At 44.6% G+C, this 121,896-nt stretch overlaps 1 protein-coding gene across 1 annotated transcript; it reads left to right on the top strand.

Annotated features, from left to right (window-relative positions):
* Positions 1-4,262: 4,262 nt before the first annotated feature.
* Positions 4,263-88,737, top strand: SUSD1 (sushi domain containing 1; the record flags this gene model as incomplete). The annotated part of the gene is made up of 18 exons (XM_081103150.1): positions 4,263-4,551; positions 6,401-6,598; positions 17,933-18,046; positions 19,664-19,819; positions 26,459-26,611; positions 29,396-29,575; positions 38,243-38,422; positions 44,211-44,308; positions 44,926-45,112; positions 53,949-54,058; positions 57,099-57,291; positions 66,873-66,964; positions 68,222-68,408; positions 74,992-75,088; positions 78,578-78,836; positions 80,662-80,701; positions 87,354-87,447; positions 87,797-88,737. Coding segments are annotated over 18 exons (2,628 nt in total). The 3' UTR covers positions 87,798-88,737.
* Positions 88,738-121,896: the final 33,159 nt, after the last annotated feature.

Below are 121,896 nucleotides of genomic sequence, written 5' to 3'. Positions count from 1 at the left end.
CCAAAGCTTGGTGTGGGAAGCATAGGACACACATCACTGGAAAGGAATTTATAACCAAATGAGCCTGTGATCTGTATCTGTAACGCAAAATCCAGAAAGAAAATTATTTTGGACCCAGAAATCTAGACTCCATTAACCTACTCTTTAATTATTTTAAATTCAGAATTCTATACTCAATTAATCTACAAGTAAATTATGAGAGCAAATTCAAGATATATTTGGACATGCAAAATTTGAAAGTTTACCATCTGGACATACTTTCTGAAAGAGATACTCAAAGATGTACCAGAAAAAGATGAAGAAAGAGGTAGAGGGGAAAGAGGAACACACACACACTCACACACAACACCAGCAGCAAGCAAAGAAACCAATACAACCTGTAGCTAAGTTCCATTGTAAAATAACTGAATAAAGTATATTTTGAAGATTGCACTATTTGCCAAGGTCAATAATATGGGTCTTCACTGTCAGCTAGTATGTACCAAGGAAAGTCTAGGTGAATCAGCCTTCACAGCTGCCGTGGGGTTCCTCAGCAATTGTGCTGGTCATTGCTGGGTGTGCCCCATTTCTCCTCGGGCCTGTGGGTAGCTGCAAGGGTCCTTGAGCTGTTTGTGGGCCCGGAAATGGGCTGTCAGCAAGGCTTCCTTTTAGAGTTTGTGGAACACACAGACCAACAGCTGAGGTTTCCTCAAGTGAGTCAAGTGACTCTGTGTGTGTGTGTGTGTGTGTGTGTGTGTGACAAATTGGGTGACAGAGCCCTAGTCTCACTTGGTGTTCCCACCTCCTGAGGTAAGGGGGAGGACTGGTGAGTACTATGCCAGCTGCTCCCTGACCCTGAGTCTGTGGGAGTGTCTGAAATTTGCTCCCAACTCCAAATCTTCTGTCTTCCAGCTTCTGCTGGTGGGAGCTGAGGGAGTCGGTGAGGAGGGATGGCATTACTGAGGAAGTGGGGAGGGCCAGGGGTCTTCCCTGCTCTACTGAGCTGCCACTTCCCATCCACATTTGTTTTGCTTTGCTGAGAACACTGGTTTTGGGTGGGCGAAATGTTGATAGAACCGCTTGTAGCACAGGCCAAGAATGTATTTGCTACCCAAGTTCTGCAAACGAACTCCAGGCAGGGCGTTTGGTTTGTGTCTTCGGGAGAGGCATGTCAGAAAAGGCCGAGCAATCCTACTGTTTCTCACGTGTCTGGGAGTCACTGAGCATCAAAGAGTGAGAAGCGTGCCTTCACTTGACTTAGAGGCAGTCTTCAGTGGCACTGCTCTGTGGAGATGGGTCCGCAGGTCAGTGTGGATAGAGCTGCTTGAGATGAAGACTCCATTGTGGAAGGGCTAGCGTGGTCCTTTCATGTCAACCGGGGAACAGGTGAGTGTGAGCATGGCGTGGGATATTACACAGAGAGACTCACTTTTATCGATCAAACACACAGTTTTTCAACCAACATAATTCAAAGGCTTCAAACATGTTTCCCCCAACTTTAAAACATTTTTTATTATTTTTTCAAGGGTTTCAAACATTTAAATCATTCCTCTTAATGCAAACTTCAAGCCAAGCGTCCAATACCAGAGCATATCAAACTCATTACAATGAGCTATGCAAGCCATTCCTGAAATACACACATAGGAGCAATTTATTTACAATTTGTAAGCCTGCTAGGTAGAATTCCCAAGCCATCCTCTGGGAAAAGCTGTACATCATTTCTGGTCAGGAGTGCCATGACCTGCTAGGGATTTTTTTCAGGAAAGTTCCAGGATATTTGGTATCCAGATCTCTTGTTCCTTTTTACTTCTGGCCTTATACCCACATGGAAACCCACTGGGCAAACCCCACACTTTACACTGTAAGCAGACCGAGAAGGGCAGCCTGGGGGAAAGCCTGGAGATACTGGACTAGTGTTTACCTTCCTTTTGCCTGTCCTCTCCCTCCCCACCCCTGGTTGCCTCTCAGCCCACAGGGGCTCTCTTAGAATCTCACCTCTTAGTCTCAGGGGTTGGGGGATGGGGCTTTCCAAGGGAACTTTCCTTGTAATTCTGATTGGCCAGGATCCAAAGTTGAGTTGGAAAGTCCTATATATTAGTGCCAGTGTGGTAAAATAAAAGGAAAAATTAGCACCCAACATTTTTTTTTTGTTATTTATTTATTTATTTTTTTACCATTTAACCATTTTTAAGTGTACAGTTTAGTGGCATTAAGTAAAATCACATTATTTTGCAGCCATCAACACTATCCATCCACAGAAATCTTTTCATCTGGCAAAACTGAAACTCTCTACCCATTCCCCTCTCTCCCCAGCCCCTGGCAACCACTCTTCTACTTTCTGTCTATGAATTTGACTACTCTAAATACCTCAAATGAGTATAATCATTCATATATATATATATATATATATATTCAGTCAGGAATGATAAAGTTAGCTAATAGATAAAAATTAATTAACTGGTTAATATCATATAGGACAAAATCTAATTATTAGGTTTATCTTATTTTCACCTGGCAGAAATAATTTATATCTCTATTTGAAAAGATGCATTTGCATTACTATGGACAAGAATCTTTTGCATTATCATCAACTTTCTGCACGTTAACTTCTACCTTACAGAGTTATAAAGCAGCCTCACCCATAGAAAGTCCATCAAAGGCACACAACCCTATAGAATCAGATAATCTCCGGGAAGGCTACTAGACAACACCCAGCACCCCCCTGGAAAGACATGCAAACCATCTCTTTTGCCCACGGCCATTTCTAAGTTTTGGACAATTTTTCCTAACATCACCACCAATGAACACACTCACTCAAAAATACATTTAAATTTATTTATTCTGCAGGAGGGCATGGCAGAAAAGAAGAGATATAGGTTGGTTTACAAATTTATTAAATGAATGTATTCTTTTGTTGTTGTTGAAAAAAAATTACATGATTTCTAAGTTCACGGAGAACTGAGTTTAACAAACAAATTGTCTAACAGGAGACAGGCTACCATACCCGCACTGCCCGTCTCCTACTCTTCCAAGCAGGCTCTTATCTTCGAGGAACAAAAAAAATAATTAATAAGAAAGCCTGCTACAAAGGAGGCCAGGAAGTTTATTTTTAACTACTTCTTTTTAAGGCTGCACAGCAAGTTTAGCCCTTATATGGGTGTGTTCACGGGTGGTTAGTTTGAGATCAGGCTCATGGTAGAGAGAGAAAGCAAGTGAGGATCTGGGTGAAGTAGTGGGGGCCCTTGCTCTTGGAGAGACCCACAGACATCACAAGTTCAAAGCCTTCAAACTGGAATTTATTTCTTCTCCCCCCTGCGGCCTCTGCCCGCCCCAACTCATAACAACGCCTTTCGGATCTGTCTCAGTGACTCCCACCACCATCAACCCAGTTGCCCAAACCAGAAATCTAGGTGACATCGGTTATGGCTCTTTCCTTCTCCTCCATTTTACTGCTCATAAAATCCAGTGCATTCCCCTCACTACCGCTCTCAATCGCCACTCCTCTCCACCCTCGTGGCCAGTGCCTGCTCCCGGGGCAAGTCCTCTCCTGCCTGGATTCCTGCGGCCGCGCCAGGCTGCTCTCCCTGCCTCCCCAGTCCCAGTCCCAGCCCTCCAGAGCGGACTCGGGGAGGCTTTCCTGATGCAGTCACTCAGCTTAAAATCGAGTTACAGCTTCTCCGCAACCCCCTTTACTTGGTCATGAGGTCTTATTTATTTGCATCTTGATGCCTCTCTCCAAGCATCTAGAACACTGTACCCTGTCACCACCTCTGCACATGCCTTTCTCACCTGCTTGGTGTCCGCTCCCACCTCTCTCTCATCCTCGGGGGTTTAGCTGACTTCCCGGAGCAGCAGGACCCCCTGCCGGCCCCTCGCCCACCACAACTCTGTCGCCCAAAGTTTAAGGTCTTGGCACCCGGTCGCCCGGGCCAGCGGCTTCTCGCCCTTCGTGTTGCTTTTGCACCACAAACTCTTGCCCTGGAGCTCCAGCCACTCACCCAGGCCTCCCACTTCCCACAAGGTTCCTGCTCCTTCTTCCCTCCAACTCCCTCTGCCATCCCGGGGTGCCTCCCTGAGCCCCGACCGGCTGGGATGTCAGGGCGCGATGGCCGTCCCCTCTGGCACCGTCGGGACCCTCTGCTCAGCGGGGCCGCTATCTGCCGGGCGGCGGCTCGCACGGGGGAACCTACGCGCCCCGAGGGCCGGCCCCTGTCTCTGCCCCTGGGTGTCCCCAGGGCCCCCGCGCGCCCGGCAGGTGCACGAAGGAGAGAAGGGGCGAGTGAATGACGGAGCGTCCGCCGAGGGCGCCGGCCGGGCCGCCTCCCCGGGACCCCGCGGGCGCTCTCCGCTCCGCAGCGCCGCGCCGGAAGCGGCCGGGCCGGCCCCCTCCCCGCGGCGCCCGCCGCCTTATCTCGGCGCCTCGGGCCCAGGAGGAGACGCGGGCGCCGGAGGGACGCGGCGGCGGCATGGGCCGGGGGCCCCGGGGCGCGGGCCACCCGCCGCGCCGCCTGCTGTCGCTGCTGCTGCTGCTCGGCCTGGCCCGCGGCGCGACCGGAGCGCGGGGCGCCGACGGTGAGTGCGGACGGGCGCGGGCGCCGCTCGAGGCCCCCGGGGCGCTGGCGGGGCCTCCACGAGGCTGGGCGCGCCCGAGGCGCACTTCCCCGCCCCTGGGCCGGACCCGCGCAGGCTCGGGCGTGGGGCGCAGGTGGGGCTGCCCTGGCCGTTGGGGATCGGGAAGGCGGGGCTCAGAGAAGCAGGAGGGGCTCCCCGCCCCGGCCTTCCCGCCCTATCCCGGAGCCGCCGGGCAGACCTGTTTGGAGACGGCCTTGCCCGCGCCCCCGAGGGATTGAGGGGAGCTGGGGGCTGGGCGGTAGCGGCGCCCCAGGGTGAGCCGCCCGGCCTGGGAGGGCGTTCCCGCTGCACTGTCACGCTGCTGGCTCTGCAGTAGCTTTTGCACAACAAATTCTAGAAGCAATTTTCGTTCTACCTTTTAATATTTTCACCTAGATGATGCGGTAAGGTGCTCATATGGTGAGAATAAAGTATAAAGTTTACAGGAAGAAAGCATTCATTCATTCATTCAACAGATGGCCTTTGTTTCCCTATAGGGGGTTTGATGAGGTCTTTATGCTGAACCTCAATGAGTTCATCTCCTGCAGGTGACAGACAAGCAAATAGTCCATTTCCAGGCAATTGGAGTAGTTAGTTCCCCCTCCACCACCCCCTTCAAACGCAGTGTTGAGTTCAGACATGTAGGAGAGGGGGCATTTATCCAAACAACTATAAGAGAAGGCAGATGCCATAGGTGCTTTGAGAAAGTGGGGGTGGTCAGAGGAGGGAGAGGTTACTTCTAGCTGAGGAACCGTGGCGTCATGGGTGAGGCGACCCTTTAACCAGACCTACTAGGATTGGTGATACTTGGAGAAGGGAAGATGAGAGAAAGGCACCCCAGCTCATGGCAGAGGCACAGTGAGCACTCCACAAATGCGTATAGAACGGTGAATTCCAGACGGAGGGGCAGGGACAGGAAGCAAAAGCAGGGCCCAGCAGTTCTGGTTGGTTTGCAGGAGATGGCTGGGAAGTGGGGTGGGAAAGCAGGTTGGACTGAACCAGAAGGCGGAGTGCCTTAACTGGCCCGCCGTGGCATTGAGACCTAGTTGTTTCTGGGCAGTGGGAAGCCATTGGAAGTCATTGCAGGTGTCTGTACAGAGAGATATAAAAAGTGGCTATAAGGAAACCCACTAACTTCCTTAATAAAACCAAACACTGATCCTGAAGTGGAAGGAACTTCTATGTAAGGAGAAAGGGGGGGGGGGGTGCTTTGCAGCTCAGACTCCTGTCCCCCCAAATTTTCTTTATTTGGGACTTTTACCATCACTGGTGGGTATTTCTCTTGATGGCTCAACCTCTGAAGTGGCCATTTTTGTACATCCGGTGCTCTCGTAGGCTTTCTAACTTCCTTCCCTAACGTGGTCTCCCATGGCAGTGTGCATAAACGCTTGTAGACCCTGGGAACCTATTTCAGAATGAGCTTTTTTTTTGTGTGTATAATTTTTAATTGAATTTATTGGGGTGACATTAGTTAAAATTATATAGGTGTCATACATCATCTATATATTGTATTGTGTGTCCACCACTCCATCCATTTTCCCCCTCCCCCCTGTTAGGATCTTTGTGTTAAGACTCTCTAGACTAGCAAACTGTCCAATATACAGTAGTCTCATCGAATTGTTGGGCTAAGATGGTTGAACAAAGTAACTTTCTCAGGTCATCCATCTGCAAGTACTTAAAGGCTGTGGAATGAATTTGGGGAAATAGAAGTCAGGGTTGCCTGATTGAACCTTCTCTCCTTATGTAGGCATTCTCCCTTCCTTTACAACCTTGGAGAACCTGATTTTATTAAGAGCAGGTTTCTTTATAGTGGACCAAGTGGGGAATGACTGGAGCCATAGAGCCATTGAGAAAGTTGTGGCAGTAGCTGGCCTAGAAATTCTAAGGACTGGCTTCACAGTGGGACAGCAGGAGAAGAGGACTGAATGTAGTGGTCAGGGGGAAGTGGATCCCGAAGGACTTACTAACAGACATGAAGGTACAAGGGAACAGAAGATGAAAGATGACAGTAAGGGTTGCGGAGTGGGTGACTTGGGTCTGTGGTTCTCTAGGAGGAGCAAAAAGATTTGGGAAGAAAGATAACTAGTTGTTTTATTATATACTAGAGGCCCAGTGCACAAAATTCATGCATGCCAGCCTGATCACCCCTAACTTCCCCCGCTGCTGGCCTGGTCACCCCTAACTGCCTCCCGCTGCCGGCCAGGTCTCCCCCAACTGTCCTCCACTGCAGGCCTGATCACCCCCAACTGCCCTCCCTTTCAGGCCTGGTTCCTCCCAACTGCCCTCCCCTGCTGGCCATCCTTTGTCCACATGGGGGCGGCCATATTGTGTGTTAGAGTCATGGTCAATTTGCATATTACTCTTTTATTAGATAGGATGTGTTTTTTAATATGGCAGTTTATTATCTCACTTAAGTTTGAAAGCTGTGTAGTTCCTGGCTTGATTACGTTAAACAATTAATGACATCATCAGGCTCCTCTAGTTTTCATCTCTGGCTGACTAGTTGTTTTAGATAACCTGGATTGGAGGTGATGTTAGGGCTTTCGGGTTAAATCAGTAGGGAGTTAAGACTGTGACAGGAGATGTCTGCAAATGATGTAGACTTGATGGTCACTTGGAGCCTGTGGTTAATAAGAGTTAGAGGACCAAGGACAGATTTTTTTGGGAAATCAAATTTAGATGGTAGAAGACTGTAGAGGAGAAAGAGCAACAGCTACAAAGGTAGGAGGAAGATGGGGTTAGCATAGCATCAAGGAACCCGGGGGGAGGAAAATCCAAGGGGGTGGAGATGGAGAAGAAAAAGGCTTTGGATTTGGTGACTCAGGTCTGAGGTGAGCCAGCTCCAGCAGAGCAGTGAGGGTGCGAGTCAGAGACAAAGGGCTCTAGAGCAGTGATTTTCAACCCGTGTGCTACAAGACTTTTTAAAAACATGCAATACCTGACTATTTAGTCAGGGGCACTGACCTCCTTCCCCTTAGATTGTCCAATAAAAGAATGACAACGGCCAACACAACAGTAGCCATCTGGTGGGAGTGAATCAAAATTATGCCTAATCTTTTAGGGTCAGATTGGCCAAAAATATATTTTTTGGTGTGCTGCAGAATTTTAGGAATTCGTTTATCTGTGCCAGAAGATGAAAAAGGTTGAAAATCCTGCTCTAGAGGGTACAGAGACTTGGCTGCAGAGCGAATGCTCTTTAAAGAAGAGAAGGAAATGGAAGGTAGCCTTTAGTGGGGCTGGCCAGGTCAGCTGAGCAATGTTTTTGCGGGAGGTTGAAGGTGGTAAAGCAGACTCAGAACATTTTAGACTTAGGGGCTTTATTTAGTAGAAAGGAAGAAAATAAAGATGCAAAAATAAATGAGATATTTCCTGGAGCAGGTTGATAGGCAAAGTTGGCCTACAAGTGAGAAAGCTTAGTTTCAGGAAGGGGACAGAAGGGGAAGAATGGAGAACTGCTCGTCCCTTCCCCCACAGCTGTCTCCTCAGTGAGTCTATTCATATTTTCAAACCAACCCCGCTGTCCTGACTCCCTGGAAGCCCCCTGATGTTCTCTGGTCCCTTTGCAGTACCAGAGACACCATGCCCATGCCTACCCTCCGTACCATATTTGTATGGGGCACACACTATTCACATACACATTTCTATGGTCCTCTAGATGCTTACACCAGTGTAATTGTTAAGAGCTCCTTGTGAGTAGGGACCATGGCTTGTGTTAGGAACTTGATATGGAAATAAATGAAGACCACCCAAATAAGAAAAGGCACGGCGATTTCGTCAGAGCTTACTATAGCCGCCATCGCATTTGTCAGAGACTCAAAGGCAGGCAGGGGAGTGTAAAGCTTTCTAGTGCAGTGGTTCTCAACCTTCCTAACGCCGCGACCCTTTAATACAGTTCCTCATGTTGTGGTGACCCCCAATTTCATTGTTACAAATTGAACATAATTAAAGCATAGTGATTAATCACAAAAGCAATATGTAATTATATGTGTGTTTTCTGATGGTCTTAGGAGACCCCTGTGAAAGGGTCGTTCGACCCCCAAAGGGGTCGCGACCCACAGGTTGAGAACCACTGTTCTAGTGGAACAAAGGGGACATCTTCAGGTGTGCCCTCGTTGGATGTTGACAGGGGGAAGCTGGAGGCGGCTTATTGCTGAGACAGGCTAGTAAGCCAGAATAGGGAAACTGAGGCAGATAGTTAAACAGCAGGTTGCAGCCGTGTAGTAAATCCCATCTTTCCTAAATTAAAGACACTTAAGAGTAAATGGTTTGCACTTCTCCCCAACCACAGGGTAAATAGCTTAAATCACCCTGCTCAGGGAGGGAGAGAGCAGAAATCCAATTATTGCCATTTGCCAATCACACCCAATGAAGTTAAGAGAATAAATCTCATTTTGGTACATCAGCATAAAACTGATGAATATTCTATTGAGATCCTCCCCTAAAACTTCCCTTAAACTCCAAGCCTTTAAAACCCTCAAAACCAAGGTCCCAGCACATGCTGTCCCTCCCACATCTCCTAAACACTAAAGGACCCCATGAGGCTTGCAACCAGGGCAGCAATGGATGGGGCAGTTTGTCACAAGCAAGCCCCCTGAACCTGTTCCAAGGCCCCCTTTTCTCTGACTTCTTAGTCTGACTTCTCATTTCCCCACCTAGTCCCTCCCGTTATCCTAGCCCCTCCTTGATTCACTGTCCCCAGCTTTAATAAACACCCTCTAAAATCCACCTGGACTTGTGAAAATTTTCCTACACAAAATCAAGAATCCACACCCTACCTGCTGGCCCCAGGCAGACCAGCTGAGGGCCAATTCCCCTTTCCAGTAACACTATCAACAGGAGTCCTATATGATTGGTTAGGGGAGCATATTTGGCCTTCCCTGATTGGTCCTAAATTGAAATGCTGGGGCGGGGCAGGGGAGCAAAAATAGGGAAGTTGGCTCTTATTAAGCCCTGGCCATTTGGGACTGATTGCTAAAGAGGTCGTGGTTTAACTTCCTGGGCTGATTGCTATAGATTGTGGGTCAGAGTTCTATTTTTATAGATGGCCTGACCATTGTCCATTTGTGTGTTCCGTCTCTCACTGAATTGCATTTAATTGTTATTAAAGGTGTTTTGGCGAGAAGATCAGCGAGGAGAGACTGGGGGAGCCAGTCCGATGGCCTGTGTGAGCAAAGTGTGAGAGCATAGCTGGTGGAGCAGGAGGGTGTTGGTTGGTGCGTGGGTGGGTGGGGTGTCAAGCCTGAGGGGAATAGAGAGGTTAGGCCTGGTAAGGATGGGTGGAACCAGTCAGTCCTGTTTCTTAACCTTTTTCTGGCATTGCTCTGAGTGTGGGAGTGGCTGGGGGACTTGTTGGCTCAGGCCTGGCTGGGGTTTGGAAGGCCAGAGGAGGATGGGCAGAGGCCTTGAAAATCTTGGGGGAGCAATGGTGGGGAGGATTGGGGAAGATGTTCTGTAAAAAGTGCACCTGACATTACTACTGTATTTCATTGGCTTGGCCTTCACTCCGTTATCCTGAATCACAGCAGCATATTCACTCTTTGGAGCGGGAAGCAGAGGAAAGAGGGAAAACAGGGAGTGAATTGTTTTGGAGTGACTTACAGTGGTTCCAAGTAAGGGAGCAGGATTAGAGCCCAGGAAGATCGCCACCGTGGCCTGTTGTCTACCTCCAGAGACTTGGTTCTGGGCAGTCTTCTGGTCAAATTCTAAAAAGGGCTCCTGAGGCTCTGCAGCCTGAGGTAGCAAGTGGCCTATTGGCCTCAGCTCTGCAGGGACAGTGACTGAATTGCTAGATTAAAAAAAAAAAGTATTTAGCCCAGCCCGTTTGGCTCAGTGGTTGAGTGTTGACCTATGAGCCAGGAGATCACGGTTTGATTCCCCCAGGGAATCATGCCTGGGTTGTGGCCTCAATCCCCAGTGAGGGGTGTGCAGGAGGCAGCCAATCAATGATTCTCTCTCATCATTGATGATTCTCTCATTCCTTCCCCCTTCCTCTCTGAAATCAATAAAAGTATATTTTAAAGAAAAGTATATAGCCTGCTCAAGAATGACATAGCCTAGTGACACCAGGACAGGAACCTAAAGTGTGGCCTAAATACAGGGCTCCTTGCCCTAACCTATTTGGCTCAGTGGATAGAGCTTCAGCCTGCGGACTGAAGGATCCTAGGTTCGATTCCAGTCAAGGGCATGTACCCTTGGTTGCGAGCACATCCCAGGAGTGGGTGTGCAGGAGGCAGCTGATCTATGTTTCAAACTCTCTATCCCTCTCCCTTCCTCTCTGTAAAAAAATCAATAAAATATATATTTAAAAAATATATAGGGCTCCTCAAAACTCAAAAGCATTGAAATGGGGGCACTTAATAAGGGTTGGTTCCTGATTTGGAGGTCAGGGGTGGGGCCCTGTTACTGTACTAAAGGGGTGTGTTTGCTTTCGTGCATCAAAGCCCAATCAAATTCGAACAGGAATTTGTAGCCAAGAAAGTAAGAGTTTATTAGTTGAGGAAATGGCACTAAGCCTGGAGTCACAGGTAGGCTAGTGCTCAAAGACCTGGCTCTCGGATGACTTCCAGGGAATGGGCTATATAGGGGAAAAATCATTAATCATGGTGGGTCAAGGAGGTGGGGTCCTGGGCTCTACTGATTGGTTGGGGCCAGTGTAGGGAGTAGTTAGTTTTCATTGTATCAGGACTTGATGTCAGCCATGGCATTGTTCTGTCTGGTTTCATGAGGATGTGTCTGCTTTCATAGGGCTGGGGGCTGAAACACAACTGAAATCGAGATGTTATCTTTAATTTGGAGGAAACTGTTTCTGTGGTTAACAGACCTGAGGCTTTGTTATGAAGATATTTTGATACTGACCTGAATCTGATGTCCTAAGGGATTAATGATTAAGGAAAGGAGTGGTTGGACAAAAAGGAGAAAGGGACATGTTAAACAAGTTTCTGCTCCTTCATAGCCCCACTGCAAGTGGTTCTTGGTCAAAGGGGAAAGTAGACAGAAAGGAAGCTGAGGGCCCTATAACCGTTTTATGGGAGGAAAGGTTATGGGTTCTTGTAGGCAATGTCAGCCATGGGTTGGGTTGAGAAGGGAAATACCATCTGTTTCACATTGCCCTGCAAGTATTCCATTGCTTGGGAGAATAGAGTGCTCTCTGTTTTGGAGGATTTTAAAAGCAGAGGCTATGCTTTTACCTGTTTCTGTTAGGGATGCTGGAGAGGAGAGTATATGAGATTCCTTGGGTTCCTTCACTTTCTGGAATTTGATGTTGTCTCTTAAGAGCAATGCAATTTTATGCCATGTTGTAGAAGATGGGAGATGCTTTCTCTTCCTGAGTTTGGTGCCTCCTTTGCTTCTTTCCTCAGGTCGTTTCATTGGTTTCCACGTGGCTCCATCAGTGTGAGACTCCGGATCTCAGGAGGTTGTGCTGTGCATTTGCTGGTCTAACTGTGAATGGCTGGGGATTAGGTTAAGATTCAAATGCAAGCACTCCATTTGTGCTTTTCAACTACCTCCTTCCCTTTGTATTGTCAAAGTCCACCTGCTGTTATTTCAGAAGTACCTTTAAATTCTTGCTTGGTATTGAAATCAGGAGCGAGAGGAGCTTGCTTGGGCTGGCAGCTACCATTCCCTCTGAGGTGTGGGTTTACTTGGTGTGCGGTGGAGAGGAGGGAGAGGTGAGCAGCGCTGAAAACGCGAGGAAGCTGAACTTCCAACTTTTGAGTCAGGTGTTACCCAGGAGATTGGAGGGATGTGGGGTAGGCAGGGAGTTATGTAAAATAAGATATTATGGTTCCTAGAATATCAGCCCCATGAACGGGTAGGCATCTGTTCACATAAAAACGTTCCTTTTTTGGGTTTTTGCATCAATGCAGTTATTTATCAACTCTCTTCATTAGTAAAATTGGCTAGCTGTCATTTATTCATTAATAAAGAGTTGTTGAGTGGTTGTTATAATAATGCCTAACATATTCTATTTGCTTTTCATGTATTAACTCATTTACTCTAATTCTCACAACAACCAGGTTTGTTATTATCCTCATCTTACAGATTTATAGGAAACTGAGGCACAGGGATTATTACGGATTCCACAACTAGCAAGTGGCAGCTTTGGGACGGTTGCCCAATTAATCTCTCTCTTAACCCTGCTCTTAATGACTCTGACCAATACCAGGCACTGCATCTTGTGTGACTTGTTTCTAACAATGATAACAATATCTACAGAAAGAGACATAAATACTTATGTAAATGACCTCAGTCTAGCGCTTTAGAGCTCATATAGCATTTATAGTTCTAACAACACAGACCAAACTGAAGGACTGACAGTGTACGGTCACTAGGGAGCAAGAGAGAAGATGCCAGCCTGGGTGCCAACCTCTCTGTGTTGGATGTGGCTCACACTGGCTTGGTCCCTGCAGCGTGGAGAAGTGAAGTGAATCAGGTTATAGCAAACTCACAGCGCTCTTTCTGTTGGCCTGATGGGCTCCTCTTCCTGGGGTCCTTCTCTCTGTCACATTGCTCCCGGTGCTGTGCTTTGCATCAGTTGAGACTTGGTGAAAGACTTCTTCAGTATTACTTTTTCCTTTCCCAGGATTCTGACCCGCATCCTGAGGTTGAGCTAGCCTTGCAGCACAACTCATAGTGTGGCCCACCTGGGAGCTTGTTGGAAATGCACATTCTCAGAGCCCACCCCACTCTTACTGAATCCGAATCTCTGGGGATTGGTTCTGTTTTAATGAGCTCTCCAGGTAGGGTGACCCACTGTCTTGATTTGTACCAAACTGAGGGGTTTCCCAGGACACAGGACTTTTAGTATTAAAACCAAGACAGTTTTGTCACCCTAATTCCAGGTGATTCTTTAAAAAATATATATTTTTATTGATTTTTATTTAGAAAGAGAGGAAGGCAGAGGGAGAGAGAGATAGAAACATTAATGATGATAGAGAATCATCGATCGATCAGCAGCCTCCTGCACGCCCTACGCTGGAGATCTAGCCCACAATCCAGGCATGTGCTCTGACCAGGAATCGAACTGTGACCTCCCGATTCATAGGTTGACGCTCAACCACTGAGCCACGATGGCTGGGGTTGCCCTTTTCCTTTAGGACAAGTTTTTTTTCCCCCAAGAGGCTACTTGGTCCTTCAGGCATTTGAACTCAGGGGGCCACCCTACAAGGCTGTGCAGACTGTGCTAATTGTGGCTGAGAAGTCTTTGGTAGCCTAGCATACAGTTGGTCTTTTTTGCCAGTATGGGGAACAAACATTTATTGAGCCAAACAAACCAGGTACTGTCCTTGGAGTTACACTTATGCTAAATTATTCTTAATGGACCTTTAAAACAGGCATCCTGAGGATGAAGTGTCAGAACATTAGAGGGAAAGGACTTCAGGGGCCATTTAACCCAGCTACTCAGATGGGAGCTTGGTAGAAATGCAATATATAGGGCCCCACCCCAGACCAACTGAATCAGAGCCTGCAGTTTAACAAGATCCTCAGGTAATTTGAATGCATTTTAAAATCTGAGAAGCCCAAAGCCCTTGTTTTACAGATGAAGAAACTGAGACTCGGGAGATTAAGTGATTTGCTAAAGGTCACACATGAATTGGACTCCAGTACTTTCCTCTATACCTGGCTGCCTTCCTCCAGGGCCATACTTTGTTTGTCTGGTTCTATCTATTGAATGAATTTGAACTTAATTAAATTTATTTAAAAATACTTTAGATTCTGTCCTTCACGAATTCAGATGGGACTCTCTTTAATTTATCTGAATTGGTGGGACTTATTTGTTTCTTAATTTCTTGGTGTGTTTATTCAGTTCACTCAGCAGTTATATGTAGCAATCATTTTCCACATGATGAAAGTTTCTGGCCCTGGCTGGCGTGACTAGTGGTTAGAGCATCGACCTACACAACGGAGGGTCATGGGTTCTATTTCCGGTTAAGGGCACATACCTGGGTTGCAGGCTCGATCCCCTCTCTGGTTGGGGTGCATGCAGGTGGCAACCAATCGATGTGTCTTTCACATTGATGTTTCTCTCTCTCTTCCACTCTCTAAAACTCGATGGGAAAAATATTCTCAGGTGAGCATTAGCAAATGGAACTGAATGTATATAAATGTTGCCATCTTTATGACAAGCATACCATATAAGAAAAAAATCAAACATTTTACCGTTTTTTGGTTGGTTTTATTAGATGGTGTTTATATCTATTATTGCACTGTACACACACACTGGGGAGAATGTTCGTCACTGTTGGTAGATCACAACTGGGACTGTGAACTTGACCCAGGATCCATTATTTTATTTATTCATTTATTTTTAAATATTTTTATTGATTTCAGAGAGGAAGGGAGAGGGAGAGAGAGAGAGAGGTAGAAACACCAATGATGAGAGAGAATCATTGATTGGCTGCCTCCTGCACACCCCTGAATGGAGACCAAGCCCACACCTAGGCATATGCCCTTGACCGGAATCGAACCTGGGACCTTTCAGTTCGCAGGCCACTTGCTCCATCCACTGAGCCAAATCAGCCAGGGCAGGATCCACTATTTTAAAAGTACTTCCAGAATTTTGGTTGCATGTGATGAGAACTGACAGTGTCCCTAAGGAACTGTTTTAAAATATTATGTGTTAAAATGTCAAAATGTTTACATATATTTTACCCATATGTAGGAGGCTCATTCTCACTTGGGCTTTGTCTGTTATCCCTGTTTTCAGGAGCTTTTCTGGTCCATTTTCTCCTCGTTGTAAAACTCCATCTGATGCCCGGGTTGGTGCGGGGGATCTGGGTATCTAGCTACTCCCTAGACATATTTTCACGCAGTTCCTTGAATTTTCAGGCCTCTCCCTTCTGAGGTACTCAGTGACCTTAATTCCTGAGTTTTTTGGAAGTTGCTTTTAGTTCTTCCTCTCTCAGGCAATTCCCATATGTCCACTTCTTCCATCTTCTGAAATACTGTTAATGTCCTTCGTCTGCTATCATCTTTCCTACCAGGGTCCACACCTTCCTAGTCCTTGTTGTCATTTTGTGGGGGGTGGGGTTGAGAGTGTATTAAATCTGTGGTATTTAACTGGAAGTCTTTCATTTGTCATTTTAAAAAATGTTTTATGGCCCAGCAGGTGTGGCTCAGTAGTTGACTGTCAACCTATGAACGAGGAGGTCATGGTTTGATTCCCAGTTGGAGCATGTGCCCAGGTTGTGGGCTTAGGGGCATGATTCCCAGTAGGGGGCGTGCCCAAGGCAGCTGATCAATGATTTTCTGTCATCATTGATGTTTCTCTCTCTCTCTCCCTCTCCCGCTTCCTCTCTCTGAAAACAATAAAAACATATTTAAAAAAAATGTTTCATGTATTTTTGTTATAAGCTCTTTCTGATTCCTAAGTTTGTGCACATTCTTTTTTACTCCCTCCCCAGTCTTACTTGAGTTTTGACTACTTTACTGGTCGTTATGGTGCACTGACTTTTTGGGAAAGATTTTTTTTTTTTAATGAATTTGAATATGTTTTCTAATTTTTAACATCTTTCAGTCTGCAGGCTGACGCTCTATCCACTGAGCCAAACCAGTTAGGGCTAATTTTTAACATCTTTTTTATTTTCAGTAAATCCTAACCCTCCCCCATAAATCTCTATTTTGTTTTTTCAGCTCTTTTAAGCTTCCTGCATTAAAATTCTAGGGTGTGTATTTTCCCTGGCTGTCTGCTTTGCTTTCTCTCTTTCAAGCATAAAGACATGTAAAACTCAAATTTTCTAGAGTAGACAACTTTTTATATCTGGTAGTAAACATTTCAATTTTTATATCCTCTGTCCCAAGAATTATTTGGGAGAGTGTTCTGTAGTTGCAAGTAGGTTTTCTTATGGGAACGCTAGTCTTATGTTTTATTTTGGAGTTTTATGATATTGTTACATGGTAGTCAGATAGTAGGACTTCTACAATTTCTACCTTTGACAAATTTGTTGTATTTTTCTTTATGGTCTGGATCTGATAAATTTTTTAAAAAATTCCATGGTTAATTTGGTATTAGTAATAAGTGGTGGTTTGTCTCGTTTCTGTGTTAGCTTTTGTTTTTTTTAAAAAAAGCAAGCAAGCATGGTTAAGAGTATTGAGAAATCTCCCTATCTCAGTTGGTTTCCTGCCTGGAGCGGCCTGGCCTCGAGGGCTAAGTCTTTATGACCAGGGGAGTAATGGGGCCAAGACCGAGATGAAATTCCATGCGCAAGGTTCTCCTTACAGGGCCACTCCTGAAATTACAGACACTGATTGTGCAACACGATAGCTCAGTAGCTTCGGGTAGAAATTCTTGTTTTATCTTGGGCCATGTATCACCATCTGATAGATTTGGATGTTTCAGGAGTTTTAGCCCCAAACAGTTTTGCTGCTTATCTAAGTAACTGGGATCTGGGCATCCTGCTGGGACCCTGCTGTTATCTCACTGGCTTTGTAAACACATTCACTTTTTCCCTGAAAGGAAAATGGATCGGGTAATAGAGAAGGTTTTCTACCCTCCATTTGCTGTTTGAAGTATAGCAAGTAGGATGATAGGTTCCTCTTTTCAGTTGGTCAATAAAAATAGAATGTTTACACTGTATAAATAAAGACATATGGGCAAATGACATCATCATTTCATAATTCCAAGCTGGGAAGACAGAGCTGGAACAGAGTATAATGACAAATTAACGTGGTTGATGGGAGAATATACAGGTGTTAGGGAAACACAGAGGAAGATACATTTAATTTGCTTCAAGAATGAGGGAATGGGGAAGATGTCAGGGAGAATATGAGGTTTAAGTTGGGTCTTGAAATAGAAATAGGTGCTAGGCTGGACAGAGATGGAGGAATAGGCTTTTTTGTGTGTGTGTGTGTGTGTGTGTGTGTGTGTGTGTGTACAAATGATGAGAAAGAATCATTGATCGGTTGCCTCTTGCATGCCCCACACTGGGGATCGAGCCCGCAACCCCGGATGTGCCCCAACCTCCTGGTTTATAGGTCGATGCTCAACCGCTGAGCCAAGCCGGCTGGATGGGATAGGCATTCTAATAGAAGTAGGAGTGGATAGCATGTATGGGAAAGACGCGTCGGTCTTCTCCCCAGAGAATACCGTGTATGGTTTGGGTTTGGGAAGGGTGAAGTTGGAGGAGCTAGCCTAGAGTCAGGCCGTTAAGAGCCTTGATTGCCAGGTAGAGGAATTTGCACTTTACTCTGTGGGCAATGAGTAGGGAAGGGGTCAGTTCCTTTTTAATTTTGGTATTTAAATTTTGGTTCTCTGCCGTAAATGTTTACTACCCAAAATATGATCCGTCTAGAGGAGGTGATTGAATTTTTATTTTTCTGAAATATACAATCTATGATTCAGGTTTAGACATCTGTGCCACGTGCCACGAACATGCCACCTGCAAGGAAAGAGAAGGGAAGAAGATGTGTATTTGCAAATATGGATTTGTGGGCAATGGGCGGACTCAGTGTATTGGTAAGTTCTGAATCCTGTGTTAAGTTGAAAAGTTGAAGGAACCAAGAACTAAGATTCTCTAGTGTTAAAGAGTTGATGTCCTTGGGAGGGAAACATTGCTATTTTTTTTCTTCACTGTTTTTGGTACAAGAAGATTTGTCAATTATAATAACTCTTTGTTTTAGTGTTTGGATATATCCTGTCTCTAGGGTTTCCAAGGAAGTAGCCCTCATGTTCGAGGTCATTGAACTTGAATTTCTGGAGACTCTCTGGCCTACTACATATTTGAAATGTGTTTCAGGTCTTGAATTTAACTTAGTAACTTAAGTCAATATTGAGTTTTCTTAATTTCTCTGGTTGTTCTGATATAAAACTACTTATATTAGTATCACGAGAAAAAACAAAACACAATTGCCTATTAGACTTTTTGGCTAATTGATGAAATACTGTTGCTTTGAGTCTTATGTCAAGCAGAATCCATCCTCCATATTGTGTGTGGCTATGACCTTTTGGAGTCCTGGGTGACTGAAAAGAACATAAAGACCTTTAAGCTAGAAGCACTTGAGCTTATTTTTTTGCCTCGTGTTATCTACCATGCCATGAGAGTGAGACAACGGCCAGGTTCAAGTCCAATTCAGAGAGAGGGAGCGTTTCACAGCAACTTACAGTAGTGAGTGCTACTATCATCACAGTTTCCTCCCGGCAATCTTGCTACCTGCAGTAAAAACATTGATAGTTTTGCCTTGAGGTTGTGGACCGGCAGTGTACACAACTTTGTTGTGATATCTTTGTATTTTTTTTTTTCTCTCCCTAAAGTTCAAAAAGTCATGTTCTACTTCACAGATATGAGCTTTCACAATCACATTGCTTGTTTATTTATTTCACCTATTGCCTATGGCTGCTTTCAGGCTCCAAAAGCATGGCCGAACAGTGTAACCAGGGGCCTGTGACTGGCCCATTACAGCAAGTTTGCCGACTCCTGGGCCTGAGGGCAGACGGGAGGGAGGGTTCCTTTCATTTTGCACTGATGTAAAATTATTGAATTCAAAATGCTCAGGGTAGCTTCTGTGGACTCATTAAGCATCCACACTCCAGCTCCGCCTCACTGGGCAACGAATACCATTCACATGGGCCGCTGACCATTTGCAGGAGCTGCTCCTGCCACAACAGTAGCCCTGCTCCTGGGTGAGGCTAAAGCACTCATACCTTTGTGTTTCCTGGTAACTCAGAAGTAACAGTTTTCCCAGTTAATCACTGCACGTAAAATCGTCCCCTTCTGGCTTTCATGAAGAAAGCAAGAAGAATGGCTCAGCTGGGAACCTGGGATTCTGCTGGATATATTTCCCCAGGACTAACACAAGATCTTTTAAAGTGTAAAAAAGAACCCCCTCCTCCCAATCTTCAAATAAGATGGATTTCAGGACGGGGATGTTGGCTTTCCCTCGTGGTTTCATACATACCTGGCGCGTGACTCCGAGGGGCCCCCGTCCTATAGTCGGAGGAGCACAGTGCCAGGGAAAGAGGCTGGCGAATATGTCCCAGATTATTGACTCCCGAGTCCACAGCACAGGACAGGGGGGTGTTGAACATGGTATGGATGGATGGCTTTTCCTGGATGTTGTCTCAATGTATCAACAGATAAAAACGAGTGCCAATTTGGGGCCACTGTGGTCTGCGGGAACCACACATCTTGCCACAACACGCTTGGAGGCTTTTATTGCATCTGCCTAGAAGGATATCGAGCCACAAACAACAACAAGACATTCATTCCCAACGACGGCACCTTTTGCACAGGTACTCAGAAGGGGGCTGTGGCGATGGCAACTGGGTGGTGGCAGGACAGTGTCCAGGATTTGGCGAAGGGAGAGGGCAGGGCCAGGACTGGTGTGATTTAAGGGAGGGACGCTCCTGTAAGAAAATTTGTTTTTGTTTTGTTAATCCTCACCTGAGGATATTTTTTTCCATTGATTTTTAGAGAGAGTGGAAGGGACGGAGGAATAGAGAGAGAGAGACATTGATTGGTTGCTTCCCGCATGCGGCCCAAGTGGGGCCAGGGATTGAACCTGCAGCCCAGGTACATGACCTTGACTGGGAATCAAACCTGAGACCCTTCAATGTGCAGGATGACCACCGAGCAATACCAGACAGGGCATAGGAGTGAGATTTGGACATGGCCTGAGTATTAGTTCGTATTAGAGAATTATTGTTAATTTTATTAGATGGGATAACAGTGGCATTTAGGATAATATTCTTATTTGGGAGACACATGCTGAAGTATTTGGGATATTATTATGAGTACCTCGTGTTATTAGATCTATAAGGTACTTTCAATGTAAATAATTGTTCATTCTTATGGGTGTGGGTCTATGGGAGTTCAGTATAATGTTCCTTTTACTTTTTAAAATATATTTTTATTGATTTCACAGAAAAAGGGAGATGGAGAGAGAGAGATAGAAGCATCAATGGTGAAAGAGAATCATTGATTGGATGCCTCCTGCACACCCCACACTGGGGATCAAGACTGCAACCCAGGCATGTGCCTTGACTGGGAATTGAACCGTGACTTCTTGGTTCATAGGTTGATGCTCACCCACTGAGCCATGTCTCTGGGCAGTAATGTTCCTTTTCCTGTTCTGTGTGTCTGAACATTTTCATAATAAATAACAAGGAGGGGTCCTCAGAGATGGTGTGTCGTCTGCAGGTTCCTGGAACCCCAGACGGGCTGTTTGTTCTTGGGGTGACTCTGGCATGTACCAGCTTGTGCACATTGTCCCCTAAGGCCCCAGGGGCTGGGCACCGTGATGCTGGCTCCCGGGAGGTCAGAGTGCTGCTCCTATTAGAGCTGTGAACCCACCTCCCACAGGAATAAGTGAGGAGTGTAACTTTTGGAACCTCAGTAGCTTAGGGGTCAGTTTTCTGGGCATATGTTGGTTGAGTACAATGGGGTGGGCAAAACCCTCCTAATTGTCAGTGGCCACTGTATTATCTGACCTCTACTTACATCCTGCCATGATAGTATAGCTCTTTGGTTTTCTTAGAAAATCTTTGAATAGTAATGAAGAGAAAAGGCAGGAAGAGACTGCTGATTCTAAGATGGGTTTGTACAGACCTAATGACTGCTTAAAAGCTTTATTATTTAAAGGTTTCCAGGGAAAAGAAAGGGAGAGGAGAACATGGCTTCTTACTCACCCAGAACCACAGGTTCTGATGCTCTGATGCATTCTCCCTCTTGACCTGTACCGAGGTAAAGATCCCTCCAAGGGTCCATTTGATCTATTCTTGACACAAATGAGCACAATCCTTCAGAAAAGACATCTGATAATATCCTGTTGTTTCAGCTAGCAAATTCCCTGCCACATGATTGCAGAAGCCCAATGTTGCAGGATTAAATTAGGTGGGTTTAAAAAAATTAGGTACCAATTGCCCTAGCCGGATTGGCTCAGTAGATAGAGCATTGGCCTGCAGACTGAAAGGTCCCGGGTTCGATTCTGGTGAAGGGCACATGCCCGGGTTTGGGCTCGATCCCCAGTGTGGGGCATGCAGGAGGCAGCCGATCAGTAGTTCTCTCTCATCATTGATGTTTCTATCTCTCTCTCCCTCTCCCTTTTTCTCTGAAATCAATAAAAATATATATTTTTAAAAAATGGTCTCTGGAGCCAGATATCTGGCTTCCCGCTACTTACCTTCCTGACTTACAGTAAGTCCAGTTATTCAACTTCAGGTGCTTCATCTGTAAAATGGGGGTAACAATAGCATCTGCCTCACCAGGTTATTTTGAAGACTAAATAGGATGGAAGTAATCAGTAATAAATAATGAGTTTAGAACAATGCCTGGTATGTGTAAGATGACATGCAGGTATAGTTATTAACAGTCATAATGATTATTTTTTAATATGTCTTTATTGACTTCAGAGAGAGGGAGAGGGAGAGAGAGAGAAATATCAGTGATGAGAGAGAATCATTGATTGGCTGCCTCCTGGATGCTCCCTTCTGGGGCTCAAGCTCACAACCTGGGCATATGCCCTGACTGGGAATCAAAGCATGACCTCCTGGTTCATGGGTCAATGCTTAACCACTGAGCCACACCAGCTGGGCATAATGATTATTGTTATGAGGTTGTTGAATGACTGTACACAAAGCAAACTGATTAATGACTGTAGTGACTTCTATTCGGCGCTGATCAGTACCAAGGAGCTCCAAGTATTTTCCATACCACGACTGCTTAGCCACATTTTTGCTCTGTAGTTATTTGTACTCTTTATTTTTAGAACTCGACTAAAAAAATAAAAAAGACAACCTTTGATTCCCACTATCTGTTGAGGAGTCTAGAGCAGGTGGACAGGCTGGAAAATGATTTCTGTGACAAAGCTATACATATATACTTTACAAATTCCTCCATGGGATAAAAAAATCTTGATAAGTTAAAATGATGGATCAAATCTAGAAACATATGTTGTATTCTGCAGTGTTGAAATCATCTCTAAAGTTTGTCCTAGATTGAGATTGAACTTAGTTTATGTTATTTATTTTTTAAAAATGTTCTTATTGATTTTAGAGAGAGAAAAGAAGGGAGAGGGAAAGAGAGAGAAACATTAATGTGAGAGAGAAACACCGATCAATTGCCTCCCGTATGCACCTCATCCGGGGACCACACCAAAACCTGGCATATGCCCTAACTGGGAATCCAACTGGCGACCTTTTGGTGCACCAATGACACTCAACCAACTGAGGCCAGGGCTATCTTATGGTATTTTTATTTTGGGAATCCTTTCTTAACAATTGCCAAAAGTATCATGATTTTATTATAAACAATTATTGAACCCTAAGTTTTACTTGTTTCATTTCTCAGTACTCCTTGTTGTGTTTTATTATGTCTTTCTCTTTCTTGACATGGTTTATTCTGATTTTTTTTTTTTTTTTTTTTTTGCTGGCTCCAGTATTTTCTCAAAATCTTTTCCAGAAAAGAAATGTCAGTGCTGATACCTGGTATCACTCATGGTCTGAAAGGTCATTCCTTTGTTTAAATACAGCATGAAGTCTTGCTCCATTTTTCTTAGAACTCTGTAACAGTACTCCTTTGCTATCTAGCATTTAGTGTTTCAGACAAGAAGTCCTAGGTCAGATGGGCTCTCTTTTCCCTATATATTACTGTTCCTTTCCCTCAGGGGGTTATACATTCTTCCCTTATTCTATGAAATTCAGAATTACTTTCATTTTTTTAACATTCAGACCTGTCAGTTGTAAAAGCTATTTGGATTTGAATACACAAACTGAGGATTTTAAAAAATATTCTTATACATTTACTCCATTCTCTTCTGCAATTTCTCTTAAATGAATACTGATGGTTGCCAAGTGGAATGGGGTGGGAGGGGAGATGTTAAAAAGGAATGCAAGAATAGTATAAAAAGTATAATCTAAAAAATTAAACGGATATTAAGTATTTTAGATTCATCTTCATGTTTTTTTTTGTTCTGCACTCTGTCTCACATAATTTATTTTTCTATGTGTTTTTGGAGAATTCCTCAAGTTGGAATTTGCACATTTATTTTTCAGCATTGATTGAGCTATTATTCAATGCCTCCATTGATTGAGTTTTTATTTTTGGCATTCATATTTTGTTTTTAATATTCAAAACCTCACTGTTTTTTATTGACACAGTTTCTTCTTAATCTTGTTTGGACTTCTGCATCTCTAAATTATCTATTACTACATAATTCTAGTCTCCTGACTCCCAAATTTAGTGGCTTAAAACAGCAATTTATTATTTCTCACAATTCCATGGCTAGGTAGTTCTATCACTTGTGTAGGTACATTCAGCTGGTGGCTGGCCTGGGCTGGGAGGGAAGAGAAGGCCTCTCACACGTCTAGGGGCTTCGTGCTGATGGTCAGTTCTCCTGTATGTGGCCCTCCCTTCATATGGTGTCTCATCCTAGGGCCTCTCTGAGTGGGCTCCAAGTATAACAGCCTGGATTTCCTAACAGCATGGCCACTGGATTCTAAGAGAGAAAGAGAAAGCTGCCAGGTGTCTTCCGAGTTAGGTCCAGAGCAGGCACAATGTTACTTCTGCCCTGTCCTATTGGCCAAAGCAAGTCCCAAGGCCAGCCCGAGGGAGCCACACACTCTTGATGGCAGGAGTGGCATGTGAGAAAGGGAGAAGCAGAATTGTTGCCAGCCATCTTTGAAGACAATCTCCCACAAACAGTTCCCAAAAGTTTGAAGCACTAAATGTGTAGGTTGATCTGAATTGGTAGTTTTTCCCTGAAATCTATATAATTTTATTAACCAATGTCACCCCAGTAAATTCAATAATAATAATAACAATCTACACTAATAAAAGACAAAGATGCTAATTGACCATACCTTTGCTATGCCCACCATCCAATCAGAAGAGTATGTAAATTAACCCAACAAAGATGGCCGTTAAATTTGCATACTGCAGGTGGGGCGGGCAGTGCCAGATGCCACCTGAGGAGGCAGAGCCGGCGATCGCCCTGGCCAGAAGCCTGAGGCCTAGGGAGGGGCGGAGCTGGCGATCGCACAGGGCTGGGGGTCCCCTGCCCAGGCTTAAGGCCCTGGCCAGAGGCCTGAGGCCTGGGCAGGGGCCGAGCCGGGGACTGGTGTGAACTACAGAGGAAACACCTTTTTGACGCTCATTGGCTAAGCTCCCTGTATGCCACTGGTAATATTCTTAGTAACTTGGGTAATAAGAATCCAAGAAGGTGATGTAGGGTTTTTCCACCTCACTCCTGGAGAAAAAAAATGAAGGTCTGCTGCTGGAGGGGCTAAGAAATATCATATCCTGCCCGAGCTGGTTTGACTCAATAGATAATGCCTCAGCCTACCTACCACAGGGTCTGGGTTTAATTCTGACCAAGGGCATGTACCTAGGTTACAGGCTCTTCCCTGGCTGGGGCCCAGGGCAGCGCTCATGCAGGAGGCAACCAATCAAAGTGTTCCTCTCACTTTGATGTTCCTCTCTTCCACATTCTCTAAAAATCAGTGAAAACATATTCTCAGGTAAGGATAAAAAAAATAATAAAAAAAATCATATCCTATGAAAGACACATCTTGAAAATGTCTAAAGAAAGTTGTCATTTTTTCATGATGAAGGGACTGGAGTCTGTGTTGATGAAAACACCTTGGTGGCTCCGGTGACTGGCAGTGGCTGCAGTAGTGGGGGGATGGGGCTGATGCCTTCCCCTGATCAGCCCAGTCGCCTCCCACAAAGGGAGGCCAGACTGCGGCTTAGGCCTGCTCCCCAAGGGGAGCAGGGAGCAGGCCTAAGCTGTCAGCAGGACATCCCCTGAGGGCTCCCAGTATGTGAGAGGGGGCAGGCTGGGCTGAGGGACCACCCCCCCCCCTCCCAGTGCACGAATTTCATGCACCGGGCCCCTAGTAATAATAATAAACATTGGTAACTTGTACGGGCTCCTTCAGCAATTGAGTGAATTGCTGGTTCCCAAACAATGATCAGTGAGTGATGAGGTATTCATTGGTCTAAGACCAAAGAACAAACAAAGAAAAGGGAGAATATAGTGAATTTCAGTAAAATCACAAACAAATTTAAAAGAATTTTGAGATTATGTTCTTCCTTCTTTTATGAAATTATGCTGTTCATAGTTTTTTTTGGAAAAAAATGTATTTCTGTCAAAATTACTGTATGTTTTTCTTACCCCTGTACTTGCTACTTCTCATAATCCTTAGTCAGGGGGAGTCTGCCAAGAAGCCTGGCTTACCCTTCTCGAAGCCTGTTTTAAGGCCCTGTTATCTTGGTAAAATTAGTGAGATCTTTCTGAAGTATCCCCTTACTATCTGTCTTGGTATCCTATGTTCATTTTTGAAAGCATTTTTCACTCTTGTCTAAATTGTTCTGTTTGGAGTTCTTTAGATATTTTTAGTTTGAGATTAAGGCCATTCTTATTTTATAGTAACTGAATTTTTAAATCTGCACCTGAGGATATGTTTTTATTGATTTGAGAGAGAGGAAGGAAGAGAGAGAAAGAGAGAAACACCTATGTGAGAAACATCGATGGGTTGCCTCCCCTACTTGCCCTGACCAGGAATCAAACACACCACCTTTTGATGTACAGGAGGACGCTCCAACCAACTGAGCCGCCCAGCCAGGGCTGACATTTATTAACATGCTGTTTTTTTGTTCATTTGATTTGGTGTCAGAAAATTGGTGATGGCTGTTGGTTTTTATAAAGCCCCAGAACAAGGTCACAAGTACTTCTGAGCACCTCTTAGTGAAGGATATCTGAGAAGACCCCGTAAAAAGTAAAATAAAATTCATGATACTATTGCACACAAATGCGTCCATTTGTAAGCATAGACTGAGGATGTGAGAAATGGTTGTCACAATGTCATCCCCCTTCCCTCATTTTTTCTTTTTTCTGTTTTTCTCTCCCTCTTCTCTTTGGGATGGGTCTCAAGACATAGATGAGTGTGAGGTGCCCGGGCTGTGTGGGCAAGGAGGACGATGTGTGAACACTCATGGGAGCTTCGAATGCTACTGTATGGATGGATACTTGCCAGAGAGTGGCCCCGAGCCTTTCCACCCAACCAGAGATGCCACGTCATGCACAGGTGGGTTTCTGCTGAAGAATGCAAGATCGGAAAGCGCGTTCCTGTTGGTTGTGACTTTCTGCCGCGCTCACCTCTGTCTGTGGGTCTCTGTTGGGGAGGTAGGTGGAGATTATTAGTTCCTTTGCACATTTATACAACCTATGAAATAAGCAAGTAGCAACCTAATCAAGATAGAAGGGGCTATGTTAAAAAGCTAAAATTAGTAAACTTTGGGGATTTGTAACAGTTAGTAGATATTTTGATGGTAACCATTACCTTAGCTTGTAAAACACGGCTGATCTGGTAGGGACCAGCATCTCAAAAGTGACCCTGGAGAACCAAGATGGCGGCATAGGTTAACGCAGGAGTTTGCTGCTTTGAACAACTACTTCAAAAGTGAAACTAAAAGACGGAATGGACATCACCCAAAACCACTGGAACGCTGGCTGAGTGGAAGTCCTACAACTAGGAGGAAAGAGAAACGCATACGGACACTCAGAGGAGGCGCAGTGCTGAAGTCAAATTCTGAGGTGCGGAGTGCGCGGAGCAGGCTGGTGGCGGAGGGCGCGGTTGGCGTTTTCAATCAGGAGGGAGTCGCAGACTGAGCTCCAGATCCGGGCGAGTCTTTAGGGACCCAGACTCAAACGGGAGAAGCGGGACTGTCTGGCTTCGGTCAGAGCGAGTGCAGCTTTCTCTCCGAGCTTTGCAGCGGGTGCTGGGACTCAGAGAGGCAGAGCCCCTGGGGACAGGACTGAGAGCCGCCATAACTGCTCTCTCCGGCCCACCCTGTTGATCCTGTGCGACCCGCCCCGCCCAAGCCCTGCACACAGGCAAGCAAAGGCTAGATTAGCACCTCCCTAGAGGACAGAAGTTCTCTCACTGCTGACACAGCTGATTCTCATAGCCACTTGGCCTGGAGGTCAAACCCTCCCTGGAATTAGCTACAACAATCAAGATTTAACTATAAGACCACGAACAAAGACCACTAGGGGGTGCACCAAGGAAGCATAACAAAATGCGGAGACAAAGAAACGGGACAAAATTGTCAATGGAAGATCTAGAGTTCAGAACCACACTTTTAAGGTCTCTCAAGAACTGTTTAGAAGCCGCCGATAAACTTAATGAGATCTACAAGAAAACTAATGAGACCCTCGATGTTATATTGGGGAACCAACTAGAAATTAAGCATACACTGACTGAAATAAAGAATATTATACAGACTCCCGACAGCAGAACAGAGGAGCGCAAGAATCAAGTCAATGATTTGAAATGCGAGGAAGCAAAAAACACCCAACCGGAAAAGCAAAATGAAAAAAGAATCCAAAAATGCGAGGATAGTGTAAGGAGCCTCTGGGACAGCTTCAGGCGTACCAACATCAGAATTATAGGGGTGCCAGAAGATGAGAGAGAGCAAGATATTGAAAACCTATTTGAAGAAATAATGACAGAAAACTTCCCTCACCTGGTGAAAGAAATGGACTTACAGGTCCAAGAAGCGCGGAGAACCCCAAACAAAAGGAATCCAAAGAGGACCACACCAAGACACATCATAATTAAAATGCCAAGAGCAAAAGATAAAGAGAGAATCTTAAAAACAGCAAGAGAAAGAAACTCAGTTACCTACAAGGGAATACCCATACGACTGTCAGCTGATTTCTCAACAGAAACTTTGCAGGCCAGAAGGGAGTGGCAAGAAATATTCAAAGTGATGAATACCAAGAACCTACAACCAAGATTACTTTATCCAGCAAAGCTGTCATTCAGAATTGAAGGTCAGATAAAGAGCTTCACAGATAAGGAAAAGCTAAAGGAGTTCATCACCACCAAACCAGGATTATATGAAATGCTGAAAGGTATCCTTTAAGAAGAGGAAGAGGAAGAAAAAGGTAAAGATACAAATTATGAACAACAAATATGCATCTATCAACAAGTGAATCTAAGAATCAAGTGAATAAATAATCTGATGAACAGAATGAACTGGTGATTATAATAGAATCAGGGACATAGAAAGGGAATGGACTGACTATTCTTGGGGGGGAAAGGGGTGTGGGAGATGCGGGAAGAGACTGGACAAAAATCGTGCACCTATGGATGAGGACAGTGGGTGGGGAGTGAGGGCGGATGGTGGGGCGGGAACTGGGAGGAGGGGAGTTATGGGGGGAAAAAAGAGGAACAAATGTAATAATCTGAACAATAAAGATTTAATTAAAAAAAAAAAAGTGACCCTGAAAATGATAAAGGCTTATATATCATAAGGTGTTTTGCAATTTAAAATTTTCACTTCATTGGACTAGGATTATCTTTATTTTCATTTTTTATTTTTTTAATATATTTTATTGATTTTTTTGCAGAGAGGAAGGGAGGGGGACAGAGAGTCAGAAACATCAATGAGAGAGAAACACTGATTAGCTGCCTCCTACACACCCTCTACTGGGGATGTGCCCGCATCCAAGGTACATGCCCTTGACTGGAATCGAACCTGGGACCCTTCAGTCCCCAGGCCGATGCTCTATCCACTGAGCCAAACTGATCAGGGCAAAGATTCTCTTTAGTTAGTATGAGTTAGTGAAGGTTGATTGCCGAATTTGTTCAGCTTTGTGCAGGTATAGATGCTATTCCCTATGGCGGGTCAGAAGATTGAAGAGAGATAATCATTGGAAACATGCCCAAAAGTCATGTGGAAATGAACCAGCCTATTTAACCTGAGGCTGGGGTCTGTGTGTGTAGGGAGGGGGAATGGGGTAGAGGTAGAGATGAATTTTGAAAATTCACATAATAATGCATTTGACATTAATTCATTTGCAGAAATAGACTGTGGCACTCCTCCTGAGGTCCCAGATGCCTATATTATAGGAAATTATACCTCTGGGCCTGGCAGCCTGGTTCGTTATGCTTGCAAAGAAGGGTTTTTCAGTGGCCCGGAAGATATAGTTTCAAGCTGCACAGTCTTGGGCACATGGGAGTCCCCCAAATTAAATTGCCAAGGTGAGTTTTCAAAAGGTTCAGGTTCACGGCTTATACCATGTTGAGATTTTCATAGTTTTCTCTTAAATTTCTCGGTGGGGGTGGTGAATGAATTGAATAAACCCAATAATCCCTTTTTTTCCCTAATAGGTTTTCAGTTAATTCTCTTTGATTTTCCAGGAATAGTATCCTCTTTCATCTGCAAATAATGATAATTCCATCTTTTATTTTTCAACTTTTAAAAAAGTTGTTTCTCGTGGGTTTGTCGGTCAAGGGCACATACCTCGATCCCCGGCCCAGGTTGGGTGCAAATGGAAGGCAACTAATTGATGTGTGTCTCTCTCACATCAATGTTTTTCTCTCTCCATCTCTCTTCCCTCCCCTCCATTATCTCTAAAAAAAAAAAAAAGGTTGAGGATTTAAAAGTAATGTTAACAAGTGGTAATTTGCACTGGGGGTGGGTGGGTCCTAGGTGATTTTATATCTTATGTACTTTCTGAATTGAAGGAATTTTTAACATATAACAAAGCCCAGTTTTCATTGAATTTATTGCATAACTAAGTAACCTCAGTGACATGCTTGGCTGAGTTAATCCTTTTGCTACTCTGATTTGTGATTTCAGGTTCTAAACACATTTTAATAGTTAATTATCATCCTGAGGTGTAAGAAATCCTAAAAGTATATTTTAGCTCTAGCATCTTTCAATAAATCAATTAAAATGCAGAACTTAGATTAAAATGTGTCATAATGCATTTCAAAGAACTCCCTAAGGACTTATACAGGAAACCCCATCTGAAACAATTTGTATTACTTTGGAAATGGGATTTCCATCTGGATTATTGGACTGAGGATACAGAAGGTTAGAGCGTGCTTGTTATATTCCTCTGAGAACTGTTATTTAGAAGATCTTCACTTCTTTCCCTCCTCTAATGACTGCTCTCTGCCTGCTGACACCCTCCTCCGCCTCCCCCCTGTCACCACATGGCGGAGGCTTCTCAGAGCTGTGCCTGCCCCTCTCTAAGCCCACCCCTTCTTACTTACCCTGCAGTCTGCGTGGGGCCTCCAGAATCTGGGCCATGTGCCAGCCAGCACTGTATTTTTAGCTCAGAGTTACAAAGCCACAGGAATTGGGAATTCCACTAAGAACACAAGCTGACTGTGAACTTGGGTGCTGCGGAGGAGCAGGTGCTTGTGAAGGGAGCAGCTGTGATTACAGATGGCAGCGTTTGTGTCCCAGAACAGGCTTCCCCGACAGAGAAGGTACAGTTGGTGGACCTGTTGTTCATGTTCTTCCGGTTCCTGTGTCCCCCGGTGGCAGTGCTGCCTTGGCAGGGGGGCCTGTGACATGGGTCCCCCATCCCAGCGGGCCTCAGAGCTGGAAGTGAGGATGACAGGCCCCTGTGGTCCCCTCTTCTTTTTTAAAAAAAACCATATTTTTATTTATTTTAGAGAGGAAGGAAGAGGGAGAGAGAGATGGAAACATCAATGATGAGAGAGAATCATCGATCGACTGCCTCCTGAGTGCCCCCTACTGGGGATTGAGCCTGCAACCCTGGCATGTGCCCTAACTGGGAATCAAACCGTGACCTCCTGGTTCATAGGTTGACACTCAACCACTGAACCACACGGGCTGGGCTGTGGTCTCCTCTTCTGACGTAGGTAGGACTTGATGGAAATATGTGGCTGAAAGGATAGCATTTCTACCTTGCACTCCCTACATTTTGTTATCATTACTACTTTTTTAATTTTCAGAAAAGATGCAAGTTGTGGGTGGCAGTTTAAAGAATGTAGGTTTCTAAAAAAAATCAACCAAGCCAGGAGCAAGGTGAGGGAATCACTTGGACCATGTTTATCATCAACAACAAAATGGAGTTTGGGTCTCACGTTATATGCGATAGATCCTGTGACTGAGAAAGTCCGGAGTCTGGGAGGAGAGAAGACAGCTACGCCACTGTGATATCCAGGTGCACACCTAAGTTTATGTGAGGAGGGTACGCAAAGTCTAAGACAGTTCCAATGGGGGCATGGGTGGTTCCAGGGAGGCAGGGGTGTTGATGCTCTTCCCTTTGAGGTGTTTGCTTCCTGTGTAAGAGCCCACTGAGGAAGGGTGGTTTGCAGTGTGGGCACACAGGGAGAGGGGACATCTATCATCCAGATGTGCCCCCTATCTTATGGGCCACATCTTCCTTTCGAGCTGGGAATTCTTACTGAACAGTCCTTTTAAGAATCCACTTTGAGGTTTGCCCATTCCAGCCCATTCCCCAGGAATGCACCTCTTGAAACATAAATTGAATGATCCTCTCTCCTTGCTTAAAACTCTTCTAAAAACATGGGACTGGCCACTTTATTTAGAATAAAATCCAAGCTCCTATCTATGGCCTCAGAACCCAACAGGGGTTTGGCCTTTTGTCTTTTCTGCAGTTACATCTCCTATCACCCTTTCCCAGCCAACATGCCGGACTCTGACTAGCTTCAGGGCCTTTGCACATGCTCCTCCTCTACTTGACATACCAACCTCCTTACATTTCTTAATTGTAGCAAAATACATGTAATATAAAACTTGAACCATTTGTAAGTGTACAATTCAGTGGCATTCTATGATGTCAGTGGTTACTTCTCCACTTTCGTTTCTGATTTTATTTATTTGGGCCCTCTCTCTTTGTTTCTTGATGAGTCTGGCTAATGGTTCGATTTTGTTTATCCGTTCAAAGAACCAGCTTTTGGTTTCATTGCTTTTTTGTATTGTTTTTTTAGTCTCTATGTTATTTATTCCTGCTCTAATCCTTACTATCTCTTTCCTTCTCCTTTGGGCTTTTCTTATTGTTCTCTTTCTAGTTTTCTAAGTTGTAGGGTTAGATAGTTTATTGTTGCTTTTTCTTGTTTTTTGAGGTATGCATGTAGTGCTATGAACTTCCCTCTCAAGACTGCTTTTGCTGTGTCCCAGAGATTTTGGGTTGTTGTGTGTTCATTTTCATCTGTTTCCAGGAAGTTTTTTATTTCTTTCTTGATCTCATTAGTAACCTATTCATTGTTCAATAAACATGCTATTTAGCCTCCAGTTTTTTAATGTTTTGGGTGTTTTTACTGTAGTTGAGTTCTAATTGCATTCCACTGTGATCTGAGAAGATGCTTGATATGATTTCAACCTTCTCGAACTTGTGGAGACTTGTTTTGTGTCCTAACTTGTGGTCTATCTTTGTGAATGATCCATGTGCACCTGAGAAGAATGTATATTCTGCTTTTTTGGGTGAAATGTTCTATAAATGTCAATTAAATCCTTCTGATCCAGTGTGCCCTTTAGAGTCACTGTTTCCTTATTTGTGGATGCATCCTGAATCCCCCTCAAAAGGTGGCGCAGACAAAGGCAGATACTGTGGTATTGACTCTTGCACTGCAGCCCCAATTTATCCTGTGGCAGTTCAATTCCTGTCAAGGACATGAACCTCAGTTGAAGGCTTGATCCCTGGCCCCATTTGGGGCACAGGTTGGGGCATGTGCGGGAGGCAACCAATCGATGTGTCTCTCTCATCAGTGTTTCTCTTCTTCTGTCTTCATCCCCCTCCTTTCCACTCTGTCTACAAGTCAATGGAAAAAATATTCTTGGGTAAGGATTAACAAAAATAAAATAAATTTCAAGATCTTTCTGAAACTTCCTATCATAAACTGGGAAGGTCAACAATTCTTCAGCTTTCACTTTACCTAATATATTGGTTTTTGATTCAAATAGTCTATTTACAACTGGAACATTAAAATGAAGAATTTTAGTGATTTTTTTTTTTAAAAAAGAAGGTTCATATGCAGCTCACAGCATCAAACCCCATTGTCACTTCTACAGAAGCAAGATCCTTACAAGAGATGTGCTTATAAACTCTTTTTTTCTCTTTCTAGCACCCATGCTTTTACCTATGATAATGTCCTCTGCAGTTTCTGAAGGGTTTAGATTCTAGCTATTTCCATACTAGATACTATTTGTTGACAATGAATGTTATGTGTAATAGGAATTTATTGTCAACATTTATTGTTAACAAATAGTATCTAGTATGGAAATAGCTTTTGTTTTTCTCCAAATGAGCTTTCTCTATCTGAAGGAAATGTATTGTTAGTCAAGGCTAAGTTCGTGGAAGACTTTAGAATACAGAGTACATCAAAAAATATTTTTTTCTTTCACAGCCTAAGGCAAATGGGCTTTTTTGGTGCTAATGAGCTCATTAGCTTAGTGTCAGCAGTTAATAAGCTACTCTGGAGGATCTGCTTTGTGGCATACTGAAACCCATTTTCCTTTGATGGTTACGATAACATTTGCTAAGTTCAAGTTGCCACAGATCGAGACATTAGATGTCAGCCCCCAACATCGATGATATATGTAGTTTAGTGCCCAAGTGATCCCAGAATGAGGGTCAAACTATATTTGGCCAAATTTGGAACATGCCATAAAATGCATGAAACTGTGTCATAAAGTTACACTTTGACCCATTCTTTAGCATATTTTTTACATATAAATATCACAGAGATTAATGTTCATAATATTAACTACTCACATGAATACAGGAGATATTGAAAAATATTGGATATAGACACAGCCCACAAAGAGCTTACCATTAAGAGCAGAAGAGAAAATTTTTACAAATGAAATAAATGAAGAAAGTATAAGGTATAAGTGCTGAATTATCGGATCCAGGGGATGAATATAGATCCTCATGTAATTGGCCTGTCACCCTTACAACCTACCACATTATACTAATTTCCAGGTGTTACATAAAGCTTCTGATTTGAGAAGGTTAGAGACTTCCTTCTATTATTGCTGGGCAAAGAAGACAACTGACTTTAATGGGATTTTCTTCAGTTTTCACCCTTGTTTCTGTTCCTTTGCCAAAGCTTTTCATCGAGTAGTTTATTTGTCAGGGATGGTTGTGTGTGTTTTTCAGTCAAGATCAGTATGTGGAGTAGCTCTATCATTCATTTCCCCAGCAGTTGGCGAAATGCCTGCCTCAATTTATAGACCTTATCGGTCTCTTTTTCCTTTCCTTTCTCAGCTTGTTCTTTATTGGTCTCTAAAGCAGTCTTGGTTAAAGCCTTTTATTACTCTGTGTGCTCTGTCATCAGCCACCTTATTGCGCTGACTGTATGATAAGCAGCAGGCACTGTGGGTGATGTTGGTGATACAGTGAGTCATTGATTAGATGCCAGATTTCCTTCTGGAATATCTTCTCGGGTAGAGTAGTAAAGCTAGCCATGTGGGTAAACATTTTCACCTTCGAGATATGAAATAAAGTTAAAATATAAATGTGATCCTTGAAACCGGCACAGCACATCCCCCTTTCCCACCCCAGGGTGACCTGTTTTGAAGTCAGTCATTTGAATAAAATCACAGATAATAGGATAGTAAGATATATTCCCAGCCATGTTCATAATTAGTGGACTGTATTCCTGATGCAGTTCCAAGCGTTACTTAATAATATAATTAGCCAGACAAATGTGTGCTTTAATGAACATATATGCAGCACAGGATTTGTGCTGCTTATTATTTTCTTTCCTTTGGATAGAAACTGTTTATTATTATTATTTTATTGTTATTCTTTTTTGTTAATCCTCATCCGAGGATATTTTTTCCATTGATTTTACAGAGAGTGGAAAGGGGGTGGGGGGAGAGAGAAGCATCCATGTGAGAGAGACACATTGATTGGTTGCCTTCTGCACATGACTGGGGCCAAGGATTGAACCTGCAACCCAGGTACATGCCCTTAACTGGGAATCGAACCTGTGACCCTTCGGTGCATAGGCTGGTGTTCTAATCACTGAACCACTACTGCAGGGCTCAAAACTCTATTTAAGTGATGTATTTCCTTGTGAGGGTGAGAGATCTGGGGTCATGAAGAACTATATTTTCATTACCTATTGCAGTCTCATTGGATTGATTTTTGATTATTTCTTAATAGGAGCCATCTGCTTTCTCACATCTTTTGTTCTGAGTAGAAGTGGCAGTGTCTGCCATCTCTCTTAAGGGGGGGTGGGGAGTTTGACAATATCTGTGGCAGGGTTATGTTCCAGGCCAAACACAGGCCACACCCCATACTATGGGGTTAAACATCAGTACCAAGAAAGCTTCAGGGGGTCACACAACTGCAGAGGAAATCTATTTCCAGCAGCTCTTTTGCTCTGGGAGAATTCTTAGAGACAAGATTGGGCAGAGGGAGTTGTCACAGATTGATTCAAATATTCCTTCATGCAACCTTTTTTCCCTGAGGTATCAGCTCACCTGCAAGATTAGTCCCAGTCAGAGCCTAGAGTGGGCCCCTTCACTGTGAGGCTGCCCAGATTGAATGGATCTGGACTTTGGGGTCACACAAACCTTGGTTTGGACACGGCTCTATCTTTTATTAGGGGTGTGGCTTTTGACTGTGACTTAAGCTGTTAGGATCTCTATTTTCATATCTATAAACTACATGAAAAAAATAAAAACCACATCTACCTTGCAGGGTTTCTGTGAGGAATAAGTAAGATAGTATGTATCTAATAAACTACCCGTGTTCAGTAGGATTTCAATGAATGCTATTTATTTATTTATTTATTTGTTTGTTTGTTTGTTTTTGCTACTCCCCACCCAAGGATATATTTTTCTATTGATCTTTAGAGGTAGTGGAAGGGAAGGGGAGAGATATATATAGAGAGAAACATTGATATGAAAGAGACACATCGATTGGTTGCCTCCTGCATGTGCCCTGACCAGGGCCAGGGATTGAGCCTGCAACCTAGTACATGCCCTTGACTGAAATCGAACCGGGGACCCTTCAGTCCATGGGCCGGCGCTCTAGCACTGAACCAAAATCATAGATTGGCCGCCTCCTACAAGTCCCCCACTGGGGATCGAGCCCACAACCCAGCATTGAACCTGGGACCTTTCAGCTCGCAGGCCGACGCTATCCACTAAGCCAAACTGGCTAGGGCTTACCTTCTGCACTCTTACCCCTTTAGTATCTGTGCTTCTCCCCTAATCCAACTGTCACTGAGTTCCCTCCCAGACATCTCCAATGTGCTGTTTAGAATTCCAGCTTCAAGGCCAATAAACCTGCATAAACCTATACCCTCAATGTCTTCACTGATGCTCCACCTATTTCCTGGTGTAACTGAACCCTGGCTTAAACTAGAAGATGTTTTAGATGTCAACAATGACTGGGCAGTCTTATGAAACATTAACCACCTGTTCTGTTGGTTGCTCATTTACACACAAATATACTCATGTCTCGGAATGTTTTGGGCCAATAAGTGTCTAAAGGCTTGATGCTGGGAAAACATGATGAGGGCCAGGAGGTCTTGTGTTTGGTAAACATCTATGAAAAGGACACACATCTCTGTGAGCAGACATGGGACTTGAGAGGTAGATAGGGCTGGAGGATTTGTGAAATGACCGCCTCATTCTGGTGCCAATAACTGCTGATGATTTGATTTGAATCTCCACTGACCAGAGACTAACTCTTTTTAAAAAAACCTCAGAGCAGGTGATTGGGCAGGTGGGTTGAGCTGTTGTATTAAGGGTTTTGAGATAACTCCAATGACAAAAGGTGAGAGAGGCCTCCCTCAAGGAAATAACTCTGGGGTTTTGCATCCATATGAGATGGAGAAGAGTGCAATTCCATTAAATCCACCAGTTCTGTGTCAGAAGCTCATTTGAGAGTAGCCACCTATTTCTAAGGCTAAGAATAGTTGATGAGGAGTTGGAAACAGATCGTATCTTTTTCTCTGTTTTGAATGCTTTATCTCAATGAATGGACTGATGTTTTAAAAACCTAGATATTAGGAGTGCTTAATTTTCTTGTCTTTCTACAGATGGGGAGAAAACTAAAAATCAGAATGAATGCCAAATGTCATATTTTTCTTTCTTTCTGTATTTAGGTATAGCTAGGACTATTGGTTACCTTTGTAACTATTATGACCATTTTATTTTGTATTTTATATTTATTATGTTTTCTTGGATAAAAGTGTATCTATGAGCTCCTCACTACAACATGAGAAATGTAGCATGTTTTATTTCTTCCCTTCCCCTCCCTGCTCAGATTTTGTTCAAATAATTTGGAATTTCATTTTCAAATTATTGATTTTTTTTACATTGTTAGCTTTGAATTTGTGTGTGTGTTTTTTTTCAGAAAAGATACACATGGATTTTTTTTCTAATTGTAGATTATCTAAACATGACTTTCGTTCACTCTTATGTTAAGTAGCATTTGGCTGGGTCTAAAATGGTAATGTTCTTTTCCTATAAATATTTCCCCTATTAATTTGCTTTAAAAAGTTCAGAGGTTTTATATATATATATATATAATTAAATATTCATTTGGCAACAAGACTCCTACAATTGCATTATTGTCTACTCAGGAGCTAATGATTGGAAGGTGCATGGCAAAAGGTACCAGAAAGTATTGATATTTAAAAGAACCCTGAGATGGATTATTTCATTGACCAAGGAAGTGTTTATAATATAAATAATCTTATAATTGGGATTTTTTTTAATGTATGTGAGTTTGTAAATTTCTGTACTTCTGAACAATCTTACTTTGTATACCTGCAATTGGACCAGTGTTTTCTCTTTTTCCACGAGTGGCCTCTATCATTGCTAAATGTTTATTTCCACAATATGAATTATGAGGGTAGAACTCGGGGTCATGACGAGTGCTGTGCTGCCTCCCCTTGCAGAGATCAGCTGCGGCCGCCCTCCGGAAGTGCAGCATGCGTCCCTGGTGGGGAATCACAGCTCCAGCCTGGGCAGTGTGGCGCACTACGCCTGTCAAGAGGGCTTCGAGAGCCGTGGGGGCACGATCACTTCCGTGTGCACAGAGAAAGGCACCTGGAGAGAAAGTACTTTGACATGCACAGGTATAGATTTTATTCCCCGGGGCTCCTGTTTGCTAGAAGCGAATGGCCAGCCGGAGCAAGGGACCTAAAGCTGTTCGATTGCTGCCTCACTCTGTGTACTGCATGCGCCTGGCTATTCCCTTTACCTGGGTGGGCACCTGGCTTTAAGTTTGTCAGCTAAATCCTGAAAATTTAGAGGGTGGATTGGGATAGAAAATTTTATGCTGCCATCTTTTGAAGCTCATGTTAAATCACAGTGACTCCTGTCTCCTCGGCTTGGCTGACTGAGGAATTTTTCTCTATGAACCATTTTCTCAGGGAGCCGTTCCTAAAAGTCCTAACTTAGCCCATGTTGAAGGATTTTCAGAGAGAGGTGATGTAATGAAAAATAGGCGTTTAATGTTTATTTGTGGTAAAATACATACAACATAAAATTTACCATCTTACCCATTTTTCAAGTATTTTCACATTGTTGTGCAACTTACCTCCAGAACTTTTTCATCTTCCAAAACTGAAACTCTGTGCCCATGAAACAATAACTCCCCACTGCCCCTCCCCACAGACCCTGGCACCACCATTCTACTTCCTGTTTCTATGCATTTGACTAATTTAATTACCTCATATAAGCAAGACCATGTAACATTTGCCCTTCTGTGACTGGCTTATTTCCCTTAGCATGATGTCCTCCAGGTTCATCCATGTTGTCAGAAGTGGTGAGATTGCCTTCTTTTTTGAAAGCTGAATAATATTCCACTTGTGTATCTATTATGTTGTATTTATCCATTCATTCACTGATGGACAACTTGTGTTGCTTGCACCTCTTGGCTATGATGAATAATGCTATTATGCACATAGGTGTGCAAATACCTCTTTGAGATCCTTCTTTCAATTCTTTTGGATATATATACCTCCAAATAGAATTCCTGGTGAATAGGAGTTTTGAGACTTCAATTCAGATTCTAGTGCCACCTATGAAGCTGTGTGCCATCTGGTAAGGCATCATTTGCTCTAATCCTGAGTTTCCTCACCTCTAAAAGTGGGAAAATAAAGTCTGCTTCAAAGAGTTGAGAGGGAATCAAATGAGATTATCTACGGGGAGCAGTTTGAAAAGTTTAAAGCACAGTGCACGTGTCAGGTCTTTACTGAAACTATTCGCCTTGCTGAATGAGAAATGTGTGCTTCCACATGCTTTATTTCCCATTGGTGCCTCTAAGAAACAAGGTGGGAAAAGGCAATGATTCTTACCATTTGTGATGGTTGGTCTGGGGGTGTGACAAATGGTTGAATGACTCTGGGCATGTATTTCTTTTTTTAAAAATATTTTACTGATATTTTTACAGGGAGGAAGGGAGAGGGATAGAGAGTTAGAAACATCGATGAGAGAGAAACATCGATCAGCTGCCTCCTGCACACTCCCTACTGGAGATGTGCCCACAACCAAGGTACATGCCCTTGACCGGAATCGAACCTGGGACCCTTGAGTCCGCAGGCTGACACTCTATCCATTGACCCAAACCGGTTAGGGCAGGGCATGTATTTCTAAATGCTGACTTTCTTGGCTCCAAAGGCAAAGCGCGGAAGAGTGGAAATCTCAAGATAGTTTTCATCTGGTCTCTGGTTTGACTTGCAGCAGAATTATGGTAGAATGTCTTGAGTCTTGCCAATCAAAGTTTTCCATAGCAAAGTCTAGCCAGAGAAAGCAAAACGTGACCTGCTGGTGATTATTTGTCCGTAGAGCAATAGTTCATAACCAGTTTGGGGATATAAATTTGATGAAATCTATCAATTCAATAGATATCCATGTAGCAAACACTATGGAGGAGGTACTTCGCTAGATGCTGCCTCTTTGGAATTTACAGGGCAATTAGATAAACAGACTTTTCTCCAAAGAGATGCGCATACACATGTACATACAGTGTTTTACAGATTCGAGGTGTGTGGGCCTCTAGAAGGCCTGGTGTAGATGGAGAACTCAGCTCCACTGCGGAGGCCCTGTCTGTGGCATGCAGTTCCACATCCAGTCATCTCTACGCAAACACAAGAGGACGTAGGCTAGAGACTGCAACCATAGAAACAACAAAGGGCCGGTGTGGATAATAACCCAGAGATCTCTAGAGAGGGCTCCCTGACTTGCCCAACCTGCACAGGAAAGCAGACAGGCTTGTAACTAACAACAAGGACTCCAGGTTTCCAGTCTTAATGGTCATTCCAACCTATTATAGCATTTTCAACGGCACCTCTAAGAGTTATTCGGAGAGAGTGAGGCAGCTGCCTCATGAGGTGCAGAATTCAACATCTGGGGACGCGTTCCTAGCCCAGAGCTATCTACAGGAGTCCCTTGGTAAGAGAGCGGGGCATGGCTTTTGGACCCAGCCATTTGCTTTATTGCTCAAGCTGCTCTGCCCCCACCATTCAGAATTCAAGGGGGAGGGTACAAAGATTAGTCACTGCATGAAAAACCAGTGGGTCTGCATGGGGCATAGTAAGCTATTAATTAGCCGATGCTTGTAGGCACTTTGAAGAACAAACATGTTATGTAACTGCTAATTTTAATTACATCCTCAGCCTGCCACCTTTCACAGAGTCTGTGGCTCCAGCTTGCAGCTGTTTCCATGGGGTTAGTCAAGCTTTGATTTAAGGAGAGAAAAGGCATTCTCCCTGAGAGCTGTTATCTTTCTGTGAGGAGGCCTCTAGCTCTCAATCAAGATTGGCAACTAAATTCAATTTCCGCAGATAAAGGGGGCCATTTGCATGCTGATCAATTCATAGTGCCCTGCACTTGATCACGGGGTGGGTGGGTGGGTGGGAGAGGCGTCTGGAAATGTAGTGAGAGAAGCTGGTTACCCTGGCTCTTGCTCAGCTGCCCCCCCCCTTCTTTTTCCTTTTCCTTGTTTTTCACCCATTTCTTTATACCTTCCCTTCCGTCCCAGCTCCCTCTGTATATTTGGTGTTTGCCTTCCTCAATCTTCACTTTAAAAAAATTTTTTTTTAATTAATTTCAGAGCGGAAGGGAGAGGGAGAGATAGAAACATCAATGATGAAAGAGAATCATCTATTGGCTGCCTCCTGCATGCCCTCCACTGGGGATCGAGCCTACAACCCCAGAATGTGCCCTGACCAGGAATTGAACCATGACCTCCTGGGTCATAGGTCGATGCTCAACCATTGAGCCACTTTTGGGTTTTTCCCCCATCGTCTACTTTTCTGCTTACCCTCTGACTGCCCTCTTCCTCTGTTCTCTGTTTTCATTCCATTTCCAGCTCTTTTTACACTGAATGTTTCGTTCCAAATTGGGGGGAAGAATCTATCTTCATTTTACCCTGGTTGTTTTCAGTTTAAAATCTTTTCGGAGCTCTCTGACTCTGCATCAGTAGCATGCATCTGTCCATGTTTCTAATGGAGTGTGAACCCAGGCAAGGTGGTGGACTTTTTTTTTTTTTTAAAGGCTGGTTTGGACTGGAAACTCCAGACAGCTGAGAATTAGGTAACTGCTTTAGTGTCTGGAAAAACCCCAGGTGGAAGCTTGATGTTCAGTGAGTTGGTTTCCCTCAAGATCAAAGAGGTTGATTCATTCCTGATAAGCCTATCCTGCCTTTCATTCTGCACAGGTCATTTGGCTTTTTATGTTTAGAGTGTGGGTTAATAATTATAAGGTTGATGCTCACTCCTTCCAGGCTCTCAGAGGGGTAATAATATCTCTATTGGAACACAGACTGTTTATCTGCTGGGATCCTTTCTGAGCCCCCTAACCTGACTCTGGCTGCGACTCCCAACTGCCCCCAGGCCTCCTGGTAGCCTCTGCTCCTTGTTTTGTTGTCCGTCTTCCTCTTCAACTCAATGATGCTCACTTGCAGTTCTACATGTTTCTGATGGAAAAGCATAGTCATCCAGGATAAATGGGCTCATTTATGTAAATAGCCACAGGGCTGGGTTTGTTTGAACATGTGCATAACGTTTGGACCATCCAGCATTCTAGCCATCCTTGACTGCATACTAACTTACTCACCCAGACCTCTGCTAGAGGCCTCACTGCTTGAATCCATTTTGTCCTCAGAAAAACCCTATAAGATTCAGTATGTTATTTTCATTTCATAGATGAGGAATCTGAGACTCATGAGAGTTAAACAGCTTTCACAGGATCATTCAGCAAATGGCAGAGTTAGGATTTGAACTCAGGTTCATTAGCCTCGAAAGCCCATGATCTCCCTCCTATGCCAGTGTTTTCCAAGCTTGAATTTTTTGTATGCCACCCTGACAATGTTTGCTATAACAAAAGTATTATTTGTTTAATAGTTTTCTTAAAACCATTTATATTTAAAACTTAAAATTATAATTTAAATTTGTTGATCAAGGACATTTTGCAATATATTTGATATCATGAGTGTGTTATTTTTTCTAATACACACAAAAATTAATACAAAGCAATCATTGATTTAAGTACAACCAAAAATCATCCTAAAGTATATACATGCATTTTAGAAAATCACTACTCTAAACCATGTTAGTTCTGCTTATTTTCTGACTCTAAAGATTAAAAAAAAGAAGAAGAAAGGAAACATAGCAGAACTCTCATCATTTAACTTATTCAAATATGCACTTATTGCAAGTAGTCACCTTGGGAAGCCATATCCTCATTTTGATGATGCTGCTATGAACAAAATCTGCTTTATAATCCATTTGGGAATTGCCTTTGGAGTGGTGTATGAGTAATATTAGGAGATCAGTCATCTTACTTCTTAAAAAATATGTTTTTATTGATTTCAGAGAAAGGAAGGAGAGGAAGAGAGGGATCGAAACATCAACAAGAGAGAGAATCATTGACTGGCTGCCTCCTGCACACCCTCCACTGGGGATGGAGCCCACAACCCGGGCATGTGCCCTGACCATGAATAAAGTCATGACCTCCTGGTTCATGGGATGCTCAACCACTGAGCCACACTGGTGGACTAATTTTTATTTTTTTAAATATAGATAAAATTATGTCATCTACTGATAGAGATAGTTTTACTTATCTTTAGGGGGTTTGATTTTAAATAGGTAAAAAGCTCTGCCTTCTTCCCATCTGAACAACTTCCTAGGTAGTAACTGGGGCCATTGGAAACTGTGTTACCTCAGGGAACCAAGACCCTGATATGGTTTCCCACGTTGCGAAATTCATTACAGGAAATGCATGCAGAATATTTAAAAGAAGCAGAACAACTCGAAGGAATCGGTGGCTTCCTGATAGGTCAGGGTTAAATAGTGACAGTTCAAGGAGTCCCAGAAGTATCCAGGGACCTTGTGAGAATTCATGGAGTTTACCCCAACCTGCTCCTTAGGGATGGTCCTGAGTGGTGATGCATGTCATTTCCCTCTGGGGAGCGGCAGTGGCCTGGAAATAAGTGTGCTCCATCAGCCAGTGGCATGAGGAGCCAGAACCAGATCTTACCTGTGCAGCTGCAGGGGAGAGGCCGGGCGCAGCTCTGGGCCTCTTTCCACCCCACACGAGTAGAAAGCCAGTGGCATCCAGTGGCCTGTTGGATCGACCACAGGTTGGAATTCTTACCAGTACTCACCCACACAGGAATCTTTCCTTTTCCTCCAAGTCAGGTCGTGGGCCAGGATCATTCATGATGAAGATAAATGGGGTGACAGGCCTAGGGTAGCTTGACTTGCCTGATTCGGTTTCTAAATCAGAGCTTGAATGGTGAGCAGCAGATACTAGCTGGACAGATAAACGAAGTCATGCTCTCCAACATGGTTGCTGTTAGGATTTTTCCAAAACCCACTGATGCATTTTGTGAGTGGACGATCTCTTTTTCTGTTTTAGAGATAATTATAGAAATTAATGATGTGTCAGTGTTTAATGACACCTGTGTGAGGTGGCAGATACACCCAGGAAGAATGAACTCCAGGATCGTATATGTGGTAAGCAAAGTGATGGCCTTTTTCCTTCCAGTGCAGGAATGGGAATCCAGGGGGACACAAGGCAATGGGCTTGCTTCCGGAAGAACCTCTCAATCTAATTGCTCTCCAAATCCAATCATCCTTTAAAAACGGGAACAGTTTTTTTTTTTTTAAAGATATCTGGATTATTTTACCTTACATTTTGTGTTTAATATATTTGTCATTGGACAGGGTGTATGTGTGGGGATGTATTTATATTTGGTATCAAAGCTTGTTTCCAAGCACTCGTACATCACTCCCCCGCGTCAGCCTAGAAGTGGCTGCTGCCCCTGTGCAGTTTGCAGGGAGTGGGTTTCAAGCTGTGACTCTCGGTTGATCGCCGGTCATCTGTGTGGGGGGTAGCACTTAGAGGGACTCCTCATTTTGTATCACTTCTTAGGGCCTATTGGTTACTGGGCTGATCAGACTTCATTATCAGATACCTGATAGCAGAAGTTTACCTGATTGTCCCCTCTCCCCCAGGGGAGCAGTGCAGTGTAAAGGGAACAGTAGGAGAAAAGGACCCAGCACCATCAAATCTCTCTTGGTCGTTTTAACTGGAGTCATGGTGGGTTCTCTTGTCTTTGCCTCTTGCAAAGGTACATGTGAAAGGACTCCGGGCAGACCCGATAGAATCAGTTCACGAGGAGAGAGTCAACCTGACCACAGGCAGCAGGACCCCACAAGTGTGCCTAGACCTGTACCAAGGCAGCAACTACACCGTGACGATCTCCACTGCCCCTCCCGAACGCTCCATGCCAGCCATCATCAGGTTCCAGACAGCAGGTAGGTAGAAGTGAAGTCTCATTTCCTCCCAGAAAATGCGAAGCACAGGATGTAGGGGAAATATGCTTCAGAATCAACTGGGCAGGAGAGTTCAGAGTTGCTTTTTGAGATCTGTAGCCAGAAGAATGTCCAGCAGGAGGGATCCCTATACTAGTGATGCCAGGCACAATGTATTGTGTCTCAGCTGGGCGTCTGGTTGAAGTGGGAGGTGATAAGAAGGCATTTAAAAGAGAACAACATGAGGTGATGACGCAGTCAGTTCTCAATTACCCAAGGCAATAGAGGGTGGCCACATGGCTCTTTGGAAATGGCAAAAGTCATTTCCGACTCTTGTCTATGAGAGGAGGAGCCAGGGACACTGACCCAATGGCTTTCATATTAAATGGGAACTGACCCCAGGACTGATCGGGGCTGGGTAATCATGTTGACTGTGGGCGGGTGGACAGGCGTAGGCAGTACCAGGTGCAGGATGGTAAGTGTTGGATGAAAAGAGAAATTGGCAGGAAGAAGCTTCGAGAAGTAGTAATAAACCTCATTGCATATAGTTATCACATAGATTTTTATAGTAACACTAGAGGCCCAGTGCACGAATTCGTGTGTCTGGACTGCCAGCCCCAATTGGGGCCGATCGGGCCGGCCAGGGGGAGGGTTTTCAGGGAGGGGCAGCAGGCGGTTGGCTGGCTGGCCACGCCCCCGGGTCAAACTCCCAGTCGAGGGAACAATTTGCATATTAGGCTTTTATTATATAGGACTAGAGGCCCAGTGCACAAAAATTTGTGCACTCGAGGGCGGGGTGCCCTTAGCCTGGCCTGTGCCCTCTTGCAGTCTGGGACCCCTCGGGGGATGACCACATGCTGGCTTAGGCCCGCTCCCCAGGGGATTGGGCCTAAGCTGGCAATCAGACATCCCTCTGGCAGCCTGGCAGCCGTCGGGGGATGTCCACTTGCCAGCGGGGAGCAGGCCTAAGCTGCAGTCGGATATCCTTAGCGCTGCTGAGGAGGTGGGAGAGGCTCCCACCACCACTGCTGTATTAGCAGCCTTGCTTGTGGCTGAGCAGAACTCCCCCTGTGGGAGCACACTGACCACCAGGGAGCAGCTCCTGCATTGAGTGTCTGCCCCATGGTGGTCAATGTGTGTCATAGTGACCAGTCATTCCCAGTCTTTCTGCTGTTAGGGTCGGTTTGCATATTACCCTTTTATTATATAGGATAGAAGCCTGGTGCACGGGTGGGGGCTGGCTGGTTTGCCCTGAAGGGTGTCCCAGATCAGGGTGGGGGTCCCCACTGGGGTGCCTGGCCAGCCTGGGTGAGGGGCTGATGGCTGTTTGCCACTGGTCACACCCCCTTCAGGGTGGGGGTCCCCACTGGGGTGCCTGGCCAGTATGGGTGAGGGGCTGAGGGTCGTTTTCAGGCTGGCCAAGCCTGTTGGCGACGGAAACTCCCGGCCTCTCCTTTTTTTCTTTTTTTTTTATTCTGGGATTTATGTACCTTCTATAATTGAAACTTTGTTGCCTTCAGTGGAGCTGAGAGCGGGCTCCTGCTCACTCCAGCTCTGTGGCCACAGCCGGCTGAAAGCAGGTATCTGGGGTTTATTTACCTTTTATAATTGCAACTTTGTTGCTTTTGAGTGGAGCTGAGAGCTGGCGGCAGACTGTCTTCCTCCATCACTGGAGCAAGCAAGCCTCCTGCTTGCTTCAGCTCTGTGGCTGCCGGCCGCCATCTTGGTTGGGTTAATTTGCATACAGTCGCTCTGATTGGCTGGTGGGCATGGCTTAAGGCATAGCAAAGGTTCAGTCAATTTGCATGTTTGTCTTTTATTATATTAGATTCTAACAGTTGTAAGTTTTTTAAAAAGAATTCTAGTTATGGGGTGTTAGCACTAATTAAATTACTTTGTAAGCAAACCTGGAGAAGTCACTGGGGTCACTTTTTATTTGGGGGGAGTTGAGATAGTTTTCACTTAAGAAAATATATGTCAACCTTCAGTTATTGCTGCCACTAGGAATGGGAAGTGATAGAGATTTGATAGAAATAATAAAAATGACTGCCAATCTTAACAATATAAAGCCAACTATGAAATTATACAAATTAGATCCCTGGGTACTTGTATATGACTAAAACAAAATGATTTCTTCCTAAGTCAATAACATGTAAGGAAAGATATAAAATTAATATGGTAACTAGAGAAGCTTGTACAAAATTAATAATAAACTGCTATGGATTTATTAGGAATATGTTTTTTTAAAAAGAGCACCCAAGGACTTCAAACTCATTTTTTATTGTTCGGTCAGAGTGACAGTTTGCTGTTCAGGGTCAGTCAGCTGTTTTTACTAATATCTTATTACTTCTTCAAGTTAATTTCCACTGGGAAAGCATGTTCTTTGAGGTCAGACAGACCTGGTTTTGCATCTTAACCCTGCCTTGAAGAGTTGGGTGACCATGGCTGACATGTTTAATGTCTCCAGCCCGCTTTCCTCTGTCTTAAATTTTAAGTGGAGTTGGATTAAATTTGCAAATTAATCTAGTGAGAATTGGGATTTAGATTGAGTTGTCTCAATGGGAAACAGGTACATTTCCACATTTACTCAATATATACTTAGGTTTTGTCTTCCCTGTTTATTTATGCACTTTTGTAAAGATTTATCATTTTTTTCTTCTAGATCCTGTATATTTAACTATTGATTTCATTATCAGGATTATGCTAGTTCTCTTCAAATGAATTGGGAAGTTTTCCATAGTTTTTTATGCTCTAGGAAAGTTTATATAATTTTTGAATTATTCCCTTTCTTTAAAGTTGGACACATTTGCTCATAAGATTATTTAAGTCTCACCCCTTTGGGGATATAATTCTTTGATAACTTTGTCAGTTTCTTCTATGATTATTTTTGGTTTGTTTCTTACGTTTTCTTGAGCCAATTTTTATAATTTATGTTTTCTTTAAAAAGTGTCCATTTTGTTGAGCTTTAAAAGGTATTGGCCAGATGTCATTTGGAACATTTATTTACAACTCCTCTGGGGTTACGGGTTGTATAACCCCAGGTTATTCTTACTCCTAATTTTGTTGTTTTCTCTCTTTAAAAAATTGATTAGTTTAGCTTGAATTGTCTGTTTTACTACTGTTCTTCCCCCCCCCCCCCAATAAACTTAGGTTTTTTTCATTTTTTTTTCTATCTCATTAATTTCTCCCTTATTTTTAATTATTTTATTCTTTCTGCTTCTCTTAAGTTGGTTATATTGTTCTATTCCCAAATTCTTGAGTTGAATGCATAATCCAACTTATTTCCATTCTTTCCTATTTGATAATAAAAGTCTCTAATGCTTCTTTCTCCTAATTTGAGCTTGGGCAGAATTCCTTAGGTATGGATGGATACCTGTTCTCTTTATTCTTACTTTAAAGGCATGATATAATTGCTATTCTGATTTTCCCTTTGATTTAAGAATTATTTATGAGTGTGTTAATGTATGGTCTCTTTATCCTTATTGTCAATGCACTATATAATTGCCATTTTGACTTCCCCATTGATTGAAGGATTAATTATGTGTTATACCAGTGGTATTTTAAAAGACATCTGCACTTTATTGTGATTTCTAGTTTAATTACATTTTGATATTCTTTGGGTGGATTTACTGACACTTTGAGGGGGCTAACTTTTGGCTAATTTTTGTAATTTTGGCCAATTTTTGTAAGTTTGTGGTTGGTTGTGGGTAGTAGAGTGTTTACTTGTAGGTAGAGTGGACCTAGGTTTCAATGAACTCTATTAATAAGATTTTCCAGGTCTTCTGTTTGTTTGTTTTTAATGTTTGTTGCTGTCGTTGCTTGCTTGGATTGCCATTTTTTTTCTCAATTTCTCTTAGAAATTCTAATGTTTTTGTTTCACACCTTTTGATATCTTGATATTTATGTTCATGGCTGATATCTTAATTGTAGAATTTAACTTTTACTGGTACTAGTAACGAATGCCTCACTTTATCCTGTTTAATATTGTTTGCCTTGAATTATACTTTGATTATTAATATTGTTTTCTTGGTTTCTTTGTGCTTTGGTTTGCACAATACACCTTCACCCACTTTTGTTCTCCTTAAAAGCTACGTGGGTAACATTGTTAGAGATGTATGCTAGGAGGCTGCATATGTGAAGAAACCTTTTTGAGAAAAGTATTATTTTTTGTAGTTAAGCAATTTACATTAGTGTTGTTTGTGATAAAATTTTCCCTTCTTCTGTCATCTTATTTATTTTACTCCTTTTTATGCTACTTTGTTATGTCCATTGTTTTCTTTTTGCTGCTTGGGTTTTCTTTTTGAATGATTCAGACAATCTAGATTTTGCTTTAATTCTACAATACATATTCAAAAACAAAAATAAGACTACTTGAATATGTATTCCTCTGATTACCAGCATTAAGATGGAAATAATGTTAACTTCTCCTTGAATAAGATGTGGAAATTAGTATTCTTTATTTCCTTTTATTTTTTCCCCTCTAGCTTCCCTTCTGTTATTGTTTAAACATGACATTTTATTGCCAGCTCATTTCTAATTACTTTTAACATGTATTACATCTTCAAAGAGTTCATTTTTATATTGATTTGTAACAATTATTTAAACAGGTATATGTTTCAACAGTCTCAATGTTTACTGCATTCCCACGTTTCATACCAAAGTTTCTCTATTTTTCTTTATTTTGTCTCTCTGCACAGTGATTTCTATCTTCTACTCCCTGAGGAATGGGATACTTTCTGAGCCCATGATTTTCTGAGAATGTCTTTTTATTGTCTTCACCAGTGAATGAGAGCTTGACTGAAGATAAAATTCTTGGGCCATAATCTTTGTTGTCAGAATTCTGGAGGCATTTCACATTGGCTTTGGGAATTTAAAGTTGTAAAAGAGGAGTTTGAAGAAGGTTGTGATTTAAAAAATCTTATGTATTAAAATATATATAAAAAAAAAAAATGCCGAAACCGGTTTGGCTCACTGGATAGAGCGTCGGCCTACGGACTGAAAGGTCCCAGGTTCGATTCCGGTCAAGGGCATGTACCTGGGTTGCGGGCATATCCCCAGTAGGAGATGTGCAGGAGGCAGCTGATCGATGTTTCTCTCTCATCGATGTTTCTAACTCTCTATCTCTCTCCCTTCCTCTCTGTAAAAAATCAATAAAATATATTAAAAAAAAAATAAAAAATAAATAAAAAATCTTATGTAGATACTCAGATTTTTCCGCCTGGGTATCAGAGAGCCTTCCTTCCTTCCTTCCTCCCTCCCTCCCTCCCTCCCTCCCTCCCTTCTTTCCTTCTTTCCTTCCTTCCTTCCTTCCTTCCTTCCTCCCTCCCTCCCTCCCTCCCTCCCTCCCTCTCTCCCTCCCTCCCTCCCTCCCTCCCTCCCTCCCTCCCTCCCTCCCTTCCTTCCTTTTTAAATCCTTATCGTTGAAAGTATTACAGATGTCCTCCTTTTTTCCCCATTGACTCCTTATAGCCCGCACCCCCACCCCACCCCACTATTGTCTGTACCCATGGTTTATGCATATGTGCATACAAGCTCTTTGGATGCTCTCTTCCCACCCACCCACCCTAGTCTTCCCTCTGAGATTTGGCCATCTGTTCCATGCTTCTTCTCTGGATCTATTTTGTTCATTAGATTCCACATATGACATAGAGGCTTCCTTTATATGTGAAATTCACGACGCTAATCACTTATTCATACACATGGGAAATGTTTATTGACTACCTACTACACGTTTGATATTGTTTTAGGCATTGGGAGTTCAATAGTGAATGAGACACAAATCCCTTCTCTCATGAAACTTCAGCCGTGGCCGATAAAAATGTTACTCTCTTTTAAACTAAATCTTCCTCATACCCTGTGAGTTTTTTGGATCTTCAGAATTTGGTTCTATCTACACATTAGGAACATTTTCTTTCATTAAAACTCTGATTATTACGTTTTTATTTTATTTTGTTTGTCCTTTTGGCTCTTCAGGCACTCCTACGTGGAATTGCTTGTCTGTCTGCATTGTTCTTTCGTTTTCTCTTGTGTTATGTCCATGTCTTTTCCCTCTGTCTTCTGAGGATGTGGCACGTTTGTTCTCTGTGTGCATTCATGCACATGTGCATTGACGTTTCTGATTGCTATCATTTCTAATGCACTTTATATTCTGTTGTTGCACTTTCTTATTATTTCATCCTTTATCTGTTTGAACCCATCTTTAAATTTTTTTTTTACTGAAAGTATATAACACATGTTGCCTAACTTTGTTATTATTTTGCTCAATATTTCTCCCCCCTAAAGTATGTTCATTCTTTGCCTTCTAAACACAATCTCCCTTTTGCTCTTTGTAGGACCATTTTATGGGCTCCACCCCCTTCTGGATTATTGATTCTTGGAAGATAAAAGTTTTATTAGGTGTGACATTTTTTTTTGGATAAAATGGATGCTATTGCCCTGGCCAGTGTGGCTCAGTTGGTTAGGTGTCGTTGTCCCTTGACTGAAGGGTTGCAGGTTTGATTCCTCAGTGGGGCACATGCCTGGGGTGTGAGATTGATCCTCGGTAGGGGGTGTTCAGGAGACAGCGGACCGATTTTTCACTCTTGCATCAATGTTTCTCTTGATCTCTCTTTCTCTCCCTCTACCTTCCTTTTTCTTTATAAAACTCAAAAATATATATATACATATATATTTTAAAACAGATACCATTGCCTTTGATCTTACTTTTTATTGGATAATGTTAGCATGCTTATCTCATACTGAAGGATCTCATCTTGAAGGATTTACTGTAAGTTGGATGATCTAGTGTCCTTTGGGGAGCAGCTAGGAGAAAACCCTCTGCCCTGAGCTTTATTTCGGAGCACTTTGCTGTTCTGATTGGTAATGTTGTTACTCTTGGGCCAGCTCAGCATTGCCTGACTTCATTGTGATCTTCAGCCTATGAAGGCAGGAAAGAACCAAGTCTCTCCTTTTGCCAACCCAGGCTGATGGAACCTCCAGGCTCTAGGCGCCCCCCCCCCCCCTAGAAGATCTCCAGTGTGCTAAAGAGGGACTATCATTATCAATAGTAGTGATAATAGTAGTACATATACTGTTTACACCGCCTGTCTATCAGATTGCTTGATGAATTAAAAAAAAAAAAAAACAAGGAAAAGAAAAGATGTTCAACCTTTACTTTAGATCTGCTATGTCTGGGGGATTCTGATGTGCAGTTAGGATTGGGAACCCCTGGGATAAATGGCTGCAGATGGGGAATTCATCACTTTATTGTCCTGTGGCCTGTTCTAGCTTCCAGCTCCCACCTCTGTGGACACTGCTCCTCCTACAGTTCCATCCTTTGAGGCTTTGAGACCATATCCTTTGCTTGGAAGGCAAGTTGCACGGTATCTCTCAGTGTCTTTCTTTCTCTCCTGCTCCCTTCCACACGGGTGCTAAGCTGAACCGTCTTCATGTTTCTGCCTTTTGTATGGCAACCCACCCTTCTTCCCAACCCAGATGCAAATTCTGACCCATTTTTACAATCCTCAGTCACTTCTCTCTGGATTGCGGTGGGAAGTGGGAACCAGATGCCTTTATTCACGTTGCCATCATCCCCTGGATTCAGATGATCATGGCTGTAAGTGGGAAAATCCTATGGAGAGGGGAGCTATGCAGACAGCAGTTTTGCTTTATGTTCTGTTTGTGTACATTGACCACATGTGATATTTCTTAACATACATTTGATGTGCCTCAAAGTCATTTGCATACATGTGGCAGTTTTTATTTCTGATGGCCTTAGGAAACCTTTAACATAAAAGCTGTGAAGATGAAGGAGAACACGGGATAGGCCTTCAGATTCTCTCTCATAACCGTATTTCCACATTTCCAGTTACAGCCAAGAATATTTTCTCCCAGCTCGTTGCCTTGTGCTGCAAATGCCCGTGACGGTTACAATTCTGTGGACAGTCCTGATTTTGAGTAGAATAATTTACTGTAATCATCATTACTTCTTAGGTAGCAGAGACTCCTGTGGGAGAAATATACATAAAAGGTGTTTATAAAAAGCTTCCCTCTGACAGACATTCAAAGTTTTTCTCACTTGTAGAAAACACGCAGGCTTGTGTGGTAGGAAATTTGCTTTTCCTTGAAAATTAGCTGTGGTACTCCCAGACTCTTTGTGAGTTCTTTATTCATTACCAACCTCTTCTTTTGATTACATTAAGAAAATGGAGCATTGACGGAATGAATTCGACTACAGGAGGCATGAAATTACTTTTTTCTGTATAGTGGGTGAAATAAGTCTGTTTCTGATTATTTTACTGTCCTAGTACTCATATGAGTAGCTCTCCTGAAATACTGTCTGCTGTGAGAACAAGCATCTCACTAGTCACCTACTTTCTCATCATCTTCTAGGTTGGAAACACTCACTCTGAGAGTTCTATTCCATGGCCTTTGCCTTTATTCACCTTTTCCCTAGTCTCAGACTTTTCTGGCCATTTATGCTTAAAACTTGGCATTTTACTTATGGACCATCTAAGTGATAGGATTAACTTTCTAAAAATACCACAGCTTTATTAGCTTACAGCAATTTTTTTAAATGCGTTTTTTTTCCATTTGGTTCTCTCAATAGCCTATGATGTAAGAGAAGCAAACTGGATGACTTGATTTCACAAATTAGGAAACGGGTTCAGAGGGGCTAAGTGGGTTAGCTAAGCTCATACAATTAAGAAGTTGTAGAGCCAGGACTTGAAGCCAAATGCAATGCTCTTGCTGTTAAACATCCTATTGGCTCTCTTAAGATGTCAAAATTTCAATTGTAATTAGCCACGATACGTTTTGCTAAGATGATGCAACCTTTCATATGTTCTCTCTTATTTTTTAGAAGATGATCTCTTTGAAGATGATGGAATTTTCAATGTCTCACTATTTAATGAAACTTGTTTGAAATTGAACAGGCATTCTAGGAAAGTTGGATCAGAACAAATGTACCAAGTAAGATCTTTTATGTTATTTATTAAAGAATTGGGCCACTTAAAAATTTGGGTGCTCTCTAAGTGAGGATTCAAAGTTTGAAACCACACATGAAATGAACTTCTAGACAGTTTGATTTTTGTTTCTAGCGGTGGATATGAGATGTGAGATGGATACAAGTGAGGGACTAAATTGAAGGAAGACCCTATTTGGTGACTTGCTATCATTTTCCCTGTCTGGTATTTTGTATGTATTATAATTTAGTGCATTTAAAAATTGCAGCTTATTTTGCTATTAAGTTCACACTTGGATGTGGGTTTTTAAAGAAACTTATTTCATGGCTGTTGGTCCTCATTTAACTTGACTTTTTTATGCATTACAAATCTCTAGTAAAATTATGAATAAGTTCAGGCAGGAACTGAGATTTGTTATTTTTGTGCCATATTTTCAGTGCCTAGCAAATCATCTGGCAACGTGCCATATTTTCAGTGCCTAGCAAATCATCTGGCAACGAGTAGACTAAGTATTAAATTAAAATTAATTAATTAATTAATTAATCACTTACCAAAAGTGTATCATATATTGGGACCTGGAAATTCTGATTCAAACTAATTATACAGTTAAACAGACCATTACAATATGACATAATGAGTGATTTTATAAAAAGTAAATAAATGAATAGGATATTGTGTATATGTGTGTGTGACCAGGTACAATTTTTTAAAAACAAGAAGTAAAGATGGTGTTGAATCAAGGAGAATGAGCAAGAATTAACCAGTTGAAGAGGTGGGTGAGGGTGAAGAAGGGCACACTGGGCAAGTAAAGTAGCAAATTGAGTAATAGAGGACGTGACTCTCTTGGGGAACAGAGAAACTAAGGGGAAGTGGGAAGAGATGAGGCACAAGTCTAAGTAGTGGCCAGATCGAGAAAAGCCCTGTATCGTGTACTTTTATGTGTTGATCTTATGTTGATGTCTATGTGGAGGCACTGAAAGATTTTACGCAGGTGAGTGAAATATTCAATTTTTCATATTCGAGAGAACACTGGGCCTAGAAACATATTCAAGTACCCAAATAATTTAATATAGGATAAAAAATGATCTTTCAAACGAGTACAGAAATAAATGGTTCTGAGACAATTGGTTAGCTATGTGGTTAAGAAAATACCACATAGTTAAAAAGAAGTTGTACACACCCTAAGACCCAGCAATTCTACTTTTTAGTATGTACCTTAGAGACATTTTTGACTTGCACTTAAGGGATATATCATTGGATTTTCATTACATCATTGCTTACAATAATAAAATATTGAAAATAACTTAAAAGTTCATCAGTTGGAAAATAGAGAATTTTGATGTTTGGTTGAATCATCTGAAATTACTGCTACTCAGCCATTTTATAATACAGTCATAAAACAATATTATATAGGTGCTAAAAATGAATAGACTAGATCAAAATAATTCATCATGGATAAGTCTCAAAAACAAAATATTGAGTGAAAAACTCATACTGTGTATGTGTGGTATGAACACAGACACACTCAGGCAAAAATCAGCTTCTTTAAGATAGAGCATCTACACATGACAATAACTAAAAACGTTTTAAAATACAGAATTTTTTTGAAGATGACAGAAGTATTTGTTGAGAATCATATGCTTTCATGCTCACACTAAAGTGGTGCTTTCCCAATAGGAAACCACAGTGCTATTGGAACAAGCAGATGGACTCTCGGCAGCCAAAAGTTACAAATTCTCAGGCCCACTCTACCATCCTAGTTCCTTCCTTTTATATCTTTGGTTTCTTTTTTGTTTTTGTTAATCCTCACCTGAAGATATTTTCCCATTGACTTTTAGAGAGAGTGGAAGGGAGAGGGAGAGACAGAGAGAGACAAACATCGATATGAGAGAGACACATCAATTGGATGCTTCCTGCATGTGCCCCAACCAGGGCTGGGGATCAAGCCTGCAACCAAAGTATGTGCCCTTGACTGGAATCGATCACGTGACCACTGAACAAAACAGGCTAGAACTTGATAGAAAATTATGAGTGAGGAAATTTTGAGGGATTTCTTGAGAGAGATCATCTCTAGTGGGAGTGAGCAGTGCAGACGATTAGGGGATTATGAGATGTTGGTGGAGCAACTCTGATGATGACACAGTCTAGGATGTGACTGTGGATCTGAGTCACTGAAGTTCAGTGAAAGAACTTCATAGCATTGAGCTCAAGGTACTCTGAGGCCAGGTTTTGATGACTTATGTATAAAAACATTTAAATTACACAAGAGAATGCTGGGAATTGGGGAGAGAGGACTCTCCCATGAGTGTTGGATGACTATGGAAGAATAACAGTGATGAGGAAGGATAGCGGGTGGGATAGCCAATAACATGAGCATCAAAGGAAACACTAACCACATGAACACCCAGCTAAAGCACACTGACCATTCAAGCGCTGATCACATTACATTACTTCTGGGGCCCTCACATATATTTGCCCTTTTAGGTCCCTATGTTATACCTGCGACCTGAGTTTGGTGATGGAGGGGGTATCATTGGTTTTTTTGTTGTTGTCTTTTTTTTTTTTTTTTTTTTATCAGAGCTCAACTAGAGAAGAACAAGTGAAGTAACATTGCACAGTTGCTTTGAATGCATAATTTGAAGTAGTTCTCATAAGTTTAAAAACTATTCCTTGAGGCTTATCTATGGATTTCTTAGGAATGAAAAGAATTTAAAATAATTTTGCCCAACAGCTTCAGGGCAATCTCCTTCACTGGGTAGGCATTAAGGGATCATCTTAGAATAGCCAGACATCTGGCTCATCCGATGAGCAAGTTGTGCATGCTAAGCTTAGTCTGTAGCTGTTTGAGGGGGACGTTGCATAGACTAGGTAGGGCAGCTTTGTAAAGTCCTTCCCCAGGTTAGCTTGCTATTACATTAAACATACTTCTAACTGGGTCAGAACCAATAGAAGGAAACTTCTTGCTTTATAGTTATTTTGCTTCTAGTCTAGATAGCTGCAAGCCAGCAGAAAAGGTAATGCAATGCGTTCTTTTAATCTCACGACAGTTTAAAATTCTGGGCCGAAGGTGGTATCTGAGTGATTTTTATCACGCAGCATCATTTAACTTCACAACGGGGGGACGAGCTGCGGTTGTGTGTTTGGACCTGGACCCGGCAACTGATTACACAGCGACTATCACCCTGCTGGGGTCGCCGGAGCAGCACTCAGTGCAAGTAATGGTAACAACCGCACCTGCAGGTAGGTTTGCATGCCCCTCTGCTCTGTATCCCAGGACCACAGGCGAAATATGAAAATTGTACGATGTGGGGGCCACAAAGAATGCTAGTCTGGGAGTCAAGAGATGTGGATTCTAGTCCTAATAAACTACCAACTTTGTCTGGGGATGAGGGTGCCTGAAACTTACCACCCCTCCCCTTCCACACAGGGGAGTGCTGGCTCATAGAGGTACAGACCAGGAATGGACTGTTGGACTCAGAGCTCCCCTGTAGTGATGGATTGGATATTCTGTGAAGCCTCCTATCTCTCACCCCAAACTTGAGGCCGCTGAGCCTAAGGGTAGTCATTATAGACAGCTAGAACTAACTTCCAGGGGATCAGAAATGTGAGCTGCACTACATCAGCACTGGCAGGACAGAGCGGCCTCCTGAGCAGACCATGTGTGAGCGCATTAACCCCCATAGAGCACAGTGGCCTAATGAAGGTCAGGTTCCTTAGAAAGGCCCCATGGCCTTGTGAGGATGCCACAGAGAGGCCCGCTCTATCAACTCCACAGCTCCCCCTAGTGGGAAGGGACACAGAAATCTCTATAAGGCCTTTTGTTCTTTCATCTACTGGGGTTTCCCAGACAAATTTAGGGCCAACCAGGTGGAGAGGCTGCTCCCTTTGAAGGTAAACAGTAGAAGAGGATGGGACCTGCTCCTGTTTTCCTGAGGTCTCCCTCTCATACTCACTGCAGCTCTTAGCGGGAATAAATTAATCAAAGAACTTATATGCATATATGCATAATCCATGGGCACAGACAATAGTGCCATGAAGGCCTGGGGTGGGGTGGGAACCTGGTGGAGTGGGGCAATGGAGGGGGGAAGGGGAGAATTTGTAATACTCTCAACAAGAAAGAATTTTAAAAAGAAATTTAAAAAACCCTAGCCAGCATGGCTCAGTAGTTGAGTATCGACCTATGAACCAGGAGGTCATGGTTCAATTCCAGGCCAGATCATATACCCGGGTTGCTGGCTCAATCCCCAGTGTGGGATGTGCTGGAGGCAGTCAATCAATGATTCTCGCTCATCATTGACGTTTCTATCTCTTGCTCCTTATCCTTCCCCTCTGAAATCAATAAAAATATATTTAATATATACATTAATTAAAAAGGAGGAAACAAAGAATGATGATGATATCCACATTCCACCCAAGAGGTTCTGACTTCATCTGTGTGGAGAAAACCACTGTCACACGCAGCATTCTACGAATGTGCCCAATAATAAGAAAAGCAGCTGCTTTGACCACAGCTCAGGTATTCACTGTGAATTAAAATCAAAAGAAGGGGGGATAGAGCACTCTTCTCTCTATTCCCTGGTAGAAAACCCTGAGGGTAGTTTCTGATGCAGATTTCGAATTGCATGCATCATTTGAGCTCTGCAGTGACCTTATAAAACATCCCCCATAGCCGATTCCTGTTTACAGAATTGAAGTCCAAACAAAAGATAGTCAAAGGCCACAAATAATTTAACATTGTTTCTTATATTTCCCCACAAAATGATAAATATTATAACTGTTCTCTGTTGGAGGAGTTATGTCTGAAGTCTGCCTGCTTGTCTTACAAACCATTAGCCTGAGAAGTTCATACTTGCAGGTGGTCAAGCCAGAAATTGGCTTGGTATACCCAATCATTTGTAATGTGTCCAAAACAGGGAAAGTAATTTAAAAAAAGAAAGAAAACAGATAGTGATATTGTAGATCCAGCTAGGGAGGACCATACTCACGGGGTAAATAAAGAATTCATTTACATATTGTCTGTGACTGCTTTTGTGCGGCAAAGGCAGCGTTGAGTGGCTGTGACAGAGCTGATGGCCCAGGGCAGTGGTCGGCAAACTCATTCGTCAACAGAGCCAAATACCAACAGTACAACGACTGAGACTTCTTTTGGGAGCCAGATTTTTTAAACTTAAACTATATAGGTAGGTACATTGGTATTAACTTAATTAGGGTACTCCTAAGGCTGAGGAAGAGCCACACTCAAGGGGCCAAAGAGCCGCATGTGGCTCGCGAGCCGCAGTTTGCCGACCACGGGCCCAGAAAGCCTGAAATATTTCCTAACTGACTCTGTAGAAAAAAAGTTGCTGACTCCTCCTCTGAGTCATTAATGTTTGCTTTCATATCCTTTCTCTTGCTTTTCTTTTCTTTTTTATCTTTAAATTCTTTATTAGGTAAGGAATTACAAATGTGTCCTCATCCCCCCTCCCCATTACCCCCCATTCCCCCCCCCCCCCCATGCTCTCATCCCCCTGTTGTCCATGTCCATTGGTTTGGCTTATATGCATGCATACATGTCCTTTGGTTGATCTCTTCCCCTTACCCCTACCCTCCCCTACTTTCCCTCTGGGGATTAATAGTCTGATTGCTGTTTCTCTGTCTTTGGATCTGTCCCTGTTCATCAGTCTATGTTGTTCTCTATATTCCACAAATGAGTGAGATCATGTGGTATTTATCTTTCTCTGACTGGCTTATTTCACTTAGCATAATGCTCTCCAGTTCCATCCAAGCTGTTGCAAAAGGCAAGAGTTCCTTCTTTTTTACAGCAGCATAGTATTCCATCGTGTAGATGTACCAGAGTTTTTTAATCCACTCATCTGCTGATGGGCACTTAGGTTGTTTCCAAATCTTAGCTATGGTGAATTGTGCTGCTATGAACATAGGGGTGCATATATCCTTTCTGACTGGTGTTTCTGGCTTCTTGGGATATATTCCTAGAAGTGGGATCACAGGGTCAAATGGGAGTTCCATTTTTAGTTTTTGGAGGAAGCTCCATACTGTTCTCCATAGTGGCTGCACCAGTCTGCCTTCCCACCAGCAGTGCAGAAGGGTTCCTTTTTCTTCATATCCTCTCCAACACTTGTTGTTTGTTGATTTGTTGATGATAACCATTCTGACAGGTGTGAGATGGTACCGCATTGTCGTTTAGATTTGCATCTCTTGGATGATTAGTGACTTTGAGCATGTTTTCATATGTCGCTTGGCCCTCCTTATATCTTCTTTCGAAAAGTATCTATTTAGGTCCATTGACCATTTTTTTATTGGGTTGTTTATCTTCCTTTTTTTAAGTTGTATGAGTTCCCTGTAAATGTTGGAGATTAAACCCTTATCAGTGATAACATTGGCAAATATGTTCTCCCATGCAGTGGGCTTTCTTGTTGTTTTGTTGATGGTTTCTTTTGTTGTGTAAAAGCTTTTTTTTTTTTTTATGTAGTCCCATTTGTTTATTTTCTTTTAGTTTCCATTGCCCTAGGAGCTGTATCGGTGAAGAAATTGTTTTGGCTTATGTCTGAGATTTTGCTGCCTGTGATTCCTTTAGTATTTTTATGGTTTCCCATCTTATGTTTAATTCCTTTATCCATTTTGAGTTTATTTTTGTGTATGGTGTAAGTTGGTGGTCTAGTTTTATTTTTTTGCATGTATCTGTCCAATTTTCCCAACACCATTTGTTGAAGATACTGTCTTGACTCCATTGTATGTTCTTGCCTCCTTTGTCAAATATTATTTAAGCATAGTGGTTTGGGTCGATTTCTGTGTTCTCTATTCTATTGCATTCCATTGATCTATATGTCTTGTTCTTGTGCCAGTACCAGGCAGTTTTGAGAACAGTGGCTTTGTAATAAAGTTTCTTCTTAATGTCTATTAATTCCTTAGACATAATTGGTAATTAAAAGTATTAATAAAATTTCTAGGCCAAGAGTGCCCTCTTCTGTCATTGAGTGAAGTGCAGTTTCTTTAGAGGATATTTTTGTTGTGTTTTTTTTTTTTTTTTTGGTGAGGGTGGGGTTGAATTGTGTATTCTATTCTGGGATTCTCTTTTGCCTTGTGGAATCTTGCATTTCCCTCTGAGTTCCTTTTCCCCATCACCACGTAGTCTCCCAAGGACACCAAGTCCTTCCTTTTAATTCTCTTCTTTCCCAGAAGCAGTACCTTTCTCCTATCAGGAGTTTCAGAGACTTGTGAGACTGAATGGGTTATGGAGAACCAGCACAATTCCTAATACACAATAAGCATCTACCAAATGTTAATTATTACTTACGTTTACCTTATGACATTTGCTATGCACTCTCTTGTATTTTTGTTATACTGATAGAGGGTGTAACTCTTCTCCTAGATGAAATACATATTAAGGGCAGAAACTTAATATGTCTTATTCAGAGCTCCTCTGTTCCCTTGGGTTAATATGGTATGAGGTGCTTAGCCTTTCCCTTATTGCTGATTGTTTACATTTAAACGACTAGAAATGCTGTGCTTGCCATTGTCCTGGACACGATGAAGCAGGAGCTCTCAGTTCAATGGGGTGATAGACAAGGATCAATAGTAATACATAAAATGTAATTGAGGCCTGGCCGGTAGCTCAATTGTTAGAGCATTGGCCCCTGCACCTAAGGGTCTTGGGTCCGATTTCTGGTCAAAGGCATGTACCTGGGTTGCAGGTTTGATTCCTGGCCCCAATCGGGGTGGTTGTGGGAGGCAACCAATCGATGTGTCTCTCTCACATAGATGTTTCTCTCTCTCTTCCCCTCCTAATCTCTATCCCTCCCATTCTCTCTATAAATCAATGGAAAAAAAAAATCCTCAGGTGAGGATTAACAAACAAAATGTAATTGAGGTATTTGCAAGGTACTAAGGGAGTACAGAGCAGAGTTGCTCTCCCACATTCCTGTGAGCAGGAGGAATTACAGACCCACCACCACTGTACCATTACGTGTGCATACCCAACACCATGTGGGAGTCCAATATTAGCTTATCTCTGTGGATAACTATTTCCCAACTCAGTTTATTTTCCACTGATTTGAAATTTCACTGTTTATAAATTCCCATGCATAGATAGATTTCTGGATTCTATTTTGTTTCATTGATCGATTTATTTATTTATTTATTTTTAAATATATTTTTTATTCGTTTCGAAGAGGAAGGGAGAGGGAGAGAGATAGAAACATCAATGATGAGAGAGAATCATTGATCGGCTTCCTCCTACATGCCGTCTCCTGGGAATTGAGCCTAGGCGTGTGCCTTCACTGGGAATCAAACTTAATGCTCAACCATTGGGACACACAGGCCAGGGTTGCTCTATTTATTTCACTTATACCTTTAGTAGTTACAAACTGTTTAATTATTGTAGCACTCTTAATGGGGGTGATACCACCTTCAGGGGTCAAAATTCACTCCAGGAGGGCAAAAATTAGTTATTGAGGGGCAAAAAAAAAAAATTATTCTTTTTATATATGAAGCATAGTATACACACAATATCTAAGAAACACAATTTTCTGTGGTGTTAAAAAAAGACTGTTTATGTCCCTAGCTGCTTTGGCTCAGTGGATAGAGCATCAGCCTGCAGACTGAAGGGTCCCGGGTTTTGATTACGGCCAAGAGCACATACTTGCGGGCTCGATCCCCAGTAGGGGGCATGCAGGGGGCAGCCAGTCAGTGATTCTCATCATTGATGTTTCTCTCCCTCTCCCTTCCTCTCTGAAATCAATAAAGATATATTTTTTAAAAATAAAAAAGACTGCTTATGGGACTATAATGAAAAAAGGTTGAGAAACACTGTTATACCTTTATAATAGGTACTGATACCTTGCTGTGTCCTCTTTCAATAGCTTTTCCCTTTGCTATTCTCATGAATTTTCCCAAAGGAAGTTAGCACTTTTGCTTTCTATTGAATGTGTGTGCCCAACTGATTCCTGCATCTGGGCCTTTGACCTTGGAGCCCTCGGTGTGACCCTTCTATCTCCATTCTTGGTGGCTCATTCACTCACATCCTTCAGGTCTCTACTTATGTATCACATCCTCAGAGGGCCTTCCCTGGGCATTCTAGCTGTCCCATTATGGTGCTTTTCTTCATAGCCTTTACTAGCTCACAAGATTATATTTTTATTTATTTGTAACTTTATTTTCTACCTTTTTAACTAGAATGAATTCCATGAGGTGCAGGGATTTTGTTCACCACTTTATCCTTAGCCCCTAAGGCATGCCTGGCACATGGTGAGAACTTTCTAAATAGTCATTGAATGAATGTGTAAACTTACCACATTTCAAGGAGGGCCATCGGAATCACCATTGGAAGTGCAGTCCATTTATAGGTTCATTGGTGGAGAATTGATTTCTTTTCACCTGCGAGCCTTCCTGTTCACAGATGTGTCATTTCTCTCTTTATTGTTTTCTTCTTTGTCCTTCAGGAAAAAAAGTTTAAAAAAATCTTCCTGCAACTCTTGGACATTTCTAGTTAGATTTATTTCCAGGTATTGGAAGTTTGTTTATGGTGTGGTTTTTTAAAAAATATTTTAAAAAATATCTATCTATCCATTAAATATATTATTGATTTCAGAGAGGAAGGGAGAGGAAGAGAGAGAGAGAAACATCAATGATGGGAGAGAATTATTGATTGGCTGCCTCCTGCATGCACTGTACTGGGGATTGAGCCCACAACCCGGGCATGTCCCCTTGACTGGAATCGAACCGGGGCCCTTTAGTCCACTGGCCGACACTCTATCCACTGAGCCAAACCAGCTAGGGTTTTATTTATTTATTTGAGAGAGAGTGTGAAAGAGAGAACTTGAACCTGACTGAGGGATCAAACCCACAACCTTAGTATATTGGGATGACACTCTAACCAACTGAACTATCCAACCAGGGCTGTTCATGGTGTCTTCTCTTGTGAATAGGGAACTTTTAATTTTTCTGTTGTCTTTTATTTGGTGTTTTACTTTCTGATTGCTGGTATAAGTTACTGCAAATTTAGTGGCTTAAAAGAACACAAATTTACTATCTTATAAAAAGAGGAAAATTCATTTCTTTGCCCTTTCCAGTTTCTGGAGCCTGCCTACATTCCTGGTGGAATTCTCTATCTTTGAAGCTCATCAGTTTAACCTCTGCTTTTGTCCACAAATCTTTTTCTAACCTGGATTTTCTTTTTATTTCTTTTTTAAAAAAATATTTTTTATTGATTTCAGAGAAGAAGGGAAAGGGAGAGAGAGATAGAAACATTAATGATGAGAGAATCATTGATTGGCTGCCTCCTGCACACCACCTACTGGGGATCAAGCCTGAAACCTGGGCATGTGCCCTGACTGGAATCAAACCTGGGACCCTTCAGTCCGCAGGCTGACGCTCTATCCACTGAGCCAAACAGACTAGGGCCTTTTTATTTCTTTTTTAATTGACTAGAGAGAGAGAGATTCACGTGAGAGAGAAACATCGATTGGCTGTCTCCTGCATGCCCCCTACTGGGGATTGAGCCTGAAACCTGGGCATGTGCCCTGACCTGGATTTGAACTGGAGACCTCCTTCTGGTGCACAGGATGATGCTCAACCAACTGAGCCACACCAACCAGTTACTCTGCTTTTCTTGTCTTCCTCTTATCAGGACCCTTGTCACTACTTTGGGCTCATGTGGCTAATCCAGGAAAATCTCCCTATTTTAATCACATTTATAAAGACCTTTTGCCAGGTGATGTAGCATGCTCACAGATTCCAGGGACCAGGGTGTGGACATCTTTGGGGGGCCGTTATTCAGCCTGCCATACTTGTTCTTGCAGCTATATAGGAAACTGTTAGTTTTTCTATGTTCTTGTGGTTGTGTGCACTTTGCCAAACTCCCATATTTGTTTTTCTGTTTTCAAGCCATTTTATATTTGTTTTTCAGTTGATTCTCTTAGATTTACTGGCAGTTGCGTCATTTGTTCTCTTTCTTACTGGTATTTATAGCTCATTTTTTTCTTGCCTCTTTCTGATTGTCTGGAATCTTCTGACTAATGCTAACTAATAGCTGTGAGACCGTGCATCCTTGTATTGTCCTTAACTTTACTAGAAATTGCTTCATTGTTTTACTGAGAATGCTTTATAAGCATGGTGGCTTCTAATAAACACTTTTAAATTAAGGAGTTTCTATCAAATTAAATCCTAGTTTATTAAGATTTTTAGTTAGGAATGTATTAATCCTAAATATTAAATGTATTCATCATTGTAATTATAAAAATGACCATATGTTATTTTCTCTTTTCATCTATTAATAGCTTTCCCAATAATGATCATCTCTGTATTCCCAGAATAACTCTCTCTTGATCATAGTGTATTGTACTTTGAGTTTACTGCCTATTCGCTAATGTTTTATTCTGGATTTTAGTATTTATAAGTGAGTTTGGCATAGTGTGTTCAGTGATTGGTTGTGCCATCCTTGTACCGTTTGGGCATGTGATTATCTAGTCATAGTGAATGAACTGGGAAACTTGCCACCTTTTTGTATAGTCTGGAGCTGATTAAATAGTAGTGAAGTTATTTCATTTTTGTATGTGTCATCAGTGTGAGGTTCCTTGGGCCACTATTACTTATCTCTAAAACCATCTTCTCTATCCAGAAGTGAGGTATGTTATCCTGAATCATCGATACCTTCTTGCTTACTCGGTCTTACAACATTTAGAGGATAGCATGTGACCTGCGGGACAGGTTTTCTCTGGGCAAAGCCACCTGGTCCATAAAGAACTCTCACGTTGACCAACTTAGCTTCATTCGTGGGAACCTGTCGGGCCAGGGGCTTACACATAAAGGCTTGGCTCTCATGAGACTTCTTTTTCAGATGTTGTGGGAGTTGTCTTTATCACGTCTTAATTATCACAGTGTTCCTATGAAACTTCTTAGCAAGCCTGCTCTCTCTCTCTCTCTTTTTTTTTTTCTTTTCACTTTAGGGACAGGGATAATTATTGAAGGTGGTAGACCTCTGATATCAGAGTTTTGAAAAGTAGTCTTTATTTTAAAAAGCTGGTGGTGGAGGTTGCTTCTTTGTTACACTGTACTAGATCTGAACTGACTTTGGATTGATTACCATGAAAGGGAGCAGAGGCCAACAAGTACTTTGATCATAAGAGATGAGGAAGCCCAACCAATAGAAGCCCAACCAATAGAAGCCCTTTCCATCATGAAAAGCCTGACTGCTTAAGATAGGGATGTTCAGGCCCTCACAGAGCGATTCTCAGTTCAGGGCTGAAATGTTGCCCTCAGCTCAGAATTGCAAACTGATGCTTATTTGTATAAGTGATGTTGTCCAAAGCTGGTACAATGAGTTGCTGTTTTAACTTAAGTAAACCAAGGGAGTTTGCAGAAAAATTGGACATTTAAATAGTTTTTTAAAAAGTATCATATTTTTTTTAATAAAAACCATGTTTTTATTTTATTTATTGCTTTCAGAGAGAGGAAGGGAGAGAGAGAATCATTGATTGGCTGCTTCCTGCATGCCCCTTACTGGGGATTGAGCCCACAACCCCAGGTATGTGCCTTGACTGGGAATGAACCATGACCTCCTGGTTTATAGGTTGATGCTCAACCTTTGAGTCATAGCAGCAGGACAGATTTAAATAATTTTTAAGAGGGATCCTCTGATTGGGCATCTTGTAATCCTACATCTTTCATTAGGGCTGATTTTACATAAATGTAAAAGTGTGTTACCACTCATTTGTAAACTAAAATACTGCTGAAATAATTCTATGTAAATGCTTATCCTTGGAAAATGAAAAGGTAGTATTTTTGTACAGGGTGTCCAATGACTTCTCATTCTTTTCTCCCTGCAGTTAAACAGACCATCAGCAACACTTCAATATTTAATGAAACCTGCTTGAGATGGAGAAACATGAAGATAGCTGGTAGAGAGGAAATGTATTTAGTGAGTTACTGAAAGTTACTCTATTGATGGCTGTTTGTGTTGTGTGGGAGGTTTAAAAAATATCAACACACCTAAAAATCTGCTTACATCGCTGCCATTGCCAATAAGAGAATTATTGTGACAGTTACAGTCAGAAGCAATAAAATGGGCACTTCTGCTTCATTTTTGACAAGAGTGACCTTGGGGACTGGTGAGAAAGCCAGGAGAGGTGTTCTGGGTGTGAGCACATAGCCGGAGCAGAGTTGAGAGTTGATGTTCAGGCAGGATCCGAGGAGGAATCCAAAGGCTTTTGCATGTGTGTGACTCTCCACACCAGTGTCTGAATGTGTTGCCTAGAGAGTCCAGGGGAACTTTGGAAGCTAGATGTGGTTGTCAGTAAGAAAGTGAAAGATCCTGGGATGAGCTGTTACTAAAAGGAATTAAGTAGAAAGAAGCGCGCGCGCGCGCGTGTGTGTGTGTGTGTGTGTGTGTGTGTGTGTATTGGCGCAGGTACTGGAATGTTACAGGAAAGTATAGGGAATGTCAGAAAGGGGTGGGCAGAGGAGAAAAACCCTTCCCAGGTTTCACCAGACCACCTGAGGGTGTCCTAATTCATGTCCTGCTTTGGAGAAGCCCTACTTCAGATCTTTGTTGTTGTTGTGAATCCCGTTGATTTTTTAGAGAGTGGAAGGAAGGAAGGGAGGGAGGGAAAGAGGGAGAGAGAGAGAGAGAGAGAAAGAGAGAGAGAGAGAGAGAGAGAGAGAGAGAGAGAGAGAGAGAGAGAGGAGACACATCAATTGGTTGCCTCCCTCATGCACCCTGACCTGGGCCTGGGATCGAACCTGCATCCCTTGACTAGGATTCAATCCCGAGACCCTCAGGTGTGTGGGCCGATGGTTCTAACTGCTGAGCCATGCCAGCCAGGGCCTTATGTCAGATTCTTAATTTTCTTTCTAGGGAAATGTTCTTCGGCTTTGCTTCTAAAATTTTGCCAATAGACTTTCACATTGAACTATGTATCGTGTATGTGAGAACAAGAAAGAGAAAGTTGCCAGTGTTTGGCCCTCGACCTTTGGTGCATTTTGATATAAAAATATATTTATCACACTGATAATATTGTAACTACAGTATTTGTGGTATGACGACTCTAATCTTTACTTATTGCTGCATTTCACGTTTTGAAGGAACTTTAGAGTCAAGGGCAAGAGAGTTCATGAGAAAGGTAAAGATCTAGCCCTTCAAGCTCATGATTCACCTGTGAACTTGTCTGTGTTCTAGCTCCGCATTCAGGGCCAGAGATGGTATCAGGAGGAGTTTGCCCAGGAAATCACCTTTAATATCACCAGCAGCAGCCAGGCTCCTGAGATGTGCTTAGACCTGCGCCCGGGTACCAACTACAGTGTCAGCATTTACGCTTGGTCTTCTGTCCTTCCCGTGCTCATCTCCCTAACAACCCAGATAACAGGTACATCTCAAATAAAGGTATTTGGATGCACAGGGTCACCACGGAGCTGTGGCTAGGCCTGGATAAAGAGGGACAGTATTCCTTTTTATCATTATGTGATGAACTTCAAGAAAGAGAGGAAGAAGGACATGGAATTGGAGAGGGGTGCTAAGGGGCCTGAAATGGTGACTGTTTTATTTCTTACAAAGGTGTCTGAAACAAAATGTTATCTTTGGTTAAATTTTGGGTAGTGTGTACCTGAGTGTTGGTGCAATTCCTTCTGTATTTGTGCTTATGGCCACCAGGGGGCACTGGTGAGCTGCTTAAGTTCTTTGAGACCCATAACAGCATATTTTCCAACTCTACCCTACTTTAAAGAATTTGCAATTTAAAAAAAGTGTAAAAATTCAAGCTGTTAAGATCTCATGAAAGGGGTGGGGAGGACCCATCCCTTTTATAAAAGAGGAAAAAAGGGAACTTTATATGTTGATATGAAGAGGTACGCCTGCCTAAGATGTGGCTTTATTTTAGTAAAATTGTGAACTTTTGAATTTTACCAGAAATGTTAGGCAAGGCATTTGGGTCTGGAAAATGCAAAGCAGCTGATTTCCCAGAAGAAAAGTGAATGAATTTTCTTCTGAGTGTCTTACATTAAACAAAATCTTCCTCATGGGAATAGGATGAAAACTAGCGCTCTAGCTGTGGTGCGGTGCTGCTGACTTCAGCAGAGGTCTGAAGTTCTAGGAATGCAGAAGGACAGGGACAAGTGTTGCCGTGAAAGGGGGTGAGAGGGGCGGGTGAGGTGGAACTCCATTCGGTGGCTTTTAGAAAACGTGAATGGGAACTTTTTTATATATATACTAGGGGCCCCGTGCACGAAATTCATGCACTGGGTGTGTGTGTGTGGGGGGGGGAGAGTGTCCCTCAGCCCAGCCTGCCCCCTCTCACATACTGGGAGCCCTCAGGCGTTGACCCCCATCACCCTCCGATCGCCTGATCGGCCCCTTGCCCAGGCCTGACGCCTCCGCCAGAGGTGTCAGGCTTGGACAGGGGACCCCCATCTCTCCCCGATCACTGGCTCTGGCCCCTGCCCAGGCCTGAGGCCTCTGGCCCAGGAATCATGCCTGGGCAGGGGACCCCCATCTCCCTCTGATCGCTTGCTCCACCCCCCGCCCAAGCCTGACGCCTCTGACCCAGGCTTCAAGCCTGGGCAAGGGGACCATCATATCCCCCCAATCCCCGGCTCCGCCCCCCACCCAGGCCTGATGCCTCAGCCAGAGGAGTGGACCCTCATCACCCTCCAGTCACCAATCACCGGATCGGCCCCTTGACCAGGCCTGAGGCCTCTGGCAGAGGTGTCAGGCCTGGGCAGGGGTCCCCCAGCTCCCCGCGGTTGCAGGCTCCGCCCCTGCCCAGGCCTAACGCCTCTGGCCTAGGCGCCCGGCCCAGGCAGCGGGGACCTGCAGTGGCAGCGGGGGGCGCCGCGATCGTGGGCTTCGCTTTAGGCCCAGGCAAGGGACCCCTAGCTCCTGGGACTGCCTGCTTCGACCGTGCCCAGCTCCCATCGCTGGCTCCACCCCTACTTCCTGCTATCACTGGCCAGGGCGGCAAAGGCGCCTGATTCTCCGATCATGGCTGGGGGGCAGGGCAAAGGCGGCCCCAGGGCCGCCTTTGCCCTGCCCCCCAGCTCTTAGCTCCCCCCTGGGTTTCCGATCACTGTCAGTGGCAGGGGGCTTCTTCCTGCTTTCCCTTTCCCCTCCCTGCATTGTGCCTACATATGCAAATTAGCCGCCATCTTGTTGGCAGTTAACTGCCAATCTTAGTTGGCAGTTAATTTGCATATAGCCCTGATTAGCCAATGAAAAAGGTATCGCCGTATGCCAATTACCATTTTTCTCTTTTATTAGTGTAGATATCAGAAGAATATATGTTGTTTTGTTTAGAGGCACATGTGGTTGTCGAAGATGTGGCTTTGTTTCAGAAACATCATGGACTTTTGAATTTGGCCAGAAATGTCAGGCAAGGAAGGGGGTCGGCCCTGGAAAATGCAGTAGCTGATTTCCCAGAAGAAAAGTGAATGGGATTTCCCTTCCGAGTGTCTTACACTAAACTAAATCTTACTGATGGGAACTCCCAGGAACCCAGAACCAGGGTTTCTGTGGGGCAGAGGAGTGGGGGAGGGGCATGCTGCAACTTAACAATTTAATTCAGCGGACATTTATGGATTGGTGATGTACAACGAGCCGGGCTAAGTGCTGACGGAGATGTAGAGATGAAAAAAAGATTGTTCCTTCTTGCTGGGAGCCAGGTCTTTATCGATGGGGAGATGTAGCTAGCCTTGTGATGTCTGATGACTTATGGTGTAAGCTACCAGTTCTCCTGTTGCCATCAATTTCAATTGATCCTGCCTTCAGTGGGTGGCAAAATCTCTATGGGGTGGTAAGGATGAGAAAAGAACGACTGTGGTGTCTTTATTTATGCATATTTATTTATGTGTATTCCTTGCGCTTACTTGAAGTTTACATAGTATAATGTTGGGACTTTGGTTTTGGTGCAAATACATTTTTCTCCTGTTTTTGGTTCTTTTAGTTCATTTTGGTGGGTTTTAGAGGAATTTTAACACATTTGCCCTTACACTACCTCTTTTCTCTATGGATTTTAATAGTTTGTCTACATTAGTGAAATGAATCTTTTGTTCCACCTATCACAACCCCCAGGCTATTTACACTTCAATTTTCTTTTCAATATTCTTTTTGACATTTTTAAATTTTCATGTGATCAATTCCATCGATTCCTTTATGGTTTCTGCCTCTGGTCATGCCAAGAAAAGCCTTCCCTACCCTGAAATCAGATTAATTCTTGTTTTCTAGTGCTCTTAATATCTTTGCTTTTCACGGTTAAACTTAGATCCATTTGGGATTGGTTTGGATGTGTGGTGTAAGGCTGAATTCACATGGTAGTGTCTCCCCAAATGATAAGCCAGTTTCCTGTCACCTTTGGGAAGACTATTCATGTCACACCCTTATTTACTTTCATTTATTTATTTGGGTCTCTTTATTTATTATCTTTTTATTTAAAAAAATCTTTTTACAATTATTTGAGTCTCTTTCAAGACGGTCCTAGCTTCTTCCGATCCTTTGCCTGCCCTGTGCTTATGTCTTACTATTTCAATTATGGTAATTTTAGAATATATGTAATATTTTCCAGGTCAAGTTCTCCTTCATTGCTGTCCTCCACACTCTGTAAAGTCTTCCCACAGGGCAGCCCCAGATTGTCCTTTGCTTCTAGGAGGGGCTGGATGTTGTCAACACCCGGGAATGGCCGTGAGGGTCGCCTTCTGGGTCCTCCCACCGTCCAGGCTCTGCAGACACCACCCATTTCTTGCCTGAAATCTGATTTGGTTTCAGTCCGCCACGAGGCTAAGGGAAAGGAGAACACATCTGCCAGGCACAGCAGCTGGGGGGATGGGAACAGGACCGTGGGGAAAACGGCTGGAAGTTGACGTTCTTTCACCGCGAAAGGCGGCGGAGTGAGAACGAGCGTGATGAGGTTCAGGCGTGTACACTGGGGGGTGGAGCGGCTGTTGGAACCTCAGGTGGGAAGGCCCAGCGCAGGCCGAGCAGAAAGCACAGGTGACCGAATCCACCTGATGGCAGCGGCACTTTCAGAACCGAAGACCCAGTGCGGGCCGGCGGCCCTGGGCCGAGCCTCGGAGGCCTCCTGCTCGCTGTGGATGCGCCTTTCAGAGCTGAGCGAGCGCTTCGTTCCGCTGTGACCGAGGGCGAGGGCGGTGAGAAAGGGAGAAACGGGTGGTTTTAAAAGGTTAGTAGGGTTAGAGGTTTTCATCCCAGGGAAGATCACACAGAGGAGTAACTTCAAAGAGCCTCTGGAGGGTTCTCAGAGAAAAGAGTTCATCTCGCTCTGGGCGGAAAGCAGGAAATGTGTGATAAAAACCACTAACTTTACCGAGACACCAGAACAGCACAAACAGAAGGGCATCTCAGTGGCAGCATGGGGGCTGGGGGCAGAAAGCCTCAAACCGGAAGGGGCACATTCCCGTGGGCATGGGCCGGGCCTTTGCCAACTGCCTGCCCTGCTTCGGGTCCTTACCCGGAACCTAGCTGTTCGCTCGGGAGTGTCAGTATGGACTCTCGTTCTGGATGCCTCTTAGAAACAGCCTTCAGCACCTTTGTGTGAGGCCCTGATTGTCGCCTCCTGGGGTCCCCGGCAATTCCACAGGTTTCATACATAATCCGAGTGACCATACCTGGTGACACTGGAAGAAATTCCAGATTTAGCGCTGCGTAACAAAAGCTACAGGGACTCTCACTCTTCCACTTGGCCCTAGAGGCCTGGGTTGCCCAGTGGTTCCCTCTGGGCCCATCTTTTCTCAGATGCATGTATACTGTCCCCCGAATAACCAGAGCCTCTCCTACTGACGACTGACTCCCTGGCACCACCGCAGTGTGCTGCTGAGCTCTGGACCTGTATTTCTTCACTTGATCTTAGCCAAGAGGCCGAGAAGCAATCAGATGTGTGTTTCCAATTGGCTGCTGGACAATCCCATAAGCACGTCAAACTTCACAGGGCCAGTAGGGAGCTGCTTCTGAACTTTCCCCTTGGATCTTGATGAAGGTCGTCACCACTGACTCAGGCCAAAACCCAAGCCCAGATCCCTTCCCCTTCCTTGTCTTCCACCACTTCCTGTTCCATCTCTTCCCATCTGGCCCTCTTCTTCAGTCTCCATGCCACTTGCCTCACAGCTCAAGCACTGCTCACCTAGATTTTGGATGGCCTGTACACGTGCTCTTTTCCAATTCATCTTCCAATGAGCCATCTAAATTGCACTTCTAAAATATGCATCTGCTAAGAATCTTTTTAAAAATATATATTTTATTGATTTTTTATAGAGAGGAAGGGAGAGGGATAGAGAGCTAGAAACATTGATGAGAGAGAAACATCAATCAGCTGCCTCCTGCACACCCCCTACTGATGATGTGCCCACAACCGAGGTACATGCCCTTGACCTGAATCGAACCTGGGACGCTCCAGTATGCAGGCCGACACTCTATCCACTGAGCCAAACTAGTCAGGTTCTTTTTTTTTTTTTTTTAATTTCAGAGAGGAAGGGAGAAGAAGAGAGAGATAGAGACATCAATGATGAGAGAGAATCATTGATTGGCTGCCTCCTGAACACCCCACACTGGGGATGGAGCCCACAACCCAGGCATGTGCTGGGAATCGAACCATGATCTCCAGGTTCATAGGTTGATGCTCAACTACTGAGCCACGCTGGTGTCTGCTAAGAATCTTTAAATGACTTCTTATTTCTAGGACTTAGATCTGACCTCCACCCATACCTCTCACTTTATGGCCTGCCCCTACCCAGTTGGACTCATCCTCCGCCATACTGAAGTGCTGCCCACACCCTCTCACCTCCTGCTCCTGCAGATAGCTGTTTCTGTGTGCCATAGGCTCCCTCCTCCCCTCGCCCAGGTGTATAACTTTATCATAGCTCTAAGCCTCTTGTGATTACAAAACTGTCTCTGCTATTTTCAATAGAGCTTTTAAAACTATCTAGGAAGGTCTACATTTTTATTTATTAAAATTTGGGGTGAGAATTTCTACCTCAAAGCTATATTCTAATTGGGTAAATAGAGTCTGTTTTGGCCTCCCAGTCCTTGATTTCATTATGGCAGAGTTTAGGGCCAGAAGGGGGACACTCATATTTTATTCCTTCTCTTTCTCTCTTCCTCCCTCTGTCTGTAAATCTGATTTACTCGATAGCATTGTTGAGAAGATTAAATGAGATGAGGCATGTACAGTACACATCTAGTGCATTCGGTTAGTGGTCAGTTCATCCACAAGGCAGAATGGCAGCTGGTACATGAAGGTAGCTTCTGGTTAAATGCTAGAACACTGGTGTCAGACAATTAGTATATTCTCTTCCCAGTGGAAAATCCATTTGGGGAGTTTGATTGCCGGGGAAAGCAGAATAAAGACAGAGAACTGTGTGATTATAAAGGATCTAGAAGTCTAACGTGCTGGTCTTCTCCACCAAACAGGGACCTGTCCACTCAGTGAACGATAATGCCCAGAGCATCCACCCTCTACCAGTGCTCGGGTATCGCTTCTTACTTTATTCTGGTAAAATATATGTAACATAAATTGTACCATTTTAACCATTTTCCAGTACACAATTCATTGGCATTAAGTACATTTACAATGTTATCACCATTACCTATTTCTAAAATGTCTTTATCACCCCAAACAGAAACTCTGTTGACCCATAAGCAGTAACTCCACATTCCCTGACCCAGCCTCCTCAGCCCTTGGCAACTTCTAATCTACTTCCCTGTGTCTATGGATTCGCCTGTTATAGCTATTTCGTAGAAGTGGAATCATTCAGTATTTGTCCTTTTGTGTCTGGCTTATTTCACTCAGGGTAATATTTTCAAGATTCATCCATGTTGTAGCATGTACCCGAATATGCTCATCACTTCTTACATTAAACCTTTCCTTTTGTTGGCCCCACGAGGACCACTTTCTTCCTGCTTCTACTTATTCTGATCGTACTCTTTTCTTCTTTTCAACATGTTTTCAGAGCCTCCCCTTCCGGAAGTAGATTTTTTCACCGTGCACGGAGGGCCTCTCCCACGCCTGAAACTGAGGAAAGCCAAGGAGAACAACGGGCCTATCAGGTCAGTAGCAGCCCCTTTTCCAGGGCTGCCCAGAAATCCTCATGGAGTGCTTTGGAATCTTTGGGTGGCAGCACTTGAATAGTTGGGTACAGATTGGACCCTTAATTTCAACCAGTCCCCTTCCAAACAAATACAGAGACTTCCAAAGGACCAGAGACCAGCATTTAGGCAGCTCAGGTCAAGAAATTTAGTCCATTTCTTTGATTGGACAAGCAATGGTTGGGAGTCTGGGACATGTCAGACATTATCCTTGGCACTCAGATCTCCACGTGTATCTGTTAGTGGCGGTGGATCAGGGGCATCATTACATTTATCAAAACCAGTACATATTTTCCTTTACTTAAGGATGGGCGGCTTCTGAAAAGGTCATTTGGATAATTCTTTTAATTGACTCATGTATTGAGTTATGGGCAAAATACCACATAGTTAATGACTGCTTCTGGAATCCCAGATAGTAGTAGGATGGAATTAATTTACCTCGGTTGGAGGACTACATTGTGTTCAATTAAGCATTTTATTTACAAAGGTCATGATAGGGTCACGAAAGCAGAATTATCCCCTTTTTAAGAGAGGAAGATAGAGGTTTGCCTGGAGAGATGAGCAACTGCCTCACAGGCATACATCAAGGAGATAACAATACCTCGCCATGCTTGACCTAACGGACCATGGCTTTATCTCTCTTGACCCATCAGTCCAATCCAAGCATGAGATACTATAAAAAAGAACACCTGGGGACACTTGTGTGTCCACTTATAATGAAACTTAGGCGTCTTCTGTCTTCCCATTAGTTTACGTTCAATAAATGCTCAAAGGTCTTTCCAGGGATGGATGTTGCCTAAATTGTTCTATTTCTTGATTCCTGTCAAGTGACTGGAATGCACTGTAATTCTGTTGCTATAAAGGCAACAGAAGTTGTGACATCACTACCTGAGAGCATTTGCAAGAGAAAATGTGATATTTGGAACAAATAATGATGCAAGGCAAAAAGAAAAGCCAAATGACAGTCTACCCTTATGGCTTGTGCAGGCCCGTGCCTCCAAAACAGGAAGTGGAGATCTGTGAGTCATTCAAAGGGGGGTGGTGATGACAAAGAGGGGGAAAGTCCTTCCAGTGACTCAAGGGAGGGTGTGCTGAGAAAGAGGGGAAAAGTCCTTCCAGAACAGTCCTGTTCCAAACAGCCCCAACTGCCCCCCCAATATCATCAGGGCTAGTTACCAGCAGGCCAGTGGGGTGGTATCCTCCGCCTGACTGCTGTGTCTGGTCTGAGCTGGGAGTAGCAGCTTTGCCAGTGTGCGATGCATTGTTGATAAAGGGCAGTGGCTGGGGGCACATGGTGGAGCAGGGGCTCTGGGACCGAGGCTTTCTTCCTTAGCTTGGTGACCTGGGGTAGATGATGCGGCCTGTTCCTGGGCTTCCTCAATGGTGGTGTCTCCCACACTTGCCAGATCACAGGAGTCACCTGGATGGTGTTAGTAGCAAGACAAATTCTCAGAGCCAACTCCTGAAGATTTTTTTTAATCCTCACCCAAGGATATTTTTTCCCCATTGATCTTTAGAGAGAGAGAGTGGGAGGGAGGACTGAGGTGCGGGTGGAAGGAGGGAGGGAGGGAGGGAGGGAGGGAGGGAGAGAGAGAGAGAGAGAGAGAGAGAGAGAGAGACATCAATGTGAGAGACACATCAACCAGTTGCCTCTTATATGCACCCCAATCAGGACTGGGGACCAAACCTGCAACTGAGGTATGTGCCCTTGACTAGGAATTGAACCTGAGACCCTTTGGTCTGCTGGCCAACGCTCTACCCACTGAGGGAAACTCCTGGAGATTTTGACCAGTAGTGCCGGCAGGGGGGCTAAAAGTTTTTATAATTATCAAGCTGCTCAGGTGATTTTGACCATGCTAACTGGGGAGGCTGCTTTCTGCCATGTGAATAGTGCCTTCAATGGACAGTGCACAGTCAAATAGTTCAGGTGAACCTTGACTTTGCACTTTAGCCGCACCACCTATGTGGAAAGATGAGAGGGATTTGAAGATACGCTTATGGGCAGGATGGAGCTGCTGCAACTTTTACTTTCTTCCCTGCAGCCGTGATTCACTGGGAAACCTTCAAGTCCCCAGGAAAGTGTGTGTGACAGGTGTTTCCTTGTAGCCAGTGGGCGCTGAGTAAATGTTTACTGGTGATGACAGTGACACCTCATTGCCCTGCAGGCTTTAGCTTGTCCCTTTCGTAGAAAACACTTGGCCCGAAAGTGAACCCACACTTTGTGGAAATCGGGGCCCTGAGGACACCTCTCATGTTTGGAATGGAGAAGTTCCAAACCCAACACCTGCTGTGGGGGAGGGCTCCCTTTCCTTAGCCCAGTGACGCATGGGCCTTTAGCAAGCAGGAGGTGGGGCAGTATGAATGTGGAACAGGAAGTGTGCATTTATGGCTAAAACAGAATTATGTGGCCTAATGACTTTTGGAAATTACCCTAATCATATCTGATGCTGATGCCTGTTTTTCTCTCTTTACTGAAGTTTTAACACAGGAAACATTAGTGGGGAGTCAGTCACAGCCAAAGACCGGGGTAAGGAGTTGCAAAGATATGAGAGTAAATCATTCCAATACCTGCCCTCAAGCCTGATCGAGAAAGCAGATGTTCAAACAATTACTGCACCAGCGTCAGGTGATATGTACTGAGGAGAGGGCAACGAAAGGGAAGGCGTGATTCATTCTCAGTGAAATTTTATTTTTAGACTTCCTTTCACTGACAGGTTTTCTATTTGAGGGGATAAATAAAAATACACATGACAAAATGACACCTGATTGCTCACGTGTTTCTGTGCCCACACTTAGGGAACGGTTTCACAATACACACGTGACATTTGGCCAGTCTGGTTGTTTCGGGATGTTGTCAGATGAGATGAAGCCATGGTGACTGTGCACGCCCTTCTTCTCATTGATTTCACATGAACTTTGCTATCCGTCTGTGAGCTGCAGGGAATGTAAATCACATGAGTTCCATGTTCGGTTACCATGTGATTTCCTGGAGCCTTTTTGCAGACTTAGTACATTAACGCTTGTGGACAGCCAGCCTCCACGTGACGACTAAACCCTTTCCACAGCTGGGCTTTACATGAAAAATCACTGATCAGATCAACTTTATGGCTTGTATGTCCAGGGCGGTGATGTGTACAACCACTTCTCTCAGCTAAAGATGTGCTTGGTGTCCATCGGTAGCCAGAACATGAAGACATCCCTCGCCCAGTGTCATCTGGCAATAACGCTGTAGGTTAAAACTGGAGTTCCTTTGACTGTTGGAGCAATCAGACTAAATCTCACATGGGCAAGGACTTTTTTTCTGTCCAGTGTTGTAGCTCCAGTGCTCAGATAAGTGCTTATCTCATTGCAAGTGCTTAACTATGAATGAATGAATGAATGAATGAATGAATGAATGAATGAATGACTCCCTAAGCAAGAGTCTGATAGACATTTTCTTTTTCCTTCCAGTTCCTATCAGGTGTTAGTGGTTCCCCTGGCCCTCCAAAGCACATTTTCTTGTGATTCTGAAGGGGCGACCTCATTCTTTAGCAATACTTCTCATACCGGTGGCTATGTGGCTGCAGAACTACTGGCCAGACATGTTCCAGATGATGCCATGGAGATCTCCATTGGAGACAGACTGTATTATGGGAAATATTATAATGCACCCTTGAAAGCAGGGAATGATTATTGCATTATATTACGAATCACAAGCGAATGGAATAAGGTATATTTCTTTAAAAGCTCTTCTGAACTATTTTCTTCTTCACGTGAAATTTGAATGGTTGAACATTTGTTTTTCCAGTGTTTGAGATGGACACTGCACATAATAACCATAAGAATGTGTTGAACCCTTGGCCTTGGTAAAGGACGGGCAGGTGAAACCTCTATGGAGGGTGATAGTCTCAACTTCCTGGAGGACCTGGTTGGACCTGCGTTTGGACTGATTCGGTTTTGGTTCTTCCTCTGACGCTTCACAGACGCCCTCCTTCCAGTGCATTGCGGAAGCCCGAGTTGGAGAGGAATTTCTAGATCTCTTGTCACTTCCCCGTTCTCCTGCCAGGCTGCAGCCTTCCCTCATTCTTCCGGAAGCAGCGGGGAGGGCACATTAAGCTCAGTCCTGCCCTACTGTCCATCACGTCTGTGGCTATTGCACAGGCCTCACTCTCCTCTCCCCTGTCCTTAGAAAGGCTGTGTTCTCCCAGCTGTGGTTCTTCCGTGAGACGTAGAACTGAATACTCATCACATAATAAATAAATATAATGACCTGGATCAGTCAGCCAGGGATGGAAGGTCTTCTGGAATAAACATTGTGATGGTTGAACTCTGTAAGTTTCAAAGGCCCTACCTCCAAATATCATCACATTGGGGTTAGGGCTCAACAGATGAATTTTGGGGGACAAACACTGAGTCTATGACAGAGGGAATAAAGCGGGAGGTTATGATAAAAATTTTAGTTAATAGGAAGCTTTCCTGTGATGTCATTGTTACCTCCTTTTCATACAGCTGAGTGGAACATGTGCCTGTTTTTAGGGATGCTAAAGGAGGTAAGGAGCTTTGAAAAAATGTATATGTGGACTTGCATATTTGAATCGCAACTACTTACCCCAGGGGTTTCAAATATATTAGTCATATTAAAATCAGTAGTGACTTACTCATTTTTAAACTGCTTTGTTGATATAAAATTCACATACCATATAATTTACCCATTTAAAGTGAGAAATTCTGTGGTTTTTAGTGTATTCACAAGCTTGTGCAACCCCCACCACCGTCTAATTCCAGAACATTATAGTAGTGATTTTAAAAAATATTTAATTTTAGTTGTGGTAAAATAAAATGTACCATCTTAATAATTTTTAAAAATATATTGTTATTGCTTTTAGAGAAGAAAAGAGAGAGAGAGAGAGAAAAACAACAATGATGAAAAAGAATCATTGAGCGACTGCCTCCTACACACCCTTTACTTGGGAAGGAGCCTGCAACCTGTGCATGTGCCCTGACCGAGAATCAAACTGTGATCTGGTTCACAGGTCGACGCTCAACCACTGAGCCACCTAGGTCGGGCCATACATGTTCTTTTCCCTTTCTTCCTGGTTCTTGGCTACGTTTGGGCAAATGTGGTTGCCAGATAAGTGTTATCATTATAGGTGAAGTATTATGTGCCAGGAGTTCTGGTAGCCTTGCCTATCACGTGCATCAAAACTTCTTGCTGAGCCTGGATCTGTCCTCAGAATCTTTTCAACATCATTCTCCTGGGGTCAGTGCCAGTTGCTCAGCGCTGACAAGGGGGATGAAGCTTATTGCCATTCCTGCTGTTTACCCACAGGGTGCGCTTTCTGAGATCGATGGAAAGCTATCGAAGTGATCCCTGGGGTCACTTGCCAGTCCCCTGAACACCTGGTGATCACATGGTTGAGATGTAATATGTTGGAGCTAGATGAGACTTCAAAGATGTTCTAGTTCAAATTAAGAGCTGAAACTTGGAGAGTGAGGTATGCTGACGGACAGCTTGTGCCATCTGCTTAAACATGTTGCTGTGTTTGCCGTTACAGGTGAGAAGATGCTCCTGTGCAGTGTGGGCTCAGGTGAAAGGTAAAACCCTTTTCTGCTACGAACGCTGTTCTCATCTCTATGTCCAGTCTGCAGCATCAAGTGTATGTTAATGAGATTTCTTTTGAAATTGTCACAGGTGACAGAAACCCATCTCATAGTAGCTTAAGAGAAAGCTGAAAAGAATGGGAGTCTAAGGGTGGGAGTTTATGGAAGTCCCATAAGAGCAGCATCCCCAGGACCCCAGGGACTGGGACTTGGGACTCAGCACCATGTGTGGGGTTCTCTCTTTCTGTCTGTTGTCTCTGCTCTGTTTCTAAGTGTGAGTTGGCATCATTTTCTTCAACTATAAGCCATGTGGTAGGGAGGGATGGACCCCAGTTACCACACCTTAGCAACTTCAGTAGGCACAGAAAGTTCCTCAGTTCAGGGAACGCCTCTTCTCCTAGGGTATGTGACTGTCTGTTGGATGAGTCACTGTAAACAGGAGATGGGGTCCGATGATTGGTCTATCTTGGGTTTGGGGCTTACTCATATGACTGGTTGGGGGCAGATCGATGTGATAGACAACCCCATCAGCGTTCCAGTAGGAGGGGGGCATGATCCCCATCAGGAAAAGAGGCACAGAAAAACATGTTGGCAGACGACAACAAAGAGCTACAGCAGCCCATTGCTGTCAGCCGTTTGGCTGCTTTGCATGTACACATACATACACACATACCATTAAGAAAGACATCTCCCATTAAGGAAATGGAATGATCCGCCACACAACCCCAAGTGGCACCCTCGTGGAAGATAACTCAAACGGGGGTCTCTGACTGCCTCCAGCTCCAAGACCAAGATTCCTGGGCATGGTTCCGTTCCTCTCGATCAAATCCAGATGTGCTTCTCACGATCTGTTTAGCAATCCACGATGAAACGGCTGCCATTCTCAAACCACAGTATATATTATGAAAAGAAAAACAATAAGTACTTTCATGTAGAAAGGAGGAAAAACTACAGTACTGTGCACTGGTCAGGGGGCCTAGAACAATGACCACCTCATGCTGGGGAGGAAAAGCAAGCACCCCTGGCCCTGGCCGCAGAATGGGTCACTTGATCAGTCGGTTGGGCTGCCTCGGTCTTTTCCTGGGTCTGCCTGTTGGGGAGTAGCCTTGTCTATTTCCTCCGAAGCCACATCGAAGGGATGAGCTGGGAGGAGCTCCACAGAGTGCTGTACAGTTTAAACCTCCTGCTTCCTACATGCACTTATCCAGGCGGGGGCTTGCCTTAGGGATTAAGCCATGACAGGTCCTTGTTTGCCAGGCTGGGATTTCCCCAGCAGCCAGCCAGGGGACTTGATTCCCAGAATTCCATTAGTTTATAGCTAATACCAGAAATCTTGTCAAGTTTACGACCTTTGAGTCTGGACCCTTTCCCTGTGGTTTATGAGTCCTAGCAACTTCCTGAGGAATTCTGCCCGGAGCCCGCAGTATCAGTTTAACCCCTGACATCCTGTCCCTTCAGAGCAGCATACAACAAGAGGCTGGGGTGGTGAGGAAGAGCGGATGTAACCTTGCTTTCAGGGATTCCTACCCTGTCATTAGAGGGGACTTGGCAGGAAATGCTTGAGGGGGACCTGGGGAATTAGGCTTTCTTCATTTGTCTGCTCATCCCCTCAGTTTATTTCTCCTCTTTTTACTCTACTCACACCAACTTCACCAAGGGTAGAGGCCTTGGTTTTTCAGTTGGGAAGGGTAGTACCTGACCATGAACCATCTTAGCTTATGGATGGCCAGACAGTGAAGGTTTCTCTCTTGCTCTCTTATCTCCAGCTTTATTGAGATAGAATGAATATATAATTGGCATGATATCATGTAAGTTTGAAGTGTATAATGTGTATAATTTGGCATACATGTGTATTATAAAATGACTACCCCAATAAAGTTACTTAACACCTCCATCATCTCACAAAATAACCATATACACACACACACACACATTAGAGGCCTAGTGCATGAAATTTGTGCTCTGGGGAGGGGGCTCCCCTCAGCCCAGCTTGCACCCTCTCCAATCTGGGACCCCTCAGGGGATGTCTGACTTCCGGTTTAGGCCCAATCCCTGTGGGCCTAAACCGGCAATTGGACATCCCTCTCAAAATCTGGGACTGCTGGCTTCCAACCACTCGCCTGCCTGCCTGCCTGATTGCCCCTAACCACTCCCCTGCCAGCCTGATCAATGCCTAACTGCTCCCCTGCCAGCCTGATCGCCCCCAACTGCCCTCCCTGCCAGCCTGATCTTGCTCCCAACTGCCCTCCCCCAATGCCCTGATCTCACCCCCAACTGCCCTCCCCTGCTGGCCTGATCTTGACCCCAACTGTCCTCCCCTGCCGCCCTGGTTGCCCCCAACTGCCTCTGCCTGCCTCATTGCCCCTAACTGCCCTTCTCTGCAAGCCTGATCTTGTCCCCAACTCCTCTCCCCTGCTAGCCCAATCGCCCCTAATGGCTTCTGCCTCGGTCCCCACCAAGATGGCTTTGTCTAGAAGGAAGTCGGACGTCTGGAAGATGGCAGGTCGACCCAGTCTAATTAGCATATTATCCTTTTATTAGTATAGATAGATTATATAGGATAGGATTGCTTAAATGGGGGAGGAAGCCTTTTTCAGCAGTAGGAGATGCTCTTGGCAGACAAAAACACATAATCCCTATATCTGGACTGATAGCCAGCCATATGTAATATATTGCCAAAACGGTCATTAAAAAATTGAACTGCTTTCTTACACCTTACACCAAACAGCTGTTGCCCTTAAAACCCCTCCTCAGCCCCCACCTTAGGTTCTGCCTTCGCTGTTCACCTAGATTAGGTTCTGATTGATCGGTTTCGATGCCAGTCAGCGTCAAAAGCTCTGCCTCCTAGACAGCCATTGGCTTCTGGCACTTCACCCAGATTAGGTTCTGATTGGTCGGTTTCTATGCCAGTCAGCATCTCCGGGCCTCTCTCTGGGCCTGATCAAAGAGGCAGGTCTGATTAGTAGCCTCCACAGAGGCCTGGAGAGAAACAGAGGCACGGCTGCTGGCGAAGCCCAGAGAGAAAGAGAGAGGCAACAGCTGATCAACAGCTGCCACAGAGGCTGCGGATCAGACCCTGTCTCTCTCTCTCTGCAGGCCTCTCTCCGGGCCTGATCTGTAGCTCCCTCAGCAGTCAGTGCTGGGTCGCTGCGCCAGCACAGGCTGCAGTCAGTGCTGGGTCGCCACGGCAGCCCAGCACTGACTTCTGGTGTTTGGTCAGCCTTCGGTCGTTATGGACCCTGGCTCTTTATATATATAGAAGGACATAGGAGATCTACTCTCCTAGCAACTTTGCAGTTTACAATACAGTATTGTTAACTATGGTCACCATGCTATGCAGTAGATCCCCAGAACATCTCATAACTGGAAGTTTGTACCCTTACATCAACATCTCCCCATTTCCCCCACCCCCTGGCAACTACCATTCTATTCTCTGTTTTGATGAGTTCAGCTTCATTAGATTCTACATAAAAGGGAGCTCATATAGAATTTGTCCTTCTTTGTGTGACGTATTTCACTCAGCATAATAAGTGAGGACCTTGCTTAACAAAGATGTGTGCTATTCCTTTCTGGGTGCAGACAGGCTAAGCTCCCTTTCTTGGAGTTGAATGAAAGCCACAAGAAACAGCCAGACATTCAACACTGGGACATTTCTCTGCCAGTCCATTCCCTGAAGCGCTAAGGGTGGGAATGGAGTGGCCACAAGGAAAAGAGGTGCTTTTTTCAGAAGAATAGAGATGTGCAAGTATCCCGGACAGACATAGAATTGATAACTTCCAGATGCCACTGCTTTCAGCCACTGTGATTGGCAAACACTCAAACTGGGTAGAAGAAATAGCCAACGAGCTGGCTGCATTCTACTATGATTAAGTTAAACAGGAAGGACTTTGCTTTGGAAATATCTAAGTGGCATTTGGCAGCCCCCCCCCCCCCGCCCCCGCCTCTCAAATTAAGGACCAACACTGAAAGCGAGTTTGAACCTTTGAATTCAAACTACTGGAAAGATCTGGAGGTAATAGAACACCCATGGGTATGTTGAAATTCCGAGGGGAATGCTAGCACATATTTTTCTATGTACATAATTAACCTGTGTTGTACACTAACTCCTGGCAATCTCTTCTGTGAAAAGGAGAAATTGTTCCATTTCACTCGTGCCAAGCAAAAGGCCCATTCTTTCCTTTGCCCAGTCATGAATTATGATGTTTACCTTTCACAAATTGCCCGTAAAAGGGCTTTGTGATGGTTACCAGGGTACCAGCAGTGGGTTTGATGGGAAACGCAAAAGCCTGGGCTTCCTTGCCCGAAATCTGCTACTAATCAGCCGAATGGCTTGAAATGATATTTAACTTGGCTGATTCTCGGTGGCCTCTTCCCAAGATCTCTGCGATCCCTTCCAGCCACAAAGGACTGTGAGTCTGATTTCTTGAGTCGCAAAGCGAGGTCATTTAATACATAGGAAATGATAAACTGCAATCAGGGAACATTCTTCAGCTGCAGACAGAAACCTCTGAGTCATTCACTTCTCCTCTTTCTCTTTCTGCCCACATTTTGCACGACTGGGCATGCCTCTCTGATTTTCATCTGTGTTCACTTCCTACCATGGACGACTGGTAAAGCCTCCTATCTCATTTCCCATCACAAGTGTTCAGGGTTTCCCTCTTCTCCCTAGCCTGCGCGCCACACCTGACTCATATTTCTAGACTTCAGCTCTGATTTTATCATTTCCCCTGACAGTTTTCCATAGTTCTCCATGACTTTTTAGTTTTATTTCCAAGCCTCAGTGTGACACCAATGTACCTTTCTAATTGCATCTCTCATTCTTCTTCACACAAACTTATATATCAGCCCTCGCTGGATATGGCCCCTGCCTTCTCTCCTTAATGTCTTGCTCATACGATTACATGCTTACTTCCATCTGGATTGCCCTATACCCTTCCAGTAATCTCTCCTTATTACAGTCCCACCTGTTCTTCAAGATTTAAACCAAGTGCCACCTTCTTCCTGAAGCTTTTTCTATATGCTCGATGGGACAGGATCTCTATTTCTTCCTCTCTTTAGCCATTCTGCCATACTTTAGAGCAGGGGTGGGGAACCTTTTTTCTGCCAAGGGCCATTTGGGTATTTATAACATCATTCGAGGGCCATACAAAATTACCAACTTAAAAATGAGCCTGCTATATATGGTCAAACATTTAATTAAATCACCCCTAATGCCTTGGCAGGCTAGACTGAATGATTTCATGGGCCTTATATGGCCTGCAGGCCAGATGTTCCCCACCCCTGCTTTAGAACAATGGTACACTTGTCTTTTCTTACCAGATTTCCTACCCTGGAGGGAGACCATTTGAAGCACTGGAGTAGTACCCAGCACACATTAGGTGCTTAATCAGAATTTATGGAATTGGGTTGAATGATTAATAGGGAACCAGAAGTACAGTTTGATGAAAAACAAAGCATAGTAGGGGTGTACTTGTCAAATTAAATAACCCAGATAAGATTTATATCAAGATATAAGCCTGGCCCAGCCGGTGTGGTTCAGTGGTTGAGCATCAACTTATGAACCAGGAGGTCACAGTTCGATTCCTGGTCAGGGCATATGCTTGGGTTGTGGGCTCGATCCCCAGTGTGGGGCGAGCGTGAGGCAGCCGATCAATGAGTCTCTCTCATCATTAATGTTTCTCTCTCTCTTCCCCTCTCTTCCCCTCTGAAATCAATAAAAATATATTTAAAAAATAAAATAAAACCTTCATAATTGTGATTGGCAGAGGTCTAGATGGCCTCACAAATTCTTGGCCCCTGGTGTACACCCATTTTTTCCCATTTTTTTACAGGCTAGTCTAGGTGCTGCTGTAAAAAAATAGTACCCACTGGGTGGTTAGGGGAAGTAATTAGAACAGGGTCTGGCACGTAGTAAGTGCTAAATAAGTGTTTGCAAATTAAAACATGGCCACTAGTTTAGAACATGACAGAAGTGAACATGACAGTTACTGGGCCCAAATGTGTACCTCACATGTGAGTCTTTTCCAGTTTATAACCAGGGATCTCCCGGAAGTTGGCATGTGATGCACCCCAAATAGAAATATTTACGTCTTTCAAAGAGCTTTTACATCAACGTTCTTATTTTGTCCCCAGGGGAACCTGAGCAGAACAGGGAGGTACCACTCTTGCTGATGCGTAGGGAAAATCAAAGATACCTCTACCAACAGACAGGATTGATTTGCTCTATTCAACTACTGGAGCTATCATTTTTTGAGCAAAAAATCCAAGTATGTCGAAACCACTTCTTCCTCAATGCAAAGGAAAACTGCCCATAAGTCTGGCCAGTGTGACTGACTTGAGAGAGGACCAACCAGAGCACACAGCGTGCTGCATTTGTATGCTCTCCCACGTCCGTCTTTGCCTCCCTTGTGACTTGAGTGTGGCCTGGTTTTATGCCTCCTTTTCAGAAATACCCTGGCACTGTTTTCCTGAGGCCCCGCATCCTCGGGGCCAGCCAGGGGACAGGAGGCTCTCTGGGCATTTCAGGGATGGTTTGTTACATGGAGCCAAGTTTGGGGTTAAAACGGGGTGAGCACAGGTGGGTGTGCGCCTCCTGGGCGGGCGTGATCCGGGCTCTGTGGGCTCAGTGTGTGGTTTTGTCCCACAGATTCATCACGCACGCTGCAGCAGATGGTAGGCGTTGGGCTGGGTTCCGTGGCTGTCGTGATGGTGCTCGCGTTCCTCTCCTTCATAGCAGTGTGGTATGTGAGCCTGTTTTTGAGAAATGAGTGCAGTGGAGGGAGGATGGAGCTGGGGTCATGAAGAGGCTGGGATTGAGAGGGTCAAAGGGATATGGGTGAGGTTGTCCTGGGCACAACGGACACTCAGCAGGCAAAAGGCATGAGTAACTCTGCACCTTAGGGTGGTGGGGATGCCCTCCTGTCCCAGGGGAAGAGCCAGGTGAGTGATGGCTCCCCTGGCCACTCAGAGTGGTGGCTCCTCTCTCATGCAGCTTCTCATGAATGTGCCTGGGCTGCTCACAGGGATGCACCATGGGAAAACCAAAGTGTGCCAATGGACTCTCTTTCCTCCTCCATGTCTTGATTGCAGATGGGTGCTACGTGGGGCGGATGCACTGCTGCTGCGGCAGATGTTAGGACAGCTTCTCAGGTGTCTGCATAGAGCACCTTCCATCCAGGTGCGTGGCTTCCATCCAGGTGTGTGGGGGCCTGTGGACGTCCTCCATTCCCAGCTTGGCCCCATTCCTGGATTCAAGATGGTAACTATGGAACCCCCCAAAAGGAGGAAACTCAGGAATTGCTGACGTCTCCCCTGCTACATACACGACCAGTTTGGTGTCTATGAACTTGAGACCCTTGATATATGATGGAATATTGACCACGGGCTACAGATCACGTGGGCTGGGCCTGCATCTTCCTCTGAGTGAGGCCCGAGAGACAGCTCCTCCAGACATTGAGTGCAAGAGAATCTCTGTGTCTTCTTTTATGGCATCTTTGTTAATTAATTTGGAATCCATTCTTTTACAATAAGCAATGAGATGGACTTAAGTTTTTTTGTTCATGTGTGTGTGTGTGTGTGTGTGTTTTAAATATATTTTCATTGATTTCAGAGAAAGGAAGGGACGGGGGAGAGAAATAAAACATCACTGATGAGAGAAAATCATTGACTGGCTGCCTCCTGCATGCCCCATAATGGGGATCGAGCCTGAAACCCAAGCATGTGCCCTGATTGGGAATTGAACCATGACTTCCTGGTTCATAGGTCAGTGCTCAACCACTGAACAACACCGACTGGGTGAGATAGACTTAAGTTTGGATTAGAATTTGACTGTGAAAAAGGTCATGAAAAGGATAGAGATCATTGACCCAGACCAACTTGTCAAACACTGTAGAGCAGCCCTTTTCCTATAATTAATTGACATCTAATTAGAAAGTGTATGTTCCCTGCAATGTCTGTTTGATACAGTCCCATTAGTCTTATGTATTGAAAAGCCATAAGTGTTGGTTTGAGGAAAAATATTCTGTGAATTTAGACCATTCTCTTGAATATGAATATTTATAGAAGCCTTGGTTAATTATTTTTATTAATGAGGGTCTCATAAAAGTGCTCTGTGCCCCCCTTTCGATTCACATAGTAACACTGGGTTGGAACAATATCAAGCCCATGGCCAGAATCCATGTGTTTCCAGGGGAGGGGGAACAATGTGGGTAACGTGATCATCCCTTTTACCTACAGCAACTACGGCTGCCTCTCTATCGTGAACCATGACGCATTAGGTGGAGGCCGTCCTGGGCCTACTGTGACGATGCTGCGCTGACAGGTGGAGTGCAGATTTGACTTCCAAAGTGAATGTGTATTTAACTTTCCTCCCTGACTGACATGTAACTCCAAGGCTCAGTAAGAAGCCAACGGAGAAGAAAAGCAGAGGCTCGTGATTTCCCTAAGTAACAGTGGTTTCTCCTCCTCCCTCCCTTTCCAGGCCTGGAGAATAAGAAGTGTGGGGGAGACAAAGGGAGGACAGTTACATTGCACAACCTCCGGGTGCGGCGTGTAAGAACATGATCCTAGAATTGGAAAACACTGCAGCCCTGAGGAAAAGGGACAGCCTTGCCCACAGGGTGGGCTGGCAGGTTCTCCACTGGCTTCCTGGGCTTATTGGTGAGGGACAGATTTGAGTAGCCTGGGCTTGTAGGCAGATGAGCAGACAATAGGAACAGGTGCAAACTGTCCATGCGGTTGCTCCGCCCTGAGGGCTCCAGCCCCAGGTGCATCCATGCCCTTGGGAGGAGTCAGAGAGATGGAGGTAATATCCCGACACTTGGGCGTTCAGTGCCAGCTGTCAGCCCTGGCCCCTGCCAGTACGGGGCAGTATTAGAAATAATTGTCCTTCATCCTCTGAAGTACTACCTCAGACCACAACTTAGGATCCACATTTAGAACTATTCCTGCTCTTGTCTCAGGTGAATTATAGAGTAGAACTCTCAATAGACTGATGCAGACAGCTTTCTACTCTTCATTTTATGTGCAGCAATTCAAACTCATACTGTTTTCACAGTTTGAATGAAAATTGGAATCATTACACATTATTGTGATTATATAGGGTAGGATCGCTGATGAATAAGGATTTTCCTCTGCCTCAAGCGAGAATCTAAGCCTTTCCTACTCCTCCTTCTCCTCCTCTTCCTTTTTAAAAATAATGTTTTTAATTTTAGAGATGAAGGGGGAGGGGCTGCCCAGATACAGAAGGAGGGAGGGAGGGAGGGAGGGAGGGAGGGAGAGAGAGAGAGAGAGAGAGAGAGAGAGAGAGAGAGAGAAGAGAGAAATTATGAGCATGCCTCCTGCACGCCCCACACTGGGGATCGAGCCCAAAACCTGGGCATGTGCCCTGACTGGGAATCGAACCGTGACCTCCTGGCTCATAGGTCGACACTCAACCACTGAGCCATGCCAGCCAGGCTCTTCCCTTTTTTTTTTTTTTTTTTTTAAATACTGGTTATGTAAACAACAAATGTTTTCATAGCCCCCCTAATTTCCAGCTCTAGAATTAACTTCTGAACAAGCTACGGTTGTCCGCATGGAAACTTAGCATAATTGTCATTGGGAAATCCCACTTGCTTAGCATAAAAAATCCTAGTTAAAATAACTATTAAGTAAAATGCACTTTTGGGTACAGTGCAGAAATATGAAAACTGTTCAGGCAAGACTACTAAGATAGCAAAAGCGTGGACTTGGCTACTTCCTCTAGATGTTCCAGATTGTAACAGTCCCTCAGTGTTAATCCTTAACAGAAGCAGGTGCTGAGCATTTGCGAAAAGGATGTGCCATCTTTCTGCAGTTCGCTCCTAACAGCTTTCTCATCAACGTGAAAGCAGCTTTCAGCTTTCTAAAGTCGCCTGGTAGCTTTACCGCTATATTGCTCTTTTCCCCCACAAAGTGGATTCCAGGTTAAGGGGGGAGGGCATCTCAGGAGACTGACAGTTCGTCTTCCTGGGAGGATGTGGGTCCTTCTATCGAAGGACAGGTCAGGTGGCACCCAGAGTTGGGTAATGAGTGCCAGACATAAAGCTGGGTCCCATGGTGCGGATGGAGGAAGGAAGGGCCTTCCCTGTTGGCTGTCTTGGGACAGTGTGGAGAGGTGGGCTCTAAGATCCAGTCTTGAGCTCCCTTCTAGACTAGGAACCCAAAGTGGGGCACTGCCCAGATACAGAGCTCATTGTTTCCTGGCTGATTTTGTGTGTGTGTGTGTGTGTGTGTGTGTGTGTGTGTGTGCGTGCGCGTGGCTCATAGCTTTTATTTATCTCCACCTTAGTTTCTGTTTTGTGGTTTTTCACTCATTCTCACAACAGTTCTGTGTGGTGGGAATGTTAGGGGTTATTGTTTACCATAATTTAGAATGGAAAATGGATTCAGGCAGATATGTGACTTGAATTGTGGGCCAAGTCTTCTGACTGCAAGCCTAGTTCTCATTGCTGGGATTTCATAGACCCTGAGCTAACCTTTGGACAGCCCTTTTGGTTCTTGGGAGAGTCAGGTCTTTATATATCCAAACTATCCCCTCCCTTCCTTCCTTTCTTTTCTCTTCTTCCTGCTTTTTCCTCCTCCTTCTGCTTCTTCCTCTTCCCCCTTCCCTCCTCCTCCTCCTCCTCCTCCTCCACCTCCTTCTTTTCTTCCTTTTTCTCCTTCTTCCCATAATGAGGTCAAACTATGCCTGTAGTTTTGTAATATGCTTCTTTCATTCATCAACATATCCTCTATGTTAATACTGCTTGCATTAAAAAGTTTGAATCATAATTTATCTCATCAGTACTCTATTGGGCACTTAGAATGTTTCCAGATGTTTATTATCCTTATACAAGTCTGCATAATTGTATGCAATTATTACTTAAGCTAACTTCTTAGAAGTGAAATTGTTGTAATGAAAACCACTATTTACATTTTATATTTACTACATATTGTCAGAGGAATCTCACAGGAAGTTTATACTCTCACCTGCAGAAAGCTTCAACACCACTAGGCATTACTGATATCTCTAATCTTCGTTAATCTGGTAGGTGAAAATGCTGTTTCAGTGTTTTATTTGTATTTTCTTGACTATTTTTCATGTGGATTGGTCATTTGTAATTCTGTCTTGGTGACTTTTCTTTCTTCTCAGTACTTGGCATGTTTGTCTTTTATTGGTTTGAAAAAGCCCTTTGTATCATAGTAATTTTCACTCTTAGCTGTCATATACAGGGGCTCCCAAAAAATGTATATACACTTCAACAACTGATAGCTCAATTGATGTTTCTTTCTTTCAGATTTAGCTCATTGGAATTAATAATTATTCAAAGTGTATATTTATATACTTTGGGACACCCTGTGTTTTGTAAACAAATTTTCATAGTTTATCATTTCCCTTGACCTTGTTTGTGTCATAAATTGCCACATAAAAACTTTAAATTTGTATAGTCAAATTTATCAGTCTCTTTCCTATGTATTTTGCCTTTGGTGCCATGCTCAGAACTTCCAATCTCAAGGTGAGAAATATAATGCAGCAGTTAAAAATAAAATACTTAACATCTGACATTTATTTAAGTATAAGGAGTAGGGTTGGGGGAATATATATTTTTTTAATTGTTGCTAAATGGTTTAGCTAGTTGTCCTGTTAATAGTCATTGATTGTTAGTTTTTCCCCTAGTGATTTGAATCATACTAAATTATATCCTAAAGTCTATTTCTGAACTTTCTTTTTTGTTCTACTGATCCATTTCTGTGCCAATACCACATGCTGTAATTGTGAAATACTTTTTTTTATATACCAAGCCAAAGCTACCACTCTTGTTCAGTTGATTCTCAGAGTGTTCTCAGCTTTTATTGTATATTTATTCATGCATATATATTTATAGTACATACACTAGATAATTATTTGGTTATGTTCCCCCTCAAAATCTTAACATTTTTCTTGGGGATGTGTTCACCAGTTTCCCAAGAACATGCAGTTCCCACTACCTCTAGTCTGCTGCCGTGCATTAGCCTGGATTTTTGCAAACTCTGATAAAGTTTCCAAATGGACTTACCTTTTTCGCTACATGATTTCTGCTTTGCAAACTTGCTTACTTGGTCAGGCATCATGCTACCTTCTGGTAAATGGAAGGGAAAGCCAATTGTTTGACCTGAACAACAGGAAAAAGAACCTATTTTGAGCAGGTACTTTCTAAGTGAAATGAGAGCCTGAGACTCAATCGAGTCCAAAGGGGAGGATGCCCAGCTACGCTGAATTTTCAAGCGTTTAAACCGAGAAGGTCCATAATTCTCGGATCTGGGTGGATTCCCGTCTAATTCTGAGGCAGCTCCTCGGGAACCCCATTCTAAGGGTGGTGATAGGTCATCCGAGTCACTTACATCTATTTTCATAAGGTTTGGACTGAATGCTTAGAGTGAACCATCCCTACCACAAAGGGATAGGATTTGATGCACAGAAAGAGAAATCATCGCTTAAGTTACTCTGCGTTATATTGTATTTTGGAAATGTTCCAAACTCTATATCACAAACTCTAAGTCCAAAGTGTGTAGATTATTATTTTTAAAAAATTATTCTCAGGAAAAGTCTTGCTGGTTGGTTGGCTTGTTTTTTTAAACTACTAGTTTCCTGGATGTCATTGTCCAATTGTCTGGGAGTTGCTCTGGGCCCAACCTTGATCCCATCTTTAGGGGCCTGCCTGTCTGTCATTTGGAGAAGTGCATATACTCCCGGCTAACTATCAAGCCTTGGTGACAATTTCAAATTAGCGGGGATGATGGATTATTAGGGAAGTGTGGGAATAACTATCTAACCATTTAGATAGTTTGCAATCTATCTAAATTAAGATTATGTTAAGATTTTGAGGGGGAACATAACCAAATAATTATCTAGTGTATGTACTATAAATATATATGCATGAATAAAGGGGAAACTTGTTTGCAATCAGTATGGTTAACAAAGAGTTAATAGTTTTACTACGTACAAGCCTTACACATCAAAAGGAAAAGCTGTAAGATCCTCCTGCAAGAGGGAAAATGATCAGACGATTCACGGCAAGTCTGCTGATGTTCTTCTCTGGCGGTCATACCTGCGTTAGAATTTTCTCACACCAGCAAAAACGGAGCAGCAAGTATTCTCTGTGGGAACGTCGGAGTAGGAAGCCAGGTGGACATCAGACAGCCGACTGACCACAGTTTCCACTATCTAAAGGCTAGGGGTGATTTCCATCCTAGCTCAACGCAGCCTGTGTCTTCCTCCTCTCTACACCCAGGGAGCACTTCTTTATTTTCTTGCCTAACACGACTCTGTCTCATGGATGGCTCCGCATTGATCATTTCTCTCCGAGTCATATTGTTTAAACCTGAAGGAGGTCTTGCCTTGTGCCCTCTCCCTTGAGTGTCCCCAGGAAGCTTCTTAATACATTTTCAGAGGAATGAGACTGGAAGTGTCGAGTTCTGTCCCATCCGGTGTTCATGTAGCATTCCTTCTGAGCAAATGGAACTCTTGCCAAACTGAAATGAACTGATGTCGTTTGCTCTTGTTTTGACCCTGAACTTACCCCGTGATTGAGAAATCAGTGCAGGCTTCATTTCACAACACCCAGCAAGTAGCTTACTGATCGCCTTCGGTGATGGAGTTTCTACACTCCACCGTGGTTCAGTGACGAGCAGAAGGACGAAGAGCAGGAGGCCAGCCAAGGCTCCTCAGGGGGAGTTTGAGCTGGACTGTGAAGGATTACTAGGGTTTTGTCAGGTGGAGAAGACTAGGAGGAAAATTCTAGTAATGGGAGAGGGGAACATAAGAATGTGAACCAAGGCAAGACATTTCAAAAAGAGAGACATTAAAGATTGCAATCCAGGGACTGGAGAGGAAGGTCCAATGTCAAGGAGACATTACCAAAGTAAAAATGAAGGAGTTGGTGCATTGGATTGGGTGAGTATTGAAGGGGTACAGGAGGTAGGTAGGGGTACAGGAGTTACAGCTGATACACAAGTTGTAACTCTAATGAGACTACCCCCCCCCCAAAATAATAAAACCCATACTAGATATTCATAGAAATTATATTTCTTTCTCCTTCTAAGTAGTTACTCTGAAAGGCTGAACATTTATTTTAGTGATATTACTAGTGTTTAAAGAAATCTTTAAAAGTCCCTTGTGGATTGCCTTTGGAATGTGTTTATGAGCTACGAAAGAATGTCAATATTACCTCACAGTTTTCTCTGTCTTTGTCAGTGTATGGTGAAAACATTATACGTGTATATAAAATATGTATCATTAAAACTGAGCCAGTTGGACTTTTAGAAACCGGAGCATGTGGCAAATGGCTTTTACCCATTTCCAAAAATCGAATGCAATCTGAAAAGGATTCTAATTGTGGACTCAGAATATCCCCCCAAATGGGCTGCAGGCTCTGAGGCGATCAGAAGGATTCCGACAATATTGTGAGCAGCCCCAGCGTTGGAGTCAGCGTTGGCCTCTGCAGATGACTGTTGACACGGGGACCATGTTCCATGATTACATATGCTCTGGGGAATTTTTGTCATCGTGGGTGGACAAGTTGTTATATGACCGCCTCTGGTCCACAGGGGCCTCCAGTGCAGTCACCCCTGATTAGAACCTCTGCCTAAATCACCCATGAAGGCCCGGACAAAATTGGGGAGTGAAGGGCATTTCCTGATGCCATGAAAGACTCATGCTAGTGGCAGATTTTGAGGAGGACTGGACTGTAGCTTATCAATAACTGGCTTTATTTTGCAAAAACGGAGTCATTTTGCGAAGGGAGGAGAGGCCTTTCCCATGACCTGAATCAGGAAGTAAGCAGCTGTGACTCTCTCTGCAAGAGCGACGTTGCCTCTAGACAGGGCCCCAAAGTGGTAGGAAACAATGACAGAGAAGATAGGGTGTGCTTGGCAAGGCGTATCTGTTGCAACACATCACCCCTTAGCAATCGACGAGGGGCTCCCAGCGGGAGGGCTGCTTATTCTTTTGTGCCCATGACCCCAGAACTCATACTGCCGGGGCCCTTTGGAATTTCCTCCACTTGTGACCTGCAGCCCTGCATTGTGCTCATGAGTTAGAGATTGGTGTTAGGTCATGGGACTCTCTCAGGATGGCATTATATCTGGCTGCATTCTTCAGAGTGTTAAGTATAATGCAGTTTTCAGAGCTACTCCATCCTTCAAGTACGTTTCCTTATTTCCAGTTCTTTTTCATTCTCATTTTTGTTGGTAAAGGGTTTGGGGGTTAACATTCACTCCCCTCATCCTTTTCCTTATAAGTCCTCTCAGATTGTTTCATTTCAGAAAAGTCTGTGAGCAAGTAATTTAAAAGATCACTTGGGAAAATAAGTAATTGTGGAAATCTTAGACAATTTTTGGGGAAAAAAAAGTTTTCCTTACCAGAAAATAAGTGAATTGGTATGGGCACTGAAAGAGGCAAATTAATTAAATGAAAGTCCAGACGCATATCCAGGGCAAACCCTGGTGTCAGTGAAGCTCCCTAGGCCTAGATTTTGGCCTATGGATCCCACTCATTATTTGAGAGTTTGCTGGGCAATAAACTCAACTTTCTGTTCTTTAGGTAAGAGATCACAAAACGACTGAGAAAAGCAAACACTCATAAATATTTCTATTTGCTTCTCAAAAGTCAGGGTGACACTCTAGTGTTTTAGTTTTCAAATTTCAATATGTTCACCCTGGCCGGTGTGGCTCAGTTGGTTGGGCATCATCCTGTGCTCTGCCAGGCTGCTGGTTCGATTCTGTTCAGGGCACATGACCGAGTTGCAGGCTCAATCCCTGGGAAGGGGCGTGCAGGAGGCAGCCCCTCTCCCATTGATGTTTCTTGCCCCCTCTCTCTTCTTCTCTCTCTAAAAATCAATAAAAATATTTTTTAAAGTTTTAACATGTTTTATTTTGTTTCCTGGTAAATATGTTTTCAGTTTTGCAAACTTTGATTTGAGGTGGGTGTGACTGTGTGTTTGTGCTAGGTGCTTGCATGTCAAAACAGTTTGTACTACAGTTAATTTTAACATGCCGCTAGACTAGGCCGTTGGTTTAAAGAGCCTTCAGTGAGTTCACCTCCTAGGAAACTACTGAGTGAATGACTCCTTTCTTGCTTTTAGCAATTAAATGCTCACATTCAACTCCCTATCAGAAGTAACTGCTCTTTCGTTTCCTGTGATAAACATATTTTTCCCCTGCACCCCATTATGGGAACACTCTCATGCCTTTCTGATTCTTGTCCATGTTAGAAACATCTTGGAAAATAGCCCAAATCCAGGTACCAGTACAACTTTCTTTGAAGGTTATCCTAAGTAAATCAGCTCACAGAGACTATCCCCAGCACATGTTGTCTTGGCTAGCTGTCTTCTCACGCTAGGCCTGGCCAAGGCTCTCGTGTGCCAGTCTCAAGAAACAGCATTACGTTGTCAGCTGATTCAGAAGCGCCGGATCGGTGGTTTGTGGCCCCTGCTGCACATTGGAACCAGCGGGGAAGCTTTAAAAAAAATACTGATGCTCAGGTCTCATGCGACTCTGATTTAATTGGTCTGGAGGGCCCTCTGGGCGTTGAGATTAAAACACAAAACAAAAACTCCTTAGGAAACTCCAGTGTGCAGCCAAGTTTGGAAAACACCACCCCAGAGCCCCAGGGCACAGCTTGAGCCACTCTCCTCTCTGGAGCAGAATAAAAGGGGCCCAGCAAACGCTAGGAACCACCACGGCTGCCACGCTGCTGCCCAAGAAGCAGGCTCCCTGTGATGCCTCGGAGTCCAGTGCTTCCCACCACTTTCCTCCCTCGGTATCTGTTCCCAGGATCATACTCAACAGAGAAAAAATTAACTTCATTATTGTTTTCCCCAAATGAGGAGAATGGAGTTGATGGTATTTATTTTTTCAATACACTGTTCAATGTTGAATTGAGACTACAGCAAACTTAATAGCAACACACATTTCTACTGAAACCAAGTAACACCATTTTATGATAATCACATTATTTTACCTGGTAAGTGCTTTTGGGAAGATGTTTGTAGCAAAGATGTCAATAAACATGAACAGTTTTCAGTCTCTTTTCACGGACTTCTTCATTTTGGGCACAAATGTGCAAGTCTTTCCTGGGCCCTAAAACATTTTCCTTTTTCCCGCCTCCCACTCAATCCTTCATACCCCCTCCTTCCCTCTTTTCATTGTCACATTCTTCAAGAGCACAGCCTGTACTTCCCTCTCATTCCTGACCATCACTACATCTAGCATTCATCTCCATTTGCCCATGCAAACAACTCACAGGGGACCTACGTCCAAATCCAACAGCTTCTCACTCATCATCCTGTTTGATCTGTAGTTATTTAACACCCTTTTAAATCCTATGAAGCAACGGTAATAAAAGTAATGTGAACTCGACACAGGAATATAGTCCTGGCCGGTGTGCTCTGTGGTTAAGCCCCTGTACCAAAGGGTCAGCAAGTTTGATTCCTGGTCAGAGCACATAGCCAGGTGTGGGTTCAACCCCCAGTCGGGGTGTGTTAAATATAATAAGATCTGTTTCTAGGCTCATTCTCATTTTCTCTGAATCCTGTGGTTTTATAATATATTTTAGTAGCAAACAGATCTAGCTTCCCCTTCAGTGCTCTTGTTTTTAAAAATTGTGTAGCTATTTGCAGCAGACTTTCAGCTTAACTCCTTCTATACCCTTCCAAACCCTCTCCGCCTCTTCAACAGAGACTGGAGAAGATGAACACTAGAGTTTCCAACCTCCTTTGCTGCCCTGAGGACCGAGTATACTGTCTAGTCCAGTGGTTCTCAACCTTCTGGCCCTTTAAATACAGTTCCTCATGTTGTGACCCCCCAACCATAAAATTATTTTCGTTGCTACTTCATAACTGTAATGTTGCTACTGTTATGAATCATAATGTAAATATCTGATATGCAGGATGGTCTTAGGCAACCCCTGTGAAAGGGTCGTTTGATCCCCAAAGGGGTCGTGACCCACAGGTTGAGAACCGCTGGTAGTCCATTCCACTGCAGTGAGGTCTGCCAGGGGAGTTTCCGGGGAAGCTTTTACTTTGCTGATAAAGGGTGTAACACACACACACACACACACACACACACACACACACACTTCTGTCTTGAAAGCAGATGTGTGGCAGCCATCTAGAATTTACAAAGCATTTTATCACCTTGGCCAGTGTTGCTCAGTGGCCTGAGCACCGAAGGATTTCAGGTTTCATTCCCGGTCAAGAGCTCGTACCTGGGTTGCAGGTTGGATCCCCAGCCCCAGTCAGGGTGGGAGCTAACCAATCAATGTGTCTCTCTCACAATGATGCTTCTCTCTCTCCTTCCCTCTCTTCCACTCTTCCTAAAAATCAGTGGGAAAAAATATCCTTGGGTGAGAATTAACAACAACAACAAAAGGATCATTTTGTCAAGTTAAAAAAAGTGAAGTCAACTAAGTCAGGGGGCTTAATCCAGCCCTGTGAAATGATAAGGCTATTTTATAAAATCTCTCTAAAGCTGTGGAGGAAATTCGGCAAATACTGCTACATTCCTGAGAGTGCATTTCATTTATCCATATAACAAAGCTTCGTTGAGTCTTTCCTGTCTGATACGCATGGGCATAAAAAATGATCTTGTCATCAAAGGTTGACGGGGGCACAGCGAAGGAGCAAGAAATCAGCCTGGACGATGGTTTCTCTTTTGCACTTGAGAGAATAGCGTTCAAGTCTGGGCAGCAGACGCCTGCCTCCTGTGGACGCCATAAGAGCTCGAGTGTCTGCCCAACCCCTACCCCCCGAGGATGACTTTTCCTAGCTCATATTTCTTTGCGTAGAGAACATTCTCTTCCAGGAAGCCTGGCCATCCTGCTGGGAGCAGGTGGCTGCAGGAACCATGCTTGAAGCCAGCGCTATGCCCACAGACACCCGACGTCGGCCAAGAGTACGATGACATGGGAAACGGACGCCGTTGAGCATGTGCTCTGAAGATGGAAAAGGCCTCTTTGGGCTGAGGGACTGGAGACGATGACATGACTGAAGTGGTATTTGATCTCCTTTTCTTCTTATGGTGCCTCAGGTTTCACAGAGCTTAAGCAATTCACCCAAAGCGGAAGCAAAACAGGCTTTGGTGGGGAAAGTGGAAATTGGCCGGTAGATGTTCTTTGTACCACAGATGTGCTGGGAGTCCTCCTGGAGTGGCAGCTGGTAGGGACCAGTGGTTGCACAAAATAACCAGCAAATTTGCTTCTAAGCCAAGACAGTGAGTCACCTTACGTAGAGCCAGGTGTCCTGAGGAAGGCCAAATTGTGTACTTCCCCTCTTTGTCACCAGATCCTGGCTTCCCTTCCGAGTTTTCTGAGAACGCCCAACACAATACCCTCTGAGGTGTGGAGGGACAGCCTTTCCTTGTAAGCTTGGACTGTGGGGGGCAAGATAAGGCTCTGGCTTTGAAAACAAGCATGTGGCCCCACATTTTCTCATTCTCCCGAGGGCTGTGACTAGCCCTGAGAACTAGCAGCGTTCCCTTGACCCACACCTCGATCCTCATAATCACATCAGAGTCACATGATCAGGGCTGGGGTGGAGAGACCCAAGAGCAGATTAGGGGAGAGTTTGCCTTGAATCAGGCTGGACTGTAAATGCCGGGCGAGCGGAGGCCTGGAGAGGCAGAGGTGGAGGAGGACGGGCAGAGCCCATGGATGCTTCAGTTGATGCTGCAGGCTAAGGAGCAGCCGTCCCTGTGCCCTGCCTCCAGCCTTGGGTTCCTGGTCACCAGTGTCATGTGACTCTGCAAGAGGAGATGTGACAGTTCCCTCTCTGCTGGGCTTGGCCTTGGCTTTTGAGCAATCTCATTGGAAATGGAGCCAAGGATCCTGGAGACGCCAAACAAATCTCAGCAAGAATATCCTGCAGAGACGGGCTAATTAATGACCCCAAAGCCTGCAGATTTATTTATTTTAAATGACGAGATATTGTTTGTTCTTCCTGTGAAACATGCTCTGCATACTTACTTTAGTTACTGCCTCTGTCGGCTGCCTTGGTCGGCCTCTCAGCGCCTGCTCCATCTGAGGGATGTCGCCCTGTTAGGAAGGGTAGGAATCAGAGTTCGGGAGTCAGGAATCCTGTTTTCTGGCTCTTGCTCCAATCTATCTTTTCCACTCAGGACTGTCCCTTTACACAACTCTCACATAGAGGCGTTGTCTGCCTCTAGGACAGCTGTGAAAGAGTCCCAGAGGGACATTGGCTCTGCACCAATTTCTTGTCTAAGACACTTCTGGGAGGTCAGTGTGATATGAGGCCAGGCCAGTGGGCGAGGAGCTCTCCGCCTGCCATGTTCTCCTCCCCACGGTCATTGCCAGGACTCTCCCTCCTTCCAGATGTCTTTGACAGAGAGTGGGCCTGGCGGTTTCTCCCCAGACTCTCTTGCTAGGGCCGATCCACTCTCAGAGAATCCCTGTCCCAACTCCATCCTCTGCCTTCTGAGACACCACCGTTTGTGGTTATTCTCTCTCCTGCGGCTTAAATCTCTCCTCCACGGGCGATTCCCTATCCACCTTACACAAGCTCTTGTCTGGCTGTGTGGCTCAGTGGTTGAGTGTTGACCTATGACCCAGGTGTCACGGTTCAATCCCTGGTCAGGGCATATGAGGCAGCCAATCAATGATTCTCTCTCATTATTGATGTTTCTATCTCTCTTTCCCTCTCCCTTCCTCTCTGAAATCAATAAAATTATATTAAGAAAGAAAAAAAACACATTGTTGTGAGAGAGACACATCGATTGGTTGCCTCCCGCACACGCCCTGACCAGGGCCAGGAATTGAGTCTGCAACTGAGGTACGTGCCCTTGATGGGAATTGAACCCAGGATGCAAACCAGCTAGGACAGCCTGGGGAATCTTGATTGGCCTGGGGCTGCCCAGGCCAGGACCACTCAGTCAGATGGTTATCCTTAGCTCTTAACAATAGATGATCTGGCCCTAACTGGTTTGGCTCAGTGGATAGAGCATTGGCCTGTGGACGGAAGGGTCCCAGGTTCAATTCTGGTCAAGGGCATGTACCTTGGTTGTGGGCACATCTCCAATAGGGGGTGTGCAGGAGGCAGCTGATCGATGTTTCTCTCTCATCAATGTTTCTAACTCTCTATCCCTCTCCCTTCCTCTCTGTAAAAAAAATCAATAAAATATATTTTTAAAAAAACAACAAAAAAAAAAACCCCAATACACTATCTGTATGATTCCATTTGTATAAAATACCCAGAATAGGCAATCCATAGGTACAGAAAGCAGATTAGTGGCTGCCAGGGTCAGCGGTTCTCAACCTGTGGGTCGCGACCCCTTTGGCGCTCGAACGACCCTTTCACAGGGGTCGCCTAAGACCATCCTGCCTATCAGATATTTACATTACGATTCATAACAGTAGCAACATGACAGTTATGAAGTAGCAACGAAAATAATTTTATGGCTGGGTCACAACATGAGGAACTGTATTTAAAGGGCCAGAAGGTTGAGCACCACTGGTCTAGGGGGAGGAGTACAGGGAGTGACTGCTTGATGGGTATGAGGTGAGAAAAATGTTCTGCAGGTAGACGCTGGTGATGGTCACACAACATTGTAAATGAACTGTCACCAACGGTCGAAAAAAATATATATCTGGGGTTTACCCTAGAAGCGGAACCACTTTTACTGAACCAAGCCACCCAGACCAAGGCTGCATTCAAGCCAGCTGTGACAAGAAGATGGGGAACTCTAAGCGAGAAATGACTCTTCACACTAAAGTGAGTGAAACCCACGCCTTAGGTAACTCCCTAACAAGAACTGGAGGCTTTTAACACCATTTTAAGTAACAGTGCACCCTCGGTGTGTGGTGTGACTGGAGAATACAGGTGTACAGTCCAATGGTACACTTGTTTTTTTTTCTTTCACATCTGTATTTCTGTGATTATGGAAAAGTCAGATGGGGTGTTTTGGTGGAACATCCTGGTAGCCTGAACAGAGGCTGGGGAAGGAGGCTGTAAGCATTTGAAGTCTAGCGTTACCCTGACAAGTAAAGCGAGTAGACCCCACCCAGTGCTGGTCCTTCATATACACTTTTCTCACAGCGCGTCTCTAAGGGGACACAGTGGAACCAGGATTTAAACCAAGCATGTCTACCTCGGAAGTCTGTCCCTTGGATCAGAAAGGGAGGGATGAGGGCCGGGGACGGGAGGTGGCGGGGGGAAGGGGGGGTGAAGGGGGCGGTGAGGGAGCGCTGCTGGTGCCTCAGGCTCTGTTTAAGTTGCTCAGCCAACACCCGTGACTGTTCTGCTCTTACTATGGCGCAGCCTTGTGTGGCCCTGGGAGACATGATCTACCCACTCGTCCTGGCCACAACCTTGACATTGTCTCTATCCTGCTGATAACAAAATGTGAGAGAACCTCACTGCTGAGTGAAACCCCGAGAGCAGTGGTGCTCAACCTTCTGGCCCTTTAAATACAGTTCCTCATGTTGTGACCCAACCATAAAATTATTTTCGTTGCTACTTCATAACTGTAATGTTGCTACTGTTGTGAATCATAATGTGAATATCTCATATGCAGGATGGTCTTAGGCGACCCCTGTGAAAGGGTCGTTGGACCGCCAAAGGGGTCGTGACCCACAGGTTGAGAACCACTGCCCTAGAGTTTGCTTGCTTGTCAATTTTCCCCTCGTCCCCTCCCCCACTTCATTTCCTGAGCTGTAAACAGGCAAGAGAAGAGCAGCTGCCTGGCGGGAGGGGGACAGAGAACTCTGCCACACCAGCACATCCTGTTATTGTGAATCGTGAGTCCTGCTCTGACATCTGCTGTCCTACCGTCCTTCCCTTTTCTGGCCCGTGGTCAGGGGAGATTGGATGAATGGAGATCTACGTTTGTATTTTTTAGGGGAAGAGCCTGGGTTGCGTGTACTCAGAAAATCTTGAGCATGGTACCAGCACTGGATTGGAATTCCATTTCTAATACCGAACTTCAGTTTCCTGTTTTACCTGGAAATAAATGAAAATACTGAACTCATAGTCACGTCTGAGGGCCACATGAGATCATGGAAAAGGGCCCAGCTCTTCCCCTGACTTTTCATAGGCACTCAAGAAAGTCTAGTTCTTCCTCTTCCCAGCCTCCACTCTCTCCCCAAGGGTTTCATTTTTAGCACTAAATTCAGAATCAGCATTTGAGCATGAAATAGTCCCTGTATGTCGCGGTGCTCACGGTGGAGCGGGTGGGATAAGTGTGGCATGTCATTACGAATGTGGGATTCAGCCCAGCTGGCGTTGCTCAGTGGTTGAGTGTCGACCTATGAACCAGGAGGCCACAGTTGGATTCCCAGTCAGGTCACATGCCCGGATGGTTGGCTCATTCCCCCAGTGTGGGGTGTGTGGGAGGCAGTCGGTCAATGATTCTCTCCCATCATTAATGTTTCTATCTTTCTCTCCCGTCCTCTCTCTGAAATCAATACAAATATTTTTAAAAATCTGGGTACCTGAAGGTAACACAGGGTCTCATTGCTGCCTTTATTTACATCCTTGTGAGATTACTGGGCACTGAAAGCATGCTCCCCCAACTTGGCGGGGACAACCCGGACCTTCTGACTTATGATGGGTCTTCACCCCACGGCAGCCCACTGGCAGCTTCAGGTGTGTCTGAACCGACACAGGAGGACGGTGACAGGTGAGGGGTGATGGCTGCATTTGAAAGCTGAATGTCGTGTCTTGTCCATTCTCCCCCCAAATAAGCAGTGAGACCCTCTATTGCACTACTGTGGTATCAAGGTTTGCTCTTTGCAAAAACACTTCCATATGTGTTACCTTACTTCCTCCTAATAATTCTGTGGGATAAGTGGTGATTATCTCTAATTTACAGAAAATATAAAACCAGAAGTTATACAACTAAAACTTAGAAAAGATGGGACTAGATTAAAAAAAATATTAGCAGATTAGCCTGTGCAAAGCTGTTGAACCTTTTCCCATGGAACATTTATTATCTTCTCCCCGACTTCCACCCTCCCCACTCCTCACCCCTTCACGTTCTTCTGTAACAAAGTCCACTATTTTCCCGGTTAAACAGTGGGCTCTATGCCCTCTAGTCTCCACATTCCCCAGGCGTTCCCTTTCAGTTAGGCTTTCTACTAGGGCTAGAAGCGGGGCTGCAGTTCAGCTTGAATAGAGACAAGGTCAACAATACTTGAAAGGAACCGGCATTGTGCCCTCAGGTTTGTGGGGTAACCTGAACTTTTTGCATTTTTAGATGGAGAAAAGGGTCAAAGAGCCCTGCCAAGCTGGAAGTGTAGGCCAATGGCCTTGCTCTAAGAGACCTTTCCGGCTTCGGGGCTGCTGAAGTGAGGAGTGAAGCTTTGGGGGCGTGAGGGGGAGTGTCACGGAAGATGGGGGGGTGGGTAAGGGGGGGAGGGAGCTTGGCAGAGGCAAGAATTGTGTATTTCATTGAGACTTTCATATTCCTGAGCACACAGCAGTTTATGGTCTTTGTTAATGATTTCTAAATCTTCACATCAGTAATTAAGTCCTTTAAGCTTAGGATAAATGTAATTATTTGTGTTGCCTTATTTTTTTTAATAACTAGATTTGCCAGAAATTTGTTTCTCTGTTTTTTTGTTTTCCCAAAGAAACAGCTCTTGCGTTTCTTATCTGTTTCATCCCGTTTTGTTCATCATGATGGCTTTAGGGTAGATTTTGTTTAAATCTCTGTCATTAAATGTTAACATATTATTGTTATTCTTTGGTGATAAAAAGCATTATTTAATGGCAGCATCTTGTTAGTTTTTATTAGTTCTACTAGAGGCCCAATGCATGAAATTCGTGCAAGAGTAGGCCTTCCTTCCCCTGGCTGCCGGCACCAGCTTCCCTCTGGCACCCAGGACTCCAGCCCCAGCTTCGTCTGGAAGGTCATCCAGAAGGACTTCTGGTCTAATTAGCATATTACACTTTTATTATTATAGATTTATTATAGATTTTCTAAATAGTTTGCAACACTATTCTAATGTTCGAAGGGGCAAAAGTCTTTTCTAGTTCCCAATAGATAGATATTAAAAAATCACTCAGACTTAACAGAACTCAACTGGGGGCAGTGGTTTGGGTGAGTAACGGGGGCTTTTTCCTTCTCACAGACATCGGTACTGGCAGCTGTGGGGCAGCTGGTGTCAATGAGGAAGCAGGCCCGGGCCAGGTGGCCTTTCCTTGTGGTCTTATGCCATCATCTCCGCCCCCCTCCCAAAAAAAACCCAAAAACAAAACTGGAGCACATGGTCAATCTAAGATTGGGGTGGTACACTTCTTGCTGAGCATGAGGTCCTCAGGGCTCCCTAAAAAACCTTAGGAAGAGTGAGAGGAGGTGGGGCCTGCGAGGAGGTAGGGGCCAGGGAGTACAGAGTAGGAAGAAAGGGATGGAAGGTGGGCGATGGGGGGCAGGGAGGGAGGGCGGGGGGAGGGGGGAAGTGGGGTAGGAGAATTTGCCTCTCCCGTGACTGAGGCCTGAGAGGCCTGATTAGACATGACATCTCTCAGGCACTGACACGAGTCATTTTGGGGCCAGAATGGCCTGAATCCTCTGAGCATGTCCGGCCTGCAAATTAGGCTTGCGAAAGGGCAGGGGGAGATTGTTCTGAGCAGGGCCTTTCTCTCGTGCTGTGTGGGTGAGCGCTTCTGCTGTGCCTTCGATTGTGAGGGGCCTTGTGTTTCTATCGATGACAAAGGATTCATCACTGCTGGAGAGAGACTCCTCCCTGTCTGGCTGACAGAGGCTCTGAGAAGTCAAGGACAGGACAGTGTTTAGGAGGTCTCACCACTCCACCCCTGAGGATTGCTATGGAGAAGTGTCATCACACTGCAGTCAGGTTCTCAACCTTTCCAAACTGGGAACCTGGGAAAGGACTTGGCTTTATAGGAGGGAACCTAAGCATGGACACAGGGCATGACACTGAGGGTGGCAGTTCAACTCCTCTTACTCCAGGGTTCTATATTCTGGGCCCCAGGACTGGCTTACAGATGTCACTGAATTGTGCAAGGGCTATAAGACAGATGGGTGAGGCCCTGGCTGGTGTGGCTCAGTCGGTTGGGCATCGTCCCCATCCACTGAAAGGTCCCGGTTTGATTCCTGGTCAGGGCACATGCCTGGGTTGTGGCCTCCATGTGCAGGAGGCAGCCCATTGATGTATCTCTCACATTGATGTCTCTTTTTCTCTGTCCCTCCCCTTTCCTCTCCCTCTCTAAAAATCAGTTTTTAAAAAGTCTTAAAGAAAAAGAGGGATGAGAAAGGTGAGAGACTGCACAGTGAGGAAGGCAAGAGATGCATTTTATCTCTGTGTCCTCACAGTCCTGGGCCCTGATTGAAACAGACCAAATGGGTACAGACGATCCTAGACACGTGAGAAGACCCTCCACATCATCACCATCAGGGAAATGCAGACCAAAGGCACACCGAGAGACCAGCTCCTTCCCACGCGGATGGCTGCAATAACAAATAAGGACAACAGCAGCTGGTGGTGAGGATGCACCAAAATTGGAACCCTCGTGTATTGCTGGTAGGGATGCAAAATGGTGCAGCCACTTGGGAACACGGTTTGGCAATTTCACAAAATGTTTACTGTAGAATTACCATGCGGCCCAACATGGTAGGTAGGACCAGGGTCTCCCCAAAGGAGTCCACATTCTCATTCTCAGAATCTGTGAACACACTGCCTTACCCGGCCACGGGGACGTCCACAGATGCCATTAACTGAAGGATTTTGAGGTAAAGGGATTATCCTGGATTAACTGCGTGGGCCCAATGCAATCACAAAAGCTGTGAGCCAAGTTATGCCGGCAGCTGCAAAGGCAGGAAGGCGTTATCTCCCGGGTTCCCAGAAGGAGCAGAGCTCGGCTGACACCTTGATCTTAGCCCATAAGACCCGTTCTGACTTCTGGCCTCCAGAATTTTAAGATAAATTTGTGTCGTTTTAAGCCACTGGTTTGTGATACAGTAGAAAGGGGAAGCTAATATCCCTCATTATGTCACTCTTAGGTATCTACCTAGGTCCTAGGAGAAATAGAACATATATCTACACAAATCATGTATACAAACATTCACGGCAGCATTATTCATCATAGCCAGAAGACGAAGAGAGGGGGGAGTTTCTGTAAAGGAGCACAAGGTTTCTTTTTGGGGTGATGGGCGTATTCTCAAGTTAGATTGGGGTGATGGAAGCGCAATTCTGTAAATGTACCAAAGCCATTGATCTTAAATGGGTGAGTTTTTTGGTATGTAAATTATACCTCAACAAGTCATTAATTACAATTTTTTTTAAAAGATCCTACACACAGCATTCCTTTGATCCTTAAAGGTAATACCTACTTTCCCTCTTCAGTGTTTCTTTTTGAGGGGTTGGCAGGACAATGTCCTGACCTGAGTCGTGGACGTCTCACAGATCTTTCTTCCAGCAGGAATTCCAAGCAGCCTGGTACCGATCTCCTCCTTAGAGATCTTGCTGTGGAGAGGAGTTTGTGAATGCATGTTGGCCACCTAGTATTTTAAGGAAGATGGTGCTGAGAGGGTTAACTTGAAGCGCGGGCAGGCAGGGCAGGGGTCCGGTGGGGAAACAAAGGCAGGTAGAACATAGGAGAGGCCGACATGGCAGTTGGAGCAGCCTAACCACAGAAACCAACCAAGCAGAACTCAGAGCAGGAAGCGTGGGAAAACAAGGGAGGGCCTGTAGCAGCAAGGTGTGCGCACACACAGAAACAGAGAGAGTTCGGGCCCTTTGCTGGGTAAGAACAATGAGGGAATCAATCAGGTGACCACACAGATAGACATAGAGCAGGCTTGTAGCACATATATACCCTGGACTACAAGGCTTGAGGGGGCAGCCCATTACTGAGCTTCCCCTCCCCATGCGGGGGTCTGACGCTGCTTGTAATAGTCTTTCCACACTTTTGCTTAAATCTTCTGGTCCATGGAGCTCATTCTTCGGCGACGCAAGACACGACCCCAGGAAAAAAAAACTCGGCTCGCCGTTCCGGTTATCGGTGCTAAGGAGAGAAAAATGAGAAAGCTATAGCAAGAAGAGAATTTGGGGTAGAGTGCCCTGTCTGCTGTTGCTTGGGCAAGATGTGAAGGTGACAGTCGGTGTTTTACTTAGAATAAAGAATTCAGTGGAAATTACTGGGAACCAGTCTTTTCATTTAAATAAACGTTTAGTAAATCACAATAGTAGATTTCTGTCTCTGCTTAAAGCTTCCTCCGAGAAATCAATGCAATCAAAATAACATCTATGTGTGCGTGCACACACCTGCCCACTTGTCCTGGTCAAAAAGAAAATGACCCAACTGGTTTGGTCCTGGGTTCGATTCCGGTCAAAGGCATATGCCTGGGGTTTTCGGGTTTGATCTCCAGTAGGGGGCGTGCAAGAGGCAGCCGACCAATGATTCTCATCATTGATGTTTCTCTCTCCTTCTCCCTGTCCTTCTCCCTCTCCCTCTCCCATCCTCTCTGAAATCAATAAAAATATATTAAAAAGAAAAAAGAAAATGCCATAGTGCTGGGCCTTGGACGAAGCACCATGTTGTTGATCAAAGTCTCTCTTTGATGTGCGCTGAACAGCTTCCAGAGAGTGTGTGGAAATTCTAGTGTTCGCGAGAAACCTTAAGCGATGGGAAGTTATTGTTGTACATACAGCCTTTAGACTTCAAAGGTGACCTTAGGCTTGAAAATCGTAAATCTGAAATTTGAGATGTGAAAAAAGTATTTGTGCAGAAGAGAACGTAAACTCTCTGACATTTCCCAAGATTGGTTTGAATCAGGATGTTCTGTCTTAAAATGATTTGCTTTGAGTATTTTATTTACTCATATTATTCCAAAGTCAGCTATGAACACCAAAGGCTCTACGTAAAACTCTTGATTCACAGGTGACCCTTCTTTCATAGTTTTCTTTTTTAAATTTTTTTTTTATTGATTTCAGAGAGGAAGGGAGAGGGAAAGAGAAATAGAAATATCAAAGATGATAGAGAATCATTGACTGGCAGCCTCCTGCACGCCCCACGCCAGGATCAAGCTGCAACCCGGGCATGTGCCCTGACCCGGAATCAAACCGAGACCTTCTGGTTCATAGGTCGATGGTCAACCACTGAGTCATGTGGGCCGGGCAACTCCTTTCATAGTTTTCAATGCCTTTCTCTTTTGGGGGAGAGAACTGTACATGCGATATGTATGCTGCTTGTTAGGAGATGGTGGGGAAATCTGGGTGAGCCCTGATTGTCGGTGGACAGGAAGCATAGGCTGTCTCCTTTCTGAGCCCCACTCAACAGGAAACCTCGTAGCCAAAGGCTGAGTAGAAACAGAAGCCACAGCCCTTCTCTCAAACAGCCCTGGCTCTGCCCATGATGCTCCCTGCTCAACAGAGAGCTACCCAGAAGCTGACTCTGGCCCCTGTCCCAGCATGCCTCCCCCAAAAGGCCTGCCACCATATGCAGGCCTGGGATTAGTTCACAAGGTATGGATTCCACTTTATGGGCCAGAGAGGAGCTCAGGGACCAGGGAGGAAGCTGCTTTCTTCAACAAGTCTCCTCAACATGGGTACTGCTGGCAGCTGCCATGGCACTTCCTCGAATGTGGGTTTCTGAGAAACAGAAAGCAGATGGTCTAGCATGTGTCACCTGCTCACGTCATCTGCTCTGACTGATGGCATGCCTTCTTCATGAGAGCCTTGGGGCTCCAACTCCTTATTCTGAACAGTAAGTCCTAGACGACAATGTATGTGAAACCAAAGGGGATGTAGGAGAAGGGTACGAAGGCTTGGAGGACACACGGGTCCCGCACAGAACTTTGGGAGGTGGGCACAGAAGTGTCAGGAGGCAGCCTTACTGCTCCTTCCCTGGTGGTGCCATTACTCCATCAATGCCCAGCTCCCTCAGGACCGTAATCACTCTCTCTTCGATGGTGAGGGACCCTTTTCCCACCAGGCATGTTATTAATTCTTGGCCTCATTTTAAAGACAATAATACAGGTTTCTTAAACCTTCTTGCCCAGGCTGTTCCTGCTGTGACTTTGCTTCGAGAAGGTAGGGCTGCTTCATTTCCTGCGTGTCTCTACACTGTGACCGATACACCTACAGGCCCTCCTTCAGACATGGGCAGAGTGTGGTCACCTCAGCTCCAAGCAGCCTGTCTTTCTAACCACTCAGCTCACCAACTCAACCTGTACTTTTCCATTCTGCCCCAAGAGAATTCTTCACCCAGAAGAGGGCTTCCAACCTGTACTGGAATTAAATCCTAAACATACGAATAGCCAAGACATTTCAGTAATAATGTTCATAGCTAACAGTTACTGAGCTCCTACTGTGTGTCGAACACTGCTCTAGGCACTCTATAGGAGTGACCTGTTTCACCCTCTCAACACTGATACAACCATATTTCATTGATTCTAAAATATGAATTATTTTTCACATTTTAACATCATCTCTAAGATCCAATGCACCTTATAATAAATAGGACGTTTAGTTTCATTGACTGCATTTTTTTCCTTCTCAGTGATATGTAAAATGATGCTGTGTTTTGCCATAATGATGTCTTAGATTTGATTAAAATAACTCAATGCGCTACAGTGAATTGAGTTTGGGAACTACTAAGTTAAAGAAGTTTTGATGTCTTGTTGTGGGGTTCTTTGATATTTTAAGGCCTCCACAGGAATAAACATGCACTCTAATACCGTATCCCTACTTTATTCTTATGAGAAACACTGGATTTTTTTTTTGGTGAGGGCAACGCTCATTGGCAAACTTCATTTTGTTATTGGGCAGGAGCAGTCAACTTGACAAATGGTGTGTGTGTGTTTAAAGAATAGTTTATTGATTTCTTAGAGAGAGGGGAAGGGAAAAGAGTGAAACATCAGTGTGAGAGCACATCAATCGCTGCCTCCCACAAGCACTCCCCACCTCCCCCACTTTCAGGGATCTAGTCCACAACCTGTGCATGTACCCTGGCTGGGAATTGAACTAGCAACCTCTCGGTGCACAGGACGACGTCCAACCAACTGAGCCACACCAGCCAGGGCTGCCTTTTGTTTTGAAAGGCAAGGTAGTACAGAGGTTAAATCACCAACTTTGGAACCAAACTTTCTGGGTTTAGAGTCTCGCTTTGTTCCTAACTAGCTGTGTGACCTTGGGCTAGTTACTTAATCTCTCTGTGCCTTTTTCCTTATCTGTAAAATAGTGATAATAATAATGCCTCTCTCAATGGATTGGTGTGAATATTAAATTACTGATATATGTAGAATACATTAAACAAAAATGTTTGCTATGGCTCAGTGCCCTCAGTGGTAGTTGCATCACTGCCACTAGAGGGAGCTGTTAGCCTTAGGGGCGTGATGGTTCCCCTTAATAATACATGATTTCTGAGCTGGGGAACTCAGCCCCAGAAAAAAACAAAACCCTGTTCTCTCCCTCATTTAAATAAGAAGAACCTGTAATTGTTGGAGAATTGACCTGCCATGGTGCAGGGAAAGGGCAGGGTGAGGCCAGGCCATGAGCGACCCAGCCAGCCAGAGCTGTCATGTCAAGCATGAGCTGGAGGTTGGGATGAATTGGGACCGCAGGGCCAACAAGGACGCCTGTAGAAACTTGGTTTTTGAGAGAGCAGTATGCCTTTATCCCAGGCCGTGCTCCCTGGAGGCCGCCAGAGAAGAGCCTGTGGTGGTGTGAGGACAGAGAGAACCAGTGCTTGAACCCTGCACGAGGGAGCCTGCAGAGCCAAGAGCCTAAACAGCAAGTCCATGGAGTCAAGGGGAGAACTGAGATGAGACACAAGGCCAAGGTCTGAATGCGAGACCAGGCCCTCGGGTGGGGGAGGAGCGTCTGAGGAGAATGCAGCAGGAAGGAGCACGTATGAGGCCTGCATGCGGAGCCCTGGGTAGGAGGCGAGCTCCTGGGGCCACCGAGACTTTGGGGCTCTCCTCTGCATCCCCCTCCCCTGATGTTCGACTCACAGGGAATGCCTGCAGCCTAATGGGCCCACATCAATCTGCTCCCCGCCGCCCCCCCCCCCCCCCCCCCCCCGCTCTTTCTACAGCCTAAGGAGCCCAGACCAGCCCTGCCTCTCCCCCCCCCCCCCCCCCCCGCTCTTTCTACAGCCTAAGGAGCCCAGACCAGCCCTGCCTCTCTTCTCACCAGTTCATTTCCTGCTTTCTTTGCGGAAATCAATCTGTTTCACACCTGGTGGCTCCGAGGGGGTTAGTAGTTTCCACAGCCAGGAGCTCCCATCTCAATGGATTTCATTAATGTATGTCCTGGGCTGCCTCCCCCGCCCTGCACTGTCACACGCTGAATCCTGGGGTTGCCACAGCCTCCTCTGTGTGCAGAGTGAGTGTGAGGCAGGGAGCTGTGGGGGTGAGAGAGAGCATCTGAACTGTGACTTAGACGGAATATTCCGCTCACCAAATGGGTGAGGGCCCGAGCAAATAGATCTTATTTATAGAAAGGAAGAAGTGACATTTCTTAATGCCAGCATCAGGCAGAAAAACTCACATCAGCTAGATCGGTTCCCCAAAACTGCCTGTGATCAAAGAGGCTGCTTTGTGGTCGAATTTGCAAGGCCCTGCTGGAAGGTTCCTACTGCCCTGGAAATGCTTCCCCCGCCACTCATCCCTGCCTGGAATTTTCGTCACTTAGCGTTATTCCTGTTTTTCAGGTATTTCCTTGGGAAGAGGAAACCATTACCGCTCATCACTTGACTGGTCCAGCAGGGAGCTGGGCCAAGGGCTGCTCTAATTGGGTGACTTGCCCTTCGTGGTTTCTTCTCTGTTTTTGGTGGAAGAGCTGCACCAGGAGCCCGTTGTCTCATATATTTTCTCTCCGGCTCAAGCGCCACTGGGGGGCCAGGGCACAGTGATGTGCAGCCACCTCCCCGGGCACTGCCTCCCTGCTGCCTGGAGTCCCCTGTCATCGGAGTTGTGGAGGGTGGCTACAGTGTTTGGACAGGTTCCAGCCTTGGACTGATGAGAGGGCACAGTCCTCTCATGGCCACGTGCAAGTCCCAGCTTGGAGGGCAGGGCCCTCCCAGCACAATGATAGCCAACAGCTGTAGTTGTAAGCTTGAACCTAGGGTCCGAACACGTGGCCCCACGTGCCTGAGTGATGTGGACTTGATAGAGTTCAGGTGCATGTAGTTGAGTAGGATGGAAACCCATGAAGATGTTGTAAACATCTTGACCACGCCCTTACCTTGCCTCGTGGAATCTGCTATAAAATAAAGACACGGCTTATAGTCTGTGACGCTGTCTCTCCATCAGAGAAGCAGCGTTCCCACCAAGACCCAGCTTTTCTTCTCTTGTCTTTTCTAAATCCTTCACCGCCCCCTCTCAGGGTCACCCTTGGCCGTGTTGGCGCGGCACAGGAGTCCCCTGTCATCGGCGAAGCCGCTCCCGGCACTGACCACTGACCACTGTGCATCCGCAGTGACAGAGATGATGCGAACACAGTGGGTCCATGAGCCCCAAAGCCCGCCCTTGCCTCCTGGCCTCTCCTCCATACTAGGGGATGGGGCACACTTCCCAAGCCTCCTCTTCATTTTTTAAAAAAATATATATTTTTTATTGATTTCAGAGAGGAAGAGAGAGGGAGAGAGAGATAGAAACATCAATGATGAGAGAACCATTGATCGGATGCCGCCTGCACGCCCCCTACTGGGGATCGAGCCCGCAACCCAGGCATGTGCCCTTGACCAGAATCAAACCCTGGGCCCTTCAGTCCTCAGGCTGACACTCTATCCACTGAGCCAAAACGGCTAGGGCTCCTCTTCATTTGTTCATGGATAGTGTAACCCCTTTTTCGGGATGTGGAATTGTGAGTTGCCTACTAGAAACCTCCCCCCATTAGTCTTCTCTACATCCATCTGCCCAGGCCAGAAATCTCAGCATCGTTCCCGACCCCTCCCTCCCTCCTACCCTCCACACCCAGCCCATGAGCAGGGCCTGTCAGCTCCGTCTTCATTAGGCATCTCAAACCACAATGGACACATTTTACTCTTGTAACCAGAAAACATAAGCTCTGGCGTGCAAGCAGGCGCGTGTGCACAAGGCGGTTTGCTTGTTGGCAGTTTTCTAGTTGAAAGGGTTTTAGAGAACGTGGGAAGTGGAGGTTAAGGGTTTGACGGAGTAGGAACAAGAGTTTAGGTCTCAGGGTTTGAAAGAGGCATGAAAAAAGCACCATATTTTCCACTCCTGCTCTGCCCCAAGAAAAAGGCTGCTGAGAAGGGCATGTGTAGGCTGCGTGCCTACATGTACCTCACTTTTAGATTAAAAGCGCAGGTGACTCGGACTTCCTACAGGCCCATAGGTGGAGGGTAGCGGTCTGCCAGGTGGTGTTGATAGCCTGGCGGTATCCTGGCAGCCCCCCTGGAGGCGGCCAGAGGGCAGGAGACGGATGGTGGTGAGATCATGCTCCTTGGGGCTGTAGTTCGAGGGTCGGTCTCCTTCAGGGTAGGGTCTCTCTCAGACCATGCCCAGGGGGGGTCTTTCCAGAGGAAGCAGGTGTGGGCAGAGGAGACGCAGGGTGGGGAAGAGTTGTTACCACCACGAGAGCATGAGCCCCTGGGAGCTGGGTGGAGGCTGGCTCATTTGAGGGTCCAATGAGAAGGCTTTTCTTTCTCGTCCAAAGGCTGGGGTCATTCTAGGGGCACAGATAGGGGCCCTGATATGGTAAGTGCCAGATGCAGATTCTAGCTGGGAGGAACATATGCCCCCTCAGCCAGGGATGGGGGGGTTGGGGGGGAAGGCAGCTGCCTCGGGTTCCATGCAGAGGACTCGCAAGTGGTTAGACACCAAAGGGAACCCTCCTGCAGAGCTCCCCTCCGTTCTCAACCCCTCTGCTTAGGAGAGGGTATGGAAATGGAGGCGAGGACATGGGGCTTTTTTGAACTTCTATTACCAGGGGCTAGGGGCTGGGAGAGTTGGGGCTATGTTGTTTAATGGTAAAAACCTGCAACTCAGATAAGTAAGTCCTGGAAAGGTAATGCACAATATAGTGATTATAGTCAAAACTTCAAAGTTGTTAAGAAAAAAAAAAAAGAAATGAAATCCATTTACATTGTAAGTCTTTGGAGTCTCATTTCTTCGGTTCGAATTCCAGCTCTGCCACGCATTAGCTGGTGGCTTGGGGCAACTTGCATAATCTTTCTAAGCCTGTTTTTGTTTTGTTTTGTTTTTTCATTTTAAAGATGAAGGTAATAATATTACATGCCTTGTAGATTTGTTATAGCATCAAAGGAGATGATAAAGTGGCTGGTATAATGCCTGGTCAAACTAAATAAATGCTCAATAAAGGTTAGCCATGAGGACCACCCCACAAGGAGGTGATCTGGGTTGTTGCTCTGGATCCTGAGGAACACGTGGGAGGGAAGAGTCCCAAGCTGGTGCATGTGACAGCAAAAGATTTTCCCCGGTGCCCCCTCTCCCCACTATGACATCTGCACGATGCGGGGAACTGTGCCCAGGATGAGGCTGAAGGGGCAGCATCCCAGGGACCACACTCTGCCCCCATCCCAGCCTCCAGGGCCCCCAGGTTTGCTGTGCACCAGAAATGGGGAAGCACAAACTTCCAGAAAAATCATAGTGAAAGAAAATCGACCTCAGGACGTTGGTTAGAGGTTGGCTAAAATTAACTTTGGCCCAAAGAGAGAGACATGTGGCCAGAAGAAAGAGACGTAGCAGCTTGTTGTCCGGTCTGGGGACCTGGTTCTTTCATCTTGGCTCCCACCTCCCAAAACGGTGGATGGCTCATCTCCATGGGACAGACAGGCTGGTGGGGGGCCCGGTGGGGGGGGGGGGCGGAGTGTGTATGAAGGCTCCCCTCTGGGCTCACGATGTGGGGCTTGGTAGACCTGGGCCACCTGCGCTGCCCACCGAGCAGAGGAAGCAGACAGGAAGAGAAACCGAGCAGACGTGGAGGAGGAAGGTCATGCACTGTGGCTGTGATGATGCTGGCTTGGCACCATCAAGGCTAATAACCAGCTGCAGTTATGAGACAGCTTACCTTCTGATAACCTCCGAGCAGGCCACATGCCCCGACTTTCCCGTAATGGGGGAAGTGAGGTGGGAACTGAGTCATGGTGAGGACCTGTGGAGCCGGTCTTTCAAACCAGCCGTGCCCACAGGAAGGAACCCCCCCCCCCACACCTACCCCCCCCACCCCCCGCAGGCCTCCCTCCTGCTTGGCCCTCGGGCCTCAGCCCTCGTGGCTTCTCATTAGCCAGCTGCCTCCCCAAGGCTGTGCTCTTTCTAGCATATTCGGTAGAACTGCCCCGAGAGACGTCTGTGCCCCCGGCCTCAGGGGAGCTGTGGCTCTGGCCTCCGCCGACTCGCTCAGTGCTTCATGTCTCAGTACACAGGGCACCAGGCTGCTGGGGCCGAAGGATGGAAGGAGCAGAGGGCTTTCCCACAGTCCCTGCCGCATCCTTGCTTCACTCACAAGCATCCCTCACACGTATCTACCACACACTTGCTTTCTGCCCTGCCCTGTGCTTGGAAAACAGACGATATAGAAGCAATGAAGGACCCAATTTCTCCCTACAAAGAGCTTTCAGTCTAATAGGGGAGACCCCGGACCTCCAGGGGACATTGGGTTGAGGACATACCTAAAGCAATATGTTTCCACGTGTAAGATGAGGTGGCTTGGATTTGCCCTCCCACAAAGAATTGGAGCAGGTTACTCAGAGCTGGGGGAGGCCCTGTGAGTAGGGATGCTGGAATTCTTCTCCAGAAGGGAGACCTACAGGAGGGAGCCATTGGCCAGAGCTGCTCATTTTGTCCCATTCAAATACACACACCTGGAATACAATTTAGTAATAAAAAAGGAACAAAGTATATACATGTTACATGGATGGACCTCAAAGACACGCTAGGTGAAAGACACCAGACACAAAAGGTGACATACTGAATCCTTCCATCGATAGAAAATGTCCTGAAAAGGCCAGTTCATAGAGACAGGAAGCAGATTAGTGGTTGCCTGGGGTTGGGGCTAGAATTGGGGATAAACTATAACTGGGTATGAGAGGTCTTATTGGGGTGGTGGAAATGTTTAAAACTGGAGTGTGGTGTTGGTTATACAAAATTACTAGTGAATAATTTTAGGGTCTCTAAATTTGTTTAAACACACACACACACACACACACACCTTGAGGAAGCCAGAACATAGCACCTTGTGTACGAGGCCAAAGAGGAAATGAGCTCTAGCACAGATAGGATCTGTTTCCCACAGTGGCTACTTCCTCATCAAACTCGAGTGGCCAGGTGGCCAGTTCATGGTCTCAGAGTCACAAAAGTGGTTTCGAGTAAAGAACTTGGGACAGGACAGTGAGTCTGGTTACCGTCTTCCTTAGAGGCAGGACTTGCAGGAAGAAGGCAGACCCAACCCTGCAGACTGGGGAGAGCAGCCCCGTCCACAGAGGCATCACACTAGAGCCCCCCTGGGAAAGCAACATCTCAGTTGGCATTCCCTTAATAGAGGAAAGATCTTATTGAATGTTACTGTTTTCACATGGTGCAGTGAAGAAGGCAGAGGTGATTTGGGGAATAAACGAGTTAAATCTCCTTGGAAGGGAAATAAGAAACCCAAAGGATGGTGGGACCAGTAGAGGTGGTGAAAAGAAGTAGATTCCAGATGATTTTAGCTTTCACCCATTTCCTAGCTATGCGACCTGATGTCTCATAAAATGAAAACGCCTCTTAACCTCCCTAAGCCGCAGGCCACTCATCTGTGAAACGGTGGTGGCCTAACCTATCCCAGAGGCTTCGTGAGAGGATCAGATGAGATCATGAGAAGCACTTAGCATGATATCTGATAGGCAGGTGCTTCGTTCAGGACTTCATTCAACTAATATTTTCTTAGTATAGATTATGTGTTAGGCATTAAAGCAACATTGGCAAATGCATAAACAAATAACATAATTTCATAGGGATAAAAGCTCTGAAAAAGAGTAAAAACTAATGGAATAGTGTGTAACTGTGCAGGGGAGGGGCGAGGCGGGAGATGAGTGATTTTAAATAGCAACGTCAGAAAAGAGAAGGCCTTTCTGAGGAATAACATCAGAGCAGAAACCCAAATAAGGAAAGGAGCCACCCATGCAGAGGTCCGGCAGGAATAGTCCAGAGAGAGAGCATAGCAAGCACAAGGGCCCTAAAATGAGAACGTGTTTGGTCAGAGCCAGAACTAGGGGGAGGTGAGTGAAGTCCTCACATGCAGGGCGGAGCAAGTGCAGGAGTAGAGCCCGTCTTTACTTAAAATTTTGGTAGTTTATTCATCGTGGACTTTTTTTTGGCATCCATTTTGAATTTTTAGTTGAGCAACAATTGACATATGGCATTGTATTTGCTTAGGAGCAGGTCTTTCACCAGGGGGTGTTCAACAGGAGGAGAATCCCTGCAGGCCTCTCTCCTGCTTGGTCCTGGGCCTTCCGTGGCTCCCCAGTCACGCACTACAACTTAATGATTTGCTATCTACATATTGCAAAATGGTCGCCATATAAGTCTAGTGAACATCTATCACCATAGATGGCTACATTTTTTTGCAATTTTGATTTTTTTAAAGTATTGCATCAACATGTTATTGACTGCAATAATGTTAAACAAATAAAATTCAATCAAGTCAATTTGAAGATCTAACTGGCTTTAATGAAGCGACTCATGAATTGGGCAGCATGGCATCTAGCAACTAGAACTCTCAAGGAGTTGTACATAATGGAAGGTTTTATTGGCAGAAAGGGGGTGGGACTAGGAGTGGATTATTTCAGGCAAAGTTAATTTCCCATAGAAGACAGGAAGGTTTTTAGAGGAAGCAGGGTGCGGCCAGGGAGCTATTAGGGAAAGAAAACAAAGGGTTACTTGGGGACCCCGACATCTTTTCTTTGGGGGAAGGGAATGTGAAGGGTTTTATCATCCTCTTTCTATTTTGGGGGTTGGGGGAATGGAGAGAGCTCAAAGGACAGATTACCTACTGGTGCTTGGCCAGAAAATTCAACCAGTCAATTAAAATTATGTTTCTGGGAGAGGTTGAAAATGCATTAGATTAGGTATTAAATCTACATCTAGTATCATGGTTTTTAGCACAAGGGACACCATTTGGGGCCTGTGATTTTTGTTTAACACTGAGTTGTTGTTTTTTTAAAATATATTTTATTGATTTTTTACAGAGAGAAAGGGCGAGGGATAGAGAGTTAGAAACATCGACGAGAGAGAAACATCGATCAGCTGCCTCCTGCACACACCCTACTGGGGATGTGCCCGCAACCAAGGTACATGCCCTTGACCGGAATTGAACCCGGGACCCTTGAGTCCGCAGGCTGACTCTCTATCCACTGAGCCAAACTGGCCAGGGCAACACTGAGTTTTGTTACCCCTTATATTTTGCACCTAATACCTTGTAGTCCCTGCCCTGTGGGCAGAAAGAAGTGGAATGAAATGTTAGCCACCATTGATGTGGATGTTACTGTTAGGGATACTTTCTGTAAGAACTGGGTTGAACCCATGGGCAAGGCCTCTTTTTTATATATATATATATATATATATATGTTTTATTGATTTTTTACAGAGAGGAAGGGAGAGAGATAGAGAGTTAGAAACATCGATCAGCCGCCTCCTGCACATCCCCCACTGGGGATGTGCCCGCAACCCAGGTACATGCCCTTGACCGGAATCGAACCTGGGACCTTTCAGTTCGCAGGCCGACGCTCTATCCACTGAGCCCAACCGGTTTTGGCGGGCAAGGCCTCTTATGAGTAAGTGATTCCATGTTTTAAGTGTGAGGTCAGGATTATTGCAAAAATAATCTAATCGTAAATGTCTCTCAGTTTTCCTCTTTTTGGAAAAATCAAAAGAGCCCAGATTATACTCAGAGGTGTCTGCCAGATAAGCTCAGACACCCTGAGATTCCAACTTCATCAGCTTCCCCTTGTAACCGTGCAGAAACTTCATTTCTTTCATATGAACTTTTCTCCTTTCTCCCCTTTTAATTCAAACTGGCCTCATCCAGCACCCTGACTCACCTGCTCCCTTCTCTGCGTCATGTCCCTTAATCATCAGCTCTCAAGACCATGAGGTTCTGGTCAGCATCAAATCATCTTAGGAGCAAAGCCTCAGATCTATTGACCACAGAGACAGCGTTTCATGACCCTAACTCCCATGAATGATTTCCCCCCTATGTCACCCATCCCCAAGTGGATATGATGGGGGAGCCCAGTCTTCCCCTTCATATCCACTCCCTTAATGACCAAGCCCTCAGGACAATGGGGTTCTGGTCAGCATCAATTTATCTTAGGAACAAAACCTGGGTTCTATTGGCCACAGATACAGTGTTTCAATCAAAGGAGAAATCACATCTCGGCCTCAGTTGTGTTTCAGCTCCAGACTTAGAAAATTGGTGAAACCAGATGAAGCAACACCATGGCTGGCATCAGGACCAGATGCAATGATCAACTACCCCCTACCCCAGTGCCAACCAATAAGTAGAGACCAGGTCCCTAACCATGACCCTAACTGCCTTAGTCGCCATGATTAATGTTTTCCCCCTGTATGACCCATCCCCTGAAAGCCATAGGGGAGCCCAGTCTTTGAGCATTAGCTCATCTGTGACTCTGTGGTTTAGTGTCAACCCATGAACCAGGAGGTCACAGTTTGATTCCCGGGCAATTCTTGAATGTGGATGGACCGCATTCCAAGGTTAACTCCCAGGTCCAAGGTTGACTTCCAGGTCCAAGGTTGACTCTCAGGTCTCGGGGGATATACAACTCCCAGCCAGGTTAGAATGTGCTTTCTTAGATCAGAACAAAACAATCACGGTTAACAGAGCATGGTTAATATTTTTTATAACTAATAGCTAGTCCCCAGTATTCTATTTCTGCCCCTAACATTTTCTCTTGAGTGGTCAGAAAAGAGGCCTTTCAAAGGTGTGTTAACGTAGATGCCCAGAAACAATGGACAGGGCTTACTTAAGGCAAAGATAAACCTTTTACTAAAGTTATATGCCTGGGGCATAACTACTCCCCATGACCTACCCAGTTAGAAATTTATGATTAGATCACTCTGTGAGGTTATTTTCCTTAGAATCCCTTTCTTTGTCCACAAGATGTACCAGAGTCTCCTCCAAGACACTGCAGTAGGGGGAGAATGCTGGGGCCTCCAACTAGCTGGGGCCCCTCCTGCCAGTCACAGCCCTATGCTAA

Source organism: Myotis nattereri, assembly GCF_964212035.1.
Source record: "Myotis nattereri genome assembly, chromosome: 12".
NCBI lineage: Eukaryota > Metazoa > Chordata > Mammalia > Chiroptera > Vespertilionidae > Myotis > Myotis nattereri.
Note: the sequence above shows the minus strand (reverse complement) of the source record. Positions and strands in the feature narration are given on the sequence as shown.